Source organism: Mesocricetus auratus, unplaced genomic scaffold (genome assembly GCF_017639785.1).
Source record: "Mesocricetus auratus isolate SY011 unplaced genomic scaffold, BCM_Maur_2.0 Super-Scaffold_4256, whole genome shotgun sequence".
Classification (NCBI taxonomy): domain Eukaryota; kingdom Metazoa; phylum Chordata; class Mammalia; order Rodentia; family Cricetidae; genus Mesocricetus; species Mesocricetus auratus.
Window position 1 is genome coordinate 26,858,108 of NW_024429182.1, and position 103,533 is coordinate 26,961,640.

Genomic DNA, 103,533 nt, shown 5'->3' on the forward strand with positions numbered 1-103,533 from the left:
GTTCTTCATGGGATAATCTTGTCTACTAGACAAAAGGCATTCTGGTGGTAACAGTGAAAAAGTCATCATATTCTATAGTCCCATACATGTATTTAGAACAGGGACTGATCATGTGACTTGCCACCTAGCTTCCAAAGTCCCACCTAAAAGCAGAGTAGGGTGGGGCATACCTGTAGTCCCAAGTTATCAGAGGTAGGAGAACTGACTGGACTTAAGAGTTCCAGGTCAGCAAAGCCAACACAGAAAAAATCCTGTCTCAAAAGAAAAACAGCATTTGGGATAAGATGGCTCGGAGGGTCAAGAGGCAGACTGCTGTGCTTTAAGACCTGAGTTTGAGCCCTCCCACATAACAGAAGGGAGGACCAGCTCCTAGAGACTGTCCTCTCGTGTCCACATGCTCACACATACAAGCACACATACATAAGTGAGTACATACATAATACATAAATGTTGAATTTTAAAGTTTTTGATAAAAGTCAAAATGACAGTATGTTCTGCCCTCTCATTCTTATTTTGTCAGGCAGGACACTATTATGTAACTTAAATTAGGCTCCTAGCTGGCTTTGAATCTAGATTTTGTTACTAAAAAACTTTATAGAAAAAGTTCTATTATCTTTGAAGGGGCTTTTGTGTCTAGGGACAGTAGCTCCAGGGTGATTACAACACTGTTCTACAGAGGCTGTACCAGTGACGTCTTAAAAAGCCCTTGGAGTAGTAAAACCCATTCTGATGCCCAATGGCCAGCTTCCATGCCTGGTTCATATGTAGCTTGATGGCCTTTCTTTTACCTTTCCAGTTAAGCTAGGTGGAAACAGTTTGAGTTGTCACAACAATTTGGGGATGACTTAAGCACTTTAGGAAGAGGCATTACAAGAGTCTAGAATTTTTATCTTGGATTTCAAATTTTAATCTTTCATTTTTAATGATCCAATTTCAAGATTACCTCCAAATCTACAAATCTAGGGGAAAAACTGAGTAAGAGGAAGTGGGTTGGGCTAAAATCCCACCTATTCATCAAACTGGGAGTGAATGATGTCTAGCTGAAGGTTAGACTGGGCTACAGAGTAAGTTCAAAGCCAGTTTGAGCAATTTCCTGAGATCCTTTGTCCAAATAAATGATAAAAAGAGGATGGGGGTGTAGCTCAGGGGTAAAACAGTTGTTTAATATGCGTGAGGCCCTAGATTCAACCTCTAGTACCACATACATTTAAAAAAGAAATGAAAAAATCATATCAGTAGAGTTGTTTATTGATAACAATTTCCGTATTGCTAGCTAGGGTACAATTAAAGAAGCTCCCCCATTCTGATACACGTGATGGGAAATGAATGTTAACAAAAAGTATAAAATGTACATGCTGCTCTCCCCTGTAATGCCATTCCTAAGAAGGAGTGTATCCAGGGGGAGTCTGAACTGATGAGTGAGAGTCTTCTATTGAACTATTTATGACCAAATGCGGGAATCACAATGTTTATGAGGATTTTAAAGGACATTGGAACTACTGATGATACTATGTTTGATTAAAACAGGCTCACAGAATTCTATTCATATCTATTCATATCAAGTGTCTAAAAATACAGAAAACCTCTAGGAGAATTCATTAAAACTACCTCCTAGATAGTAATTAGGACAATTATTGTCTCCTTTATACTGAATTATAATTTCAATTTTCCTACAAAGCTCATGATTTCATTTTATTTAGGAAAGAGAATTTAATAGTTAAAAGTAAATTAAATTGGCAGCTAGATACTGGTGAAATTGTGCTTGTCATGGCACGTAGTTCATAAGAAGTGCCTCACAAATACTTGGGAGAGGAACGAAAGGAATGAAGGGAAGGATAAAGGAAAGAAGAAGGAACAAAACATATACTACAAGAATTAAGGGATATGACTCCCTTGTCATTTGCTTAACTGATGGAACTCATAGAAACAGGACACTGCACTCCAAATTGCTTCATTGAGCAACACTGTATTTCAGTATTTCCCAACTGATGACTAATGAGTCCCACTGGATGTGTAATACAGCAGATGCAGATTCTTCCTGTCCCACAACATCAGAGATGATCTGTCCTGAGATGTGGGACAACCTCAGCAAGTTGATACTCAAAACCAAAAGGTCTCTTCTGGCCTCTGGTACAATACACAGATCTGCACTGTAGTTAGGGAACCTGGATGCCAAGAACTTGGGGTGGTCTCTAATTTCCCTGTTTGTTGGGATCTTACCTCTTGGAGCTTGCAGTACAAAATATTCAGGGTTGAATTGGCACTACTTGGGGTGCTAAACTGTATATGTACTACTCCAGCAGTTCGAGGCATGTACATAAAATGGTGGTCTCTTGGCTCAGCCCTCTTCAGTGGCTCGGTTCTACAACCAAACACAAGGGCTCCTGCCTGTCCAGAGTCACTGAGGAGGGCTGAACCAAGAGACCACCATTTTACCTTGTAGTTGGTTGTAGATTTATAATTTCCTGGCTCTGACTTAAGTTTAATGTCAAATCACAGGACAAAGACAAGCATCAAAATAACCAACTGTCCCTTCTTGAAGACTTGAGAATATTGTGTGCTTGGAAGTAATGTGAATCTTCTAGGAAACAGTCGTTCTTACAGTTCTGCCTCTGCAATTGTTTAGACTGGGCCTGGGGAGTTCATGAAATCCTTTTAGTCAATAAGCTCAAAAGCATTTTCATGAAACACAAAGGCATTAATTGACACTTTCTCTCTCATTCTCTCATGAGTTTGCAGTAGAGAGCTCTAGACCTCTGTGTGTGGTGTTGACCCAACCTGAATGCAGAGACAGAGAGAAAAATCCAGTCATCTCTCAAGCTGGGAGGGAAAGAGGTAGAAAGCAGGGTTGGGAGGACAGCAAGTTGCTAGTTTGCTGACTTAGCTCATGTAAAGCCTTGGATTTCTCTCTACTCTGGCATTGCAAAGAAAAATAAAAATCTAAAGAAATTCTGAAATAAAAAACTGTGAGAGTCATTGATCTATGCTAAAAAGAATATTTTCCATCTTCAGTTATAGCTATGGTAGTTTAGCCTGAGCCTCTCAACATAGAAAGAAACTTTCAGACCAGAAACTGTGGGCACATTTGATATTTTCCACACGTGAGCTTTATCTGGGTGTTTTTGTTTTTGTTTTTGTTTTCTCCTACTTTAAACTCAAACAATTTTATATCCATGACATTTCATGTCCTACATACCATATGAGACTTGAAAATGTCTGCAGCCTTCTTCCCTGCTGCTATTTACAAACTGCCCTGGGTCTCAGTCCCATGAGGTCAGGTTTTCCCACTGTAAAGCAAGAGCTATAACTCAAGAGAGCATGGAAATTAAATTGGAAGCTATTCAATACTGAAACACTGTGCAAAACGTATGCTTTGCACGGAGAACACTTATTCTGGGGAATGCTTCAATATGCCAGGAGACCCTTGGTGGGAAATGAAAATCCCCTCTTCTACTAATATTTATCTGACCTCTTCGATTTAGGTCCATGAGATATTAACATGTTGATAATGTTTTGGGTTGTCTTTTAAATAAGAACTCTGGCAGTCTGATTTACATATTCAAGAATTGTGTGTGGAAGAAGAAAAAGTTTATCAGAGATAAGAGACATTTCTTCATCACCATCAAGGGTCCCTTAGCTGTTACTCTCCCTGCTGAGGCTGCTCCGATGTAACTAAGATTCAGAGAGTTTTATTGTTATATAACATTGCTAGTAACACAAAGCAATATTACAGAGTGTAATCAAATCAATATGGTTCAACTATTCGAACAACTTACTTTACAAAGAAAGCATGTTAGACATAGAAGGTGACAATACGTTGGTAAAGTTTTAAATGTTTAGAATGTTTTTGTTTTGAGATGGAGGGGGCACACCTACAATTACTGGAGTGAGAAATGTGATCATAAAATATAAAATGTGGCTGGGCGGTGGTGGCACACGCCTTTACTCCCAGCACTCGGGAGGCAGAGGCAGGCGGATCTCTGTGAGTTCGAGGCCGGGCTGGACCGATAGCTTCCAAAACAATACAGAGAAACCCTGTCTCGTAAAAACCAGGGCTCAAGTATCTCAGGCTAGATGCAGCTATACTTTTTATGTAGCAGAGAATGACCTTGAACTCTGAATCCTCCTATTTGTACTTCATTTTTGCTAGGATTAGGGGCCTGTGCCATTACACCTGGTTTTATGTATTGCTAGTGATCAAACCCAGAGCATTGTATAAGCTAGGGAAGCGCTCTAACTAATGAACTATATCCCCAGGCCCTGCCACTTTTCTCAGGTCATCCTAGCCTGATCTTCTCCCTGAATGGTCAGATCTAAGTAGGCATTTGCTAAGGTTCAATCCTCAATTCTGTCTACCCCACTTCTGTTCCTTCAGGATCTCACCCAATTTTCTGGGTTCTGCCTGCTTACACTGGGCAGGTACTCTCCTAAATCTATACCATGAAGCTAACTTCTCAAGATGGCTGACATTTCTCCTGTGTTTATCCCAAACACATCATCATTTCACTTTGCTATTTTGATTTTATTCCTTTCATGTCCAACCTTGACAATGCTGCTGCTTTTGCAGTCAAGGCTCAAGTTCCCCTTGGCAGCCTCTTACAGAGTGTTACATGCTTTATTTTGTACTTGCAGTTAATCTTCGTAACAGTACATTTACTCATCAAGAAACTGAAACCTGGAGGTCAGCCATTTGGTCAATACACCTGTATCAGTTCTCTGTTTTCTGTGACACAGAGAGTGAAAGTTCTTTTAGGACTGGTATGATAGACCTGGGGCCAAACTCAGGGTTAATTTTAGGGACTAGAAGTCCCCTTGCATCTCAGGGGTCCATCCCAAAAGTCCAGCCCTAGGTCCCCAGTAATTTTGTAAAGGCCATTATGCAAAAACATAGGAACCAACCCTGAAATAATTCTGCCATTTCCCCAAAGGACTTAAGACGTTGTTTAGTGTTTGAAGAAGCAAAGTTCCAGATGGTCTGCTGTGATGGGGAATTAATTGTTTTGGATGAGGGTTTGGGGCTTTTGCTTTGACACTATATCTCTTTGAAGCTAGGAAGTTTAAGGACTTCATGGTACTTTTGTAAGAAATTTCTGGGATAGGACTGAAGATATAAGCAGGTTATCCACACACATTAAAATGGTCCCAGAGTCTAGATTGAGTTCTCTGAAGTCCCTTCCTGAGCTCTTGAAAATGAATGAGGACTATTTCTGAATCCCTCAGGACACCATCATCTTTGTGGTCTAGTAATGGTACCAGGACACTCTCTTCTCAAGGGAAATAGGAATTGAGAGTCAGGGTGAGGTGGCATTGAGAAAAAGGCATCTCTAAGGCTCAGGACAAACCACTGGGTACCGCCTGGAATTTGACTTAAGAGGAATGAGGACTTAGGAGGAGGAAGAGGGCAGGTCTTGGGAATAGGAGGATAAGAGAAGATCCAGGGATGAGTATGACCAGAATATATTTTAGACATGTATGAAGTTGTCACAAAGTAAAGTTAAAAATAGTGATAATGTTATCTATTTTGCTTATGTGAAGATTCAATAATACAATGCATTTAAGTGTTGATTAAGCAGTAAACTATAATAAACCAGATGAAACAACTTATGACTTTTAAAAATATCATTTTTTCTAAATTGATTTAATCATAATTTAATTACTATATACCATGGCACACCCATTACAAAATTCAGACTAGTATTGGCCAAACAATAGTTTTTTTTCCATATATTTTTTCTTTAACTTTTTACGCATGTCACTTTCATTTCCCTTTCCTTCCCCTCCTCCTCCACCCCCAATCCTTCCAACCCATACCCCCACTCCACCCCCCTTGGAGGACAAGGGCCTCTATGAGGGATTTTCAGAGTCTGTCACATCATCCCGGAAAAGGCCTAGGTTCTTCCCTATGTGTCCAGGCTGAGAGAGGATCCCTCCACATGGTATGGGTTCCCAGAGTCCTTCTGTATGCCAGGAATAAATACTGCTCCACTCTCCCAGGGCCCAAGATTGCCAAGGCCTCCTCTCTGTCACCCAGGTTCGGTGGGAGGTTGTCTGGATCAGTCCCATGCTGGCCCCTCAGTCATCAGTCTGGGATCCATGTGTTTCCCCCTTGTTTAGGTCAGCTGCCTCTGTGGGTTTGCCAGCCTGATCTTGATTCCTTTGGTCATCACTCTTCTTTGCAACTGGATTCCAGAAGTTCAATTCGGTTCACAGCTGTGGGTGAGTGCCTCTGCCTCCATCAGCTATTGAATGAGAATTCTAGGATGGCATATAAGATAGTCATCATTCTCATTATCATTAAACTTGTCCAGACAGTATCTTCATGTGTGTACAAGTGTATATAAGACAGTGTGTGTGTGTCAATGCAAAAGTACAGCTCTCTTCTCAGAGGAGATGTGAGATAATTTATTCTGGAGACAAATATGAGTGATACTGTCCTGGAAACACAAATCCAGGTTAACTCAAATTTCAGATTCCAGTGTTGTAACAGCTTCATGAAAGTCTTTCCAGGAACTTTCATTCCTGTGTGTGTGTATGTGTGTATTGTGTGTATGTACGTGTGTATGAATGTGTGTGTTGAGTGACGTGGAGTATGTGTGTGTGTGTGTGTGTGTGTATGTTGAGTGTGTGGTATGTGTATGTACATGTATGTGTGGTGTGTATGTGTTCATATATGTGTATGTTTGTGTGCATATAGATCGAGGTCAGAGGGGTGTCAGTGCTCACCTTTCAATTTATTTAAAGCAGGATCTGTTATTCTCTGTTGTATACTCTAGGTTAATTGACCTGGGAGCTTTCAGGAATTATCTCATCTCCACTTCCAATCTTACCATAGGTGTGCTGGGATTATCGATACCACATTAGATTTTAATGCAGGTTCTGGAGATCTAAACTTGGGAACTTTTGCTTGTATGAAAAGCACTTTGTCCCTGGAGTTGTCTCTTCATCTCTTGGGCATGCCTTTTGATGACAACTGCCATCTTGACCCATTCTGTTTCCTAGTAGAAAATCCCCCACTTTATTCTCAAGTAGTAGGGTAGAGCTAGGGCACATTAACATCTTACTGATCTTTAAATACCTTCAGTTTTACTCCAAGTCCAAACTCTGAATGAGTCATGCACTCACTTCCTGTTTCTTAAGACTAAAGACAGCAGAGATCTTACACCTGGCAGTAATGGGTTGGGAGGTAGATGACTTATTGTACATCTATTTAAGAGGTTAAATGAGCCAAGGAAAACGAAAGACAGGAAGTGGTTTAGAACAGGCATTTTTAAGTAAAGAGTCACTACTTTTTTAGAGTATCAGTCATAACCAATAGTTGTAATGGAAAGAAATGGAGGATAGAGCTGCAAAACTCCAGAGGTGTCTGAGAAAGCATCCTGGAATATAATGTTTCCATATCCCTACCTGGGATTGTGCTACAGAGCTGGCTTAGAGAAGGCATCACAGGTACCATTATTAAATAGAGTCACTACAATTAGTCCCTCCAACATTTGATCCTGTCTTTGGAAACAATTTTCCATGGGTGACTTTCATTGCTGCCTTTCTTTCAAGCTGGAGCATTTGTTGCCTTTGTTCTAAGATTATTTTTTAAATATGTTTACATAGACTTAGGAGGTAGGTACAGCGTTTCTCTACAAAGCAAGTGTATGTTTGCCTGTTCCACCCCTGTAACACAGACACCTTGCATCCAGACATGTCTAAAAACCCATCCACACCACTCCCATCAGAGTGATGGTCAAGATGGGGAATAGGTATGAATGCTCAGATCCATGGTGGCATAGCCTTTTGGCCCACAAGTGTTATAACACCTGCCAGCATTTCCAAGGTTGGCTACTTACTAGGCTAGAATCAGTGAAACAAACAAACCAAAACAAAGGAAATTCAGTCCTTTCACATTTCTCAGAATGTTTGACTACATTTTTTGTCTACTGCTTTTAGAAACTGGAAATAGATACTGCACAGCCTCCACTCTGGTGCCTATGGCGGAAGTGGAAAGGAATCTGAAAACCTTTCTGCTTTTGGTGGCTTTATTTTGCTCTGATTCTTAATTTTTAGTTTTTGCCAGTTTGGGAATGGGAAAGTCTTCAAATACATATTTTTCAGGACTGCTGCCAAAACAAGAGATAAAATGTCTACTTCATTAGTATTCATTTTGTATTTCTAGAATTGATAGCATGTAGGTATTTTAAGGACTATCAAAGAGATATATAATACCCCCCCAGGGACAGGCTTTTAATTCCAGGCTCTTAGCAGAGCTGTTTGTGGCACCAGGAAGTCACTCTTAAGTAGTAATTATTCTTCTGGTTTTTTTCTACCTGGTGGGGGGAGGGAAGAAAAGGAGGGGCTGTGATCAGGAGCCATGGAGGGAAGTGAAGTCCCCAGGAAAGGGCCAGGACAATGTACAGAAGATCTGACATTGGATTCTTTTTTTCCAATATATGTTTTTATTTAAATTAGAACCATGAATGCTTCACATGTCAATCCCAGCTCCCTCTCCCACCCCTCCTCCCTTGTCCCTCCACCAGTCCCCCAGCCCCCCACCCAATCCCCATATCATTCCCCAGGGAGGGTGAGGCCCTCCTTGGGGGGATCTCTAGAGTCTGTCATTTCATCCAAGGCAGGACCTAGGCCCTTCCCCATGTGTCCAGGCTGAGAGAGCATCCCTCTATTTAGAATGGGCTCCCAAAGTTCATTCATATGCCATGGTAAACACTGATCTACTACCCAAGACCCCAGAGATTTCTGAGGCTTCCTCACTGACACCACATTCATGGAGTCTGGATCAGTCCCCAGTTGGCCTCTCAGCCATCAGTCTGGGGTTCAAGAACTCCCCCCTTGTCTGGTTATCTGTCTTTGTGGGTTTCACCAGGACAGTCTTAACCCCTTTGTTCATCACTCCTCCATCTCTGTCACTGGGTTCCAGGAGTTCAGTTCAGTGTTTAGCTGTGGGTATCTGTCTCTGCTTCCATCAGTCACTGGATGAAGGTTCTAGGATGGCATATAGGGTAGTCATCAACCTTATCATCAAGGAGGGGATATTAATGTAGCCTCTCCACTATTGCTTAGTTTGCCAGTGTTATCTTTGTAGACCTCTGGAGATCTCACTAGTGTCAGCTCTCTCCTCAAGCCTATAATGACTCTATCTATTACGGTATGGGAGGGGAGAGGGAACCAGGAAAAAGAGAAGGGAATAAGAGGAGGGGAGAAGAAGGCACGGGCGAGCAGGAAGGTTGAGTCTAGGTAAGAATAGAGGAGAGCAGGCTGACATCAGATTCTGGTAGAATACGGGCAAAAATGTTGCCTCCTGCTGTTTGCATCTGTGGTTATCAGGAGAGAGAGCGACTGCTGTACAGCAGTTTCCTCAGAGAGTAAAGCCTTGGAAGGGAGCTTGTACAGATACAGGATGTTAAGGGGGAGATGAAAACAGCAAGATGGTCTGTGTGGAGGTGAATTTCCTATCTTGCAGGGAACCATCTTCTGCTCAGGAAGTAAACAACTCAATAGCTTCAGATTCACCAGGCCCTTCCATTTGGGAGCATGTTTAAGACACAGGGACTGAAAGATACTTTCAGACAAGGTGAGCTTCTAGGAAGAGTCAGATCAGTGGTGAACAGACACCTGCTGAGCTGTCTGCAGGGTGTGAGGTGCATTCCAGGTTCATGAAGTGTCACTCATGTTCAGTGTCCCAGCTGACTTTGTGTCATTTCTGTGTCTGTAAATAAACCCTCATCAATATCCCTATAAGAAATCCTACATTGCTTAGGGTTTTTTGAGGGGGGGGAGGTTAACTTGACATAAACTAGAGTCACCTTGAAAGAAGGAACTCAGTTATGAAATGGCCTCCATCTGATTGGCTTGTGAATATGTATGTGGGATATTTTCTTGATTGATGGTTGCTGTGGGAAAGCCTAGCTCACTATAGGCAATGTCACACCATGGAAAATAGCCCCAGGTTATAGAAAAAAGCAAGTTAAGCAGGCCACAATGAAGAAGCCAGTTAATAACATTCCCCAGTAGTATCTGCTTCAGTTCCTGCCTTGAATTCTTGCTCTGGTTTCCCTTAGTGATGAGCTGTGACTTGGGAGTTATAAGATGAAATAAATCCCTTTTCCCCCAGTTTGCTTTTGGTCATGGTATTTATCACAGCAATAGAAAACAAACTAGGAGAAACTCAATAAACCCATTGGTTCACCTAGTTGGACTTCAGTGGTATCAATCCTCACATTGGTTTGTCCTTTGCTCCCTATTTAGAGTAAGTAGACATTTGTTCATATCTCCATCCCAAATAATGTCACAAAACAGAAGCATTCTAAGTATTACTTATTTATCTGCTATAACATTTGGATGACCAGAGTTAGTGATGAGTTAGTTGGTCTGATTGACATAAGAAATGAAGAAGTACAAATCAGAAATATTAATATGGAGTATCAGTGGTCTAGCTGTGCTTAGGGGAATACAATGAGACATGATAAAGAAACTATGAAGCCCTCACAGCAGCAGGAAGTCTACTGGACACCCGGAGTAAATAAAGCCCATTGAGATGAAGTGAATGCCATGTCTCCTGGGTAGCTGGGCCGTACAGGCATACAGAGGAGTACCACAGGGGTGGAACTGAACTTGGGTCTGGGCTTTGCCTCTTGCTGACTGTTATCTTGAGAGGATAAATTTACCCCTCAGAGGCTCAGTTTCCTTATCAGTGAGATGAAGATAATAATAGCAACAATCGAATGGGGTTATTGTCAAAAAGCACTGAATGAGGTCATGTGGATTAAGTTCTTAAGATCCATCATGGATGGTAGCAGTCTTCATTAGCGTCTCAAGGAATTATTATGTCTAAACTATAAAAATATGCGATGTGCTTTGTTCATTGTGGAAGGTTCTGGTACACTAAAAGTAAATGGAAGCTATTACTTATAGCAAGGAAATGCCAGGTAGTTAAAAATAACACTGAAGAAATTTATTACATAGCATGAAAAGGTCCAGCTATTGGATTGTACAAATAAGTTAATCATGTACATGTTCATGGGCAGAAGAAAAAGATTACATCTTGTAATGGTTGAAACCGAAGATGCTGAAGCTGAGTACCCTGACTTTCCTTTCTTGTGTTACCATTTATTGTGTAGCCCTGGGCAAGTTGCTTCAGGTTTCTGTATCTCAAAGACCTCATCTTTTAAAAAGATAGCAAGTACCTCATATATAGGATTGCTGGCAATGTGAATCGTATTAATACAATAAAGGGCTTGGTTATTGCCTGGCACAACAAATGAACCACCTGTGTGTGTTTGTGTGTGTGCATGTATGTATGTGCCAAAGGATAGCCTCAAAAGTTGTTCCTAACATGCTATCCACCTCCTTTGTTTTCTGACACAATCTCTTACTGTTTTGAAGTTCCCTACGTAGGCAGGCTGTCTGGCTACCAACCCCAGGGGTCTGCCCAGCAATGCCTCTCCAATGCTAGGATTATAAGTGTGTGGCACAGGCCTTTGTGTTTGTTTTGCTTTGGTTTTAGTGTGGATTGGTTTTGTGCTCTCAAGGCAAGCACTTTACCAGCTGAGCTATACCTCCAGCCACACAGGAAACATGTTTCTAATTGTCCAGCCTCTTAATCATTTTAGATATACAAATATATTCTTTATCTATTTAGGTAAATGAAAGGGACCAGAATGCATCACTCCAAACATGCACACATTTGTATGAAGATTAGCTTAAGCTAAAGATTCACAAGGCATGGCCATGCAATACTTAGTACATCTTCTGTCTTTTGACTAAAGGAGCCAGCTCCTGGAAAACAAGAGAGTTGTGCATGCCCTTCAGGATCCATCTGCTTCCAGAGAGGAAATGACATGAACCCGAAGTCCCTGCTCTAGGAAGCTTTATTGGCAGGGAAGTGATAAAACACATTTTCACAAACATTACATCATTTCTCTTGACAGCCCACTCAGCTTTCCAAAAAGCTATTTATTTCCCATTAGTGCCCTTTTCTCTCCAGTACTTAAATGATCTAAAGCGGCTGTTCTCAATATATGGGTCTCGACACTTTGGGAGATTGAATGACCCTTTCACTAGGGTCACCTAAGACCATCAGAAAATACAGGTATTTACATCACGGTTCATAACAGTAGCAAAATTACAATTATGAAATAGCAATGGAAATAATTTTATGATTGGGGGTCACCACAACATGAGGAACTGTGTTAAATATCACAGCATTAGGACAGTTGGGAACCACTGTTCTAAAGTTTCCAATTCTAGCCATCCTCAGTTACTTGTTACTGAGATCTCATGTGTACTCTGTCACACAGTAAATGAACTGTCTTATTTTTCTTCCTGTCCATTTTCCTCCTAGGGGAGCAATATCATTTACACTGAGAAGGTATGAATCAAAATAGGAAAAATAACCTAAAAGAGAATATAGTAGTATCTAGGATAAGTAGCAGGCCAAAATCCATGTTCTATAACCTGTTCTGATTTCACTGATTATGTATCATAAGGAATTATGGGACGTCATGCCTGTATCCAGATGAGATTGCAGCCCTGACTCAAAGGTAATAGACATTACTCACTGTACAGTTTCCTTTGTTTTATTTGAACATTTTTTAGAATCTTAAACTCCAGCACATTTAGATACAAATCCAAAACTACATTTGAAGCCATGTAAACTCTTAGGATTCTCATTGGGCTACCTCCTTCCAGGCTTTACTGTGAGAAAGAGAAAAATAATGATTGCCTGCCTACCCTGTAAATTTCCCAACCCTAGCTTTAGGTCTCCATGACCTAGCTCAGAGACTGAGTCATTACATCTGATGTGGGTAGACGGATTTTCATTTTATAAGCACTGGAGTTATTCATAGGCACATTGTATAATTATGAGGATAATAATGATAATAATGATAAAGGGATAAAGACATTGGGATTTCTTGCATTTCTCCAAGAGAAATGTGAGAAACATTAAATATTAGTTTTTTCTAAACACTGAAACATTTGCTTAAGACAAACCAAATCTTTTCACCTTCATTACCTTGTAAGATGTTTATGAAAATCTTTTGATCTCTGTCACCTTTCAACTCTTTATAAAAATGTTTTAATCCTGCTACCTGATAAAACATTGTTTACACAAAGGCTCCACTGCATTCTCTGCATTTAAGAGCCTCACCACTTTCTCACTTTCCTTCCTTTCCAACTCATAAAGTTATTGGGAAAAACTGTGAGACGGGACTCTAGTCAATGAGGAGAAGACACAGTTGTCACATTCAACAGAGTCAAACCTAAATGCACTTCCTGCCTCCGTGTGATTACTCTTCCCATTTTGTGAATATTACACCCTCTTGGTTGAGGGTATAGTTTTGCATTGCTGATATAGTTTGGATTTCTTTGTATGTCCCTTTGTGGGAAACCCAGATAAAAACAAATCTCAAAATACCTATTTATGTCTGGAAAGAAGACTCAGTAAAAACATATCTGTTCAAACAAAAGGAGACACCCTGTCTCAGCAACTCCCAAGGGTTGTCCTCTGACCTCCACATGTAGGTTCTGTGTGGGAAGAAACAGCTGTATTCTCAAAAGTGTAAAATATATGATTTATTCTGTAACAATATGAGTGATCATGTCCTGGTCACATACATTTTGATGTCTCCAAAATATGAGTTGCTTACAAAATGGGGGAAAATTCAAAAAATAAACAAATCTCTCAAAGAATCTAAAGAGTGCCAAGAAAAAAACAACCAAACAAATGAAGGAAACAACTCAAACAGTTGGAGGATTAAAAGCTGAAACACAAACAATAAAGAAAACACAGAATGAGGGGATGCTGGAAATAGAAAAGCTGGGTAAACAATCAGGAACTACAGATGCAAGTATCACCAATAGAATTCAAGTGATAGAAGAGAGAGTCTCAGGTGTTGAAGACTCATTAGAGGATATATAAGTCATCAACCAAAGAAAATCTCAAAACCAACAAATCCCTAACACAAAATATCCAGGAAATATGGGACACCATGAAGAAGCCAAACCTGAGAATAATAGGTATAGAAAAAGGTGAAGAAATACAGCTCGAACGTACAGAAAACATACTCAACAAAATCATAGAAGAAAACTTCTCTAACCTAAAGAAGGTTATGCCTATGAAAATACAAGAATCTTATAGAACACCAAATAGGCTGGACCAGAAAAAGAAGTCACCTCACCATATAATAATCAAAACATCAAACCTACAGAATAAAGAGAAAATATTAAGAGCAGCTAAAGAAAAAGGCCAAGTAACATATAAAGGCAGACCTATCTGAATTATATCTGACTTCTCAATGGAAACTATGAAAGCCAGAAGATCCTGGACAGATGTCCTACAAATGCTAAGGGAACAAGGATGACAGCCCAGACTACTATATCCAGCAAAGCTTTCAATTACCATAGATGGAGAAAACAAAATATTCCATGACAAAGCCAGATTTAAACAATATGTATCCATGAATCCAGCTCTACAGAAAGTGCTGGAAGGAAAACCTAGACCCAACCAAGATAACTACAATCACAAAGGCACAGGCAATAGATAATCCCACTTTACCAAACACCAAAAGAAAAAGGGAGGAGAACCTACACACAATAACTCTACTACCAATAAATCAAGCACAAACAAGAATTATTAATCAATGGTCATTAATATCCCTCAATGTCAACGGTCTCAAGTTGCCTATAAAAAGACACAGACTAGCATAATGGATACAAAGACAGAACCCATCCTTCCGCTGCATACAAGAAATACATCTCAATGTCAAAGACAGACGTTACCTCAGAGTAAAGGGTTGGGAAAAGATCTTCCAATCAAACAGTCCCAAGAAACAAGCTGGTGTAGCAATCCTAATATCTAACAAACTAACCTTCAAATTAAAATCAATCAAAAGAGATGAAGAAGGACATTTAATATTCATCAAAGGAAAGTCCATCAAGATGAAACCTCAATTTTGAACACCTATGCCCCAAATACAAAGGCACCCACATTTGTGAAAGAAACATTACTAAAGCTCAAATTGCACATAAAATCTCACACACCAGTAGTAGGAGACTTCAACACTCCTCTCTCACCACTAGACAGGACCTCCAGACAGAAACTTAACAAAGAAACAAAAGAACTAATAGAAGTTATGACCCAACTGGGTTTAACAGACATCTATAGAACATTCCACCCAAACACAAAGGGATATACCTTCTTAGCACCACATGGAACCTTCTCTAAAATTGACCACATAATAGGAAACATAGCAAATCTCCACAGATACAAAAAATTGGAATAACCCCCTGTATCTTATCAGACCACCATGCATAAAAATTAGAATTCAACAATAACAGAAATCGCAAAAACCCTACACACTCATGAAAATTGAACAATGCCCAATTGCACCATCCCTGGGTAAAGGAAGAAATAAAAAAGAAATCAAAGACTTCCTGGAATTCAATGAGAATGAAGACACAACATACCCAAACTTATGGGACACTCTGAAAGCAGTGCTGAGAGGAAAGTTCATAGCACTAAGTGCCCACATGAAGAAACTGGAGAACAGTCACACTAGAGAATTAATAGCACAGCTGAATGCTCTAGAACAAAAAGAAGCAAACTCACCCAGGAGGAGCAGATGCCAGGAAATAATCAAATTAAGGGCTGAAATCAATCAAGTAGAAACCAGGAAAACATTGAGAAGAACCAATGAACAAAGAGTTGGTTCTTTGAGAAAATCAACAACATAGACAAACCTCTGTCCAAACTAACAAAAAGACAGAGAGAAAGCATGCTAATTAACAAAATCAGAAGTGAAAAGGGGGACATAACAATGGACACTGAGGAAATCCAGAGAATTATCAGGGCATACTTTGAAAATTTATACTCCACAAAATTCTAAAATTTAAAGGAAATGGACAATTTCCTGGATAGATATCACTTGCCAAAAACTAAATCTAGAACAGATAAACAATCTAAACAGACCTATAACCCTTGATTAAATAGAAGCAGTCATCAAAAGTCTCCCTACCAAAAAAAAAAAACCAGGCCCAGATGGCTTCAGTGCAGAATTCTACCAGAAATTCAAAGAAGAGCTAATTCCAATACTCCTCAAAGTATTCCACACAATAGAAGCAGGAGGCTCACTGCCAAACTCTTTTTACGAGGTTACAATTAACTTGATACCCAAGCCACACAAAGACACAACTAAGAAAGAGAACTATAGACCAATTTCCCTCATGAACATTGATGCAAAAATACTCAATAAAATACTAGCAAACCGGATTCAAGAACACAGCAGAAAATCATCTACCATGATCAAGTAGGCTTCATCCCAGGAATGCAGGGATGGTTCAACATATGAAAATCTATCAATGTAATCCACGGTATAAACAAACTGAAAAAGAAAAAAAACACATGATAATCTTACTAGATGGTGATAAGGCCTTTGACAAAATCTAATACTCCTTCATGATAAAGGTCTTGGAGAGAGCAGGGATAACAGGCACATACCTTAACATGATAAAAAAATATGCAGTAAACCAACAGCCAACATCAAATTAAATGGAGATAAACTCAATGTGATTCCTCTAAAATCAGGACAAGACAAAGCTGTCCACTCTCTCCATACCTCTTCAATATTGTACTTGAAGTTCTAGCCAGAGCAATAAGACAACAAAAGGAGATCAAGGGAATACAAATTGGGAAGGAAGAAGTCAAAATTTCACTATTTGCAGATGATATGATAGTTTACATAAGTGACCCAAAGAACTCTACTGGGGAACTCTTACAGTTGATTAACACCTTCAGCAAAGTGGCAGCATGCAAGATCAACTCAAGAAAATCAGTAGCCCCACTTTATACAGACAATAAGATGGCTGAGAAAGAAATCAGAGAAACATCACCCTTTACAATCACCACACATAGCATAAAATACCATGGGGTAATGCTAACCAAACAAGTGAAAAGACCTGTGTCACAAGAACTTTGAATCTTTCAAGAAAGAAATTAAAGAAGACACCAGAAGGTGGAAAGATCTCCCATGCTCTTGGATAGGTAGGATCAATGTGGTAAAAATGGCATTCCTGCCAAAAGCAATCTACAGATTCAATGCAATCCCCATCAAAATTCCAGCACAATTCTTCACAGACCTTGAAAGAACAATTCTCAACTTTATATGGAAAAGCAAAAAACCCAGGATAGCCAAGACAACCCTGCTCAACAAAGCAACATCTGGAGGCATCACCATCCCTGACTTTCAAGCTCTATTATAGAGCTATAGCCTGGAAATCAGCTTGGTATTGGCACAAAAATAGACAGGTAGACCAATGGAATCGAATTGAACACTCTGATATCAAACAATATGACTATGAACATCTGATTTTCGACAAAGAAGCTAGAATATAAAATGGAAAAAAGAAAGCATCTTCAACAAATGATGCCGGCATAACTGGATGCTGGCATGTAGAAGAATGCAGATAGATCCATGTCTATCGCCGTGCGCAAAACTTAAGTTCAAATGGATCAAAGATCTCAACATAAATCCAGCCACACTGAACCTCTTGGACAAAAAAGTGGGAAGTACCCTTGAACAAATTGGTACAGGAGAATGCTTTCTTAACATAACTCTAGTAGCACAGACACTGAGGTCAACAATTAATAAATGGGACCTCCTGAAACTGAGAAGGTTCTGTAAGGCAAAGGTCACAGTCAACAAGACAAAAAGGCAGCCTACAGAATGGGAAAAGATCTTCACCAATCCCACATCTGATAGAGGGCTGATTACCAAAATTTACAAAGAACTCAAGAAGCTAGTCACCAAAACATCAAAGGACCCAATTAAAAGTGGTGTACAGAACTAAATAGAGAATTCTGAATAAAGGAGTCTAAAATGGCTAAGAAACACTTAAGAAATTTCTCATCATCCTTAGCCATTAGAGAAATGCAAATCAAAACTCTTCCTCACACACTGGGCTCCAGTTAGGATTTTAGGGATGAGAAATATAAGATGAGAGAGAGATTAAAGACACCAAAGAAAGCTTCTTTGGTTCATACTTGCAATCCTAGCACTCACATACTCAGAAAGGTACATTTGTGAATTCAAGGGTAACTTGAGCTACAGTAACACTCGGTGTCATATCAACCAATCAATTAATCAATTGGTTAAAAGAAAAAGACAATTTCTATGAGTCAGTTGTCTAAGCTCCTTATAAAATAGAGGCCATAGAGCAAGAATTTGTTTCAATATTTTAGATGCTTTCTTACTCAGCACTGTGAAAGTGATTGTTTGAATGTGATAAAATGTTTATTACGAGTCAGTGAACAGGTTTTTTTTTAATTTGCTTTGATGAATTAGTGAGTAGTGAAGGAAAAGAAATGGTCAATTGATTTGATAGAATGATTCAGGATACTACTTCCTACTCTGTTTTGAGTGGTTGGTTTACAAGATCTGGGCTTTGCTGAGGGTTGAAAGTAGATCAGCTTCAAAAGAACAAGCATAGGAACACGGGGAATTCAGGACTAATATTCATGACCTTACCAAGCCAAGTTTTAAAAAGCAGACCTCTTTTTCCCCAAGTCCCTAAATAATTCTTTGTTTTAAAGTAAGTCAAAATAACAATGTACACAGTAAACATCCCCTACACGGTCATTGAGTTACATCATCCCCTTTCAGAAGTAAAGGGCACAAGAAATAAAGAAGAGTTACCATGTTCTCTCTTCCCCTTGTCTGAGCTGGTAAACTCACACTGACTACCATGAATTGTCTCATGCCGTGAAACTCACTTCCCTAGGAAACACACTTGCAGTGTCAGTCATTTGGCTAATTCTTGAACCACTGGAGGAGGAGTAGAATTTGTGGAGTAGCTAAATGTCTCCTGAAAACTCCATCTAGGAAAAACTGATCAAAAATAGAGTTATTCACTAGTTTTGTTTATCTATCTATTTAGCTATCTTTTTTTGTTTTTTGACACAGACTCTTAAGTAGGTCAGGATGGCCTTGAACCCTTGGTTTTCCTGCCTCAGTCTCTCCAAGTGCTGGGATGCTAGGTGTGAGCCACGATGCCTGGCTCCCTTTTCGTTCTAAACCAAGAAATATAAGTGAAATTTCTTGTCTCAGATACTTTGATATCTCACAAATTAGGATATACAAATCATAAACTCCAGTTACCAGGGACACCATGTCCTCTTTGTTTTTCCCTTAGAGCACAGGATCATAAATGGTGTTGTAAATACACATAAGATTGTGACACAGAATAAACACACCACAGGATTAAGTGTTGCTTAAGTGCTAAACAATGGTGTGACCTACTTTGTATTTAAAGTAACAATGTTGATATTTACTGATTTAAGAGCTGGTTGACAACAGCTAATTTTCCATTTTCCTAAATTTCTTATTTACTGGAAAATTTTGAAATAATTTAAAGCTTGGCAAGATTTTTTCAATTGGAAGTGTTTAAAATATTATATTACAATGTATACCAGCAGTGGTTAAGAACTTCTAGAGGATCCAGGTACACTTCCCAGCACCCACATGGCAGCTAACAACTATCTGTAATTCCAAGATCTGACACCCTCACACAGACATACATGCAAACAAAACACTGATGTACATAGAATAAATAAAATAAATGAATAAAATAAAAATCTAGGTCAGTACTGATGAATGATTTAATAGAAACAGCCTGGGGCCTCATAATAATATTAACTTTGTTTGATTTGCAAACAGAAATATCATTTAAATTAGGATATTTCTTATAATTTTTTGTATTAAAGAAAAACAAGTAAAGGTTAACCGTAAAGCTAACCTGGTTGTAAATGGCCAGATGCAATAAACAATATGGTAGTCATATGATTGCAGCCAATGGCTGCTCAATTATATCTCTGTGTGACGCAGGAAAACCTTCCCCTGTAATGCCCTCCAAGACCTCCTTGAACCATTTCTGATTTGTAGCTGCCAATTTTAAGAAGCATTGTTTGCATGAATAATCCTTGCCCTCTTCTTTCTGTAGTACTGGGATTTAAATTTGATGGGGGATGTCTTTCTGTATACTGTGAATATATATTTCTCTTATTGGTTGATGGATAAAGCTGCTTTGGCCAAATGAACAGGCAGGATGTAGTCAGGCAGGAAGTATAGGAAGGGCTACCAGACTTGGAGAATTCTGGCAGGAGGAACAGAGAGAGTCGGTTACCAGGGATATGCCATGTAGCTACCATGAAGTTAGGATGTCTAGGCATTCTCCAATAAGCTACGACCACATGGAAATACATAGATTAATAGAATGGGTTAATAATTAAGAGAGAGCTAGCCAATAAGAAGCCTAAGTTTATAATTAATATAAGCCTCATCCTGTACTTTGCACAGGATGACCTCTGTAGTTGAGCAAGGCTGGGTTTGAACTTACTATTCTGTCTTAGTCTCCTGAGAACCTGGGCTTACTCGCATGTACCACCAGGCTCAGTGTTTAAATGAACTCTTTATAATGGCATTGTGTCTCAGTTTGCTTTTTTAAGATGTATTTATTTTTATGTGCATTAGTGTTTTGCCTGCATGTATGTCCATGTGAGGGGGCCTGATCCTCTGGAACTGGAGTTATAGACAGTTGTAAGCTGCCATATTAGTGATGGGACTTGAATCCAGGTCCTCTGGGAGAACAGTCAGTGCTCTTAACTGCTGAGCCATTTCTCCAGCTCTTCAGTTTGCTTTGTAAAAGGAGGTAAATCAGTGTTCATTATTGCAATTTGTCCTCTAGATCATATACTTAATTTTCAGTTAAAAAACTAAATACAGATCATCCGTAAGAAAGATTTGGAGAAAGAAGTAGTCTTGCATCCACCCTGACATAGTAGCCAGAAGAAACTTTACTGAGATGAATAATTTTGATCACCACATTCCTGCACTTAATCTCCTCCAGTGGGAGCCTTTAGACAATGCTGGAGAACTCATGAAAAACATGAGTATCCATGAACACTCTACTAAACCTCTCTTTGGGAAGTCTGTACCACACAGCTTACAGGAGCCTGCCTTCCCTTGGGAGGAGCTGGTTGCTGGGCAGCCAAGGTTGTACTCTTTAGTAGATAGGACCAGATGGAAGCTTCTAACTTTAAGAGCTTAGTGTTGGATTCAGACATTATTTCTTGACAGAAAAGATTTCTGGAACTTCTTTTTCGCATGTGACTTTGTACTAAATGGTTCAGCTTGGCAAAGTGGACCCCACATGGTTTTGTAATAGTTATGGTTTAACAGGCTTTATTATGAGATCAGTTTTCTGTTTTGTATTCTAACATCATCACTGTCCATGTCCTTGTTCTTCACCTCTAACTCACTCATTAATTTAGACCTCCATTATTTTACCTGACCACCGATGTGGACTAGACAGATGTTGCAGTGGAGTAGCTGTCTCATGTTATGGGATGCTCAGCAATGCCCTTGGCTTCCACCCATCATACAGCAACCTCCCAGGCCCTAGGTGTGACATCAAAGCATCCTCAGGAATTACCAAATGTCCTTAGTTTTTAGTGAAACAACATAGTACCTTGTAGTATAAAGTGTTCCACGTAATTTCAGAAACAGTGGGAGTTTAAATTTAATTCAACATATCTGGTAGTCCAATGTTGAGATCTAGTGACCTAGAGTTAATGTGTTTTACAAATTGTAGTGGATAAACTTCCTTTTATTGTTTTGTTTCAGAGTTAATCCCACATTGAAATGTTACTTTTTTATGGTTATAATAAAATGCATACTGTTCCTTCCTTTCGAACTAGACCTCACCAACAAGGCATGAAGACTCCAACTAGGTGAATTATGGTGCTCATAGAAAATCACTTAAATAAACCTTTAATGTTCACTCAGGGAGGAAAGCTTGGATGAAGAAACTGCATCAACCTGGGCAGTGGGGCAGGGAAATGAAGAATTCTGTCTTCACAAATTAGTTGAAAGCATCTACAAGGAGTTGTTACAGGGTTACAAAAGATTTACTTCAGAGAATGAATATCACAGTGGAGACACGGTGATTTTTTTTCTAAGCCAATGACAAGATGCTTAAATGTTTAGAAAACAAAGGAGAACATAGAAACTACAAAATGCATCCTTACAGGCATACAAAAGTTTAGCTTCAGAGAATGCCCTTTCCAGTGGAGAAAGGATGAATGAAAATGTTTAAGTGAATTAGGAAACAAAGAAAATACAAAAATCAAACTGCCCCGAAGAGGAAGTCAACTGTAATCTTGGTGGGTATTGCAGGCATCTGTTTCCTTTAAGAATTAAGTAATCCTTAAAGGCTTGGGAGGCTGGTTTCAATGGCAACTTCAAAGCAGAGGTATATAATTCTTCTTATGACAATCATTAAGATAACTCAAGAGGTTAAGAATATAGTTCAGTGGTAGAGTACTTGCCTAGCACACATGAAGCACTGGCTTAAATCCACTGGTACTGCAGAAACAAACAAAACCCCTCCTTTTCAAGTTTCAATAAGTCCATCAATGGAATCAACGATTTTTCCTAAATAGGTATAGGACCCAACCCCTTTGACCTTTAAACATCCTCAGATGATTGGGAAAACCATATCAACCAGTTTGAGACAGTTGCACCATCTCTTTCATGTGTGCGTGGCAGAGTGTGGAAAGAGGTGTTTAATTCTGAAAATATTCAAAGCAGTACCTTTAACAGAAAATGTGAATAATTGTCACTATACACAACGCATAATATGTTTACAATATTTAAGGAATTTGGCATATTAGCATGTTTGACCAAAATATTTAATGAGTCAGTTTTTAGATGTATAGTTCAGTAATTGATTTTGGAAATAATGTTGAGCCATTTACAACAATTCAGAAATTTTCATGTGTCATAAGCATATTATGTCAAAAACATAGATGAACACATTCGTCTTTCTAAAATGTCATTCTTCATTGTAACAAAAAATTCACAAGATAGATCAGTTTTATTGACAGCAATTCTCCAAGAAGTCCCCCTTTCCACGAGACAAGCACAGATGCTCTTAATCCAATCTATTTTTTATGTTTTAAAATTAATTTTTAGTTAAATTAAAAACAATTGTATTTTGCATAGCCATCTCAGTTCCATCTCCCTCCCATCCTCCCATTCCCCCTACCACCTCCCCATCCCACTACCCCATCCATGCCTCAGGGAGAGTGAGGTTTGCCATAGTGGGATCACCAAAGTCTGCCATATCATTTGGGATAAGACCTAGGCCCTCTTCCATGTATCTATCTTAATAGCTACTACTCACTCTCAGGTCACACCTTCTATGCCACACATGTATCTCTGCTATCAGAGAGTCTGCTCAGGAATAAGGAAGCAGTCATTCTTCTGGAGGCACCGCAGCTGCCGTGGTGGTGGGAGTAGTGGTAGACACAGGCAACAGGGGCAGAGCGGAGCTTCAAAAATGAGACATGGGATCTGGACCACAGTAACTGGACACAGAAAGGAATACCGGGAGATGGATGAATAGAAATTTAAGGTTGGTTGCATCCAGGATAGAGGCTGAACTGAGCTGAAGTCTCAGGGGGAAGTAGTGAGTTCTCATCCCTAGGTTGTTGATGAATGTGTCAGGAGGTCAGTTGAATGGTCTATAGAGTATCACCATTGGTCCATGTGAGAGAGTTGCTTCCATTCCTCACTTTGGAGTGTCCGCTAAGTCCTTAGCCTCATCTTCCTACCATGATCTCTATATGTCCATGTGCTTCTGCAGTCCCTGCTCACAATGACCACTGTATATGGTGACATCTTTCCTCCTTTTAGGAATAAGCTACTTATCAGTCTGCACCTCTCAGGTGGAACTGGATGAATGGTATTGGTTATGTGTCCAGCAAAATGAACAGTCAGTCATCACAGAGGACTCACATATTGCTTGTAAAATGAAGTCTCTTGGACAAGGCAGTTTTACACAACACAAAAGAACTTCGAGCAGGGAGCTGACTTGTCTCAACAGCACCATAATAAGAGAGTAGCCTAGTGACCACTGCAGGCTGGAAAGGTACTGGTGGGGATGGAGGAGGTGAGTGGCTGGTGTCATAATAGAGTTAGAGAAGGAGTCAGCCTTAGTGTTCCACAGTACCTGAGTGACTTGTTATGGATTTTATTCTCATAAAGAAGTAGCAGAGAGGACTTTGAAGGTTCTCAACACACAGAATTACACAGAAACCTGTAGAAATGCTAACTACTCTTATTTGACCATTATATATAATCCTTGTTTGAATTATTACATAGTACTGGATGTAAGTGCATACAACTACCACATGCCAATAAAAATTAGACATTAATAAGTTAAGTTTAATTTATTAGCCAGCTTATACGACTCCAAGTGGTCAGGGAAAGGTATCACCTGCTAGCAATGAGTTGTGAGGAATCTGGGGATTATATGTCCAACTAGACCCCAGGACTCTCAATAATGTGTTATCTGACCATATTGGCCACTGAATGCTATATTACAATTAAGAAATTTCCTAAACACAGTGTCCTATTTTGAGCTCTTCCTGCTAGTCTGAGAAGTTCCTCCTCCCAGCACCCCACCTTTGTTTCCTTCTTTATCAGAGGCCTCCACTGGCAGAGCACACATGACTCAGAAACCGGTTCCCCTGGCTGTAATAATGATCCAGCTCAGGCATCATTACCTAGTAAGCCGATGCCTTTGCTTCATCAGCCGGTCTCTCCACAAGGTGTGTTGCTGTCACAGACAGCACTCCCAGGTGTGGAAAGACAGGACTCGCCACCGCCTTGGACTTCTAGGGACATTTTTTTCTGGGAAGAAATTTAATGTTAATTAAAAACGCCTCCAGAAGATTCACTGTTGCACTGTAGACGGGAGCAAACCCAGGAAGGACCAGCATGGGAATCCTATATTCTGAGGTATGTCCTATTTCTGAACATAGGGATCCAAAGAGGCTAAAAAATTGCTTGTATTTTTCACACATAATTTTCTACCCCTGTTATTGTGTCTTCTTTTTAATTCTGTTTATTTTCCTTGTGAGTTTTAAGTTAGGAAAGTTCCAGTGTGCTAGAATATTTAGTATTTGGTAATATTTTAACACAGTTTGAAATACTAAAGTTTTAGCTAGACCTGAGTTGAGAGTGATGGAATATATATTATCTGACATCCTAATTGCAGAGGTTATCTGAACATTGAAAAATAGAGCTGCAGCTAGATTGTGTCTCAGTTAACATGGGAGGGCCAGAGAAGCTTGCACCTAACTAGATTGTGTCTCAGTTAACATGGGAGGGCCAGAGAAGCTTGCACCTAACTAGATTGTGTCTCAGTTAACATGGGAGGGCCAGAGAAGAAACTTGCACCTAACTAGATTTTCTAAAAAGCCCCAAATTGGAAACCATGAATAGAGTAACGCCTTTAAGCCTGTTATGTGAAAGGAAGTTCACCTCTGTAAATTATTAATACAGATTATCACCATATAGAAGAGGTGACAGGCAGTACAGTCTTGGTATTTTGATTATTTCCCGCATTGAAAGTAATTTACTACACCAAATACATTTTAATATTGAAAGGATGATGTGATGATGTGAGAACAAGAGTATCAGAAGAACTACAATGTTACTATTATGACTATTATTATTATTATTATTCACCACTTACTCCCTCTCTGACACAATTAACTTGCTAACCTGCATTCCATTCCCCAAACTCAGGGGAACCTCTTTGATTTTGATCTTCTAGTATGAAAGACAGTTGTTTGGCATCTACTTCAAATGTGCATGTGTGAGCATGAATGTGAGTGTGTGAGCATGAGTGTATGAGTGTGTGTGTAGGCGTGTGTGTTTCTTGACTAAAAGCACACTTTGCTCATCTCCCCATTCTAGGAATACCTTGTTTAGTGATTTTGATCTCAAGAAGAGGTCACATATATATGAGGATGGAAAAATATACAAAATACTAAGGTTCCACTAGGGTAAATTATCTAAGTGTCAGCAAGAGAAATTTGTTTATAGTGAAGTTTCTAGGACAGCCACTCCAGAGTTCTGATTCAGCTCATACTTGGTTCAGAAAACTAGCTTTCAAGTGGTGAATCCCAGATGACTCTGTTGGGTGTGACTAGCTCACTACTGTCCTAAAATACAGAACTCTTGCTTAAGGAGGGTACCTTTTTGCATGGAGATAACCCCAGTCTTGTGGGAATGCAGGTTAAGATCATGCATTTGTCCCTCCAATTACGTGTATGGTCCCTTAAACTGTTCTGTGTGTAGCCTGGCTCATACCTACAGCTGCAGTTTGTAAGTGTCTAGAGACCAAAGCAATATAATTGCCTGTCAGTTTGGTGTTGACTTGTCAAGCAGTTGAGTTAGGTCAAGTACAGGCCAGATCAGGCATGTTTAACTACTTCCAAGAAGAGGTGAGAATATTTCCCAAAGGGACATAAAAGTTTAACTCTTCAACCATGTTAAAGATGAAATGAATTGGAGTTTTCTTTTTATTGTTCTGCTGCATTTTTCTAGAAAGAAAGATTTATTTAGTTCACTGCCAAGGGAATAGGGCTGGGAAGTTACATACATTAACATGATATTTCCTATAAAATCTAAAGTATGCCCATATACAAATACCACGAAAGGATCTCATAGGTAATTATACAAACTCGATATTAGTGTTAATCTCAAAAATGTGTGGTGTACGCGTGAAACAGATACTGTTGCTGTATTTGCAAAGGGAGGCAGCTTTTAGGCCCTTCCCTGTTATTTTTCTCAGCAATATGTTTCAGCATTGGCAATCTGAAGCTCTGGAATCACAGAGGAGATGTTAGTCACTGCAGAAATATGGTGTTTTATTTGTGGCAAATGCTTTCTCAGCTTGTAGAATCTCTCTTTGACATTAGGGAGAAGTTTCCATTTGATATCAGGGTTGGGGATGTAACTTGGTTGAACAATCCTCTGCTAGCCCGAGTTTACAAGCTGTAGTGTACTGTTGTTGCTCACTTCCATTACGGAAGTTGTTTTGCTCACCTCGCAGGGTTCCTCCACATGTCTGTGCGTTAGCATCTCCTAGAAAACTGCTACAGATGCAGTGCTTTCATCAGAGTCCCAAATATTATGAACTAATGGGTCAATAGTGAGACCAGAGCCATGTTTTAAAATGCCACAATACTTAACCAGGGCTTATAATCACCAAGTTCAAACACTGATCTAGTTCTCACACATTTTATTAGTTTCTAAACTGCAGCCTCTTCTTTTGTCACTTTTCAGCCAGGTCCGGTGGGTCTTCAGGCAAGAAGGGACTTTCATCCACGTTGTAGGCACACACCCCTACAGAAGTCTACTTTTAGGAAAGCAGCAGTCGAGTTAAGGAGACTCAACCATCTCCATTGGGGAAGGGCCTGGGAACTACTTGTGAATCTGGGCACTTGTTATGCAGTAGGGAATGCTAAAGGGCTTTCTGTGCAATAAGCCTGAGGGCAGAAGCAGCGCAGTCTGAAAGGCAGAAGGATAGTGAGCAGGCAACTCAGAAGTAGCAGGGATGGCTTAATGAAGACACGAGTTCATAAAGAAGAGCAGTGTTCTACACAACTGGCTCACCCAGAGACTCTGGCAACTAAAAAAGACATATGTCTTAGATACATCACTGTCCTAGAAGCAGGGGAAAATGCATGCTTTCTGTAATGATACACGTAATTAAAAAAACTAAAGCAAGGTGGTGTGACTGGGCGTGGGCTGGGAGATGATGCTTTAGGTGCAGTGGTCCAGAATCCCTCTGTGGCTCACCCATGTTGCTGACACTGCCAGACAGCCTTTTAGATCCCAAGAAATGTGAAGACCTGGAAAAGGTGAGAATACAGAATATTCAAGAACAGCTGGAATGTTGTAAACAAGGAGAAGAGTAGTGAATGAGTTTAAGGGAAAACCCGGGTTAGGTTCCATTAATTCTATATGCTATTTTTTCAACTGTGCCAAGCGTGGCTGTAGGTAGTGCCATCCATAGGCTACAGGCCAAGCCATGTGAGCCCACAACATAAGCATACTGTTAGCCAATATTTCTCCTCTTCCTTCTCTATTAGTGTGTCTTTATCTTCTTTTGTGTCTTCAATAACTTGTGGCTTTGGCCAGGCATCACCATATTCTCATGTAGTCACCGTTTCTGCCCCTTCTGGGCTCACCATTGCCAGATATATATGTATTTATGTATATGTATGTATATACAGGTATATATGTATACATGTGTATATGTATATATGTGTGTATGTATATATATGTACGTACATATATATGATCAATTTCTTGACCTCTTTTGCTTATGAACCTTTCTCTACCTTTATGTCATTTGTTATTTTTGTCTCAGATACTCCAAATATACCTCCAAATTCTCAAAATACAATTTCACATTTCTTTCTGTTCTTTGAACAGTGATCTTAAAATCTATAAGAAGTCTTATTTTTTCTTTTTGGCCTCTATCTTGGCACCCAGTCTGTCTCAATATGGCTTCTCAAATTTTCTTTACTGGACAAAGTTCTTTGGTAATATCTCCTATCATATCTGAGTGTGTGTGTGTTTGTGTGTTTGCTATATGATTCATGTACATGGGAAGGCCAGAGTACAGCCTTGGGTATTGTTCCTCGGGAATTGTTTACTCACTATCTTGAGAGACAGGGTCTTTCACTGGCCAGGTGCTGGCTGTTTAAGTTTGAATGGATGGATAGTGAGACCCAGATGTCTGGCTGCCTCACCTCCCCAGCACTGGGATGAAAAGTGATTACCATCAAATTTAGCTTTTTTTTTTCCGGGCGTTGGTGGCACACTCCTTTAATCTCAGCACTTGGGAGACAGAGGCAGGTGGATCTCTGTGAGTTCAAGGCCAACCTGGTCTACAGAGTGAGTTCTAGGACAGCCTCCAAAATACAATACAGAGAAACCCTGTCTGGAAAAACCAAAAAAAAAAAAAAAGAATGTTTCCTTCCAGCACCAACCTATGAGAAAAATTGGTACACAGATATTATGTGCCAAACTTAGCTTTTTTTTTTGACGTGGGTTCTGAATATGATATTGAAGTCTCCATGCTTGCAAGGCATCTGAGCTCGTCTCTCCAGTTCTATTATCAAAAACCATTTTGTTTTTAAAATTTTATTTTTGGGACAGGGTTTCTCTGTGTAACAGCCCTAGCTGTCTTGGAACTCACTTTGGAGACCAGGCTGACATCAAACTCCACAGAGATCTTCCTGCCTCTGCCTCCTGAGAGCTGGGATTCGCACCACACCAAGCTCAGAAACCATTTTAATAGAAAATAAAACAAAACAATCAAAAAACCCTTATGGCTATCAAATTCAAAATGATGCATAAATCTCCAAAAAGGACAACAAAGGACAGATTACAAGTGTGGACCTTTTTAGTTAAGCTCTGTCACAGGAAATGCTTTTTGTTCTGGGAAACTTTGCAGGACATTAACTGAAGGGACATTCTCTCAATGGGTGGGAAAGGAGACCTAACCTTGCATGGGGTCCCAGGTACATGCCCCCATAATTCAACCAGTTTTTCAGAGATCTGTTCACTCCCCAAATGAGAATTTATTTAAAAATGCCCTACAGATTTGCCTAAAACCAGAATAGCCTAAGCTTTGTTGTCCTTGGAAATTTACACAGAAAACACTTTTCATTTGTCTTCCTTTAACTCTTCTCTACATCAAATGCAAAGTAGTTTGTGTCCAGGGAAACCTTCTGAATGGGCATCCATTTTAAACTTTGCAACAGATTTTGTTTGTTAAAAGACTGCTATTGTCTTAGAACTGTTATAGGAAAGAAATCTTATCCACACCATGTAGGGATTCATGCCCTCTGTCTCTATTGTATTCCATTATGCAAAATGATCAAACTGAAGTATCCCCGAAGAACATAGACAGTGACAATTATTCTGGCTAGAATTTTGGAGTTTGCTCCAAGAAAGGCAAGGTGTGGTACTGGCACAGTCTAGGGTTCTTAATTGGATTAATTTACTCTGCTGTTTAAAGAATTAAAATGCAGAAAACATCCCAAGGGCAACAGATGGCAGGTGAGACATCCCAAACACCACAAACAGCCCCAGAGTCTGATGAAGAAAGACATTTACTCAGGGAGAGGATACATACAGGTACATGCAGTAGACAGATGCAGCACAGACTCTGCAAAGCCAGGGGCAGGGGAAGTGCGAGGACATGCTCGGTGTGAGAGTGTGTGTGTGTGTGTGTGTGTGTGTGTGTGTGTGTGTGTGTGTGATGGGGGTGGGGTGGGGTGGGGTGGGGTGGAATGACACTTGAAACAGGGGAGGGGGGACATCGTGGGAACCAAGAATCCAGTCTCTTCTCAACTGCAGGGTATTTTGAAGTCTCTGAAGAGGCTTGATTGGCCGACAACTGTTGTATAACAAATCCTGATCTGGCTCTGAACTTGATGAGCCCTGCCACAGCAGGGAGTTTTCTGGTTAGAGACAAAAGCCTACATGGCCTTGTTTTAAGCTATCAGGCACGTTCACATCCTGTCAGAAATGAAAAGGGGGATATAACAACTGACACTGAGGAAATCCAGAGAATCATCAGGACATACTTTGAAAACCTGTACTCCACACAATTTGAAAATCTAAAGGAAATGGACAATTTCCTTGATAGATATCACTTGCCAAAATTAAATCAAGAACAGATAAGCAGTTTAAATAGACCTATAACCCCTAAGGAAATAGAAGCAGTCATCAAAAGTCTCCCAACCAAAAAAAGCCCAGGGCCAGATAGCCCCAGTGCAGAATTCTACCAGAAATTCAAAGAACAGCTTATACCAATTCTTCTCAAAGTATTTCATGCAATAGAAGCAGAAGGGTCTTTGCCAAACTCTTACTACAAGGCTTCAATAATCTTGATACCCAAGCCACACAAAGACACAACTAAGAAAGAGAACTTCAAACTAATATCCCTCATGAACATCGATGCAAAAATACTCAATAAAATACTGGCAAATCGGATCCAAGAACACATCAGAAAATTCGTCCACCATGATCAAATAGGCTTTGTCCCAGGCATGCAGGGTTGGTTCAACATATGAAAATCCATCAAAGTAATCCACCATATAAACAAGGTGAGAGACAAAAATCACATGATCATCTCACTGGATGCTGAAAAAGCTTTTGACAAAATCCAACACCTCTTCATGATAAATGTCTTAGAGAGATCTGGGATAACAAGAACTTACCTCAATCTAATAAAAGCTATATACAGTAAATCAACAGCCACCATCAAACCAAATGAACAGAAACTCAAGACAATTCCTCAAAGATCAGGAACAAGACAAGGCTGTCCACTCTCTCCATACCTCTTCAATATTGTACTTGAAGTTCTAGCTAGAGTAATACGACAACAAAAAGGAGATCAAGGGGATATAAATTGGAAAGGAAGAGGTCAAACTTTCACTATTTGTAGATGATATGATAGTTTACATAAGTGACCCAAAAAAACTCTCCCAGAGAACTCCCAGAGCTGATAAATACTTTCAGCAAAGTGGCAGGATACAAGATCAACTCAAGAAAATCAGTAGCCCTACTATATACAGACGATAAAAGGGATGATAATGAAATCAGAGAAACATCGCCCTTTACAATAGCCACAAACACCATAAAATACCTTGGGGTAACGCTAACCAAACAAGTGAAAGATCTGTATAGCAAGAACTTTGAGTCTTTAAAGAAAGAAATTAAAGAAGAAAACAGAAGGTGGAAAGATCTCCCATGCTCTTTGATAGGTAGGATCAACATAGTAAAAATGGCAATCTTATGGAAAACAATATACAGATTTGACGCAATTCCATTAAAATCCCAACACAATTCTTCACATACCTTGAAAGAACAATAATCAACTTTGTATGGGAAAACAAAAGACCCAGGATAGCCAAAACAACCTTATTCAACAAAGCAACATCTGGAGGTATCACCATCCCTGACTTCAAGCTCTATTATAGAGCTATAGCCCTGAAAACAGCTTGGTATTGGCACAAAACTAGACAGGTAGACCAATGGAATCGAATTGAACTCCCTGATATTAACTCTTACAAATTGGAAAGGAAGAGGTCAAACTTCCACTATTTGCAGATGATATGATAGTTTACATAAGTGACCCAAAAAAACTCTCCCAGAGAACTCCAGGAACTGATAAATACTTTCAGCAAAGTGGCAGGATACAAGATCAACTCAAAAAATCAGTAGCTAGAAATATACAATGGAAAAAAGAAAGCATCTTCAACAAATGGTGCTGGCATAACTGGATGTTGGCATGTAGAAGAATGTGGATAGATCCATGTCTATCACCATGCACAAAACTTAAGTCCAAATGGATCAAAGACCTCAACATAAATCCAACCACACCAAACCTGTTAGAAGAGAAAGTGGGAGGTACCCTTGAACAAATTGGTACAGGAGAATGCTTCCTGAACATAACTCCAGTAGCACAGACACTGAGACCGACAATTAATACATGGGACCTCCTGAAACTGAGAAGCTTCTGTAAGGCAAAGGACACAGTCAGCAAGGCAAAAAGGCAACCCACAGATTGGGAAAAATATTCACTAACCCCACATCTGACAGAGAACTGATCTCCAAAATTTACAAAGAACTTAAAAAGCAAGTCTCCAAAACACCAGAGGATCCAATAAAAAAATGGGGTACAGAATTAAATAGAGAATTCTCAGTAGAGGAGTCTAAAATGGCTGATAGACACTTGAGAACATGCTCAACATCCCTAGCCATCCAAGGAATGTAAATCAAAACAACTCTGAAATACCATCTCACTCCTGTCAGAATGGCTAAAATCAAAAACTCCAAGACAGCTTATGCTGGAGAGGATGTGGAGAAAGGGGAACACTCCTCCACTGCTGGTGGGAGTGCCAACTCGTACAGCCACTTTGGAAATTAGTATGGCAATTCCTCAGGAAAATGGGAGTCAGTCTACCACAAGACCCAGCAATTCCACTCTTAGGCATATACCCCAAAGATGCACATTCATACAACAAGGATGTCTGTTCCACTATGTTCATAGAAGCATTACTTGTAATAGCCAGAACCTGGAAGAAACATAGATGCCCATCAACGGAAGAGTAGATAGAGAAAATGTGGTACATTTACACATTGGAGTACTATTCAGCTGAAAAAAAAACAATGGAATCTTGAAATTCACAGGCAAATGGATGGCACTAGAAGAAACCATCCTGAGTGAGGTAACCCAGCCACAAAAAGAGAAACTTTACATGTAGTCACTCATTTATGGATTTTAAACATGAATCAGGAGAGTGCCAGTCTACAATCCTACTGCCAGAGAGTCTAGGAAACAGAAGCTTCATCCAGAGACTGATGAAAGGAGAGGCAGATACCCACAAACACTAAACTGAACTCCTGGAATCCAGTGTCAGAAAGAGAGAACTGATAGGCAAAGGAGCTAAGACTGGGCTGGTTTAACCCACAGAAACAGTTGACCTGAACAAGGAGGAGCTCTTGGAGTCCACATTGATGGCTGTGTGGAAAGCATGGGACTGACCCAGACCCCCTGAATGTGGGTGTCAGTGAGGAGGCCTAGGTAATCTATGGGGCCTTGAGTAGTATTTATCTCTGGTGTACAAATAGACTTTGAGTGCCCATGCCACAATATGGGGGGTCTCTCTCAGCTGAGACTCTTGGGGGAGGGCCTAGGCCCTGACCTGGATGAAATGACATTTACTGGAGATCCACCATGGAGTGCTTCACCCTCCCTGGGGATCGGAGTGGAGATTGGGTGGGGGACTTGGGAGCCTGATGAGGAGGACTGGAGATGAAAGGAGAGAGAGGGAGCTGGGATTGACATGTGAAACAAGATTGTTTCTAACCTAAATAATAATAATAATAATAAAAAGAAAGAAAAAAAAGCTGTCAGGCTTTTGTCTCAGACCAGAAGGGTGAGGAGGAAGTCAGCCATCTTGGAAATTTGCCACCTTTATTAATTAGATGTCGGCGCTTTACCCATCTTTCTGCCTACCAGGGAACCTGTCTAGCTCCTGGTCTCTTAGCTCTGAAGGGAAATACTAATTTTGGTGTGTCTCAAAGGGATGCACAAAGAAGATTTCCCCATTGTTTAAATTCGGCTTCTTGGTTTCCTAGCATGTGCACCTTGTTCTTGCCAACCTTCCTGCTAGACTGCATGTCTAACTTGACTCTCATCCCCTCTGCTGATTCTTTCTTTCAAGTCCACCTTTGACCATATTGCCAATTTATGTGTGAGCTGGTAAACCAGCACTCTCCCAGCTGACAGACAGGTTTCTCAACTTCTGCTGGGCTCCTTCACTCCACCCTTCTCCGGCCATAGATTTGCTGAAGAAACTGCCACACCAGCTCAACCAGCTGTCATTTATGACTGTGATTCCACACTTGATGATTAAAGCCATTCCATGTTTTCATTCAGCCCAAACAGACAACAGACACTAGTCATTAGAATGCACCAATTCCCTGCCCCATGTTTCAGGAGTGTCTTCTACCCTTGGCTCCACCCCATCTCCTATGTCATTAACCCATTCATCTATGTAAACATTGATGTTATTCTTTTGCCTGTGTTTATCCATCTATATACTTATGACAAATACCTATTAAAATAATGTGTGGTGACCAAACCAGATTGTTCTGCCAAAAATACTTCAGCCAAGCTACAGTTCTCTCTACTGAGTTTATCTGTCCTTTTTCCATCACTTTGGCCTTGGAGTGAGAATTTTCCTTCTGGGTCATCATCTAATCCATTTTTTCCTGTCCTGTTATTTCTGCACTCTCTTTCATCAATCATCTCCTAGTTCATAACCACTTCTGCTCATCCTAATTGGATCCTTATGCTTCAATAATTAGAAAAGTATCTAGCACTAATTGAGGGTTTTGGATGAGTCAGCCCTGAACAAAATGCTTTGTCCACACAGTCAGGTTTAATTCTTTCTATATCATTATGCAGAAGGAACAGTTAGTGGATGAAGGAAACTCAGCACACTTGTTTAAACTGTTCAGGTGAACTGTCCAAATGACACCTCTGCTAAGTGGGAGAGTGAAGATTAGAACACAGGACGTTCACACCCAAAGCACCGTTTCTCACCACGATGTGCAGAATTCTGGTTGGCCTGTACGTGCTACATACTCACTAGTTTTACTGGTTGTTCTCCCTGCTGTAGTTGCTGTAACTTCCTCTCCCTGATTCTAGTTGTTCAAAGACAGTTCTTGCCCTGTCATATGAAACTGATGACTGCATATTGATTATCACATCTAGATTGTTCTAAATCTTTCCTTTTTTTTTTTGAAACTTTCGTATTTTGCTGTTAGGTTGTGTCTCTTTTGGGTTTCTACTACAGGGTATTTTTGTTGTTTGTTTGTTTGTTTTTTGTTGGTTTTAGCAGTGTCTTTTTGTCTATCTAGGATGACCTCAAATTTATTATGGAATCTAGTCTGGCTTCAAACTCTTGCTCTTCCTGCTTTTTTATCCTGAGTCTTGGGATTACAGGCAGCTGCCTCCCTACCCAGTATTTCTTTTTTTTAACCTCAGATATTGCTAATTCTAGGTCAGTTTTGGGAAAGCATTTGAATATATAGCCAAACTCTTGCAGGTCAGTGGCATGAGAAGACTGATCAGAATTCTGAGGATGTATAGATTACTGTTGGATGAAAATCTTGTACTTAAGATGAAAGTATCTAGAGGCAGAATGGATGGCAGTTACACTTCATAGTTTGGCTCATGTCTCTGTCACTTATGACACTTAACAATCTCTACTAGTTCCACCTGTGTGTAGTGAGTATAAAAAAATCAATCCTTTCCTTATAGGGTAGTTTTGAGGACTTTAGGAGTAGCTAAGGTACTCCATAAATGTTTGTTCACTTTAGGAATCACTCATTGATTTATTTACTCATGATGTGTATGTTGAATGTCTATGAGGTGTCACACACTGTGATGGATGCTGGAATGTAATGAGGAAGTGTAGACCACAATAATTGCTCTCATGTTGCTATCACGCTAGTTGATGAAAGATGACTGCCAATAACACTGATGGTCTGTTTTTAGCTGATGTGACAATTACAGATAAGTAATTTATAATGTATTGGCTCACCATTAGATAAAGAGCGAAGTGTAAGATTGTGGGTCAGTACTTGGTGAGGGTTCCATTGTACTTGGTTAGGGTTCCATTGTTCCATGGCAGAAAGGCAAAGAGAGGATGGCCAGAGAACAAACCAGAAGCAGACTTATTCTTTTAAAATATACGGAATCCACTGCCAAAATTAGCAATGCATTCATGAGAATCATGTCCTCGAGATCCAAAAACCTGGTATTCGTGCCCACCATTCAGCATCACCATACTGGGTACCTTAGGGTTTCTATTGCTTTGAAGAGACACCATGACCACAGCAATTCTTATAAAGAAAGCAATTAATTGGGGTGACTCACAGTTTCAGAGGCTTAGTCCATTATCATCATGGTGGGGAGCATGGTGGCATGCAGGCAGATGTGGTACTGGAGAAATAGCTGAGAGTCCTATATCTTGCAGGCAACAGGAAGTTGACTATGACACTCAGTGGTATCCTGAACATAGGAACTCTCAAATTTTGCCCACAGTGACATACTTCCTCCAACAAGGCCATACCCACTCCAACAAAGCCGCACCTTTTAATAGTGCCACTCCCTATGAGATTATAGGGGCCAATTACCTTCAAACTACCACACTGGGGTTCATATTTCTAGTACAGAAACTGTGAAGGATTCATTTAAACCAAAACAAACAGGATTTATTTACTTGGGCCAAAGGGATGTGTAGGAGTTGTTAGAAAGACAGCATTTGTAAGAACCGAGATGCCCCAAAGAATGCCCATGCTGGCCTCTCAGCAATCAGTCTGGGGTCCATGAATTCCTCCTTGTTCAGGTCAGTTATTTCAGTGGGTTTCACCTGCCCAGCCTGTCTTGACCCCTTTGCTCATGACTCCTCCCTCTCTGCAACTGGTTTCCAGGAGTTCAGTTCAGTGTTTAGCTGTCTGCCTCTGCTTCCATTAGTCACTGGAACAGATCAGCATTTATCCCTGGCATCCAGATGAATTTTGGGAGCTAATTCCACGTGGAAGGATGCTGTCTCAGCCTGGACACATGGGGGAGGGCCTAGGCCCTGCCCTGGATGATATGACAGACTTTGGAGATTCCAACACAAAGGGCTTCACCTTCCCTGGAGAGTGGAGTGGGGATTGGGTGGGGGATTGGGGAGCTTAAGGGGTACAGGGGAGGAGGGGAAGAAGAAGGAGCTGGGATTGACATGGGAAGCAAGTTTGTTTCAAATTTAAATTAAAAAAGAATGGAGAAGCACCTGTATCTAGTTAAGGACAGCATCCTGATCCAATTGGTCATGGTGGAGGGTCTTTAGTAGGAATGTGATGAGCAGTTATGTGTGGGGAGGATGAGCAGGAGAATGGGTAGGTGAGACACAGAGAGATAACACAGTCACAGTAGAGAGCAATGAGGATCTGAACCCAGAACGAGCCCCGAAAGAGTTGGTGCTGGGCATACAGAGGACTTTAGTTTTAGAGGTAATTTTCCAGGTGTGACTACTCTAATCTAAAGTGCCTCTAGTTCCATGAACATCAACAGTCCAACAGCTTTTCTTCCTGCCCAAATGGATGCTTACCTCTTCTTTTTTACTTTCCACTTTGTCAGAACTTTTCATGATTTTAATTATTCTTTACCTACCATAAACTGCACATTTAAGAAGTACAGTGGAAAAAACTGACAATTGAGCAATAAATAGTGACAAAAACAGGGTTTCTACTCCATCTCTATACATTTATCGTTTCCTTATATTGGGAACTCTGAACCCCTCTTTTCTATTTACTTATAAGATGTATAACAAATAGTTTAGAACAGTAGCCACCTTTCCATGCTGTTCTAATTAGTTCTACCACTAGTGGATACTGACAGGCCACTACTACTTCCCTGGTGGAAGGCTCTCCACTGCCTGTGTACTTTTCTTTTTTTTTCAATTTTTTTATTTTAAATAGCTTGTTTTACATGTCAATCCCAGTTCCCTCTCCCTCCCCTCCTCCCGCACTCCCCTTTCCCCCCACCCTCCCACCCTATTGCCAAATCCTTCCACATAGGGAATATCAGAGTCTGTCATTTTACTCTGGGTAGGGTCCAGGCACTCCCCTAAGAGTCCAGGCTGAGAGAGCATCCCTCTTTGTGCTATAGGCACATGAAGACTGCTTGTATATCAGGGATAGACACTGATCCACAGCTCAGGGCCCCATAGGTTGCCCAGGCCTTCTCGCTGACACTCACATTTGGGGGGTCCAGATCAGTCCCATAATGGCCTCCTCACTGTCAGTCTGGGATCCAAGAGCTCTCCCCTGTTCATATCAGCTGTCTCTGCTGGTTTTGCCAGCCCATTCTTTGCCAATTTGCTCATCACTCCTCTCTCTCTGTCACTGGGTTCCTTGGGTTCAGTTCAGTGATTAATTGTGTGTTTGCCTCTGCTTCCATCAGTCACAGGATGAAGGCTCCCGGATGGTTATAGACATCAAGTTCATTATCAGGAATGGGCATTCGAGGTGGTCTCTCCACTATTGCTTAGCTTGCCAATTGGTGTTATCCCTTTAGATCACTAGAGGTCGCTCTGGTGCCTGATCTGTATTTGATCCTATGATTCCCTCTTCCCCCTATTCTACCCCCACCCCCTCAACTTCCTTTTCCCCCATGACCAACTCTCTTCCTTTTCACCCGCTCTCTTCTTCCCAGGTCCCACTCCCCCCCACTCCTTACCGTGTTCCCCATCCATTCAGGGGATCTTGTCTCCATCCTCTTCTCTTGGGTACTATGCATATATGCATATCTTTTAGGTTCTTTCCTGTTTCCCAGACTCTCTATCAGTGGAAGTGCAAACTGGCACTATCCTGATCCATGTCTAAAATCCATATATGAGTGAGTACATACCATGTTTGTCTTTTTGCGACTGGGTTACCTCACTCAGGATGGTTTCTTCCAGTGCTATCCATTTCCCTGCGAATTTCAAGATTCCATTATTTTTTTCTGCTGAGTAATACTCCATTGTGTAAATGTACCACATTTTCTCTATCCACTCTTCAGTTGAGGGGCATCTAGGTTGCTTCTAGGTTCTGGCTATTACAAATAATGCTGCTATGAACATAGTGGAGCAGATGCCCTTGTTGTATGAACTTGCCTCATTTGGATATATGCCTAAGAGTGGAATTGCTGGGTCTTGTGGTAGATTAACTCCCATTTTCCTGAGGAATCTCCATACTGATTTCCAAAGAGGCTGTATGAGTCGGCACTCCCACCAGCAGTGGAGGAGTGTCCCTCTCTGTCTACATCCTCTCCAACATAAATTGTCTTCGGTGTTTTTGATTTTAGCCATTCTGACAGGAGTAAGATGGTATCTCAGAGTTGTTTTGATTTGCATTTCCCTCATGGCTAAGGATGTTGAGCACTTTCTTAAGTGTCTCTTGGCCATTTTAGCCTCCTCTACTGAGAATTCTCTATTTAGCTCTGTACCCCACCTTTTAATTGGATCCTTTGGTGTTTTGGAGACTTGTTTCTTGAGTTCTTTGTAAATTTTGGAGATTAGCCCTCTGTCAGATGTAGGGTTAGTGAATATCTTTTCCCATTCTGTGGGCTGCCTTTTTGTCTTGCTGACTGTGTCCTTTGCCTTACAGAAGCTTTTTAGTTTCAGAAGGTCCCATTTGTTAATTGTCGATCTCAGTGCCTGTGCCACTGGCCTGTGTACTTTTCTTACACCAAGCTGCCTCCTACTGGAAACAGTGCAAAACAGCAGGGAATCGGTTCAGTTTAAGTGTTTTCCACCAGAAGTTACTGTTGTTTGTCCCCGTTGTGTAAGATGCCTTTGGGTAGGCAAGAAACTAGCAGAAACTGGACGTTCAGCATGGGAGACTCACTTATGGAGAAAGCTCAGTTGGGAACCTCAGGGGACTGCCTCAGCTTCCCTAGTTGATCTTTCCTGGACGATTGCAAGCCTTGCTTTGTTCTTTCAGTAAACCCACTTCAGTCATCTCAGATGTGAACTCCTGACTTGATCTTTGCTATCTACACTCTGCTTCTATCCGGTACTTGCATATTTGTTCTTTTTCTTTTGTTCACCACGTGCTTAATAAACTGACTCATTTGAGACCAAACAGAACCACACAGAACAGTGAGTGTCTTAGTCACTGTTTTATTGTTGTGGAGAGACAGCATGCCTGTGACAACTCTTGTAAAAGAAAGGAGTTTGTTAAGGGCAGCTTACCATTTCAGAGGGCCAGTCCATTATCATCCTGGGGGAGAGCATGGCAGTGTGCATGGCTTTGGGGTAGTAGCTGAGAACTACATCATGATATGTAGGCACCAGGTAGAAAGGGAAACTCTCAGAGCCATTGCCAGTGGTACACCTCCTTCAATAAGGAAGGCCACACCTCAAAAGTTCAAATCTACTGGAAAAGCTGAACAACTTAGACTCATTTCAAATTTAGATTAAATGAATTTATTCTTACTTCTAGCAGAAGGACAGCAGCCTTAGAGCCAAACATCATGCCACACCTAAATTAAATGAATTTACTCTTATTGCTAGCAGAAGGACAGAGCCTTAGAGCCAAATCATGCCATACATAAGGGGGCTAAAGGGAGGGTTATAAAGGTGAATAGCAAAGGTGGACATTACATTATCTATGAAATTCACAACTGCACAAGAAAATGGTTTTACTCCCCTCAGTTGTTTCTCTTTCTGTTTGGATAGTAATAAAAGGCCACCTCATCCGAGTCCCACTGCAAAAGCAAGCAGTTAAACAGCAAGTTTGCATAAGCAGAAAACAAGTAGTTAGACACCTCACAGCAGGAGCACCATTACCCTAGTCTTATCTCACCTGCAGGCCACTAGGATCTCACAGGTGTGTCAGGGCCCTTAGGGATGCCTGCAACCATATTAAGTTTCTTTAGCCATCATAGGGGAGTTATGTGCAAATTATTACATAGATCTGAGCACTCTAGAGGGAGTGTCACTAAATGCCTGGCATAAAGCAGGCAATAACACTGTATCATCACATTAGGGCTCTCTGTCACATCCCTACAACATCTATTCCGAAAAGGCCACACCTCTTAATCCTTGCAAAAAGTTCATCAAGTAGGGACTAAGCATTCAAATATGTGAACCTATTGGGGCCATTCCTATTCACACCGCCACAGTGGTTTATTTATTTATTTTTTGTGTACACAACCAGACACACAAACACACACACACACACACACACACACACACACACACACACACACACACACATGAACCCAGGGCTTTGCATACATTTAGCATCAGCTCTAACACTAAGTTACCCCTGGCCTCTAATACTTAACTTTTCAAAAAACAGAAACTGTTCAGATGATCAGGCCATATTTAAGTAATATTCCCTGTGCAAAGTGGGAAAGTCACCAGTAGCTATCTCTTGTTCTTCCTATTTTTAGTTTTACTCAGTAAACATTTTAAAGAATCCAAGAAGAGTGGTGATATATTATTTATGATTTATCAAAGCTTGCCTGAGCATTCAGAAAGCAAAGTCAGTCACAAGCTATAGAGATCAGGTGCTGGTGGTACATACCTTTAATCCCATCACTTGGGAGGCAGAGAAGACAGATCTATGTTAGTTCAAGGCCACACAAAATATATCCAGTCCTAAATAGCAACAGCTCACATGGCTTTAATCCCAGGACTCACGAGAGGTATACAAGACAGGAACAGGGTCTCAGAGCTGACATTCATTCTCCAGTCACATTGAGGATAGGAAGACATTGAGGGAACTGGGATTGACATGTGAAACAAGATTGTTTCTAACCTAAATAAAAATAAAATAAAATAAAACTTCCTAAGAAAAAAAAGAGAAAAACAAAACAACAAAAAAAGAAGTCTCAGAATTCTCCAGCCACACTGAGGAGAGGCAGTAGTCTAAGGCTTGAAAGAACTGGTGGATCAGCCATTTGGGCCTGAGGTAGTATCAACTACTTTGCTTTTCCGATCTTCAGCTTGAAGGTTGAATCCAAATACCAGTATCTGGGTTCTTTTATCTTTTGCGAAACAAAGAAGAGGGATTTCGATCTTGGAAGTAGGAGTCAGTAAGGCCATAGATAGTTGAAATAGACCAGGTATGGTATAATGGGGAGCTGTGGGAACTGTGGATTACTGCAAACAGTTGCCACTAATCACCAATTAGCTAGTGTCCTTTTTGTAATATGGTTCAGCATTATGAAATCTATAACAATTTAAAGAGAAGCAAGAAGGTAAACTGTTGTAGAATTATTTAAAAATTTGACAAGAGATTATACCTTCAAAGTTACCTGCTCCCAAACTTCATAGCAGACCCAGTTCTCCAGAAGCACAGAGCCAATAGAATGCAGCCATAATTTTAAAGGGAATATTTATTAGATTCGTTTACACAATCAGAGGCTGAAAAAAATCCTACAATAGTAATTTGTAGGCTGCAGAGCCTGGGAGGCCAGAGCCAACTATGCTCAAGGAATTTGACACCAGCAAATAAAAGCAAAAAGGGGGAATCAATGACATAGCTCCAGAGCTCCAGATGACAAAAGGTCCTAGACCCTGGAGAGACACTGTGGTAATCTGCTTTCAAAGGCAGAAGAGTCTGAAGTCCATCATTTGCTTTTTGTATTTGCTTATTTTTGTGTGAGTACTCGCGTGCTTATGCTATAGTGTAGGTGTAGAGTCAGAGGACATTTTGCAGAAGTTGGTTCTTTACTTCTTCTTTATGGGTTCCTAGGTCAGAACTCAGATCATCAAGCTTGGTGGCAAGTGCCTTTACCCGATGCAGAGAAAGTCATATGTATTTTTGTTACCCACTGTAGCCCCGAACTCTTTCCTTCCCAATGCAGTCCACTTTAGCCAGATTTTGCTTTTTTTTGAAAATCTCTTTAATTTTCAATTATGATATGAAAACGTTCTTAGTGAATGAGAGTCATAATGTTTCTCCCATTTATTTGCTCATTCATTCACTTCTCTTCTGCCTGTTCCATGCGGCAAGCAATTTTGGGAAAGGTAAACAGATCTTCATGGATATATCCTAGACTTAGAGTAGTGGTTTTCTTGTTTGTTCTTTTTTGTTTTTGTTATTCTCAGTGATTCATGCCTGTATTTCAAGAACTGTTCTGCTCTTCTTGACTCAGCCCATCTGCCAGGCAGCCTACCAGAATGACTTGGGGCAGGTGTGGCGGTGGGTAAAAGAAGACAACTGTTATGTGGATGTTCAAGATGGCTTCAACGGAGACACTCCCCTCATCTGCGCCTGCAGGCGAGGGCATGTGAGAATTGTCTCCTTCCTTTTAAGAAGAAATGCTGATGTCAACCTCAAAAACTTGGTGAGTTTGCTGTGTAATGATGGTCTAATAGAATGGTATAGTATCTATTCTGCAATTTCAATTGCCATAACTCAGAAAAATACATGGGAACATTCTGGAATGTGTCTTTAGCCAAACATTTTGTCCTCACAGATACATTTACAAACTGTATACAGCAAAAGAAAAAAGACTATATGGCTAGAATAAGCAGTGTAGCTCTGATATCTGCCAAAAGAAGAGCAAATAAAATAAGTTAAAATAATTAAGTAGGCAAACCAAAGCAAGCAAACAGAACCAGGGGAGGTTGTGATGGGACTGTGACAGAAGGGGAGAGGGTAACTGTGAAGATTCTCCTCAAATGCTGGAATTGCTGAGTGTTGGTTTTTCTTCTTATAACTTCTAAATATCAACAACTCTCTTTTTCCTGCTAGTGTCTTGCTAGACTGAAAGCAAAAGTAAAGCATTTCAGCCAGCAGGGATGTTTCTTGGTGATGTCATTGTGCCTCTGAAAAAGAGGATGGTGCACTCTGTTGGTTGTAGGCAGGCTCTCCTTTCCTGTTCTGCTTCCTTCAACCCATCTTGTCTTCTTGCTCTCTTCAGTATTGCAAAAATAATGGGGGACAGGCGACACTGCCTGCCATTATTTAGATTTTTATCTGTTGTTTTTATATAGGTTGGATTTTTTATGATTTTTTTCACTGACACATATTCATGTACTTGGTGCTGGGTTACATGAGAGTATTTTCACTCAAATCCATTCTGTACTTTGAACATATTCTCCATCCTCCTTATCTTCTCTTTCCTCTCCTTTGTTACCTAAGACAGTTTTGCTTCTATTTTATCTTAAATGTTGGTACATGACTGTATGTGTCTTTGTAAAGTCTACAACCCACCAATGGAAGAAAATGGGATGTTTCTCCATGACTGACTTAGTTCACGTCACTTGACTATCTCCAGTTACACCCATTTTTTTTGTGTGTGAACAGTATGACTTCATTTTTTCTTCATAGCTAAAAATTTCCATATGCCTATGTACCACATTTGGCTCATTTACTACTCTGGTGATGGGCATTTCATTTAGCCTGATAACTTAGCTATCATGAAGTGTGATGCTGTAAACATGTGCAAACATTGTATCTGTGATGATTTGGAGGTGATACCCAGGAGTGGTGTAGCAGGACCATGTGATAGATCTGTCTTTGTGTGTCTGTGTGTGTGTGTGTGTGTGTGTGTGTGTGTGTGTGTGTGTGTGTGTGTGTGTTTGAGGTACAGCTATGCTGATTTCCCACAGTGGCTGGACTAGGTACATTCCCACACTGTATTAGCATTCCTTTTTGTTTACATTCTTGTTAGTGTTTGTTGTTACTGATTTGTATTCCTGGGGACTGTTGTTTTGACAGGGATGGATAGAATATTAATAGAATTTTAATTTGCATTTCTCTTATGGTTAGTGACATTCATCTTTTCTTCTTGTTTGTTAAACATTTATAAATCACCTTTTGAGAATAGTCTGTCTTTTCATTTGCTCCTTTATTGAGTGGTTTGATTTCTTGTCATTTTGGTTTTTCAGTTCTTTGTGAATTCTAGGTACCAATCTCCTGTCAGTTGTAGAGTTGGCTCAATCTTCACTTGAACCATTATTTCTTCTACCATGCAGACATGTTTTATCCCAGGAAGTCCCACATGTCAGTTGTCATTAGTTCTTTCACAACCAGAATTTTATTCAGAGAGTCTTTGTCTATGTCTACATCTTGAAGTGTTTTCCCTACTTTACCACTGCAGTTTCAGAGTATTATGATATGCATGCTCTTACATTCAGATGTTTGTCCTCTTTGGACTTTATTTTTGTACAGTTTGAAAGATAGGGATGTAGCTTTATTCTTCTACATGTGGACATTCAATTTTACCAGAACCGTTTGTTGAAGAGGCTGTTCTCCCTTGTTCTCCTTTATGTGTCTGCATGTCCTCACACAGCCTCTACCTCACCAACTTCTTTGTCTCCAGCAGGTTTTATAGTAACATCCTTAGGTTATCCAAGCACACTATAGGCTCTGCTGGAGACGAAGACATTGCAATAGGAAGTATCTGAATCTGAATATTGGAAGATGGTATATGACATACAAGAATGGTCCACTAGAATCTCTAGGGAGTGAACTACGGAATGCTGGATAACAGCTGTCAAAATCTCTTATTTCTGTAGAAAAGTAAAAATGGAAATTTTACAATCAGAATGGGAGGGAGTCTGGAGTCCCCCCCAGGAAGACTGGTACAGTTAGGGGAGTTCTTACCTATCAGTGAGAGACAATAAAACAGAGCACTGCTGAACCAGAATCATAGTGTCAGACAGAGTTCAGAATCTATGCTACACTTTCAGTTATAGGCATTAAAAAAAACAGGAAAGAGACAAAAGTTGGTTGCATAAGCAATAGAGGAAGGTAAGGTACTAGGAAAACCGTCTCAGGCACATGTCCAGCAGAACCTTTAGTCTGCTAGGAAGACACAACATCAAAATGGTACAGTATTCAGCGGTGTGGAATTAGAGCCAGAGTCCACAGAGGAACAGCTGCATGAGTTATAAGAGTATGTCAGACCTCAGGAAGGACCCTCTGGGATGAAACAAGCACTCACAAGGGCACCTGTGAAGGATTTCCCACTGATGGCACTAACTCCCTGGAAAGGTCACACTTGGGGCATGATTGGATCCAGGAGTCCAATAAAAACTAATTCTCCAGGGTGGGTCCACATTCAGAACCCACACCGGTGACCAAGCGCTATCTATATCTCTGTATCTTTTCATGCTGACTTCATTCCTTTGTCTATATCTATATCTATATCTATATCTATATCTATCTATCTATCTATCTATCTATCTATCTATCTATCTATCTATCTTCTCTCAAAAACCAAAACAAGCATGAGGATTTGTTCTGTGATGGTCTGCATGTACACCTATCTCTATTGTTCATTTTTGGTCCTTCCCTAGTGTTTCCTTCATAGTATACAAATTCAACATTCTAGTGAACAAAACTCTGAGTTAATTAAATCAGATGTGTATCACAAAAGGAGGCACTTAAACTGAAAATGCATATGCAGTATATGGTTTTGAATATGCGGTATAGTCCCACATTTTAAAATCCTATATATGTTTGTTTAAGAGACCTGAAGATAATGTCAGTAACTCTGTACTACTTGAAATGGGCACCTTAGAAATTGAAAAAAAAGCATGAATTAAGTCTTTTGGTATGGTAATCTAAAAGCTATGGAATATAAGTTAAAGAATCCTTTTCTTAATTATAGAAGGAGAGAACCTGCTTGCACTATGCTGTGAAGAAGAGGTTTACCTTCTTTGATTATCTACTCATTATCCTTTTAATGCCTGTCTTGCTTATCGGGTATTTCCTCATGGTGAGTACTGTTGCTAGGGCGAAGGGCAGATGTGTAGAACAGCCATATAGTGACTCATCAGGTTTCTTCCGGCAGTGTGATGTAAAGAAATGGCAACAAAATAAGCCCTTGGGTTGTGCAGGTGTTTCTTGACTTACAGTGGGGTCCTATCTCAATGAACCTCCCATAAGTGAAAATGCATGTGCTTTATGCAACCTGTCATATGCTGTGTCTTAGCATCACAGTGCATTCTAGAATAAATACAGGGTGTTACCAGCTAGCTGGTCACACTGGGATTTGTAATTCACCTCCATCACCCAGCAGTACAAGAGTCTCAGAATCACTGACTGATGTTTGTGTTTTACATCATCTCTCCCCAAGTTTCTGAATTTTAAGGAGGAAAAATCTCAAGTCCCCTGCCTCTGGAAGCTGACAATCACTGAAGGTATTTTTGGAGGTTCTGACCCAACCTCTCACCTTGAGGAACTGAATCACACTGGCATGGGTCTTTGGCAGGATAACTTTCTTGAATAAATAAGTAGGTAGATAGTGTAAGAATCATACTAAGTAGAAGATCAAAGTTGGCTATTTTGCTTGCTTTTTGTTTTCCTCAAATAGGAAGACTAATCTGCACTAATTCTTTCACTGTTTTCCTACCTGGGTCCCATCATGATGAGCCCCATCATGGAGAGATAACTAAAACAGTGCATCCCTTAACCAGGTTAAATAAATTGCTATGCTACCTCCTTTTTATAGATAGCAGACAATAGGCATTAGTTATCCCTGTTAACACAAGTTTCAGTACAAATTCTGCCAGTTGAAAATGCTATTTTCTACTTAGGTACTTAAAGGATGCAGAATTTAAGGAACATGTTGAGAATCCTTTAATTCACTTCTGAACACACCATCTGAGCACACATATTTGGAGGCTTTTTGAAAAGAAATTGCATGTGTCTTTATCTCACATTATTTGAACATTTGTCGTTTATGGGCACAAAGAATCTGACATTCGCTTGCATTTTAGAGGTTTTGAAGAAATGCATTCCAAGATGATGACTAAGGCTTGTTCAGAATTCACTGTCACACATAGCTCTGCTTTCAAACATGGTCCAGAAGTTGGAGGTCTAGGTAAAGACACTGACTGTAACCAGTAGCCCAGCTTTAACTGCATACCTACACTATTAGGGAGACCTGGGATGGTAAGTTTATGCTACACAAGGAATAGGTATCTTGGGATGAATTACAGGGGAAATGACTAGAAATGACTAAGTGACTTCAGAGAAGGGGCAGAGCAGAAAGAATTTATAAGGTGACACAGAAGGACAGCACAGTAGGGAAGACACCTAACTGGAGCTTCAGAGGTTGCATGGGAAAAATGCCAGGCCTTGCTTATATGAGCAGCAAGGTCTTTGTCTCCTCAGGTGAGCAGCATGGAGGAAGGTTCCTACCGTAGTGTGGTCAGAATCTTAACAGGCAAAAAGCACTTTTCTGAGGAGTTTCACCTTGTACCATTCTCCTGCCCTTCACTGTATGTTTATGTAGGACCCCCTTATGTGCAGGCCAGATGTTATGGGAAAAAACAAGGGCAGTCTTTGCTCTCATCAGTTACAACATAATGGGTAGTTGGTTGCTATTGGATGACATGGATTTGCGGGAAATTACTATAAATCCGGGGACTCAGAGGATATGGGCCATTATAAAAGTCTAGAAAAAAAGGATTTTACCTGACCAGGTAGGCCATGGAAAGCCACAGAAAAGGGACACAGATTGGGAGTATCACAAACAAATGTCTAGGCAAAGAAAGCTTCCAGTTAAAGAAATATCCTATGACATGTTTCTCTGCAAGGAGAATACTCAGTAGGAAATGAAGACTTAACAAAATCCATTGTAACGGGTTGGGGAGCCAGGAGGTAAAATACACAAGAAGGTTAAGGCCATATGGCCTAGGGCCACTCAAGAACTTTGATATATGGGAATTGAAACTTTTGAGCTCACAAGGGGGAGACAGGAACTAGATCTCTTTCTCATATGATGTGGCAGAAATGGGGTTAGGCCTTTGAATGTGCATTCTTAACAAATTCCTGGATGATGAAACTTATGTTCCTGAAGCAAAGCTTGAGTACTGTGGTTTAACTGATACTGTAGGGTGTGTGTGTGTGTGTGTGTGTGTGTGTGTGTGTGTGTGTGTGTTAAGAAGTAGGAGCATGGATTAACATGCAGCCAATTGATTGAAGCAGTCCCAAGCAAGATGTACAAAATGTTTGTGTAACACTTTCTTATACTTGTTGTTCGCAACAGGTATCAAAGACGAAGCAGAACGAGAATCTTGTGCGCATGCTCCTTGATGCTGGTGTTGAAGTTAATGCTACTGACTGTGTATGTTTGCAATTTAAAATAATCCTCAGATGATATACCTTGATAGAATACTTGTTGTTGACAAAGTTGCATGCTTTATTTTCTCGATGTTTATAGAGTTTTGTTTTCTTTTTTCTCATTGTCTTCAGGTAACTTTGAAGTTATTGGTATTCTTCTGCTAAATGCATGAGCATACAAATCTAAAATAATTTTCATTTGACTATAGTGATACCTTAGGGAAAATGATGCTAAAATACTATCCTTAACAGTTTGGCAGCTGAAGTTAGGTGTAATGCCTATTTGTACATTTAATCTTGCCATTTATTAGTTAAATGGGCTTGGAACACTATAAGCACATCTGGCTCAATTTTCTCATCTATAAAATGGAGATTAAAACAAATTGTGCTGGAGCCTGAACTCAGAACATCATACATGCTAGGTAAATACTCTACCACTGAGCTATACATATCCTTCTTAAATTTTTGTTTGTTTGTTATGAAACAACTTTTTGTTAAATTATTCAGGCTGGCCTTGGTCTTGTGACCCTTCAGCTTTAGACTCATGAATATCTGGTATTACACACCTGTCCAATATGCCTAGTTGCAAATTGAAAATTAGTACTGACCTTATAGGACAGGTTCCAGTGAAGTCCTCAGAAGAGATTAGAATGAAGTCAGTGCTTACTGCATGTTAACAGTTGCTGCCATCATGATCTCAGTCACTAGAAGAGAGGTCTCTTTCATAAATGGAAGAGAGATAAGGTCAAAGTTCAGAGAAAAACCCCAGTGTTTATAGGAGCCGCAATATCCAAAGCACCGTCAGCTCCCTCCTTCCCACAAGGCAGTGGAAGATTTCCTTTTCCCCTTTTACTCCAGATTTACTTTTGCTGATGCTCAGGGTCAGCTGAAATTTTATTATCCCATTGTTTCATTTTCTTATGTTGGTTAGATAAAATTTTAGATTTCCAATATTTTAGCAAAAAGGGCAAATTGAAACTTGATTTAAAAGGACTTAAATTCCCATTTGTGGTGCTTAACTTATTCTCTGGGCATTACCATTGTTTTGTGATAAATGTCGACCTCATTCTTGTTTCTATTAATTATTTATATTATTTAATATTATATTTTATTTGTATTTAAATGAAGATGAGTTTAATACCTCTGTGTTTCAGTATGGCTACACTGCTTTGCATTATGCATGCCAGATGAAAAACCAGACGCTCATCCCCCTGCTTCTGAAAGCCCATGCAGACCCCATGATCAGGAACAAGGTAAGGGCCTAGCAACTGTGCTCCTTCCTGGTGCAAGCTTTTCTCATCTGTGTCTCTTGTACAAGTGAGTTCACTGTCTCTCCTGTGAGTTACAGTAATTAATTGGTCCTCTTAAGGAAAGAAAGATCACACTCCTTCTATTTTTGAAATTTAAACATGTATCAATATTTTTCACATTTGGGATTAAACACAGCATGTTTAATATGCTGGGCAAGGGCTCTACAACTGGGCCTCGTGTCCAAAACCCATTTGCTTTGTAAATTTTGAGACAGGGTCTCACTCAGCTGCCCAGGTAGGGCACTGAATGCCTTCCAGTCTGTTACTTTTTCTTTAGACTATGCATGCATGTATTTGAACAGGAGGCTATTTGAAGCCTCCACAAAGTCTGAGAATCAACACCCTGTATGACCTGCTGACTAGTCCTTATAGACATCTGTTTTTTCTACAGCATGGTGAGAGTTCACTGGATATCGCACAGAGACTAAAATTTTCCCAGATTGTATCGATGCTAAAGAAAGCCTCATAGTCCTGGGACTTCTCAGTGGCAACAGAGACACAGCTGAAGGACTGGATGTTGTCCCTGTCTTGGGTGATTGCTCTGTGGCCACTCAAGCTGGATGCATCAGCCTTGTGACAAGCCCTGGACTTTTATTCAGTGGAGGTCACCATGGCGAGGATCCTCTGAAGGACCCATTACACTTGTTGGAATCTCTATTACTGTCAAAACTGATTTTTTAAAAAAAATTCTAATTCAGTGTCTTCTAAAAACAAGTCAGAGCTACCTGAGGTAATATTTTCGCTTCCCAATTGTGTCATCCTTCAGAAAACTTTGCCCTACATCCTGTCCAGGGAGACAAATGGCTCTTCACAGGCCCCTGACATACTAAGCCAAACAATCAGAGCATGTGTATTTAAACAGCAATACACACATATGTGGGGAGTTAAAGACTCCAGAATAAGTATTCCTTTGATCGAAAATATTCAATAAAACATCTCTCAGATGTCAGCTATGAGTTTGTCTAAACCGTAGAAATTGGCACATGTTCCATTGAAGAACTGGTGTTTATTGTTTGCCAGGGGCTGGCTGACCTACATACCAGCATACATTTCACCATCAGTTTATAAATAAATGTTTTTTAGTTTATAATTTATGTAAGTATCAAAAATGTCTGTACAGAGTTCTTATGGGGCTGAAGTTGTAGCTCTGTGGTAGATCATGTGTTTGCTATGCATAAAACCTTGGGTTTAGCTGGGTGGTGGTAGCTGATGCCTTTAATCCCAGCACTTGGAGTCAGAGGCAGGTGGATCTCTGTGAAATCAAGACCATCCTGGTCTACAAGAGCTAGTTCCAGGACAGCCTCCAAAGCCACAGAAAAACCCCGTCTTGAAAAACCAAAACCAAATCAAATCAAAACAAACAAATAAAAACAACAACAACCAAAACACCTTGGGTTTAATGCCCAACACCAGAAATAAAGAATTTTCCTGTGAACACAAGTTAGCTGATATTTATTTATCTATTTTCCATTTTTTTTGGCATTGGGAATCAAGTGTCATCTATCACAAAGCTACTATCTCAGTCCCAATTTTTTTTAGTCTAATTGACAAAACTTGAAATATTATAACTGATTTGTTTAAAGGTCTTACTTCTTCATAGAAGCAGAGAAGTATTTGGGTTATATTTCTAGGTGAGAGGTTATGAATACCAAACTATCAGCCTTACTTCTTTTGTGAATGACACTGAATGGAAATAAATCTGCCTCATGAGTGACTTTTGAAAAAACAGATGATCCAGGTACAGCTGTAGAAATGGACTAAGTCAGGCTACACTGCAGCCAAAACAGTTAACAATGAAAGATTACTTTCCTTGGATACAAAAAGGATCAATGAAAATACACTCTGGAAATGTTTACAAAGCTATGTACAGAACCTGAGTGTATATGTAGCATCCTGAAGGCTCTAAGGAAATTATGTACGATTCATCTACATTGAACTAAGTTATCGGGTAACCCTGGGCAGGACAGATGAACTTCACAGTCTAAGATGTGTTCAACAGACACCTGTATATTCCTAACAGGTGCCTCCAACAGGCATAGTAGAGTTCTGATTTGTCTTCAGAGAAGACTGCCAAATAATATTCATAATTTGTAACTTGCCATCTTTTGAAATTGTGTGAAAATTAAAGAAATTTCTAAGGACTTAAATCTAGATTTATAAATGAGTTGGGAGATTATCTTTGAGTGATTATGCTTTGATGAGAAGATAAACTATACAACAATTTATTTCATTCTCCTCTGGACATTACAAATGTTTCTTCATAGCTTTCGTTTGGACCAGCTGGTCTCCTAATAGCAGCTGAAAAATCTCAGTACTGACACACAATATGCTATATGAGATACATAATTTATTGAAAAACTCATAAATACCCTATAAAATATCTTTGTTCTAAGGTTGTTTAGCTTAGATTCCACATATACCATAATTTCATTTTTCTGTTGTTGTCCAAATAGCTTCCTGAAGCAATACCCTGTCTTTATGGCAATGAGATGGCAATGTCCAGTTCATTTTATCCAAGTAAATAGTCCAAAGATATACATTTTAATCTCTGTCCCAATTCTTCCTTTTACTTTACTGCTCCAAAATTTAACTTACAGAAACAAAATCTAATTTAGAAAGGGGGAATGATATAATGAATATCTAGATACTTTCTGTTGGTCAAGTCATAACTACACAGCAAGACAGTAGAAGATCCTAAGCACAGGAAACCTATGTTCTCCAACTTAGCTAAACCTACTGGAAAAAAGTGTATCAGCTTTAGTGTCAAATGAAAAAAAAACGAAAGCTTTCGTTTAGACCAGCAGGTCTTCTGGCATTCCCACATCTTTATCCTTCCGTTTAACTGATGTAGCACATTTCCAAGCCTAGAAACTCCCTTGAAAATCTTTCTCCTGCAGCCTCACCCACTATGTGACCTTATTTCAGGATTTTCTAACAGCAGAACTTCACAATGTGACCTTGCAGGTTCCCTGGGAAAGGTTGGGCTCCAGCTTCATCAGGTGTATGATTTCATTGTACACACGGTGAGGGGCGTCCAGCCCCCAGATGAAATCCACGTGAGCCCACTCAGGGATGTTCTTGTGATAGATGAGGTTGCTCACTTCAGAAAGCAGGGTTTTCACATCATCTGGATTTGAAAGCCAGTCTTGACCCCCAGTCCACATTGCTGTGGGGACCATCATATCACGAACTTTGTACCTTATAGGAGTAGGCTAGATAGAAAGAATAGTTTAAATTTCACATAATATTTTAACATCCAAATTTATAACTTCTATTGCAAGTAAACATAATGAACATGTCCTGGGTTGTGATCAAAAGTGTTTACAGCAGTTAGAGTCATGTAGAACTCTGTTAAGAGTTTCTATTCCAGGTCCAATTTTAAGGAAAACTTACTTAGTGTGATTCAACTTTAGTTTCTCCATGTGAAATGGAGATAATAGCTCTAACACCTTACTAGATCCTGTGAGAAGGCATAGAAAATAATTGTGTGTGTGTGTGTGTGTGTGTGTGTGTGTGTGTGTGTGTGTGTGTGTGAGTCCATAGGGATTTAACCCAGGACCTTATGCATGCTGAACACATGTTCTGCCACTAAGAGGCACTATAGTCCCTATGTTGTATTTTAGACATTGAATAATCTGTACTTTCCTTATCAAACATTTTATACATAAATTTCCTTTTAAATATTGTCCTTGGTAGGTATAGTTATGGGACAAGAACTGAAGATATTCGACAGAAAAGATAAGGAAACCTGTTACAAAGGCCTGTGTATCCCCAGCGGGCACAGTGGAGGTTCAGCTTCACTGAACCCTCCAAACCAGAAGAAACTACGAATTAACCCCAGGCACTCAGCTACTCTAAACTAAGGAGGACAAAGATAATATACCTGTCCCAACCCCATACTCAGCTTCACCCTAAATCATGCAAAGAAGTCTTTTCTATCCAAGGAACTTCGGTTTAGGGAATGCTGCTGGATTTTTCCTGGCAGTTTGAGTCATTGAGATCAGTCAACACTCAGAAATTTCCATAGAACCATGGAGGCCAGTTTCTTAGCATGAAATCAAGAGCAAGTCACAGCTTCAATCCTAGAGAGCTTCTTTGTCTTCCTGGCTCCCTAAGAACTGAAGTGGCTGTCTAATTTAGATGCAGGGCAGAAGGACACTCTGGTGTGAGTAATGCTCCATCTTGACCTAAATACCCCACCTATCTAAAGCTAACACCCTCTATAGCATCTTCCCTCAAATTTGTTTTTTCTTCCCTTCATTGATGGTCTCTCATGCCTAGTCTGCATTCACCATTGTCTCTAGAACTCAGCCCACAAAAATCCTCATAGATGAAAAACATCTTAGAACCTGAATGTTCTCTCTAAAGTGACAGGTTTGAAGACAGTCAAAGGCGATATAACGAGGGTACTGGCTAAGATGTGTACTTGCCCATTTTCAGATGCAGTTAGGCTTTGAATTTCTGAATTTTATTCCTATCTCTGGAATCACATATCACTGTAACTTCCCTCTCACACATTTCTGAAGATTGATGTATTTTTAGCAGGTGGTGCTTGACAGTCTTACTTGATTACATTTCTCCAGGTTTTTGGTCTCACTTCCCCAGTCAAAGGCACGAAGTTCACCAGAATTCACTGCCTAGAAAGAAAGAAGGAAAGGGTATTTAAAGGGAGAGATGGGGTATCCAAATGTGTATCCCATATTTGGTTGTGAGAAAAGCAGAAAACCACGGTCTCTGGGTTATTCTCTCACTCCACTCTGGGAGTCTTTTTAGAAGAGTGCAAGGCAACAGTCTGGCTCTTTCAGCAAGGAATACAGCATGCAGCAGAGCTTTGCCACTGCATCTATATCGCTAGTGTATCAGTGTGGATAAGTGTTCAGTACAGCTCCAGATGTCATGATAGTGCTGCAATGCCATGCTGATGGGAGACAGTGCCCATATCTTCTCTACTGACCTCCTCTGTCTCTCCGTCTCTGTCTCTCTTCTTCCTCCCTTCCTCCCTTCCTCTCTTCCTCCATCTATTTTTGCCTCCATCCCTCCTTCCTTCTGCCCTCCCTTCCTCTCTGTCCCTTTTTGTCTCTCTGTCTCTGTCTCTCTCTCATACACACACACAGAGAGAGGGGGAGGGAGGAGAGATCTCCTGAGACTGTAAGGCTTACAATACCAAGAAATCCTGTGAAAATTTCGTTCTGCATTTTGGCCCACCTAAACATTTGTGTTCTGTCTTGACTGGGCTTCTCAAAAAGCCAGTAAGGACAGTGAGAAACATAATTTCCTTCATCAGTCTTTGGGTCTCTGACTTCAACAAGAGAAGAGTCTCATTTGAATGGTGCATTCTCAGGATGCAATAAAGACAGGCTTAAGCCACTTTCTGCCCTAGTCTCCTGTCACTGGAAATTTCAAGTAAGTTCACATTCTAATCTCAGTGGCTGAATTCCAGCTCAGGGTAAACAGAAACTTTCAGGCTATGTGACTATTCCAAACACAAGGTTTCTCATCCAGGCTGCAAGCTGGGCATTCTTACCTGGCTCCAGTGGAGAATATTCTGTACAGATGTTCCAGCAGGTGTGTGGGCGACATACACATTTGCTCGGCTCTGTAATAAAGCATAATGACGTAGGGGGTCAGATCTCAGTCTTGTTAAGAGCAAACCTCCATGGTGTCAGGTTAAGAAATGGGAGCCTCATTAAATCAGTGGCCATAATCTACTAAACAGAAAAGTGCATGTGTGTGTAAATCAGCTGCCACTGCCTTCTTATGAAAAGGTGTTGTTCATTTGAGAATGGCTTCTCATGAAAAAGACCTTACAAATTTCAACCCCAGCACTGCAAAAATAGATTAAGTAATAATAAATAAGCAACTTTACTAGAGACATCTAGGATAAGTACTTGAGTTCTGGAACTAGCTCTATTATTTAATTTTGGGGTGAATCTGGGAAAGTTAATAAACACCTGAGTTCAGTATACTAACCCATACAGTGCAGATATTAATAATACTGGTCTCTTGGGTTTGTTGCCAGGAAAAGTCTATCCTGTCACAGTACAAATACCTGCTAAATGGTGGCTATAAGTTAATTGTTTTTTTCTTTAAAGAGAAAATTTCTTAGGAATAAAAGGTATTACTCCAGTCAATAAGAATGCTACAGACAGGCAGCCCTCCATGGTGAGCTCTCACAGGGATCTCTTGCCTGAAGATCCATGCCTTGGTCAAAATCTCCCTCACTATCATCTCTGTAGGATTAGTCTACCTTCATGAATCCTAGAGCAGTGGTTCTCAACCTTCCTAATGCTGCCACCCTTTAATACAGGTCCTCATGTTGTGGTGACTGCCAACCATAAAATTATTTTCATTGCTGCTTCATAACTGTAATTTCGCTACTGTTGTGAATCATAATGTAAATATCAGAATATCGGAATATGTGACCTCTGTGGGGATCATGACCTAAGGTTTGGAGAATCGCTGTCCTAGAGGGTCACCTTCAGCTTGTTTGATGTTACCTCATGGCCCCAAGTCCATTGTCCTTCCTTCTCTAGGAATTATCTCAGGAGCCACATCATTTTGTACATGACTCTTCAACTCAAACATGCTAGAGAACTCACCTGGTGATGCCACCAGAATCTATACCTAAGCCAAGCTGAAATTCCCATTCCCATCACAGAACTTCAAGTGCAAATCAAAAGTCCCCACATGGAGGCAGAGATGAATGATGTCTGGTTGATTGACTTCCAGTTTCCTGGTTTACTTTTCTCCATGCATTTATTTCCCTTAGGTTTCCAACCTTGCCTGTAACCTGTCAAGTTAGGGTCTGGCAATGCTTTCGCGTTAACCTTGGATTATCCTCTCCTGAAGCTTGACAATTCTTTTCTTTACAATTAGGAAATTGCAAATTACATGTTGCACATCATTTCTCCAACCCTTGGCTGGTGCTAGCTCATTTTCAAGGACCAAGACTAAGAACTCTCAGCCTTCCTTAGGAAATGAAGTTCTTACTCACCATGTTCATGTTGTTTGTGTTAAATCCCCCCAGAAGTAATATGATGTTGCTGCAGATCTGGTCAAGAATCATCTGGCCACAAAGGTAAATAAAAAGCTGTCTGAAAAATCTAGTCTGATATAAAAATTCCTGTCTGCCAAATAATCCCTGTGAAGATAAGAGATGAAATAATATCCATGACAATATACCCAGGAACAGAAATGGTTTCTATTTAAAGCATGTATTGTAAGAAATAATTCCCTGCAGACTGAGACATCTGCGCTGTCACATACCTTGATCATCATATCTGGCAGCAGCAGAAATTTGGTACCAGGACTTCTTGCATATTTAACAGTGGCTATAGGGGCTAAGGCAAAATATATTTTTATTTTATGAGCTAGCTCTGGCATCGTGGAAAAAGCAATAAAGCCTGTAAGAGAGAAAAATTCATCACTGTGGTATCGAATGTCCAATAATTCATAAAGTATATATCTTATTCCTGTCAAAAACCTCTAATAATTATGTGATATTGTGTCTTAATCCTCCTCCGATGCAATTGTAGGCTTCAGGGATGTGTGTATGCTATGGGATCGGGGTGGGTTTTAATACAAAATCTCCCATGTTTCATATGACCCCTTTCATATTCGTTTTCGGGTAGTATGTCCTTATTGAGTTAAGTTGTTTGGCTTCCACACCCAGAGTAGAAAGAACAGTTTTTACTCTTATTATTGAAGATCTCTGCTGAAGCCATGAAAGAGAAAGGCTGTCCCATGAAGCCAGGACATGGCCTTTCATTTAAAATAATTTACATATGCACATTCTCTGTTTAGGCTGATACTCCCAATTTGAGGGATGAGGATGAGGAAAAGTTGACTCATGACCTCTGTTCAGTTCCCAGAAAGTGAATGGGTAGAAAGAAGGCAGAATTTTACTATACAGTCCTCTGCATCCGATTACGTTTTCCAGCTGTAAGCAAAGGCAAATACAGGAGAGATTTGCCATTAACTCTTGCTCTCTCAGCTATGCTGTGAGTACAAACGGATGGGAATCGATAAATTTATACCAAGCAGATTAATTCTGACCAGATTAGAACTCTTCTTAAATCTTAACCTGAGAGCCCTAAATAGCCTCTCCTAGGAAGACTTCTCATCACGCAAAGCAAGTTCAAGGTTTTTATTTTAACAGCCCCATGGTTAATCATTAGACTAATGTATGCTTTCTTGCTCATTCATTCCTCTCAAGAAAGTATCTAGCCTTGCCAGGAGCACCTCTGCCTTGGTATTTAACTCAACAATTTGTGTATAGAGAAACCAGTTTAAAAATACCTCTGAATTGTAGAGGTATGGAACATTGTAACTTTTCTATCTCTGGTTTGATGAGAGCCACTAACACTACATTTCTATTATTCAAGATTAAGTTGAGGAAAGTGTGAAACCAAAGATTCTTTCATCCTTTAGGGTATGGGTTAAAAATGAGCCCACTGAATTTGAGCTCTCAGTTCCAACAGCCATTAGAATTTTTAATTCCCAATATGACTTTAATCTTATGTGGTATCACTGTAACAGTCTTGGTGATTGTTGGAAATTTTTATAGGAAACAAGTTGGTTCTGTGAATAACACCTAAGAAGCCCTAGTGAAACCACATAATTCCCAATATACACTCTGACAGTATTGTGATTGATACAGATCAAGAATGAAAGAGAAATAAACAGCCAATTTTACTGTGCTTACTGCGCTTCAGAGTCAGGTTAATTTTTTGTATAAATTATGCTATTTGCTTAGCAAAAGTTGATGTCTAAGGCTTGGCCATAACCACTCGACCTTTTGCTACTCTGTTTGATGTCTGTCCTGGGTTGGATAAGTTTTAGGGGAAACGTTGACATTTGATACATATAAACTCTCCAAAAACATGTTGAACTTGTGCATGAAATAATTTCCTCCTTCTCATTCTGGCTCATTCTCCTTTGAATTTCTCAAAGTAAGTACATTGAGTCACTTACTCCTTTAGTAGAGTGATAACAGAGACAGAACCCAAGGAATTTCAGAGAAAGGCAAGTAGTCACTGCATTCATTGGGGGAAAATGGGAACTAGTCAAAAGGTAAGTTTGGTGACACTGTTTAATGATCAGTTAGAACTTCGGTAGAAGGGAGCCACCTTGGTGAATCAGTAACCATGACCAGATGACCAGAGTGATTGTGTGGTCTGCTAGCACCATGGTTATTTTTGAGTTAAGGCAACAACAAGCATCCTATGAGTTAACTAATTGAGGTCTATCTGGCTGAAGTCATAATGCTTCAGTAGAGAAACAGGCTTCAAAGTTATCCATGTCTGTTCCTTGAAAGATTGGACTTAATAGCCCTCAGTGGTTGTAGATATGGAAGTAAGTCTCTTGTAGGAGCTGAGGAGTGTGTGTGTGTGTGTGTGTGTGTGTGTGTGTATTTCTCATTCAATGTGTTGCCCTTACTGTGTATTAGTTATTTGACATACACAAGTGCAGTTACTGGCTTAGTGGCTCACACTCAAGTCTCTAGTTCTTTCATTATGTTACAATTCATTCATCTATAAAATAGGGATATGACTTTCTTCCAAATATTCTTGTTCAAAGATGAAGAAAAATGATGCATTTCTAACAGTAAGCAGTTAGTAAATACTCATATGATGCAATTATCATTATTATGAAGGCTAAAACAATAGAAAGATGCTACTGAGCCTACTTAACTTCATCTTCCTAATGAGTATAAAGCCTGCCTTGGTAGCTAGACACAGCTACCCTGAATAAAAATAATGTATTTTTCTTAGAAAACTGTAATCTTGCTCAGAACAAAGATAAAGAGCCTGGATTAGTTCCAGATTTTAAACACTCCTTTTGTTGCATAGCTCTTCCTCCTAATTCAAGCCTAGTGAGTATCTTCTCATTGGTCTGGGTATGATATGAGACCAGAATAGCCATGCATTTCCCCATGTAAGTGATCTTGTCCTGAGGGGTGTCATGTCAGTCTCTCACAGATTCACTCAAAGCAGCACATAAGCACCTAATCCCAGACTGGTAATGACGGTAAGAGAGAAACTTGAGTTTACACCATCAGTTCTGTTTGTCACTCGATGATAACACTGTGTCTTTCTTACTGCTCTCTATGAGGCGAACTTTGAACCCAAGACTTCATTCACTGAACACATTCATGGAGTGTATACCATGGGCTACAAACTTCAATTACAACAGTGTTTTTGACAAAATACCTCCTTTCCCAGAGCTAACATGCATCATTGTATTAAGTAGTAGTCCAATTACTTAGAACACCTTAAGAGAGACTATTATCTCCATTTTGCAGATGAGGACTTTGAAACCAGTGTGATTAAAGGATTTGTTTTGGGATATCGTCTAAAGAGTGGCAGAGATGGTATTTGCATCCACCACAGTTCAACCTGTGTTCTCTGAAGCTTTTAGAGCCACCAAAGAGGCCAGATGAGGGGGGTAATTAACTGAGCTCAGTCACAGACTCACACTTCTACAGATACAAACCTTCTTTCCTGTGAACCTACCCATGGTGGTGCCCTGTGAATAGCCGATGTAATAGATCTTTTTCTGGCCTGTTTTCTGTAAGATAAAGTTTATCACAGCAGGAAGGTCAAACCTAGCCATTTCATCATAACTACAAGGGGAAAAGACAAAGTTAGATAACAATTATAATACAAACAGAGCACAGTCAAAAATCACTCACCTCTTGCCCCCAGGATCTGCCAATAAGCCCCCCCTAGTGTCAGCTCCTACTGTGCTTCTCATAAGACAGATTTGTTTCAAACTGTGGTGACTCTGCGAGGTCACAGACTGATAGAAATGTCTATTCTCTCTGGATACTATAATAGAGTGAAGATTATTGAATAGTTTTGGACACACAAGCCAACTCCTAATATAAATAGTGTTATACCCTGTAAATAGAACAGCAGAGTGGGATGAAGATTTCTTTGTAGGACAAATATTGGAAGTGTAGCAGAACTCTTATCTGATGAAATGGATAAAGAACAGGTTGAATATCAGTAGTAACTAAGGACCTTAGGAACTCGAGTGAGGTTATAAGAGACTAGTTAAATTGATGGCACACAAAAATTAATAAGTCCCCATTTAATGACACTTGATCTCATCTCCTGGGGGTGTCAGCCATGTTGTCACATATGAGGGAGTTAATCCTAGATACTCACTCACACGAAAATGGACCTACACTTTTCTCACTGCAGTCTCAATCACCTGACACCAACCACTGTTCTCACCCCATTGTTAGCCACACCTTTGGAAATCCAGTCTTCTCCATTCTTACCCAAAGTATCATTAGAAAAAATGGGGGATATCAAGTTGGAACTTTGGTGATACAACCAAATGAGCTATCCAGATGTTGCAAGCCACAATTCTTTACCCAGTTCTTCCAGGCACATCTACATCCCCCTCCATCCTCAAAGTTATCTTATACCTGAAAGCCCAGAACTCATCTTGGTCTATGGAGAGAGTCTTGTGTTTTCGAGACCAGGTATTTCCTCTGCTGTTTCCCATCCACACATCAAAGCCAGCATCAGCCAGAATGAAGCCCAGGCTGTTGTTGGGTAGGTTGGAAATCCAGTTGCTAGCATCCCCAAGAAGACCATGCTGCAGTAGCACCACTGGCCTGGATCCTGCAGACAAAGAAAATTCCAACTGCTATGAACAGATCTCTGTTTGTCTTGATTTTTCTACAAACAAGGACTTGTATGCCAAAGAAATCTATGTGCAATTGTTCTTTTTCTGCTTGCTAGTTTGATTATCTTAGTTGACTTTTTAATGCTTTTTTGTGTTTTGATTTCTTCACAACCAGAAAATAGGATTTGTGTTATGAATAAATGAGATAATTCACAAGGAACAAACAGCACACTGCTTGTAAATGGAGGAGGAAAAAACCTAAAATGCAGTTTCCATGACTGGTTTTCAAGGAAGTTTAAGTATGAAACTGCTAGTATTAGGGCCTCAGATAATATTTGGGCCTTTTCAGAAGAGGATATTTTAAATGATGAACTCACACACACACATGTACATATGTATAAAATGGTCTAATGACTAAGGCTAGTGCATGTAAAAAGGACCCATGCTTCAGAGAAAAGTGTCTATCAGAATAAAGTTATAAGCTGGGTGTGGTGGCATATACATGTAAAACCAGAACTGAGGAGGCTAATTCAGGAGGATCATGATTTTGAGGCCAGCCATGGTTACACGAGAAGACATTGTCAAAACCCAAATAAATAATAGTAGCCAATTACAGCCCATTAGGAAGTACTAGAAACCGTAAGAATATTGGCCACTGGGGGACTGCATTGAACACTAATTGAACTAAAAGGTGTTTTGAAGGTCAGCATTCATGCCTGTAAGTAAAAACTTGACCCTCGGAGCAGTGCTGGAGTCCTCTTCTGTACCGAGCAGTCAATACAGTCACTTGACTGGAAGCACCATGCCTTGCCCAAGCCTGTAGGACTTGTGGAACTTAGTGACAAGTCTGTTCCTAGGATATTCAATTATTTGCACATTTCATTCCTTCATCTCAAAATAAATTTATCAGCACCTAGACTACTCTCAACATCAGGTTAGCCGTTGCACAGGCCTTGAATGAAATAGAGTCCCCTGCTTTACTGAGTTTTCACTATGGTGGAGGAGAAAAAGACAGTAAATGATCAAGAAAGCAGCTACCGTATGGAATGTCTTCAGGCATGTAAGGGAAAGAATTAGGCAGAAGACGACATAAGGCAGCATTCTGAATAGAGTGGCCAGGGAAAAAGAAGGGGTTTAGAAAGCTGCAAAGAAAGAATTATAAATTCAAAGGCACTGGGATAGAAACCGAGCAGACCTGCATCCGGTTAAACGTGAGCGAAACAGGGACTCATTTTTTTTAAAGGCTATGCAAGCACAGATTGGGATAAACAGAATTCTGAACTTTTTACATCAAAGACCAATACCATTTGGCTAGTGTTAGTTAAGAAATTCCATGGCTGCATGGAATTTCTGGTCTCGTTTGTGGCAGAGTTTCAATGAAAATTACATGAGACTGAAACACTGAAGCACTTGATTTTATAGCAGGTATACAGAGAGAACCCAAGAAGTTACATTTTGTCACCCATGACAAATAATGTTGTTGCTGTTATAAATGCAGAGTCAAAATATAATAGGCACAGAGACCAGTAGTTTAAAAAGTGTCAGTTGAGAATCCCATATAAAAATGAAATTAGGCAAATGACATGGACATACACTGAAAATTAACATATGTGCACTAGAGCCTGGTTCCTAGTCCTCAGTGGCAAGGAGGCAACACCACAAGCGTTTGAAGTACACTTTGGTTGGCTAACACATTGCACAGCTTTGAGTTTCAGGTACTTCCTTGTAGATTTTATTCTTCATGAATAGGGGTAGGTTGGTCTTTCCAAGGGATCATCAGAAAATGTTCTAGAGTTTCTATGTAGGAAATGGATTGAGTGCCAGAATGGAAAAAAATCCATTAAAATGGATTTTCTTTAAGATTTGTTTTGTTCTGTTTTGGGGTTTTGCTTTGCTTTTATTTATTTTGATTTTTATTTGTTTTGTGGTGATGGTAACTGAACCCAGGGACTCACAAATGTGTGTCCTGTTTTCAAATCCTGATGTCACTCTCTAGATCAAAGGTAATTTTGAAAAGAAAATACATTTCTGAGATCGTTCATGGATATGAGTATGGATAGAATGTTATATGGTAATAGAGACAGACATTATGTGGGAACTGGCATTATTTTTCAGCCTAACCAAGAGACCTCAGACTGTCCTAAGAACCAAACTTAATTCTACAGGTCAAGAAAGTATGGGTTTCAAGACTATCACACTGGGCTGACACCGAGTAAATCCATACCTTCCCTTTTTAATTGTGTCAGTCCTTGAGGAATTCTGTTCACAGAAAGGATGTATCCATCTTCAGTTGCAACTTCATATTCCTCACTGGGATAACCCTTGTGTTGGATAATTTCGCTCTATGGAAAACAAACAAGCAAACAAAAACCTCACAATTGATTTCATCCCAAGGTCTCAAGAGTAAGAGTAGCTTCTTTGGTGTTGCAAGAAGGTCTTTATTGCTCATGTTCATTCATTTTTCTATTTTCCAGTACTGGTAATCACACCCAGGGCCTCGCACATTAGGCAAGTGCTCTGCCACTGAACTACACCCCATCTGTCTCCCTTCTTTTTTGTTCTTCAAGTGGAGACTGAATGAGACCATGGTTTTCAGTAGTTAGGTCAATTCTGTCAGCCTCCCCATGGCATTGCTAGGAAGGCAGAGCACTGCTACAGAACCTACTGTCTTAGGAACCCCAAAGATCATCCCAACAACCAAGTTTCAAAAAGGTCTTCACAGAATTCTGACATTTGAAAAACACTGAAAGAGAACACAGATTCCAAAGCCTGGACATGCATCAGCATCATACAGGGCCACTGAATGCATAGAATCTTGGGCTCAGACCAGATTAGAAAACAAACCATTGTACTGCAATTGTTAGCACACCTATTCTGGAGGTGATTTAAGGATATTCTGGTTCCCTTGAATATCCTTTTAGTTTTAAGTTTACAGACTGAAGAACAGTAAGTCTTAAGCTTTTAGACTGAAAAAAACCTCCTTGGTTTGGGGGGATGACTAATAAAATGCTGTGCATAAACTTTTTTTGTATGTAATGTCTAGATCTCAAACTCCTTCGTGTTTGCACTGGACCACTGGCTAAGCATCTCTACTTCAGATAGTAGTGCATGCTGATAGTCTTCCTCCTAAGGTTGCATGCAGCTCTTGCCATCTGTCACCATCTCATCAGTTAGAGGAGCAGGGGGCCTTTTCAATCTGCTGCAAAATGAGTAAGAGAGGAGGAACTAAGTGCCAAAGTCTCAATGCTGAATATAGATTAACAAGCATAGTCATTAAGAAGAAAGGCCAAACTGAGGGGGGGGGTGCTCGGGTGATTGGAGCACACCTTTAATTCCAGTACTCGGGAGGCAGGCAGATCTTTAAGTCCAGCCTGGACTACAGAGTAAGTTTCAGGAGGGCTGTTACACAGAGAAACTCTATCTTGAAACAAACAAGCAAACAAACAAACAAAAGACCTAGGTTTCTTGTTGGGCTCTAACTTAATACATAAGTTGACTGTATGATAGTGAAAACCTTAGCTACTTACTGTTCCGTACTTTATTCCTCTGCTAGTTCATGCTACGTAGGATAAGAGAAGGAATATGCATAGAATACTAAAGCAATGCCTGATATCAACAATAGGTACTCAGTAGAAATTATATATAATTAAAACACAATAAGTACACAATTAAAACCCAACTAACCAAACATTATGGAATTGTGTGTGTGTATGTGATTGTGCTTGAGTGCTCGTGTGTTTGTGTATGTGTGTGTGTGTGTATTTCACCATTACATAGTTAATTTAAATTGTTTTGATGATGCATCAAACCTACTTAGAGGGCTTGTCAAGACACAGATTGCTGGATTCCATTCTCAGAGTTTTGACAGGTCTGGTGTGGACTCTCTCTCTCTCTCTCTCTCTCTCTCTCTCTCTCTCTCTCTCTCCTCCTCCTCCTCCTCCTCCTCCTCACATATATTACATCCCAACCCCTGTTTCCTCTCCCTCCACTCTTCCCAGCCCCTCCCCACAACTTACTTTCCCTCCTGGATCCACTCCTCCCCCATTTCCCTTTGGAATAATAGCAAGCTTCCCTGGCATATCAACTGAATATGGCATAACAAGACACAGTAAGACTTGGTACTGATATTTCTAACAAGGTTCCTGATGTTGAAGAAGCTGCTTGTTTAAGAAGTCTCTGTAGGGAACAACTTGGAGAGATAAGATACATACATGAAATGTTAGAGGGCTTCTGAGAAAGTCTATGTAATTTGTTATGGGGGGGTGTGGGTTATGTGTAAATAATGGCTGAAGGAAGGAGAAAAGAAATTCTGAGCAGCAAGCGATCCATGAACAGGACCAGTTAGGCAAAGTTTTATGGAGGAGGGAGAATTTGTGCTTGTCTAAGACTGAAGAGGAACTACCCAAGAGAACCTAGGAATGTGATGTTAGGGACATGGGTGTCTTAGACAGGAAAGGATTATATGTTAGTAAACACTATCAATGGTGATCAGGAGACTATATTTGGCAGGAGAACTTACACAGGATAATATTAAAACACAAATTTGTCTACATAAAAATGCAGAGCCAACATATTCTAAAGATTTTTATCACCATTTTTCCCTTTGTGTTTTGAGGCAAGATCTCTTTCTCTGAGTAGCCCTGGATGCCCCTGATAGGCAGTCTAGACTGGCCTTGAAATCACAGAGATCCACTTCTGCATTCTGAGTGCTAGGATTAAAAGCATGTACCACGATGCCAGGCTGCATAAGCATTTTTGAAGGGACATATATAAATGTATATGTACATATGTGTGTGTGTGTATTAACACACATACTTATATGTATTTTGAGCCTCACTGTAAAGTTCAAGCTGGGCTTGAGCTTGGAATACTTCTGCCCTCCAAAGTGTAAATGAAAAATTCTAACCATATTTAATGTTAATTATCTATTTTAAAAATTTTCCCTGAATGAAAAAATCAGTTATATGAATTAAAATATTACTTTAAGAATGTTCATCCTTTGTTGCTTGCTCTTTTTTAGAAACATTGTTTTCTTGTGTGTGGTGTGTTGTTGTATTGTGGGGTCAAGAGTTCCCTCTGCTTCCCCTAGAAGTTTGTGACTGCAGGTGTGTGCCATTACATCCGGCTACAAGAATTCTTTATAAATACCTTTCATATAAATCATGTTTTAAAACATGTCTGGGACAAATATGCAAATCACAAAGTACATGATGATACGGAAAATTGAATAATGTTTTTAAACCTTAAACCTTAGGAAACTGAAGTGGATATTAGATGTAAAGCAAAGGATAACCAGACTAAAGTCCATATCTCCAGAGAAGCTGGGAAACAAGTAGGACTCTAAGAGGGACACATGAATCAACCTGGGAAGAGAAATTAGATGACATCTACAAGGCAAATTGGAGATAGGGCGTGGTAAGGGGGAGGGGATAGGGCAATGAGAACAGGGTGGAACAAGATGGCCTAGGTGGGGAGGGATGCAGTGGAAGAGCGATGAAAAACAGAATCACTATGGGCTTAGGGAGAAACCCTAAGAAGTCACATGGAAGACCCCAACTAAGACTCATAGCAATAGTAGAGAGGATGCCTGAACTGGCCTACACCGTAATCAGATTGATGAATACCCTAATTATCATCATGTCATAGAGCCCTCATCCAGTAATTGATGGAACCAGATGCAGAGATATACAAGAACCAGGCCAAGCTCCGGGAATCCAGGTGAAGAGAGGGAGGAGGGAACAAATGAGCAAGGGAGGTCAAGATCTTGATGGAGAAATCTACAGAGACAGATGAGCCAAGATTGTGGAAACTCATGGACTCTAGACCTACAACTGTGGAAACTCCAGGGAACCAAACTAGACCCTCCATATGTGGGAGATAATTGTGAAGCTTGGACTATCAGAGGGGCTCCTGGCAGTAGGACCATGATACAAACCTGGTATATGAGCTAGCTTGTTGGAGTCCATTCCTTAGGGTGAGATGCCATGCTCAGTGGCAGGACCATGATATAATCCTGGTACATGAGCTAGCTTGTTGGAGCCCATTCCCTATAGTGGGATGCTGTGGTCAGTCTTAATGCATGGGAGAGGGTCTGAGCCCTGCCCCAACATATTGTACCAGACTACGTTGACTCCTCATGGGAGCCCTTACCTGTGAGGAGTGGACTTGGGGTGGGCTGGGGGGAGGTGAGGGAGGGTGGGAGGAGGGGAGATAGGAGGAGGTGAGGCAGGCATGAGAGGAGGGGTAGGAGGGGGAAGTGTTGTTGGAATATAAAATGAAATAAAAAAAATATAATATGAAAAAAACTTGGGAAACTGTTAATAGAAAATGTTGGAAAATGGCAAACCATGTATGATGCTCCACTGTCTTCTCAGAAAATTTAAACTTCATAGATTTAGAAGAAAATTACAGGACACTACAAAGCTGTTAGTGGTTAGCTCAATGTATTAATGCATTAATCAGTATTAACCTCATAGTTCTTAGGTTTTATACAAGGGATGCACACTGCACTTATAATAAAAGTTATTAAATTTAAAAGTCAACTGCACTTTCTTAAGTTTCTCTAGACTTGCTTCTTAAGTTCTTTGTAAACTTTGGAGATCAGCCTCACCTTCCCTAGGGAACAGAGTGGGGATTGGGTGGTGGGGTTGGGGAAGTGGGGAGGGGTGGGGGAGGAGGGGAGGGAGAGGGAGCTGGGATTGACATGTGAAGCAAGCTTGTTTCTAAATTAAATACAAAACATCTCTAAAAAAGTCAATTGCGCTATACTCTACTCTCATCTTGAATGTGGGTTGACTATGGCATGCTTTCTGCAGACCCAGTTCCTCAACATGCTCACCTCTTTGCCTGCAACCCTTTCTTACCTCCTGTTTATTCTTCTGCCTTCAGGTCATGAAATGTTTTCCTAAAGCCTGGTTTAGATTCCCCTGTTTTATGCTTTTCTTCCTTTGCTCTCAATCTTGTGATCAGTAATTGAGAGTTTGTTTTTTGTGCTGGATCGTGTCAGCTCAGTGAAACCCTGGCATCTGATTTTCTGAGATTTCTCTGTGGCCCAGGTGTAGGCACAGCTTCAAGCATTTGTAGAGGGGGAGTCCAGTCCAGTTCTTTCTAGAGATCCTGATAGCCTGGAGGTGCTGGGTATGAGCAGTGAATGGTCTAGGAAGGTAATCCTTGTCAAAGGGACTCCCCATGTGCTGGAGGACTTTGTGGGGGTACATTTAGGGTTCCATAAGAACTGCAATAATGTCCTGGAAGGACAAATATAATGTAACAAATAGGATGGTTTAAAGACGCCTGGCACCTGTACTCTGTAGACGCAGAGTGTTTCTACAGTCTGTAAGTTTTAGAAACTATGACAGCAGCCGGTGGGATGGCAGATGAAGTCTAATAGTCCTATGGAGATTCATAAAAAAAGAAAACCTCCTTCATTATAGGCTGTTAGTTTTAGAAACCATGCAAAAAAAACTAGAAGGAAAGAAAGTTTCTATAAAAAGGGTCTTCCTTCACAAAACATTAAGTTTCCTCTTTTAATGGGGATATCAGGTGAGGCTAGGGAGCATCCAACACAATCATCTCACTCATCTGGAAGCTGACGCTCCCTCCACCCTGTCACATGGTAGGGTTTATTGCACAGCAGTTATAATTACACGTGTGTGCTTAGGAAAGCCTGAATTTAAATTGCAGGCCTACCTTACAGCCACCGTAGGACTCGCTTAACTTGTTTAAAGGCTTCTTTAATACTAGTGCCTTGATTTGAGAAATATAGATAATCTTATCCTCAGGACAGAACACTGAAAATGAAATTGTATCTCTACCACTTTTATTACAATACTGTCTACGGAATAAATGCTACCTTATGCTGATCACATAAAAATTCTCTAGAAGACTTCCGAAGAGATGTGCTGTTCTCTGCACATCTTACTCACACATCTTCTCTGGAACAGATAGGGACATCTCACTGCTAGTTGGCAGAGTTAGAATCCAGAGCAGGATAATACTAGAAGCTACTAGAAGTATATGTTCTCACAGCAAGAGGTCATGGGTGACACTTTTATCAAAAGGCACAAAACAGGAAAGAAAACAAAGATTGAAAATCATCAGGGGTCTAAAATAGGTCATACATGTTTCAATTCTTTCCTTGTCCAGTGGGTGAATTTGAGAATTCAAGGAAAAATTAAATTGTTAAAGCTCAAAGAGAGTAAGTCATTCCCCCCAAATCACTGAATTTGATTGGGAAGCCCCCAGGTCTACTAACAACCAGTTTAGTTTTCTTCAGGTTCAGTGTGTTGTTTTTCAGCACACTGTTAAAGCATTAACCACCGCAATATATAAAAATAACACAGCATGCAGCTACTGCACAGATGCAAATACTAACACAGAACCCTTCTTTTTCCCCCAAACATTAAAAACCCCAACTTACAACATTCATGAACGCTTCCGGATCAGCAGCTTTTGTTGGCATATGTCCCGAGTTCACATTTCTTTGGAGCAAATAAGCCAGCAGGATCAGAAGCCATATCTCCACTCTGTGTGAGACAGTCCATGCTCTTGACAAGATTTCTGACATGGTCCAACATCTGCATTTGCTTTGTGCCTAAGGATGTAGCAACTACATCTAGAGTCAGGGGGAAAGACCTGTAGGTTTAAAACAGTTTTCGTGTATTTTCCAGCAGCAAAACTCTGAAGCAAATAAAGCAGGTTTAGGTATAGGAATGAAACAACATGGTGTAGGCTGCAAACGTTGCTGAGAATGTCACAATCCCATCTGGCTCCTCCTGTCCCTGTCTCATTCATCCTGCAGACACCAATCCTCCCACTTCCAGGTGTGTCCAACCTTCCTTGTTGCAACGGGGAGTTTTATGCATGTTTTATACAGCCTATAAACACTTTCTGGCCATCACCATGGAAGGGCCTTGTGAAGCACCTCGCCCTCATGCTTAGTTTTTATCTTTGTTTGATAAGTAGCAAGAGCTGGAACTTGCAGAACACACTGCAAGTTTCTGTAGTTGCATTTGGTGGCTTCAATCATCACTGTCCTATAGCTGAAAATCAAACGCAGAGATAATCACTTTTATTTGAAATGCCAAAACTTTAAGAACATTTCTTATTTTTAGTGCTGAATAAAAATATTAATTGTAAGAAGACAATGTAGGTTTAGCCCGTTTCTGTCTAGTTCAATACTTACATACCACACTGTAAATTTGTCTTGTAGTTACCAGTTAATGTTGACAGTGATACCCAGTTATTAAATCACCTGGAGTAACCCAAATAATGAGTGGTTGCCTAGCTAAGTGTCCTAGTTAATCAGTCTGTGAGGTAACCTGAGAGCAGGCTTCTTGACCTGCTATTAATTGAGCTTGCCATGAAGGAAGATTCATCATGTTAAGTAAATACTATACTTCAAGTTAATAAAAAATACTGAGGTAACCTCTCTACTTTTCCATCAACTCTTCAGCTTTGACAGCAGCCACACCCATTTGCAGGCTTTGGGAATGTAGTGGGTGAAGAAGTCAAAGTTAAATCTGGAAAGACGACTCCGTGGGAATATGTCTGCCCAGATGACTCAGCCTTCACCATCCCTACCGGCTGGGCAGGTGTGAGGAGGCAAGCCTGTGTCTTTATCTGGGTCTGGCTGAGTGTTCATCCACAGTATTGATGACTGCTGCATGTTAGAGAGGAGTGATTTGACCCAATTGGAAAAAGCAAGAATGAAGGACTATCTCCACCAAGCCCCACATCCTCTCCTTGGAACCCACTGAGCTTGCTCTAAAGTCATGCAAAATGAGATCTCAGAAGAGAACTTCATCTCCCACTGCTGACATTTTTGTATTTTAAAATGCTGAATTGCCCAAATGGGGGTAGGAGGTGGCTTTCATTTAATTTCAGAATTAAATGACCACATTATCAAGTTAGATTGTGACAAAACCAGGAGTAAAACTTAGAGATTGGGCCTGGGGAGATGCTTCAGTGGTTAGGAGCACATACTGCACTTGTAAAGGACCTAAACTCAGTTCTCAGTACAAAGGTCCAGTGGTTCATAATCTCCTGGAACTCCAGTCCCAGGGGATCTGATGTCTTTTGCCTTCAGCAGGCACTTGCACACCTTACCCAATGCTCATGTATTTGTGTGTGTGTGTGTGTGTGTGTGTGTGTGTGTGTGTGCGCTGCATACACATTATTAAGCATAAAAAATGTTAAAAACTCAGATATCTTAATCCACTGTTTAATATTACAGTCACATGGAAAGCCCCTTCAATGTTTCCTTCCTCATGAAAAGATGGAGTCAGATAACTACACCATGCTGTGTGAATTGCTTCTCAATGCTGAGAAGAAATTGAACCTAGTTCTTTGTGAATGCTAGGCAGTGTAAGTTGTTTCTTCAGGTTCTGGATTTAAAATGAACTTATTATATGCTTAACATATACAAGCTACACATATTTGCTTCAATATGTTCAAGTAGGCCAATTCTTACCTTTGAATAATGTGTCTCTGGATTCTGTAGAGACTAATGATGGCAAATAACTGGTTGAAAAACAAAAAAATGAGAGGCAGAGGCAGGAGGATCTCTGTGAGTTCAAGACCAGCCTGGTCTTCAAGGCCAAGTTCTGGAACAGGCTCCAAAGCTACACAGAGAAATTGTCTGAAAAAAAAAGAAAGAAAAACAAAACAAAGACCCCCTCAACCTTCTGGTTTTCTTAGTGGGTCTACACAGTTTCCTGTCTTTTAAGTTCAGGCTAGAGGGCTCTCACATTAGTGTTCAAGTGACTTTTATTAAATTGATTCTTTCAGTTATTACAAGCAACCTTGAAACTAGCCAGATGTTTGACACGGAAACAATTTAACTGACACACAGTCGGTGTTCTTGTATCATTTGCATCAGAATGACTTAAGGATCAATTGACCAAGATGATAGTGTTGAGTCAAACTCCCAATCTGCTCCTAACACAGGGCACTTCTCAGGAGACTCTGAGGCAGTCAGAAAAATGGACATAGCTTATCTGTCTCCTGTTTTGTCAGACATGCCTACACAGGCGTGGTTCCCACTGAGACTCCATTGTTTTCTCAGCTGTATTAACCAGCTTGCCAAGGTTCTTCATAGACACTGTTCCAGTAAAGAAGTATTAGAAACTATTCCACATTTCTAAAGCAGGCAGCTTCGTCTCTGCCTCAGCATTGATCTTGGAGTCACGTCAGCACCCACCTTTAGTTTAATTCTCCCTTCTGGTAGGCCAGCTTTTAAAAACACAATTATTTAAACACTGTTTAAATACAGTAGTTAAGACAGATTGTGAAGTCATATGACAAATGTCATTGTTTACTGCATAGATGGCTTTGGGACATGTTTCCACAGTCCCTGAGCCTCAATGTCCTGGTTTGCAAGCTGTGACATTAATGGTACCTTCTCCTAAGACTGCCAGGAGGGTTTCATCAGAGAGCAATGCCGAACCTGATACAGAATAAACACTCAGCAGCTTTGCTTCATGCAGGCTTGTGATACCTGGTGGCTCTTCCCCACTCTCTGTCCCAGTGATTCCAAGATAAAGCAGCATTTCTCCACCAGCTCGCGCTACTAGGGTATCTCTGGTGGAGAGAACAAAAATCACATTTTCCCCATACGTTGATTAAATTGTGTTTTCTGGCTCCCTCTTTCCTAGGCCAGTGATCCAGTGTAGTCACTCAGCCTTTCACAGACAGAGAGCATCTGACATTAAAAGATGCTCTGAGGACAAGTGTAGTCATCTAAGACAGGAGCCAAACATCTAGAGGGATTTTGGAGGGATTTACAAAGTTGCCTTTCTCCATTTTAGCTTTTCTGTTGTTTTTTTGTTTGTTTGAGTCAGGGTCTCCTGTGGTCTGGGTTGGCCTGAAACTATTAATTTTATTTCCTCAACCTTCCCAGCATTGGGGTTACATGGATGTCACCATACTTGCCTTCTCCCCTTTTTTTCTTAAAGGAATCTGTGGTATGAACATAAAGATGGTGAGTTACCTTTGTGAATTTACTTGTAAAGCAGACTGAAGTCATAGTATTTTAGAACTAAAATCACAGATTCCAGAAGCCACTTGCTTCAGCATACTAGTTTTATTGCTCTGTTTATAACATATATAATATGAAATTATATAATTTAGTAAAGGTAATAGAATACATATTTCTGTGAAACTTTGGCCACCATGATGTGCATAGATTGATATGCACATTCCATTTTTCCCCTCAAATTCATTTTCATTAACAATTTGGCATATGTAGAGAGAAGCCTTTTCCTTGCCAGCTGCTTTGGTTTTTCAACGCATTTTATGTATGTTATTTGTATGTGATAGAATATTTTCACAGGGAAGATTTACAGATGCAGAATACAGGGCAAAAATATGTATTATCTATAGTCTATATCCTGTAAGATCCTGTTAAATTGCTCCCTAAAAGACTGGTAGAAACATGGCCGTTACCATACCCTTCCTTCAGCAGCTTAACATTTCAAAAATCCCTTTAATTTTGTCAGTCTCATGGGATGATACCTCACGGTGATTTGACTTTCATTTCATGAGCTACAATCAGATTATGAAGTTTTAAAACATTTCACATATTAAGTTTTCTTTTGTGGATTTCCTTTTTCGTTACTAGCCTGTTTCATCTTAACATTTCAAAGAGTGATCACCTTGAGCCTTTTCTTTATTGTAGATATTGATCTTCACTTTGTTACAAGCTAGTTAATACATTTGCTTTCTCTTTTTTAGCTTTGGCTTGTGATGTATAGTTATTTCATAAGTATTTTGTTATAGATGTATCATAGTTAAGTGATTTAAAGTTTTCCCTTCTAGGATCTCTGTTTCATGCGCATTGATGTTTTTCATTCCAAGATTAAATTATATTCTTTATACATTTTTAGATTTTTTATCTGATTCTAGACCAATTGAAATTTCCTTTTCAATATAGCATGTCATTGAATCCGAGTTTTATTTTTCTAACCTGCTATTAATTTTGCAGAGATCACATTATAAGTCTTTTCTGATTTGTCTGGGACAGAAATCACCTACATGTCCTCATCTTATGTGACAGAGACCTGCAGCTCTGGTGAGATCTCCTAGAGCAGTCCTTCTCAACTGGAACTGTTTGCTCTGTAGAAATTTGCCTGTCATTGCTAGGGGAGTGCTGCTGTCATCTAGTGGTAGAAGATAGAGGTGCCACCAAACACCTTAAAATATATAGGGCAGTCCCACAGCAAAGTGTGTGATCCTCCAAAGGTCAATTATGTCAAACAAGTTGAGAAATCATGGAAACATGGCATTCTTTGTTTACAGATCTTTGTACTTAAGGTTTTGTCAGTCAGTAATGATATCTATTGATACATCTTCCTGAAATTGTTTGCCATTGTTTTCAAGTTTAAAAAATAATGAACTTGTTCTGTGTCTAGTGGGTACTTGTGGACATCAGAAATGTTCATTGTTCACAGATTATTATAAGAAATCCAGGATCCAGATCACATAAATTAGGCTTATAGATCATCAGGTGGAAGGTATTGTTTGTCACTCAATGCCACCTACCTACAGAAACATGCTTTACAAATAATCTCAACGCACACACACACACACACACACCTAACAAAAGAACAACAAAAAACTTTGTTTAATTCACATGTAAATTAAATTCACATGTACACCCTACTCCACCAAAGATAAAATTAATATTGAAAAAATAGCACCAACTATGACTGAAAGTACATATATACAGATAGTATCATATCAGATAGTCAGACAAAGTTGACCATCAATGTCTATGCCAGGTGGTTTATAACATACTGTCATTTGTAACCCGACCTCTCATTCTGGAGACCCTCCAATGGTCTTATCTCTATCACTATGTTTCCTAATGTGTGGCTGTTATACGTTTGAATATTATAAGCTACATTTATTTATGTTAGCTGCTTTCTACTCATTTATCCTATGGATGCTGGAAGATGTGGCATACTTTTATTTGAAAATGTTGCTTTTAAATGTTTAAAATGGGGAGTACAGTTTCTCTAATCCTCCTCTGATATTGTATCTAAGTGTGTTAATAAACTAGAATGTATTGGTTTCTTTGTGTCCCTTTGGTCTTTTGGACATTTTGAGGTGGCACTTCAAATGTTTGGGGATTATTTTGGTCCTGGAGTTCTGGGAACAGAGCCAGCCTCAGGTGGCTTCCAAAATTCTGAGAGCAGCACAGGGCACCACAAATCCTTACAAAGAGGTCCAAGTAGTGGGCGGTTACTAAAGTGTCAGGTGCTACTCAGTTCTGCCTTCACCATGCCCTGATTTTGCAAGAGATTAATTTATAGGGCTGAGTGATTCTGGGGATGGCAAAGACCTGGCAGAACAGCTAATTTATTTTATAGGTGAGGAGCCTTGGGCAAAGTAAAGGAAAATCATTTGCCCAAATATTTATGATGAGCATGAGCTGCAGAGAGACTGATGTGAGCAAAGGGGTGGGGGGGTGAGGAGAAGGATAGATAGGAAGCAAATGGAGTGTCTTTCATCTCCCTAGGGTTCAGAGACTCCCAAAGGATGTCCATTTTCTCACACTGAGAACTCTAAGCAATGTGTGTGTTTTCAGAGACTGCCCCTTCTTCCTGTGCCACTGCTTTTTTATTGATGTCCCAGCAAGTCCACTTCTAGAAATTATCAGCAGGTGGCCTGCCTCACCCTCTCACTGACACTGACAGACCCCATTACCAGAAGTTCTTTCCAAAGAGCCATGTTCTACTGTCGGGATATGCCTGGTATATTTTCACATCAAGAAAAATACAGCAAATTCTTAACCATGTTATACACCCCAAAGTAAAGTAAATCACACAAAAATTCACAAACTTTAATAACAATAAAAAACCTCAATGGTCTTAAAAATCTGGAGGGAAACTAGTTTCTCCTTCAACTCTCATTGATCTTTCAAACTTGCGATTATATCTAATGAGTGATGGCTCATTGGGAGCCAGGAAAGGACAGAAGGTACATGCCACTAGATCTTTCTCCAGACCATGCCGTACCAGGCCAGACCAGGCCAACCTTGGTATCATTCCTCTGGAGTCAGTCACATTATTATTATTATTATTATTATTATTATTATTATTATTATTATTATTAAATCTAGGCTCTCTCTTTAGTCTGGAACTTAGTGGTCCGGATGGTCAACAAGCCACACAGGTCTTCTTGTCCTAATATTCCCCATTATTACAATCACTGGCATAGTATGTGGGTACCAGGACTCAAACTCAAGACTTTCTAGTTATACAGTAAGTACTTTACTGAGTTATCTCTCTAACCTCATCATTGGGATTCTTGAAAAACAAAAGTTTGGTTAATATGGGGATAAGCACAGGGGTATGTATATGTTTGGTAGGATATGGCAATATTAACTGAGGCCTAAAATCCACTGGATTCTCCATCAAAGAAACCTACCTGTAAGAGACAACAGAGAACAGAAAAATTTATTAGACTGGGGTTCAAATGCCTTCCCCTACGTATGGCTCCTTGGACTACTTGTTGATTTTTCAGTGTGCTTTATTCATAAGTTAACAATATAATGACTTTATAGCATGGTTATAAAACCAAAGTAAAATATGTGTGTATGATGCATAGCATAGTTCCTGGCTCAGATAAGCCGGTTTATATGTTGTTACCATTCATCGTTGCTATTATTATTATTAGGGGAAGCATCAGTTGTGGACTTGAGGGGGGAAAAGATTAAAGAACAAGTGTATTACTCAAATTGCTCTCTACTTTATATTTCAGATTAAACTATGATAAGGAGACTGGGTCAGATGACCCCAACAGCCTATCATGGTCTAAAGTAGTTTTATTTTCTAAGACAGATGTAGCTAAACTTGCCTGGCTTGGTGAGCATCTAGTTTTTCCACTTAGCAATCTATGTGGATGGCCAAAGCTGGCTTCTCAAGTCACTTATCTGTAGTGGTGAAATCATCCAGTCTGGTGTTGACTGTGTTCCAACACAGTTTTCTGAAAAGGCAAAGATATTTTGCTGTACAGTCTACCCACTGCCTCTTTCTTAAATTGAAAAGTTCTGAAGGTAGAATTCTTTACATTAATGTGAAGGACCCTAGGAGAAAGGGTAATAACTCTTTTGATTCCTTAAAGAGCTTTGCCAGTCAAGAGCCCTGCTTCCTTCCCTCTTTTCCCTCTGACACACATCAGATCAAGAAGAAGACAGGCAGACACCCTACCTATCCTACACATAGCTTTCTCTGTTTCTCTAAAGCAGGTTACAACTATTCACTGCTTCATTCTCTCAAATATACAATTAGTTCACTTAAATATACTGACCATTACATAAATTTTTGTAACTATGAAGGAAGTTCAGAAATATGTTCTCCAAATTCCAATATTTGTAGTTAAGACATATATTTTAGAAGCCACCATTGTTAGTAGAAAGCTTTAAAAGGAAAGCAGTGAGAAGCCGAAAAAGAAATCATAAATAGCCAGTCACATTGAGTAAAGTGGCTACACGGAGATGGTACAGCTTGGAAGCAGAAGGATGTACAGGCATAACCTACCTTGAAACGGAGTCCCTGTGCTCCGGAAGGCCTGGCTCAGGAGTGGAGCCGTCTACAGCACAGAGGGAGGTGAGATAAAGAGGAAACAGGACATTGCGTGTGCAGAGCTACCCCTTAATCATCCTTCACCTTAGCAAACAGCTTCACTGCCTCAAGCCAAAATTCCTCTATGTGTGCTTTAATCTACCAGTACCATTATTTCTGGCTGCCCAGAGAGTTCTCTCAGCAACGCTTAATTTCAGGTGTAGGGTGTTTACCATTGAGGCTCCGGACGATTTTTGCTGATATCTGAATACATGACTCAGTTTTCCATTCCTGTGACAAAATTCCCGAGGTGATCAACTTGCAAATGATCAACTTGCAAAACGGAGAAAGCTCACACTTTTGGAAGGTTCAGTAGATGGTTAACCTACTGCTTTTGGAACTGTTGTGAGGTATAATATTATGTTAGGAACTGTTGTGAGGTATAATATTGTGGTAGGAACTGTTGTGAGGTATAATATTGTGGTAGGAACTGTTGTGAGGTATAATATTGTGGTAGGAACTGTTGTGAGGTATAATATTGTGGTAGGAACTGTTGTGAGGTATAATATTGTGGTAGGAACTGTTGTGAGGTATAATATTGTGGTAGGAACTGTTGTGAGGTATAATATTGTGGTAGGAACATGTGGCGGGGATTCTCATGCATCGTGCAGCTGGGACACGGGAAAGGGGAAGGTCCTGGGTATCTAGGGTCTCCTTCAGAGGCACAGCTCCAGTGACTTAACTCCTCCTACCTGGCCCCACCAATGCCATCTCAGGCTGGTAACCCGGCCTTTAACACAGAGACCTTCAAGACCTAAACTGCAACGCTGGGCACAGTATTATACAGCACAGAATCACATGGTGTGACAATTCAATTCTGCATTTTTGAATTCTGGTTGCTCTTGTAACAAATGGCCACAAACACGACTTAAATTCACATACATTTATTCTCTTACATGGTGGAAGTTGATTCTACAATCAGGGTATCAGAGGAATGTGGAGACTTCAGGAGAGAATCTGCTTTCTTCCCCTTTCCAGTTTTCTTCCTAGAAGACAGTTTTCTTTCCCTGGCTGTTAGCCAACAAACCCAAGCCCGTAGTAACTTTTAATTTCTGACTTTGACCTTCTTGTCTAAATCTATCAGGGCTCCTGTGGTTATACTGGGCCAATGTAATCTCAAACCCAACCCAAATCAGTCCAAACCCCCAAAACAGGTGACCTCAGCCCTTCAGGATCCCTAACTGTCAAAAAGATACCTTTCATATGTAACATTTTACATGTAAACACAATATGTACCCTCATATGTAATGTGTAAATGAATTCGTAATTTACTATTTGCAAGTAGGAAGTTATGGAGATTCATATTAAATAATGTAGAAAATACTCTAGAAGTGGTGAAGAGAGAAATTCCATTAAAAAATTTATTATGTATACAGTTGTTCTGTCTGCACGTATGCTTGCATGCCAGAAGAGGGCACCAGATCTCATTACAGATGATTGTGAGCATGTGGTTGCTGGGAATTGAATTCAGGACCTCTGGAGAAGCTAGTGCTCTTAACCACTAAGCCATCTTCCAGCCCCTGAGAAATTCCATTTATAAAACTCATGTGTACACTTACCAGGGAAGTTAGTGAAAGATATTTGTTGTATTGTTTTCTATACCGTCTTGCAGGTTTGAATATTTTTTTTGTAATAAAATATGCCATTGCATGGAAGAGAAACAAAATGAACCAGATAAAACAGAAGGGAGAGCTGATAACACTGATACAGACACTACAAACTAACATGCACATGTCTGAATATACTGAGAAATGCCAGCAACCTTGAGAAGTGATTCATCACCAAACCATAGAGACAACCTAATGGCAGAGGAAATGGCAGATATTCAGAATTGAAGGAGAGAACTGATTTTTCTTGACCACATTAGATCCAAGGCTGAAACAAAAAGCAGACACACAGATATTCAAATGCATGACATAGACAAAGAAAATCTACTTATGTGAGTTGGAAAAAGATCATAGTAAAATGAAAATCCAAGGAGGGGATTTGAACAGCATATGCATAATAATTTTAAGGATGAAACATAAAATGCACAATCATAGAAAACAGGCACATAAACAAATAAGTAATAATTCTTGAAAAACTGAAACAGATTAGCTAAAAATGTGTAATTACAGCCATAATTTCAGACCTCTTTGCTATAATGCCAAAGTACAGAAGTTAAACAAGAGTCTGACAACTTCTGCTGGGCAATGTTTTGTTGCTTGGTGTCAGGGCAACAAAAGACATTGCCAGGCATATACACTTTCAATTCAATACATTTTCCTTCTCCAAAAGAAACATTTAAGTCTTATGTAAAAGACTGAGAGATATGGAAAAAAATAACAGGGAACAACAGGGGGAAGCTAGACAAATACAGAAATGTAGATAAACTACAAGTCCGTTATCAGGTTCTGTGGACCCTCACATCAAAGCTCATGGGCTACATGGTAACTCTTCTTCTGCTCCACCCAGCTTTTTATCACTGCCTTCCGCTCTGACTTCACCTCACACCACTGACATGCTCTGACAGGGCATGGCTGGACGGTCACCTTTAGTAGTTTCCCCAGGACTCTTAGGTAAGAGTAGAATTTAAGGACTTATGTTGATGATGCTTATGAAAAGTAGGTGGCCTTCAAAATAAAATCAGCACTCTCATCTTAGCTGATTGGTTTGGCTATCAGAATAATTCACACGCAAATGCAGAAAGTGGCTAGTCAAAGAAGGTTTGACTTCAGAATTCTCTACTTTAGTGGTTCTCAACCTTCTTAATAGTGCCAGCTTCTCATACAGTTCCTCATGTTGTGTTGACCCCCTAATCTTGAAATTATTTTTGTTACTACTTCATAACTGTAATTTTGCTACTGTTATGAATTTCAATGTAAATATATGTGTTTTCTGACTGTATTAGGTGATCTCTGTGAAATAGGTCATTTAATTTCCTAAGCGGTTGCAACCCACATGTTAAAAACCTCTGGAGCACGTAAATACACTTGCTGCCAAGACAGATGAAACTCTAATATTGAATACTATTTTAGTTATAAACAAATAATCCATATGCAAATACATGGGCTACATTTTTAATTTCATATCTGCTTAAATTTAATATTTGATCCTTCTGCTGGATCAAATTGTGCCATGTCTATAAAAACATAAAATACATTAGACATCATATTGTTGTCATAGAACACTGATTTCTATTTTAACAATGCTTCAGTTTTTGTTGTGTATATTTTACCAAATCATACTTTAATATATATTAAAATAACATAATGCTCATCATGTCCATTATATAAAAGGCTTTGTTCCATTTCACAATGTTATTTTTATGGTTATTACTGCCATCCTTCAGTGCTCATAAAAATGTGACTGGAAAGCCAGTTTTGAGAATAGAGTGCCTGCAGCCTCCAGCAGCATGTGGGCTTGCCAGCAGGTCACAGAACTAGTTCTGGCTTCTCTAGGCATGCCTTCTTTTGGACAGTGCAACAGGAGGAGATGGCCTGTCTCAGTTCTATGTGTTTGTTCACGATCTGCTATTGGTCCATTTTGCACCACTTTCTGTGCAGCAACCAGAGTGGTCTTTGCAGAGCCTAATGAACAGAGCCTCTTTTGATAACACCCTTCAGGTGTTATCAGATAACACCCTACACTTGTTTTTAAGACAAAGGGAGAACTAGGCAGTGGTGGTGCAGATCTTTAGTCCCAACACTTGGAAGGTAGAGACACAGGGTTTCTGAATTTGAGGCCAGCCTGGTCTACAGAGTTAGTTCCAGAATAGTCAGTGAAGGAAGAAAAACTCTTTACATACACACACCATTAAACTTAACTGGGCCTCTATTCCTATACTCAGCTCAATTTCTCACAATTTTTTCATTTTTTATAAAATATTCAAAAACATAAAATTCAATAAAGGGTCAATTTATACTGAATAATAGTCTGTTTATGATTGCAATATAAAGTTGAATTTTAAATTCCAAATATTCTTTAAACCAATATTCTACATCATTATACTTATACTATAGATATAAATAATACATGCATAGTTTATTTAAATTGTAGATATAAATGACATTTATGTGGATACATATGCATTATTCTTATATTATTATACCACTGGGTATACTTATAAAAGATTTTAATCCATTTAAATATTTGTGAATAATGAATTTGAGGTAGTCACAATGATACTTCTGATGATATGGATAAATTTAATGACCAAAGATGAAGATAAAGAAAAGCCTTTATAGAATGCTGCAATTAGGTGATAAAATTAAATGGATAACTTAATTTTTAAAGGTGTTTATGATATAACCAGGGAAAAATGTGCAAAACATATTGCTAAGAGTTGCTGTCTTTGAAGGAAAACATGTATTAACAGGGTAAAGGAGAGGTTTATTTTGTAATTTTATCTTTTGTGTGGTAGAATGAATTATTTTTCTTAATTATGCACTCCTGGCTATTTATTTATTTTTGTGCTGTGTGATTAGTGGCCTTCCATGGTAGATGAAGTCAACTACCCATTCCATGGGATTAGCCTTGGTCATATGAACTGAATTAGTCAAAGGAGTCAGAGGTTTAAGTAAGCTCTGCAGTTCATGCCTTTTCTTCTGGGATCTGTTTTACGAAGAATAATCCTGAGAGTTATTCCTTCCAGGAAAAAGATGTGTGGAACAGGCTTAAACATACCCTGTGTCTTTTAACCAAAACTCACGTGGTTTCATCCACAAGCAGACAAACTACAGACTTGTAAACATGAGAAAGAACTCTGCAGCTAGAAGGCACTGAGTTATTAACGATAGTTTGCTCCACTGTATTGCTTTAATAAGAATTCCCCTAACTAACCTTTCTTTAATCATATTTCTGTGTTAAAGATGTCCTGCCATGTTCCTATAAACCATTTTAACTGATGTTCCAGGCCTCTGCTGGAGTCTGGGGTGGAGGGACCTCCTGGTGAGGAAAATACTGTCTCTGGCTTGAGTGAAGACCTAACATTCCAGTAGGGCTGGTTCAACCACTTTGGCAAGGGAGGTGTGCTCACCTTAAGTCATGCTAAAGAGACTGACAGAATAATTAGTCCTTCAGCAAGATACTGGGTGTTTCCTTCCCAGAATCCACACCCCTAGAGTAGAAACTTCTGGACTGAAGTCATATAGGTCTGCCAGTTTGCTTTTCTGAACTATTCAGAGAAGAACACCTTTGTCTTCTCTGTTTTTTTTTATTTAAATTAGAAACAAGGTTGCTTCACATGTCAATCCCAGCTCCCTCTCCCTCCTCTCCTCCCACTGCCTCCCACCAACCTCCCAACCCCCTCCCCCAATCCCCACATGCTTTCCTTGGCACTTTGGGCTCCCTCTCCTCCATGCACAACATTTTGAACTTACTCTTTCTCTAAAGCTTCCCCCTTTCCCTCCTGGCTGTATGTCTCTCATGGCCTGACCTCCACACCAGCCAGTTTGAGTTAACATGTCTTTTCTCTTCTCTCCTCCATTTTCCTCTGGGAAGGTGTGGAGGCTTTACTTCTGGCCCGCCCCACAGTTTTTCTTTAAACCTAATAAAATTGTTCTGGCATTTCCATTTAAGTCTACCCTTAAGTTCTTTTATTAATGAGACGAAGAATATACAAAGGGAACCCTGATTTTCCCATGTATGAGTTTGTCATTGTCAATGGTTATTAGCTAGTTGAATCATGTGCTTCTCAAACACAGGTAGCCTTCCTTCCTTCCTTCCTTCCTTCCTTCCTTCCTTCCTTCCTTCCTTCCTTCCTTCCTTCCTCATTCTTCTTTACATTTCTGGTTTTAGTTCTAAATGAGGCTTTCAGTTTTCAATTACCCTTATTAATTTATCTTTGTTTCAGTCATTGTCCTATGGTAGATAATTTTAGTGATTAATAATTCATTTTTAGTTCCTTTTCCCAAATGTTGTGTCTTTGCTCACCTGCCAGGTTGTAGCAGCATAACAAGCTTCTGGAAAACATAAATTTAATAGTTTTCCACACTGTTGTTTTCTTATGGGCTGGTTGATGTTTGATTTGTTTTGTGTCTTGCTTATAGCATCTTTGGGTCAAATTGTGATGTTAGGTAAGGCAAAGTCACAGCTGCATAATGTGTGTCCTAATGGCTGCCTTGACCAAACCTTTCTCTTTAGGCCACACTCCCATGCTTACATTGAATTCCTTGAAAAAGAGAAGAGTGTAAATATGAGGTTCCAATGCAGGCCTTTGTGCATGCTAGTTTCTACCACCCAAGCTACACCCTCAGCTTTTATTATTTTAATCATTTTTTATTTTAAAAACAATCTTTTCTCATTTTTACATACCAATCCCAGTTGACACTCCCTCCCCTCCTCCTGACACCTCCTCCTTCCCCCATTTCATCCCTATCCATACTCCTCAGAGAGGATAAAGATTCCCATGGGGAGTCAAGGAACTTCTTACTTTGAGGCAGGACCAAGGTCCTCCATCCCCCTTGCGTCTAGGCTGAGCAGGATATCCCTACAAAGAAAATGGGCTCCAAAAGGCCAGTTCAAGCACTAGGGATAAATCCTGGTTACACTGTCAGTGCCTGCAGACTGCCCAAGTCACACAACTGTCACCCACATTCAGAGGGCCTAGTTTGGTCCTATGCAGGTTCCCCAGCTGTCAGTCCAGAGTCAGTGAGCTCTCACTAGCTCAGGCCAGCTGTTCCTGTGGGTATCCCCAAACTGATCCTGACACTTTTGCTCAAACCTGACATCAGGGTAATTCTCAGGCATTCACAAGGATGACGCCAGCTAAGACCATAAGCATCAGTAGAGAGGGTGCCTGAACTGGTCTTCCCCTGTAATTGGATTGATGACTACCTGGTTATCATCATAGAATCTTCATCCACTAACTGATGGAAGCAGATGCAGAGATCCACAGCTAAGCACTGGGTGGAGCTCCCAGGGTCCAGTTGAAGAGAGAGAGGATTGATAACACCCTCAGCTTTTGGTAAAATCCTCTTTTAACAATTCTTTCAATTATACCTTTTGCAGAGAAATGTTCACTAGATAATCTTGGTTTAATAAGAGAGCCTGCTTCTGAATCCTCGTCAAGGGGATATGGCCCTGAAATTTCAGATTTAGATATTTCTTTGAGAAGCACATTTCAGATCTTTTCTGGGTGGAGTATGGCGACTCAGGAACACTTCAGCAATAGCAAATCAATGCTGCAGGCAACCTCACCACTCATCAGTGTTTTTCCTAAAGCCTTTCATGACTGAAAATTGGATTGGATTTAGAGATACTCCCTCATCAAACCTATGATTTTACTGTATAGCCTTTGGGGGGCATCAAGACCCCAGACAAAATCAAAATGGTTCCAATCTGGAAACAGTTTGAAGTAGCGGAGATTTGTAACTTGGGGAAGTACCCTGGCTACATCTTGAGGTGTTATGAGGGCATCATGTCCACCAGCCCAAATGGCAGTGGGCACCTTCATGGCAGTCAGGTCATAGATGGGAGGACGACTCTGTGAGAGAGAAAACAAGCAACCATGAAAAGACACTGCATTAGCAACATGTAAGTTTCAATGAGATTAACGCCTGTGAAATGAGTATCTGCTATGAGCATATGCTAGACAATGAGGGGGGCGGGGAGTTCCCACGTGATGAATAGTTCCTGCCTTCAGGGAGATTGTGAAAGAAATATGCAAGGAATGATAGCTAACTAGGCACTTGAATACAGAGTTTTAAGGGGGATGGGTTTTGACAGGTGTGGTGGCTTGAATAAGATGACCCCATAAACTTATAGTTTTGAATACTTGTTCACCAGTTAGTGGGTTGTTTGAAAAGGACTGGGGAGTGTGGCATTGTTGGAGGAAATGTGTCACTGGAAGTGGGCTTTGAGATTTCAAAACCTAAACTATGTCCAATTTTCCTTTTTTGCCTCATGGTAGTATCTCAGAATGGAAACTCTCAGTAACTGCTTCAGTGCCATGCCTGCCTCCACCATGCTCCCCACCATAATGGTCATATACTCTAAGCTCTGAAAACTGAGTCCCATCTTTTGTAGAGTTGCCTTGGTCATGGCAATATAGTAACGGAAGCATAATGAAGACATCAGGTAAAGATGTATTCTGGAAAGCCCCCCAACGAAGGGACAGTGTGCAGACCATGACCAGGAGTAATAAACATATGACTGTACCAAGCTAAGGAATCTAGGTCTCTTAGAAACTTTGAGAGAAAGTAGAGTCATTTTTTCAGAGTTCTGAGTTAAGACAGATAAAGTATGAGTTGTGGTTTGACTAGAGAAAGCATAAGTAAAGGAGTGATAAAACAAGGACACATGGTGTGGAGTCTCTAAATTAAAGCTCTAGAGACAACTGAATTCTCCAAAGAAGACTAGAGGGACCTGTGGAGAATCTTAGGAGTGTGCCATTGTTTATGAGGGTTGGGAAGATGAGTAGCTATTATAAGGGACAAAGAGGGAAAGCAACTAACCAGAGCATTAGACTACAGAAATCCAGGACAAGGGGAATTGTTCCAAACTTATAGAAAGAACCTCAAAATGTGACAACAGAAAAGGAAATTTACTAATTGAAAGTCATGAGTGACTTTAAGTGGCTTTTTGTGTAACAGAAAAAGACCCCAAATAGAAAGAAAGAGAAGGGGAAATAAGGCTTTTTACTTCTATATTAAAAGGCATTGGGAGAAACAGAGGGATGGGATAAAGATTTCATTGAATAAGGGATCAAAGGAAGACTTGTTTGCTTATGTTTATAAAGGACAGGGGTTCCTGCAAAGTAATAAGAGTAACCGACACAAAGCACTTTACAGATTCAAAGTAATTCCTACCAAAAGTCAAATGACTTTCTTTATAGAAATAGACAAAAATACCATAAAATTTGTATGAAATCAAAAAAGGAAATAAATAACCAACACATTTCTAAGCAGATAAAGAAATGTTTGAGACATCACAATTCCTTATTTCAAATTGTACTGCAGAGTTATAATAATAAAACAAGGGCATGATGACCAACTGGACACAACAAAATACCTGGCAACTAATGACACAGCTACCAAGATGTAAAAACCATGCATTGGAGAAAGGACAACCTTTCTAACAAACGGTGCTGAGAAACCTGGAGGGCCTCAGTTTTAAAAATGAAACAAGAACCCAGTGACTTGCTCTGTAGAAACCAGTAAATTCAAAATTTAGCACCCATATGTTTATTTCATATTTAGAAGTTCAGCTCCAACCATGATAAAAATGGCTAATGGCTTATTAAAAGCACAGTGCTAAGTGAGTCTACAGTTCTATGTTTTGTTTCCATCAGAACTGAGCATTTATTTATCAGGATGCTAGTAAAGATTCTTGTGAAACAATTTCCATTATTATGCATCCTTCCAATTTTTGGTTTAAAAAACTTTTTACTAACATTGGTTGTTTCTTACTGAAATTTGAAATAAAGAAGGAAGAATAACAGGCACATAAAGCTAATATACATGCTAAGAAAATTGGGTAAAACAAAATATTAATATATTTAGCCCTCTGGAAGGAGGGAATGCAAGAAATCTACTCTCCTTAGTGTACACCCATTTTATTTCCAAAAAGTTCTGCAGACTAATAAGTGAAAAACTAGTCAGGACAAATGTCAGAAATTAGCATATGGAATTTTTCTTATTCAAATAATTTCTCAAAGCCCTCTTCTGAGTCCTCTGAGTAGCTCACCTGGTTGTAGTGATTCATATTTTCTGCTTCACTTCCCCAGTCATAAGCTCTGAATTCATCAGATCGGTAAAGCTGGAATCAATGTTTTAGAGAAGATATTCAGGGTAAGAATCATGAGACCTACAGTGGATCTGTGAGAAATATCAAGTAGGATGGAAAAGGGCTTTGTGTTCTCAGAAGGGAGTAAACTTCATATCAACACAGAGAATGTTGTCCAACAGAGAGATTAAGATGATTTTTCTTGGTTTGAAGAAGAATCTCATGGAAAAGTAAGTCCAATTAGAAAGCCGAATCCCAGACACTTCTCTCTTGGAGGAAACTTCAGTTCACTTCAGGGTACCCTTTACTGCAGCTGAGGGCACATTTTACCAGCTCTAGTTTAAAATGAAATTTATTTGTGTCACATACTTGCTCTCTACCATAAAACCTTTCTCTTCAAATCCAGGCAAGTCAAAATCTGGAGAGGCAACAAGGCCCAAAATGGAGACAGTTTCTAAGTGTCTAGAGATGAGCCTGTTGACAGGGGGATTTATCACCTTTGGCATTAACTGAGATAAAGATGGAGTTGACTTTCTGTGACAAAGATGTTACCTGTTTTATATGCAGGATGTTCTGTATTGATGATCCTGTGGGAGCATGTGACAAGTATACATCCAATCGACTCTAGGAAGTTAAAAACAGTCATCCAAGGAAATGAATCATGTGTCAGAAACAGAAAACAATTAAGAGTTTGTAGCAAATATGAACTTCGCTTTCAAAAAGACATTAAACCATTTTTGAATATGTGTCTATGTGAAACATCTGAATATGACAGACATAGGCTGAGCTGGGCATGGATTTTCTAAGGACAAATGAATATGCACTAAGTCTAAATCTTGGTGCAGGGCAAAACAACCAGGTAAAGGGCTATGTGCAAGCACAGGAATTGTATATATGGGTACAGGCATGGTATGTGCAAAGCAGTCATGTAGGCTGCCACAGATAGATCACAGATCCTGGGTTTCAAGTTCACATGTTGTTAGTTATCATCTTTATGACTCTGGTTAAATTATTTAATTTGACTTTTACCTTTTCATCTACAAAATAAATATATTAACCCAATAGACATAGTATTGGGTGGTAGGGGTAAGAAGCAGAGGCAGGAGGATCATTATGAGTTCAAGGCCAACCTCAGCTACAGTGTGAGAGTGTCTCAGAAAGCCACACAAACAAATAAATAAATTCACTAAAAATCATGCTATCAACTTGCTAAGTTCCCATGGAGAGATACATTCTACAAGAATAAAGGAGGAATCTTTCCAAAGATTGCTTTAATCTTTGTGGACATCATAGGGGCAAAAATGTTGCAGTCAAATAATAACCATACCTGTACCTTAGATATTATGATTCATATAAAGGGAAATTATTAAACATCCTAACTCCTGAACAAGGAGTCTTTGATCAGTGGTTTCTCATGGGTATAGCCTTTGAAAGTATAGGGATGAGATGGATGGTGTACAGCTCTTTTGGAGCTGGCTTCATTTGAACTGTCTTGTACCCTTTCTAATTAGTGGTTTCCACATTCTCATTAGGATATATAGCAGGGTTAGCTATGCAACTACTCTACTAGGCAAATTTAAACTCCTTCTTCATAATTTTTCAGGAAACGAGTTGCTAATAAAACAGAACTCCAACATATTCCTCAGAAGGGGATTCCATTTCCTTCTGTTCTGGACTAGACTTCCCATATTAAGCAGTGAATTTTCTTTGAATCCAAAATCATGAATTAATGGCTGCACCCATGTAATAAGTGCACAGCTTACTCATAATTCTCCTTTCGTAGAATTTAAATTTTAGTTTAATTCACCAAAATGAAGTAAACTAAAATCACATAAGTAACAGTGACTTACTAGCATGTGACAACATTCTTAGCACTCCTTAGGAAAGTGTTCAGTCTCCGAACTTTGACAGACAATGGAATGGAATCTTTCCTTCCCCTGTACTCAAGTTCATGGTCTGTTGGGATACTTAATCCTTCATGAATATCAAATATCTGCCTTCAAGGACTTGGAACACCTATGATTTTATATAGTATAATGAAAGCTAGCATTTCTGCAAGCATCGAATGGCCATTTAGTTCTTATACATACCATATTCACATTTTTTTTGTTGAATCCAGCCCACAGGGACATAAACTCACTGCATATTGGTCGGAGTAGCTTTCTACTGCAGATTTTGATGTAAGATGACTTTGCCTTCTTATCTTCTAAAAGGAAACCTTTGGTACCAAAAATATGCTGTGAAAATTTTTAAAAAAGTGCATTTTAAAGATGTCTCCTTAAGTACCTTGAAACTTGCTTAATTATAAGAACAAACCAATATGGACATCTATTAGCATTTGCATTTATTTTCTGCAGTCGAGGAGACAAAGTCACTTGGAGGAGGGTAGTTATCTGTTTCCAAATGCAGAAAGTCATAAATTGTAGTAAGGAGTCATTGAGCCCAAATTCACTTGTCCATGTTAGATCTCTCCTGTAATCTGTCTAATCAGTGATTACCAAGTTCTTGTTCAATGGTAACAAAGAGGAAAGAGGTTTTCACTTTAAGATAAACTATTACACTGAACTGGAAGGACATGTGGGTTTTATCCATATTTTTCATGTGCATATTGGCTGTGTATTACTACCCTAAACTAACCAATCTTCATAGTAAAAAGCTGAGAATGAAACACCAAAGAGAATTTGGTGCTGGGAATCAAATCCTTGATGATGTCACAAGGACAGCATGTTAAAATATTCAGGGCTTGTGAGTGAAAGTCTGGGCAGATCTCCAGTGTAGTCCAGGAACTGCACAGGAAACCAGTAGTGAGGGAGTCATAGAGTTGGGTCTTAAAGAGGCAGGACCCCTGACAATGGGGAATGCATACAGATAAAACACAAACATTATTGGGCTCGCATCTGATGTATGTAAGAAGAGCAGTGCATTTTACAAAATTGATGTTGTTTATAAATGGATGAGTCTATTAAAAATGTCATTAACTAACTAGTTTACTCACTTGAGTGTGTTGCTACAGGAGTTAGAAACAGGAGAATTGCTATAAGTTCAGTGACTGTCATACTAATTAAGGGGGGGGGTCTCAAAAGATCAACAAAAGAAGGAAGCAAGCAAGGAAGGAAGCAAATAATGAATGAAGGAAGGAAAACAGGCAGATGGACAGACAGATAAGAAACAAATTAACTCAACCAACCCTTCCCAGATGTAGATGGTGGTGAAAACTAACCCATGACAACATAATTTGAAGCAATTGTTACATTTCCTCTGCTTAAAGTAAACAGCACAGTGAAAATGGTGTATAACCAGTCTTATGACCATAGGAAAGTATCTTTTATGTTTGGAAGATGTGTTCATTAATATTTCCTTTCTTTCCTACAACTCTGTCCCAAAGCAGGGCATCATTTTCTTTTATAAGAATTATTGTGATTGTGTAATTTGCTATCTGGTTTCATTTTTGTACAGATTTATTTTTAGAATCATTCCAAACTCAAATGACAATGTCAACAAACTATTAATTTTATCCTTCAAGATGTGCTATTTGTGGCCATGACAATGAGAAACCTAGACCAACAGAGAGTAAAACCAAAACACTCTCCATGAATGAAATTCCAAATCCACAATTATTAATTGAACAACTATTTTGCAGCTTAAAAATTAACAGTATTTAAATGCATACTTGAACTGGAAGATATTTGTGGTGATATATTATTTATAATTTAATAAAGATTTCCTGAGATTTCAGGATGCAAAGTCACCCACAAGCTATAGAGGTGAGTCAGTGGTGATACACACCTTTAATGCCAGCAGCCATACTAGATAGCTATAGAATTTAGGTGGTGGTGGCACATACCTTTAATCTTAGGACTCAGGATTAAGAGGTACACAGATCTCTGTTAGTTCAAGGACATTGATTACATGTAATTGATCCAGTCCTAAAAGAAACAGCTCACACAAAGGTGATCTCAGCACCTGGGATCACATGCCTTTACTCCTAGCACTAGGTTGGTGGAGACAGGAGTGATATGACTGGGCAGAGAAAGGAATAAAAAGCAGCAGGAGACAGGAACTGAGAACTTTTGCCTGTGAGGATTTGTGGGGACAGGACTGCCTCTACAGGACTGGGTAGAGATCAGATCTAGAGGTTTGGTTGCTTTGCTTCCCTGATCTTCAGCTTAAAGCTTGAATCCCAGTATTAGTTTGATTCTTCTGTTATTTTGTGTTGCAGATATTGAGGTATTGGAATAAAACTAGGTTCTTTAAAGATCGATGTAAGTTCTCATATGGAAAAATGTGTATTAGTAAAAGTTTTCTAATGTCAAACCAAGACATTCGTAATATAAGTAATTTGAAGAATATCTTCCAATTGGATATTGTGAACTCACTGACCTGCCCAACTAAACAGAACATGAAAATGTATGAATACACAATAAACTGGTGTACAACACAGCTCAGTTGAAAGTCTATGCATGCCTCTTTGTAAGTGACTGAATTTAGTGAATTGTATACAGTACCTACAGACACTACAGACACAGACATACACATACAGGCACTCTCTCTCTTTCTCTCTCTCTCTCAGGTACATCTTCATGGACTCTGATTTCTATTGAGTTTGCCTAAAGTTCCTACTTCTATTTCATACAGATGTAAAAATAATAAGGATCTATGATACAAGATGAGATCCTGAGTAAATTTTGGTAAAATGAGGAGCCTACCTTGATTATGGAATTTGGAAGTAGAAAAAAACTGGTAAAAATGCTTGTGGGATATTTGAATGAGATCACAGGACCCAAGGCAAAATTCATTTTGATTCTTTGTGCCAGTTCAGGCATGGTGGAAAAGGCTATAAACCCTGGGAGATAGGAGACAAGACAATCTCGTAAAAATTCCATATACTTATGCAAAATGTTATCAGTGGGTGTCAGTGGGATTCTGTGTTGCTGTACTTTATCTTCCTACTGCAGTGATCTTGGAGCAGAGTTGGAATGTTTCTCTGAGTTGTTCTGCCTAGACAGTCTGACTTAAGATCTGGGTAGTCCATAGCTTTTTCTAATACTATTGCTGGACCACTTAACTCATTTAGGAGAAATGGCAGTAGTTTTTGGGCATGGGGTGATCTGGTAAAACAGCTACTGCGTGGTGAACTACAAAAACCTCATTTCCTAAGCACCTAAGCATGTTGGTCACCCACAATTTTAAGTCGCTTGGTGAGTCACAGAGCTTCTGGAAGTAAACAGTCAGTTGAAAAGACACAAATGAAACAGTTCTTTCTGTAGTTGTTTGCAGTTATTCTGCAAGCTGCCTTGCCTGTTACAGAGTAAGATTTTATTGTCGTTTTCTTTGGTGTCTTGCTGGATGTTCACACTCCCCACCTACTTTCCAGCATCCCAGAGTGAAGATGTTTCCCTTGGATACACAGTGATATCAGTAAGAACCCAGTGACTCCATTTGTTTTGCTTTTTTCCAGTAGTGACATGACACGATTTATATCCCTGTGAGGATAAGGGTAGGTATCAGTACTGCACTAGTGGAAATTACATGGGTTATCTAGGTGGTTCATTTTCCCAAGATGCATTGCTGTATTCCTGCTGGAGATACACTCACAAACACACATAAAAATATTTGCTGAAATGTTAACACTGTTTGGGTCATAGAAATTAGCTGAGCAACTGACACTTTGCCAGGTAGACAATTTGTACTCAGGATGTTTGGAAATGTGTGGAGGTTAGTACTTTGGTTGTCACACTGGCAATGCACTTTACTGACAGATATTTAGGTGTTAGGGTCAGGGTTAATGAGAAACCTCCAAATGGATCCTTCCCACATTTAGAAATAATTCTAATGCAAATGCAAGATGTGTTTAAGGAAACATGCTCATGTCTAAATGCAACAGGTCTAATTTACTGTATTTTCTTTGTAGCTCAGTAAGAATAAGTCGTGTCCACAAACCGAGTTGCAAGTCAATTCCTTTGCCAGTGCTTCTGATCCCATTGGTGGACTCCAACCAACCCACTCTGAATCTACGTTCTATATCAGCTGGATTGTTCAGGAGATCAAGGGAGGAAAAGTACTGAACACAGATCACTAAACATAGCAAATGCTCAGGAAGTACTAGATAGAATTATGATGTGATTGTCTGGCTTCTTTGGGGTTCTCTTATTGGCATGTTGATAATTTTTTGATCTGTGTTCACCTCTGCCCACTTCCTCTCCCAGGCTTGTGAAACGCTACCAACATGAAGAACTAAGTAGCATCTCTTTTTGGTGATCAATAGCAATGACAGTAATGGATATGCAATTTGGAAATATTATGAGATTTATTGTTTCTTGAAGTTTTATCCAACCTAAAATGTCACAGCTTCTCATGACTAAGTCTTCTAACACTGGAAACTTCAGTGGAAGATCATAACAAATTCAAATCTCTGTCAGTATCATTTTCTTTTAACTTTTAGTTGGAAGAAGAACATTGATTTCTTTTCAAAATGTCTGGGCAAAGCTTGTGGTGGGTATGTGGCTCAGGAGCAGGGTCCTACCCTAGAATTTTTGAGTCCATGATTTCTTGCCCCAGTGTTACAGAACAAAATAACAAATGTCAAGAAATCACAATATTACCTTTAAAAATAAAGAATAAGTTATTTTAACTTTTGAATACCTATTTTGTAAATATTAAATCATATAAATAAATACGGCTAGTTGATTTACTAGAGTGAGTTTTTGTGCTTCAACTCACAAACAAATGTGATCAAGTAGTTTGCATTTGTTCAAATTACAGTTAAGCCCTCGCTTTTAACTTATTTAGAGTGTATCTGGGTTGTGAAGCAGCTGTGACTGATGTGGATTGTACAGTTTATCTGATTTGCTGTTTTGTCTTGTTGTTTAAACTTTGTTTTTTCAACATAAAAGGGCATCTGGAAACTTTATCTTTAGAATTACCTCCCTAGACTTTGGACATAAACTATTTCTTGAGACTTATGTCACCATTACGCTTGTATGTGTAGCTGTGATCCCTAAATTAGGGAAAGGTTGGGTTGCCTCTTCATACTAATAACTTCTGGACTACAGTTTCACAGATACACAGAATAGGAGGGTCATTCTCAGCACAGGACAGAGAATGAAGGACAATATAAATGGCAAACAATTACTTAGTCCCAATAGAGTTGTGACAACATTAGCTCTTGTAAACATACCTATTGTAGTGCCAAGTGAATGTCCAATGAAGTACAACTTTTCTTGACCTGTTTTATTTACAATAAAGTCTATTATCCCCGGGAGGTCGTATTTGGCCATTTCATCAAAGCTGTAAATGAAACAACATATAAATATACACAACTATAGTTTTAAAGCTCAGGCACTTGCTTGATTCTTTTTCACACAGAAACTCTGTGCCACCTACTTATTCAGTGTGTATACCATTATGCACTTAAGTGGATACTATTACAGCATTTTATGCATTTGTTCTGCTTATTTTCTGATAGCAAGAATGACAGGGGGAGTAACATATACTCTCCCAAGTTCTTCATTCTCATTTCTTACACTCCTCCTTGTTCCTCTTTTTGCTTTCATGCTCTTTATTTGCTTTGGATTTCCCTGTGTTATTGATGACTGTTATTCAATATCTATCACTGTTGTCATTTATGATTCTATCATTTGCTAGCTGAGCAATATTAAGGAAGATATTTAAATGTTATGACCATAAGTATGCCCACTTGGAAAATGAACTGGGAGTTTTTATAGGGCTGTTATGGGGCTTGGTTTGTATGGAAGAAAAGACTTGCCTGTTAGTAGGTACTTAATCTGATGTTGTTATTGTTAGTTCTCTCTCTCTCTCTCTCTCTCTCTCTCTCTCTCTCTCTCTCTCTCTCTCTCTCTCTCTCTCTCTCTCTCTCTCTCTCTCCTTAAATATCCTGTATTGTCAATACCAAAATCCTGTGTTCATCAATCATCTGTAGAGGAGATCTAAAAGGATAATATTATATTCAGTATGATCAAGTGCCCCATGAGCTTGTAAAAAGTATACAAGAGGAAACCAACAAATTGATACAACCAAATGTGAGAGAATTGTTGTGGTACTACCCAGAGAAACATTTCCAAGATTTCTGCCAAAGATTACAGATACAAATGGCTCCTAAATTTTGCCCTTCCACACAGCTGTAGCCATAACAACATATTCCTCTCCTTTTCTCCTCCAACTCTTGTTCATGGAAAAATGACTATGAATTGGTACAAAAAATGATGTACTCTCTATTCTAATAGCAGGATGTAAGTCAAGTTGGTGATTAGGTTCTTTGAAAGGGAAGACAACCAACAAGGGACAACCCTGTCCTCTAGTGACAGCAGAAAACAGTTTGTCAAAATAACAAAATCTTTTTTATTAATTTCATTAAAATTTTAAAATGCCATATTGGAGCTTTTCCTAAAACAGTATGCTATATAACATTTTTCTTTTCCTTTCTCTGGGTCTCTCCCTATTATTCTGTGCTGTTTATTTATTTGTTATGTGAGATACAGTCATGTTATTTTCACAAGGACTGAACTATGGCTGGTCTGGAATTAACAATATATCCCAGGAAAGCCTTTAACTCCTGGAAATCCTATTGCTTCCCCAGTACTGGCATTACAAGTTTAAGCCACCATACCTTGAAGTATGGAATATAATCTCAGCTACAGTTTCTTTAAATAAATATAACATGAACATAATTTTTGCAGAAAGGATTGCCTAAGAGAAAACATTACCTAAAAGTACTAGTAGAATTAATTCTGCTTTCTCTTTTTTCCTTTGGATATATGAGAAACCATAGGGATTTTATAACCCAAAATATTATTATGTATTAGCCACAGATTTATACTTAAGGAAACCCCTCCAATTTTCCAGAGATTTTTCTCAGATACAGCTTACCTAAAAGCCCAGAATTTCTCTTCGTTTGCTGAGAGAGTTTTGTGTCTTCTTGACCAAGTGTTCCCCCTACTGTTTCCCATCCACACATCATAGCCCGCATCTGATAGAAGAAACCCAAGGCTTCCATTGGCGAAATTCTCAAACCAGTAGGCGTTGTCTGCAAACAAGGCATGCTGCAGATACACAACTGGCCGGGGACCTGGATAAGGGGCGTGAAGAAAGAAAGAAAGAGAAATTTATAGCCAGAAACACACACACACACACACACACACACACACACACACACACACACACACACATACACACTCAGAGAGAGAGAGAGAGAGAGAGAGAGAGAGAGAGAGAGAGAGAGAGAGGCAAGCACACATGCACACACTCACCCATGCACACAAAGCATACTGTTTCTCCTCTGTCGCTAGTGTATTAGTTTAGAGTATTAAATCCACATGACCAACTGCTGGAGTACATATTATATTGCGGTGCTGAATTGGCTGGTGTGCACACGTCAGATTCTTGACTAAGTCAATTTACCAAGTAGTTTCTATTTCGAGGAACATTATACAGATGTGCAGACCAAGCTTTCAATAATTAAATAGCTTTCCTAAATGGTCTCCTTAGTAACAAGTTTCCCAGCAGAAACTTAAAACTGATTATGTTTCGTGTGAATGCACACATCCGTGACTCTCTGCTTTATGCATGCATTTGCAGTCACCACTCTATGATGCTTTGGCTTACAGTTTTTCAATCCTACCATGGTACAAATCAATACCTGTTCAATATAAACCATACTTCAATTGCAATTGTCATCCCCCTGGTCTAGAATTCTTTCTAGATGCTACACAGGGCAGACTTGTGCTTCACCTTCTAGATAGATAGTCATGGGATAACAAATGCAAAGCACTATAGTACACCGTGTTTTTGAACTATATTTAGTCAAATTTTTTCCTCATGGTATTTTCGATTTACATTGGGTTTATTAGTGCATAATCCCATTCTATGTTGATTAGCACTGCATTCATGGATTATAAAGATGCAAAGTTTTTGATGATTAATAGAGTTCTGCATCAGACTTAGGGAGGAAAAGGTGGTACATGTAAGTAGGCACACACAGACTACTTCCTTGTCAAAGTTCCACCCTGTTCCCCAGCTTTTGCTCAATGGGAAGCATTTGCAAACTATGAAAGCAGAATAAGCTAGATATCCTTCTGCCCAATCCCAGGTTCACGAGTGTTGTAGAATATTATTTTAAGATGTGCTATATTTATTTACACTGTGGAAAATTTGTTTAATGATGCAAAGGTGTGTTGTATTTTTTATGTTGCATTTGTTTAATTCTTTGAATCTGTGTTACTTTGCCTGTCTAAAACACCTGATTGGTGTAATAAAGTGACAAATGGCCAATAAAAAGGCAGGAGAAAGGAAAGACATGGCTGGCAGGCAGCGAAAATAAATAGGGGGAGAAATCTGGGAAGAGGAGATCAGGGAGCAAAAGGAAAAGGAGGGGAGGACTCCAGGGGCAAGCTACACAGCAAGGCATGAAGTAAGAAGTAAAGAAAAATATACAGAAATAGAGAAAGGTAAAAGCTGAGAGACAAAAGGTGGACAGGATAATTTAAGCTAAGAAAAACTGGCTAGAAACAAGCCAGGCTAAGGCTGGGCATTCATGAGAAAGAATAAGGCTCTGTGTATTTATTTGGGAGCTGGGTTTCATGCCCCCCCAAAAGCAAAGAGCAAAGAAAAAACCCAACACACAAGGGAATGAATATTCAATGAAACAAGAGGGCCTAGGCTATTGATTTAAAAAACAAAACAAAACAACAAGAGCAGCAGCAGAAACTAGCACAATAGTTTAATGTCTAAAAACAAAGATCCTAGAATCAGGCGACCCAAATTTAAATTCTGGTTTTCACTTGTTGTAAAAGGCAAAAGATTTATATGATCTGAAGAGAAACCAGAGTATTTTCACTTGTTGTTTGCATGACTTTGTGTCCATTCAAGAAACTGCCTTTTGTCATCATCTGTCAATGGAGATGGCTAGTAATTGATGAGAGTTTTAAGTGATTAAAATATGTAGAACACTACAGCTAGCAAGTAGGTTTAAACTACATCTTTTCACAATTTTCTCTCCTTAAATTTATCCCTAAAAATTCTTCTCTCCACTTTTCTCCCTCAAGTTTGTTGCCTGATTTAATAAAGGCAAAACAAAAAATAAACAAGATCCAGGATGCTCTTCTAATTTGAAATGAAGGTAACAAGGCATTATTTTGAGTATACCCATCACCTAGAATAGATCTTCTATTAAAATGTATTTATTGGTTTCTTGAAATTTAGGTCTAAGTTGGAAAACTATATTTTGTATGGCCGAATGGCCCACATGCCATTCGGAGTTTTCATTTGAAAACTCTTGAATCGCATATTCCTTTCTTAGAGGGGCGGATTATACAGTACTGATTCTGGTGGTTTTGGCTGCCACTGAATATGGATGGAGGAAAAGAAGCTGCAGGACCAAGATGGTAAGCAGGAGTCAATGAATAGTTCCCCCTCCATCCTTTGAAAATCTTTTGTTTACACTATTTCACTCTCTGCACAGAGTAGCTTTCTCTTTTAGAATGCAATTGCCGTGCTTTTGCATGGTTGGCTCTTATATTTCACAAACTGTCCCTGTGATAGTGGCTTCCTGAATGCTAGTTTTCATTCTTAGAGAAGGCTTCAGAAATGCACTGTTATTCAGCCCTGTGGTAAGAGAAGAGACCCATTAATTTCTAGAGGGATAATAAGGCACCTTTGGGTATCTCACTGGAGTCAACTTCATTCAGCCCAAGAAGCCAGTAATGAGCTAATAAAGATAGGTTCCATCTTGGTATTCACACCTGAGGAGAAGGCCTGCTTTTCCTTAGCAAGATCTGTCTTGCCCTTCTAGTTTTTAGAGAAGTAGAAGGAAAGCCATTAAAAGGCCACTGCAGTAACTCAAACTGATTTGAACAATTCTGTCCCTCTCCCGATGAATAGTTAGCATTCAATTTCAGTCATGTATCTTTCTCTCCAGGAGACAAAGCTCCTGTACCTGTGTGTCCAGCTTGTGCTCTCCCATGGGGAATCCTGTTGAGGGTGAGAATGTACCCATCTGCAGTGGTGACTTCATACTCTTCACTGGGGTAGCCATTGTAGATGATGATTTCACTCTGTAGTAGACATAGAGCTATTTGTATTTCCTCCTCTCAGGAGATGCCACAAAGTGACTAACAAGTTTATGGGGTAGATTATATGAAATCTACAGCTGTAGGTAGTTGTAAAATTAAACTTATTACACAAGGTTTTCCTTCATAAAAAATAAACTGCTAGAAGGTATCTACTAAAATATTGGGGATGGGTATTTAGCACTGACCAATCTGAGTAGGCTATTATTTCCTTGTTATTTGTCTTTTGAGTCTCCTTTTGGATTTAAAGATGGTAAAATCCCATGCCAGGAGAATGCTGTTATGAGTTACTCAAATGACTTTACTGATATGAATTTAAAAGGGGGATTGATGAATATAGAAGACACAACATGTTCTGCTTCTTATAGTTAGAAAGTATCAGCTATTAAGTCAAAGGAGCTGATTTACCAGCCTGACACTTGTAAAAATATTATATACTGTTTAATCTCATCCAGGTTTTTCCTATATTAGGGCCGGATCTTTTACAATCCCACCACCCACTAATCCATTTTTATTTGAAGTTGTTTGGACTTACAGCATTCATCCACACTTCCGGATTCACTTCATTTTCCAAATCCAGGAGTTCACTAACACTTAAAGTTCCACGTATCAAACAAGCTGTTGTTAAAAATAACCACATCATAGGCATGCCTGGCACAAAACATTTAATGTTTATGGGTTAATCTTATCCATCTATGCTGATGACTAAAATTAAATAGTACCATGTGGAAAACTCAAAAGGCAGCAGGGGAATTTGGTACTTTATGGAAGAAACAAATACAGTGAAAATTACTTGGAGTGGTAGTCATCTCATGAAGTGAACTTAACCCAGTCTGTAGACCTTTCCAATTTTGTTTCAATTAAGGTATTTATATGACCTCGTTTTTGTTCAACTGTTATTTCAGAAGACAAGTTTTGACAACATGGCAAATTAAACAGTGGAGTCATCTGTATCCTTGCCTTTTATCCCACAAAGCACACGGGAACAATGAATAGATGGATTTTCCACTAAGTCATCAAACTTATAGTCAGTTTCTAGAGATGTGATACTTTCTCATGCACATGTTCCATAGTCTAGCTTGGCACATTTCCACATGTAGTCATATGCAATTGCCATGGTTTAAAGAATCATATCTTCAATGATAGACACACACCATCCAAGCAGGTAAGTTCATCTCCTCGATGTTGCTAAAATTAGTCACCCTATACTTGAAGTTCAGTCTCTCCACAAACGGTAAGGATGCTAATCTCTATGTGTCTTAGTTTTGTTAACATCATTAAGATAATAATATCATGACTTTTTCACAGTGACACAACAGACATAACACACTGCAATGCAAATTCCTTAGAAAAGTTTCTACTACTTATTTTTTGTTAGGATGAGCAAGAGGCTGATACCAGAAATCCATTACTATATCCAGTTAATGTCTAAATTTTAAAAGCACAGTTTACTTTTATGCATATAGTCTCTTACACATCTTACATCTTCTTTCAAATCCAATCTATAGATCTTATACATAATTTGAAAATGACACTAGTAATAGCATCTAATGAAAACGTCAAAGGCACAGTCTTCAATGTTTAAGTTATGTTACTTAAACATATAAAAGTTCCATATATGTGTTACTAATACATCCTCACAAATAGCAAAGCAAAGGCTTAGAGACACTTACGATCTAGCCAAGGTCAGAGAACCACAGGTGGCAGATCTAGGATGGCATGGACAGCCTCATTGCAGAACCCTTGCATATTATGGCCACTCTCATCAGCCTTCTGGTGATGAATCTCCATCTTACCTAGTTAGGTGAGCTTGCCCTGTTCAGAGAACTTCCGAACTTTTGCTTTTGACATCAGGCTGAAGAGTGAGATACAGCTGTAGTGACAGTTAGAAGCTACAGAAATGACAAACAGGAAGCTGGTGGAAATGAGGAAACCTTGGACTATGACACGCCCAAGGCGTCTCCTCGGCACACTGAATACATGATGCACATGCAGATTGGGAAATAGTGGTCTACATGATGTCAAATAACCAGTTTGGCTGAATCTCACTGATGTTTGCAGTTAGCGTCTGTCACTGTTGAGAGAATCAGCAACCTTTTCATGCCGGTGCTTCAAATGGGGAAGCATAATGAGCTCAGAATCCTATCGGACAAAATCAGATAACAGGCTCTCCCCTCCCAACCCTACAGCACCATCAGCATTAGGATGAGAATCCACAGAAACAATGTATGACTGTATTGGCATCAGCTGTAAAGTATGCAGGGAAGCATGTGACTATGAGTCAGTTGAGATGCAATTCAATTCTTGACATAAGACCAGGGGGAGTGTGGTAGAGGAAACAGACCCACATGTCAAAGGACTTTGACCTATAGTAAACTTTGGCAGCAATCAATTTGGTTGTGGATCTAGAAAACATCTAACATCTTTCTTAAAGAAGGTAGAGTCGTATACTTAAAAAGTGAAGACACTTTAGTTCTAAATTCCACAGGAGCGGTGCTAAATGGAGGTGTGGGTGCTGCAGCCTTCTGTGTCTTCCTGTAAATGTACAGAACCTAAACCAACACAGTATAAGCATTTCTATCTGGTCTTACCCTGAAATCCTTTCAGGAATGAAGCTATTATCCATATTTGTCCAAATCCTAGGGAATGGAAAATTTCAAGCCAATGACACAAAAGTGGAGTAAAAGGTGAGTCTCAACTTGTTGGAACAAGAAGAGCTTAATCACTACTTCATATTCATTTGAGCTTTGATAAAGGATTCAAACGTGTTTTGTTCTGATTGACAGCGTGATGGCAGAGACACATGCACTTGTTTGAATGGCTCATTGCTTTGGACTATTAACTACTTCTGACAAACTTCTATGATTTTTTTGGAAGTTCTAGGACACACAATATTGGTTCATTTTTTTGTTTGTTTGTTTTTGTTTTTTCAAGACAGAGTTACTCTGTCTTGGATCTGGTCCTAGCACTTGCTCTGTAGACCAGGTTGGCCTCGAACTCACAGAGATTCACCTGTCGCTGCCTCTTGAGTGCTGGGATAAAAGGGGGGCTTTCCCCCCAATCAGCAGGAAGCACAGTATTATTAGTGTTG

The 103,533-nt window shown here is 39.6% G+C and overlaps 3 protein-coding genes across 6 annotated transcripts; 1 reads left to right on the forward strand and 2 right to left on the reverse strand.

The window, feature by feature from the left end:
• Positions 1-24,622: 24,622 nt before the first annotated feature.
• Ankrd22 (ankyrin repeat domain 22) lies at positions 24,623-51,338 on the forward strand. Its single transcript, XM_040745323.1, has 6 exons — positions 24,623-24,860; positions 43,153-43,344; positions 46,621-46,728; positions 49,006-49,083; positions 50,234-50,332; positions 50,781-51,338. Exons 1-6 carry the CDS (start codon positions 24,840-24,842, stop codon positions 50,856-50,858), a joined length of 576 nt encoding a protein of 191 aa, XP_040601257.1. The 5' UTR covers positions 24,623-24,839; the 3' UTR covers positions 50,859-51,338.
• A 482-nt stretch (positions 51,339-51,820) lies between these two features.
• Positions 51,821-70,792, reverse strand: LOC101822889 (lipase member M). Its single transcript, XM_005063682.3, has 9 exons — positions 70,449-70,792; positions 64,254-64,371; positions 61,827-62,025; positions 60,904-61,013; positions 57,656-57,792; positions 57,384-57,530; positions 55,914-55,985; positions 54,955-55,026; positions 51,821-53,601 (listed from the first exon to the last, which is right to left on the reverse strand). Exons 1-9 carry the CDS (start codon positions 70,593-70,595, stop codon positions 53,335-53,337), a joined length of 1,269 nt encoding a protein of 422 aa, XP_005063739.1. The 5' UTR covers positions 70,596-70,792; the 3' UTR covers positions 51,821-53,334.
• A 14,191-nt stretch (positions 70,793-84,983) lies between these two features.
• Positions 84,984-102,553, reverse strand: Lipn (lipase family member N). Of its 4 annotated transcripts, none has more exons than XM_040745336.1 (10): positions 102,116-102,553; positions 100,978-101,093; positions 100,310-100,427; positions 97,246-97,444; positions 95,537-95,646; positions 93,066-93,202; positions 90,450-90,596; positions 88,912-88,983; positions 88,321-88,392; positions 84,984-86,119 (listed from the first exon to the last, which is right to left on the reverse strand). In XM_040745336.1, the coding sequence occupies exons 2-10, from the start codon at positions 101,089-101,091 to the stop codon at positions 85,886-85,888; spliced, it is 1,203 nt and encodes a 400-aa protein (XP_040601270.1). In that variant the 5' UTR covers positions 101,092-101,093; positions 102,116-102,553; the 3' UTR covers positions 84,984-85,885. The 4 variants fall into 4 exon arrangements, with proteins under 4 accessions (XP_040601270.1, XP_040601276.1, XP_012965832.1 ...); XM_040745342.1 differs by having other exon boundaries at positions 100,978-101,060; positions 102,239-102,552; XM_013110378.3 differs by having other exon boundaries at positions 102,239-102,552.
• Positions 102,554-103,533: the final 980 nt, after the last annotated feature.

Excerpts from the sequence above, each read along its gene's own strand:
- LOC101822889 (XM_005063682.3), bottom strand. The coding sequence starts at position 70,595 with ATGTCAGAAATCTTGTCAAGAGCATGGACTGTCTCACACAGAGTGGAG. Across the intron at positions 61,014-61,826 it reads GATGAGTTCTGGGCTTTCAG|TTATGATGAAATGGCTAGGT; the intron begins GTATAAGATAAC and ends TTCCCCTTGTAG. Across the intron at positions 53,602-54,954 it reads ACCTGGAGAAATGTAATCAA|CCTACTCCTATAAGGTACAA; the intron begins GTAAGACTGTCA and ends CTTTCTATCTAG.
- Lipn (XM_040745336.1), bottom strand. The coding sequence starts at position 101,091 with ATGCCTATGATGTGGTTATTTTTAACAACAGCTTGTTTGATACGTGGA. Across the intron at positions 88,393-88,911 it reads ACATCCTGCATATAAAACAG|CTTTACCGATCTGATGAATT; the intron begins GTAACATCTTTG and ends CATTGATTCCAG. Across the intron at positions 86,120-88,320 it reads ATATGAATCACTACAACCAG|AGTCGTCCTCCCATCTATGA; the intron begins GTGAGCTACTCA and ends TCTCTCTCACAG.
- Ankrd22 (XM_040745323.1), top strand. The coding sequence starts at position 24,840 with ATGGGAATCCTATATTCTGAG. Across the intron at positions 24,861-43,152 it reads TGGGAATCCTATATTCTGAG|CCCATCTGCCAGGCAGCCTA; the intron begins GTATGTCCTATT and ends TTCTTGACTCAG. Across the intron at positions 43,345-46,620 it reads ATGTCAACCTCAAAAACTTG|AAGGAGAGAACCTGCTTGCA; the intron begins GTGAGTTTGCTG and ends TCTTAATTATAG.